At 42.1% G+C, this 132407-nt stretch overlaps 13 protein-coding genes and 2 pseudogenes across 17 annotated transcripts; 9 read left to right on the top strand and 6 right to left on the bottom strand.

Moving 5' to 3' along the window:
• Positions 1–15680: 15680 nt before the first annotated feature.
• On the top strand, positions 15681–35834 carry LOC103719855 (protein ROS1A). 3 transcript variants are annotated; one of them, XM_008809291.6, is made up of 22 exons: positions 15720–16243; positions 18931–19012; positions 21953–22065; positions 22138–22213; positions 22418–22678; positions 22875–25712; positions 26921–27011; positions 27137–28766; positions 30017–30096; positions 30838–30922; positions 31010–31101; positions 31238–31306; positions 31471–31507; positions 31616–31698; positions 32420–32857; positions 33022–33058; positions 33145–33202; positions 33284–33423; positions 33628–33693; positions 33810–33924; positions 34023–34061; positions 35246–35834. In XM_008809291.6, the coding sequence occupies exons 3-22, from the start codon at positions 22012–22014 to the stop codon at positions 35374–35376; spliced, it is 6420 nt and encodes a 2139-aa protein (XP_008807513.4). In that variant the 5' UTR covers positions 15720–16243; positions 18931–19012; positions 21953–22011; the 3' UTR covers positions 35377–35834. The 3 variants fall into 3 exon arrangements, with proteins under 3 accessions (XP_008807511.4, XP_008807513.4, XP_008807512.4); XM_008809289.6 differs by having other exon boundaries at positions 15681–16243; positions 21953–22213; XM_008809290.6 differs by lacking the exon at positions 18931–19012 and having other exon boundaries at positions 15722–16243; positions 21953–22213.
• Positions 35835–39693: 3859 nt separating this feature from the next.
• Positions 39694–41439, top strand: LOC149767850 (uncharacterized). The gene has a single exon (XM_089930419.1). The coding sequence runs from the start codon at positions 39694–39696 to the stop codon at positions 41437–41439; it is 1746 nt and encodes a 581-aa protein (XP_089786545.1).
• Positions 41440–41451: 12 nt separating this feature from the next.
• LOC149767849 (uncharacterized) lies at positions 41452–43436 on the top strand. Its single transcript, XM_089930418.1, has 2 exons — positions 41452–42634; positions 42862–43436. Exons 1-2 carry the CDS (start codon positions 41452–41454, stop codon positions 43434–43436), a joined length of 1758 nt encoding a protein of 585 aa, XP_089786544.1.
• Positions 43437–46806: 3370 nt separating this feature from the next.
• Positions 46807–47849, top strand: LOC103719854 (putative phytosulfokines 6). Its single transcript, XM_008809287.6, has 3 exons — positions 46807–47099; positions 47213–47280; positions 47481–47849. Exons 1-3 carry the CDS (start codon positions 46988–46990, stop codon positions 47586–47588), a joined length of 288 nt encoding a protein of 95 aa, XP_008807509.1. The 5' UTR covers positions 46807–46987; the 3' UTR covers positions 47589–47849.
• Positions 47850–49575: 1726 nt separating this feature from the next.
• LOC103719852 (polyadenylation and cleavage factor homolog 4-like) lies at positions 49576–60338 on the bottom strand (annotated as a pseudogene). Its single transcript, XR_015977489.2, has 8 exons — positions 59092–60338; positions 56374–56474; positions 55794–56051; positions 54102–54233; positions 53437–53969; positions 50950–52906; positions 50189–50268; positions 49576–50095 (listed from the first exon to the last, which is right to left on the bottom strand). The product of XR_015977489.2 is annotated as a polyadenylation and cleavage factor homolog 4-like (transcript).
• A 132-nt stretch (positions 60339–60470) lies between these two features.
• On the bottom strand, positions 60471–67009 carry LOC103719863 (heat stress transcription factor A-3). The gene is made up of 2 exons (XM_089930310.1): positions 66208–67009; positions 60471–61820 (listed from the first exon to the last, which is right to left on the bottom strand). The coding sequence occupies exons 1-2, from the start codon at positions 66586–66588 to the stop codon at positions 60594–60596; spliced, it is 1608 nt and encodes a 535-aa protein (XP_089786436.1). The 5' UTR covers positions 66589–67009; the 3' UTR covers positions 60471–60593.
• Positions 67010–72188: 5179 nt separating this feature from the next.
• On the top strand, positions 72189–77298 carry LOC120113003 (uncharacterized). The gene is made up of 2 exons (XM_039133340.3): positions 72189–73420; positions 75071–77298. The coding sequence occupies exon 1, from the start codon at positions 72401–72403 to the stop codon at positions 73409–73411; it is 1011 nt and encodes a 336-aa protein (XP_038989268.2). The 5' UTR covers positions 72189–72400; the 3' UTR covers positions 73412–73420; positions 75071–77298.
• A 7091-nt stretch (positions 77299–84389) lies between these two features.
• Positions 84390–86102, bottom strand: LOC103719851 (S-adenosyl-L-methionine-dependent methyltransferases superfamily protein). Its single transcript, XM_008809279.6, has one exon. It carries the CDS (start codon positions 86045–86047, stop codon positions 84623–84625), a length of 1425 nt encoding a protein of 474 aa, XP_008807501.3. The 5' UTR covers positions 86048–86102; the 3' UTR covers positions 84390–84622.
• A 7051-nt stretch (positions 86103–93153) lies between these two features.
• LOC103719850 (D-mannose binding lectin protein with Apple-like carbohydrate-binding domain-containing protein) lies at positions 93154–96415 on the top strand. The gene is made up of 2 exons (XM_008809278.6): positions 93154–95757; positions 95911–96415. The coding sequence occupies exon 1, from the start codon at positions 93252–93254 to the stop codon at positions 94722–94724; it is 1473 nt and encodes a 490-aa protein (XP_008807500.4). The 5' UTR covers positions 93154–93251; the 3' UTR covers positions 94725–95757; positions 95911–96415.
• LOC148714169 (uncharacterized) lies at positions 95149–95959 on the top strand (annotated as a pseudogene).
• A 3077-nt stretch (positions 96416–99492) lies between the features above and the next one.
• On the bottom strand, positions 99493–100437 carry LOC103695603 (uncharacterized). Its single transcript, XM_088720722.2, has one exon. It carries the CDS (start codon positions 100323–100325, stop codon positions 99891–99893), a length of 435 nt encoding a protein of 144 aa, XP_088576848.2. The 5' UTR covers positions 100326–100437; the 3' UTR covers positions 99493–99890.
• Positions 100438–106398: 5961 nt separating this feature from the next.
• Positions 106399–110502, top strand: LOC103695602 (fructose-bisphosphate aldolase 1, cytoplasmic-like). 2 transcript variants are annotated; one of them, XM_008776970.5, is made up of 2 exons: positions 106399–106542; positions 109190–110502. In XM_008776970.5, exons 1-2 carry the CDS (start codon positions 106515–106517, stop codon positions 110236–110238), a joined length of 1077 nt encoding a protein of 358 aa, XP_008775192.1. In that variant the 5' UTR covers positions 106399–106514; the 3' UTR covers positions 110239–110502. The 2 variants fall into 2 exon arrangements, with proteins under 2 accessions (XP_008775192.1, XP_088576847.1); XM_088720721.2 differs by lacking the exon at positions 106399–106542 and adding an exon at positions 107446–107614 and having other exon boundaries at positions 108418–110502.
• A 4302-nt stretch (positions 110503–114804) lies between these two features.
• CYP77A4 (cytochrome P450, family 77, subfamily A, polypeptide 4) lies at positions 114805–116738 on the top strand. The gene has a single exon (XM_008776969.6). It carries the CDS (start codon positions 114980–114982, stop codon positions 116552–116554), a length of 1575 nt encoding a protein of 524 aa, XP_008775191.1. The 5' UTR covers positions 114805–114979; the 3' UTR covers positions 116555–116738.
• Positions 116739–120966: 4228 nt separating this feature from the next.
• Positions 120967–123550, bottom strand: LOC120113119 (stress-response A/B barrel domain-containing protein At5g22580-like). Its single transcript, XM_039133927.3, has 2 exons — positions 121944–123550; positions 120967–121430 (listed from the first exon to the last, which is right to left on the bottom strand). The coding sequence occupies exons 1-2, from the start codon at positions 122060–122062 to the stop codon at positions 121232–121234; spliced, it is 318 nt and encodes a 105-aa protein (XP_038989855.2). The 5' UTR covers positions 122063–123550; the 3' UTR covers positions 120967–121231.
• A 146-nt stretch (positions 123551–123696) lies between these two features.
• On the bottom strand, positions 123697–131965 carry LOC103719848 (RING-H2 finger protein ATL38-like). The gene is made up of 4 exons (XM_088720719.1): positions 131934–131965; positions 131404–131593; positions 130648–130745; positions 123697–124380 (listed from the first exon to the last, which is right to left on the bottom strand). Exons 2-4 carry the CDS (start codon positions 131560–131562, stop codon positions 123948–123950), a joined length of 690 nt encoding a protein of 229 aa, XP_088576845.1. The 5' UTR covers positions 131563–131593; positions 131934–131965; the 3' UTR covers positions 123697–123947.
• Between the last annotated feature and the right edge of the window lie 442 nt (positions 131966–132407).

Genomic DNA, 132407 nt, shown 5'->3' with positions numbered 1-132407 from the left:
CTGCGGTACCTCTTCCCACAAGCACGTAGGAATTGCATCTGAGAGCTTGGAAAAGCAAACAACTGGACCCCCGCCGTACTCCTCTCTCCCTGGCCCTGGCGACAGAGTATTGTGCATTTATTCCCTCTTGGAAGTGGCTGCTGCAGATCTTGGTTTCGGCAGCCTCGCGGAATACAGGTCATTTTAGTGAAAACGAAAATGCAGGGCTCGTCTCATTCATGGTTAGCGGAAGTTTCTACGTGTCCTGACCCAAGTTTTCAGGAAAAGAAGATTCTATTTAACAAAAAACTTACAACTTTAGCCATGAATTTATCATATGTTATTTTATAATGCTTTGAGAGAGAAAAACTAAAAATCGAGTATTGCAAGTTCGAATCATTTTTTTAAAATAGAAAACATCTGATGGTAGGTCTCACAATATGTTATTTATCCATAGGTTTACTTGATTATGCGGCACGTCTCACAATACCCATACAAAGTGAGCAACGTGAATGCAACACAACAGCCAACTGACTTTTTGAGTGATACTTCACTAGACGTCCGCGGGTTGGTTTGCCTAATTGTTGAGATTGTTGATGCATCAAATCAGTTTGCGTGCCGCAGTCTCCCTCTCTTGCAACTGCCTCGGTTAATGCAAGTTCCTTACGTGTGCTGACTGCGTAGAAGATGGGAATAGGAGCATATAAGAAACTTGTGGTGATTTCAACTACCATGCTACTTGCTTTGCTACAAGAGAGAGAGAAAGAAAGAGACGAGAGATCTGCCACCTGGAAAGAGGACGACTGTTATTACCATTCCCTTATCAGCCTTTTCAGACCAACGAATGCGCGGTGGTCCCCCAGCTATAAAGGTCGATGTGGGCTCGTCGATTGGACCGATTGGGCCCGCCACCAAGCCGCATCCACAATACCAGACTTCACGGCATCCAGATCTAATCTACAAACACAAATACAGGGATCATGCACGATCATCCGTGAATTTTTTACCCTTCGAATGAATCTCAAAATTTATCGACCATGGGAGAAGGATTTGAAATGGAAATTTAGCAGATGGCGGGCCTAAACCGCATCCTTATGCATGACTCAGAAGTTTTCGATGCGGTCTCCTTAAGCCACCCATGCAGCCTGGTCGGAAGGGACGGAGCGTGACAGCAATCGCTGCAGGAGCTTCTCAAGGGTCCGCACGTCGATTGAAGCATAACAATTTAGTATTGGTCTCGATTTTACTGCATCAGGGTGCAGATACGGGCACTAAGAGGCACGGATAAGACTCGCCCATGGGATTCACAAGGACCGTTGGATTTTAGAGAGATTATATTCTATGCCGTGTGCGGCCGCTGCTGGTTTCTGTAGACATACATTGAGACGAAGCTTTGATAAATGAAGCCTAAAAAATAAACGGTTATGATTGACAATCATGCTCCCGCAGAACGTACGTACTGGATGAAAACGTCCCGGGAGCCGGGATTCGTCTGATGAGACGGTGCCATGAACGCCCGTCATAGCAGGTTCGTTTTGCCCAATTTACGGCGCCTTGGCGGGCTCCGAAGCCGCGCCAAAGCCGGGGCTCACGTTCGTCCGGATCTCGGTTTTTGACAGGGTTATGAACTAAAATAACGGTCATAACGGTGACGGAGAAGACCTTCCAGGCGATCAGTGCCCGCCACCACAGTAGATAACTCTGCACCGTCCGTATTTTTCTTCAATTTCCAATAACCACTTTATTTTATGAGCGCAGTAACATATACTTGTTTTTTTTTTTTTTTCTTAAAAAAAAGGTAGGGGGAGGAAGGGACAAGTCCAACCCCGCGTAGCAGCCCCCACTGGGCCCCCGCCCTGCCGGGAGAATGTTCGATGCGGGCAGAAATGGCCGTGTGTTGGGCACCCCGACCGGTTTTACTCATACCCTCCCCACCCATAGGCCCGGCTCAGCTGCCCCTCTGGGCTCTAGCTCGAGTCCCAAGTGTGAGTACGTCACACCCGGCACCACCCCGGCTACTAGCGGTTCAAGAGCGGTCCTATACCTTAAGTCCAAGCAGTGGTCAAAGTAGTGAGCTCTGGTCCATAATTTAATCGTCGCCGCAGCGATTCGAACTTGGGATCTTAAGGTTAGAATTTCTGCCCAGTACCACTAGGCTACCACCTTGGTGGCAACATATACTTGTTCTTCTCAAAAGCGACGAGAGGGAGGGGGAAAAAAAAGAAAAGCAAAAAAAAACTTCTCACGGGGGGCTCATCGACGTTTCGTTAAATTAATACTTGACGATCTACTAGCATTAATTTCTGCGACTCAAAGCAGCCCAATATTCTGTCGAGGGCGCTCCATGGATCCCTTCACGAGACGTAAACTACTGCACGAATCATAAAGCAATCATAGGAGCAGGAGCAGATCTTAAGAACGCGGAGAGGGGAGGAGGAGATGATGGGAGAGTGAGGGGTCCGCTGGTCTCAGCCCCCTCCTGCTAGGAGATGCTTTGAGATTCCCAAGAACGATCCTGTGACGCGCCATATATTAAAATTTTTACTAGGGTCAAAGCAACCCCCTCATTGCAGATTGCTTTTCAAATTTAAACTTGCTTGGCCAATCGTTGGGTGCCGCGAGGGAACAAGCACCACATAAAGCAAACAACCACTATGGATAGTCAAAATTCTTCAGCTCATATCGGACAACTTGCATCAATTTATACCATTGTTGCACTTCAAGATTAGAAGAGATGCTAAGACATCGCGCAACAAAGTGTTATTCGTCGAGCAATCATCCTAAAACATGTCAGTGGTTAAGGTGGTCTTTCCCAAGACCCGTGCAAGGTCGTTATGCATGACACTCATCATTGGCTATGAACTTTTGCCTCAAAAAGTAGGGTTAATGACCGATCCTTTTGTCGGCTAAGAAAACAGTTAAGCTCAATTGCGTTTGATCTGAACTAGTACGTATGTTAATTTGTTTGAATCAAGGTTGGCCGAAGCGTGCCGAACCGGCTGATTTGGAACGTATCGAATTGGATATGTTAGTTACGAGCACAATTCAAGCTGTCGGTTTGGAATATAAACGCTTCACCTCTCCGTAGTTCGAACCTTTCCTCCTTGGTCGAATTTCCAAACCCTAATTCTGAAGTCCTCAATCCGCACCGGGTCGACAACGGCGACGATGACAAGGTCTCTTGCGAGGTAAGTCTCTCTCTCTCTTTCGATCCTTGCACTAGATCCAAAACTTTGGAAACTCTTCGACGATAGCTCAAGCCTATCTATCTCTCTCTCACCCTCTCTCTAAATTCTTATTACTGGATCCATAGCTCTTCGAGCTCCTCGCAACTGCTCAAACCTACCCCCCTCTCTCTCTCCCGGCCCCTACCCCCCCTCTCTCTCTCTCGGCCTCTCTATCTTTCCCTCATTCTCCCTCCTTTTTCTCCCTCTCCCTCTCCTTCCCCCCACCACTCTCTCTTCCTCTCTCATTTTTTGGCTCTCCTTGTTTCGGTAAGTTCTAGAACGGTATGGTACAAACTTATAACGTATTGAATCGATTGCTTGCTGGTACAAACCCTAATACTGACTTGGTAGACTTTGACCCAAATCATTGGATGCAATATATCATCCTCAGCCATGTGACCAATCTAGAACAAGGATGGATAGCCTTCCAAAATTCTATATTCTTCTTACTGATTTGTGTTGCCCACTAATGATTAGCTATTCTCTCAAGCGATAATTATTCACAAGATCTTTAGAACGATCATTTGTTTTTAACCATACCCTGCTGTGGCTCTCGCTAACCCCACAATCCAATTAAAATGATTTGGCAATTTTGCTCCCTACGAAAGGAGATGGTGCAACATTCAAAACCAGCCATTCTGCAGCTCGCGAGTAAACAAAAAAACCTATTGCTTCAATTTCTGAGTATCCACACACCTCATGCTTGAGTCCTCCACGTATGCCCCTGTCCTGATCCACTGGCATTTGTATGTATTCTGCCAAGGTCACGTAGAGTATCTACATTAGGTCAGAGCAAGGAAAAGAGAAGGCGTTAAAAGCAAAGCCACCATCAAGCACCAAGTGGATGTACTTTTTATCTCTCAAAACTAGTACTCCTGCGCTCTAAGGTCCCCATCATTTCTTTCCTCTCTTGCTTTTTTTTTTCTATCCAAGTTAAGGTACTTTCCAAAAAAAAATCTTCCCATAGCTACCATCTTCACGCCCATTTACCAAATCGCCAGGACTGCGTAAGCCTAAGCACCACCAAACCTTCCAAGTTAGTTTGGGGTCATTTAATGCCTTTGGCTATTGTTAAAAATCCAATCCTTAATAATCCTTGAATGTCTCGATCTCACTAAAATTCCCTCCCCATTAATGGATGATTTTCAACCAGACACCCTCTTAAATTCCCCCAAAAGAGAAAAATATATCAATTTGATACCATTTCATTCGCAAATTAATCAAATATAGCAAGGTGGGCGAATCTATCTTAGTTATAAACCCAGCATTAGCAGCAATAAATGGATAGGCATAAACTTTTGTAAGCATTCAATGGAGCGAAAAAAGTAGACCATGAAGGAAAGATGCCAACTTCGGTTTTGCCCCCACCCACCTGCACCTTCCAAAGTTGTCCGTGGGTCAAGGAGGTTAAGATTATTAATTTATTATTATCAACACTAATGACTAAACCAAACAACCCAACCCAACCACACCCCACTATCACGTGATTTTGCTAACAGGATCCGATACTTCCCAGCTTTTTTGCTCGGCTTTTTATTCGAGATATTTTTGACCATCTCATATTTTCTCTCCATCATCTCGTGCACATCCAAATCAACTAATGTTATGTTAAGTGCTAGTTGAAAAAAATGGCATGCACCATATAGGCTTTTAGATGCGGGTCGTGCCGGATCTGGTGCAAATGGTCACCGACCAAAGAGAGATGATCAAGCCATTTTTTACCAAATGGAGTTCAGTGCGAGATAACTAGGAGCAAAACTATATACGCTTATGTTCCAAGAGCCATTTAATTTAGCTGGTTTTTAATCATGGCAATCAACTATTAATTGTGTGAATTATGATAACTTTACAAACTAAAATTAATAATGATCCAATCTGACTCTATCTCCATATTTGAGTTCTCTAGCTATGGTGGTGCCTATCTCAAGCTGGATCCAAGTAGATACAACTCATATTATTCAAATAGATGCAAACCATTTTGTTGTTCAAATTCATTGGAAGTTCTCATCCTACAGTTAAGGTTTGAGGCACAAAACAAGAAAAGTGGAAAATACCTCTGCTAAGACCTTGCTAGAGTTTCGTGAATATTAGATATGCCAAAAAAAATTTATATATAGTTAATGATGTACAATTGGCAAAATAAAATATTGCATAGCATCAAAGATTGTCATTTATAGGATTTTGCAATTGCATGGGGTAGAACTGATCCACCAGTATGGTAGCCATGCTTGTCTGCCCATCTAAATCTATTATTTGTTTTATTTAAATTTGTCTATTGGTGTTCAGATAAGATAATACAATCATCATCATATTAGTATGTCTAATCATTGTTATGGCGCATATTATTTTATCTACACTCAAAAAACATAAAAACTATTTCTTCTATCTTCAACCAAGAGAATAAAGTTGCCATCATCTCTCAATATTGTCATGACATATGTCGGTAGAGGTGGCGATTTATGATCAGACCCACCAACTCAACCCACGAACAACCTGCTTTAAGCAGATTTGGATTTGACATAAATGAGTTTGGGTTATAAATGAGTCAATCTGTCCACACCTGTTCATTAAATTGGTTAGATTTAGGTTTATAACCCTTTGACCCGTTTACTAATTGGGTCGGGTTATGATCCGACTCGTCGAACCATTTTAGAATTTGTTTAATCTGTTTGAAATATGCTTAACCTGTTTATGATCTATTTAATCTGATTCGCTAAACCTGTTTAATCTTTTTAAATCCATTTAACCCATCAAAAGTCTATCTAGTCCCTTTAATCTGACTTAGCCTATTTAATAAATGGGTCATGTGGGTCGGATCGGGCTATCTGATTAATAAATAAGTCGGCTTCTGATATGAAATTTTGATTTGTGTGCAGCATGATCAATCATGTCGCCATGTCACATTGTAGTCCAGCTATTTTCTGAGAGAATGCAGTTGTTCTTCATCCCTATCATGGTTGATCTTTATGACACATAGTAGTCGTGGTACTCGATAAGGAGAACAACATCATTATTATACCTATAAAACCTAATCAACATTTTATGCTTGTAAGATATGTGGACATGAAGCAATTATTGTTATATTTTATGATGATCAGCACTAAAGCCATAATGAATATGCTAGTCCTGAAATGCTTTACTAGTGCGTTCACTCATGCTATCGTAGTGCCCACAATTAGGCTATAGTCGTTCATGATCATCTTGACTTCGGTTACTTTCACACGTACTCTCTTTCTCTCTCTCAACTCATCTACATCAAGATGGGGTTTCTGATAGACCCAAATAGAAGTCAACAGCTACAAGGATTATCTAGCTTTAACCAAGAAAAGTTTAAATCCAATGTCTCCTAATTTTCTTGAGCGCTGTTAAGAAAAAGTAACAAGATAGTCTTAAATAACATAGAAATATCATAAAAAAGTTAAAATTTTATATGTAATGTTTTGTTAAGCCAACATTAGACATCCAGAAAAGAGCTTCAGAAAAGATGATTCTCTTATTGAAAATTACAGAGCCAAGTTTGAATATAGCCTCAATCTACTGGGGTGTCACAACTAAAACAAATCTCCAAGTCTTTTTTTAATTTTCATTTGGCATTATTTTTATGAAATTAAATATGAGATAAATTTCAAATATAGTTGATGCACGACCGGTCTTTTTATCGTCACAATGTAGAAGTGGCAATCTGGTTAGGTCGGATAAGATACAGGCCGGATCGATACATAATAGATCAAAATATATCAATCCGAACATCATCTATTTATTAAACAAATCAAAAATTCAAACCCAAACTTGTTCATTTTATTAAAGAGATAATCTAGCTCGATTTACAATGGGTTGAAGTAAGCTAAAGGGGTTAAATAGTTAAGCATTGCCATCTCTATTGTAATGTCACCTAGAATTGTAAATTGACATCTTTTTAAAGAGGGAAAAAGAATATGCCAAATCTACTTATCTTTTGATTCTATTATTTTTTTTCTTTTTATTCTCACTAGCATTTTTAAAAAATATAAATATATAATTATATAATGATTGATATTTTTATTAGCAAATTTTTTCATACAAGATGTGCATGCTACTCTCTAAATTAATTGCACGGTAGACTCTTGCCATTTTTTATAATTAAAAAAATTATTACTTATACTCTATATCAATTATAGCTGCCGATTTTTAAAATAATATGTTGAGATATGAATGAAATCATTAGGATCAGCTGCATGCATGACCATGTCCACGTAGTGTATGCAGTGCAGATAATAATTTTTTATAGTTACCGGTTGGGATGAGTGCTGTCCTGCTGCCCAGCGAGGGAGCTGCTGTAAAAGCCGGAAAAAGAGAAAAAATAAAAGTTGCTTTTTGTATCATTGTCGATTGAAAAGTATTAACAAGTAATATGATGTGACAAGTAAAATATAAGAGTTAGCAAACCTATGGATCGAGATGGGACAGGAAGGTGCGAGCGGTAATTGACTGCATAAATTATTCTCCAAAGAAGTTAGTACTAAAACCCGTCATATGGACATGATTGATTTTTTTATTTTAATACCTGAACATGTTGGATGCTTTAAACATTTTCAATTCATAATATGGCTGAATAATGTTTATTCTTTAAACAAGTTTTTGTTTACATGAATAAAAGATGTAGTTTTTTGTTTTATCTTTTTTTATTTATTTTTATTGAGAAAAACGATAAGAGCATATGACTTGACAACGAGGGTATGTTTTTTCAATCATTTCTTTTTTTTTTTTTTTTTGCTAAACAATCATTTCTCTTTTGATATGACGAGTAGTGTAGGGTGGACACCATCTTATCACTTTTTTAGCTCATTTCCTCTAAATTATTGGAGTTACATTTTTTTCTAAATCACTCTGATCCTGAAACAATAAAATGGATCCGAGCTATGCTACTACCGGCCGATCAGTCTGTGTACCATATTATATAAAACCACAGCGAGGTTTCTGATCGCTAGATTGTAGAGCATCCTACCAAAACTTATTAGCCCAGAGCAGAGGGCTTTTGTTGGGGGGCATAACGTCTCATTGCCCAAGAGTTTATGTCTGACTTTTAGAAGGCCTAATGGGGATCAAGCTGGATATGAAAAGGGCGTACGATAGGATGAACTGGGAGTTTCTATGAAGATCCTTGAAGAGCTTTGGTTTTCACCGGTGTGGATTGCCTAAGTTATGGGCTGTGTGAGTATGTCGTCCTTCGCCATCATGGTGAATGGATCCCCCACACGGTTTATTGACTCTGCAGTTGGCCTACGTTAGGGATGCTCCTTGTCTCTCCTTCTCTTTATCCTCTACTCGGATGCACTTTTTAGGCCCTTCGGTGTACAACGGAGACCCAGGCCTTGGAGACTTAGTGACTGGTGTCGGAGTCGGTTTAGATTTCGCACCTTCTTTTTGCCAATGATTATTTGTTTCTAGTTCGAGCTACAAGGAGGGTGGCGAGGGTGGTTCGGGATATTCTGGAGGATTATTGATCTGTTTCTGGTCAGCGGATGAATAGGGATAAATCTGCAATCTGCTTCAGCCTGAGAACCAAGCCACAAATAAAGGCAGCCATCAAAGACCTTCTGCGGGTGGGATAGCTGGAGGACACATTGAGATATTTGGGGGTGCTGATCACAGGGCGCCGATTGTGGCACAAGGATTGCTCTAATGTTGAGCAGGGTATCAGGCACGAGTTGGAGGGTTGGCAGATGGATGCGTTATCTATGATGGCCAGGGTCACCTTCGTGCGGTCGGTGCTCAGCTCGATATCGGTATACATGTTGGCCACCACTACTATGCCGCTGTCTTTTTTGAGGTCTTTGGGGTAGTTGTTCAGAAACTTCATCTAGAGCAGATGGGATGGCATGGGTGATATCCATCTGGTTGCGTGGAAGATAGTCTGCCAGTCAGTTAGACAGGATGGCTTGGGGATTCACTCTCTGGTGGCGAGGCGAGAGGTACTTGCTACAAAACGCATTGCGAGGTATATCTTGAAGCTGGATAACCTATGGGGCGTTTTATTGAGGGCCAAGTATAGAGCACACATAATGTTAGCTGAGTTCCATCCAGAGAGGAGTTGCTCCTTCATTTGGAGGGAGATCTGCTCACATGCTTCGACTGTGTTGGCGCAGATCAGGTGGACCGTTGGTGATGGGCAGTCCATTAATGTGCTGGAGGATAGATGGGTGGACGAGCAGCCGCTGAGCTGGCTTCCGACGGTGGTTGACTTGGCGAGGTTGGCGGACCTCTTGGTTAGCGATATAGTCAGAGCTAGTGAGGGAAGGTGGGACGAGGCGCTGATCAGAGAGGCCCTCAAGGTGCAGCTAGTTGAGCAGATCCTTGATATACCGTTACCTCATGAGGCCATAATTGACAAGCTGGTTTGGGTGGCCTCCATGAGGGCCAATGTTCGCTCAGCGGACCTGCAAGCGATGATGGGTGGTGTGGATTCCAGACAATTTGACGGTCGATGGATATAGAGGATGCGGGTCTATCCTCGGGTTACACTGTTCATTTAGAAGGTGGCCTAGGGCTACCTACCGACAAAGAGTATATTGGCGAGGAGGGGGGTTGGAATTCCATCATCATGTGTGGACTGCCTAGAGGTGCTAAAGACAATCAGTCATGCTTTGCTACAGTGCCCGCGGGAAGCACAGATCTAGAGGTTGTCTTCGTTTCCCCTACCGAGGTCAACTCTGATTGTGGAGGATTTGATTCGGCACATGAGGTCTGCTATGAGGTCGCTGAGCATTACTTGTTCGGGTGCTGTCGGTGCTTATCTAGCTTACCATATCTGACTAGATAGGAATGAAAGGGTCTTCGAGGATAGGCGAGCTCTCTGGAGAGCCGTGGTGGATAGAGCTATTTGTCAGGCCATTGAAGTCATTGAGGCTACTATGGCTATTTCATCTGAGTTGGCAAGGGACATCTGGGTTTCTCCCTCTACTATATTAGCACCTGGGTTTGTCCTTGCTTCTTGGGAGCCCTCACTCTCCGGCCAACTAAAGGTGAACTTTAATAGTAGTTTGCTAGCTGGCGACGGGTTTGCCGGAGTTGCATTTGTGATCAGGGGCCACGACTCTAGGCTGATTGCTGCGGAAGGACGACGCATATTTGAGGCATCAGTTATCAGAGCAGAACTCAGGGCATCATGAGAGGAAATCTTTTTATGCGAGGCGAGCACTACAGGCCGACAGTATCATCCTTGAGAGGGACTCAGTGGAGGTAATTGAGTGGATTCTACAAGAGAGGCCGAGGGAGGCAGACCAGCCGCTTCTAGAGGACATCGGAAGGCTACTGAGAGAGTGTGGCGCCTTTTAGACTGCGCATGTCTACGGAAAGGCGAACAGAGCTGCAGATTGAGTTGCCTCCTTTGCCGCATACTATTCTTGAGATTTTCTTCGGATCCGCTTTGCATCTGTTCCCCCACCTCTGGGTTGCATCTTTTCTCTTGACTCCAATGACAGTGCTCACGCGAAATTAGTGTGAGCAGCCGATGTATCTAGAAAAAAAAAAACAGGTCACCATAGTGAACATAAAAACAATGGCTTGGATTCATGATTTCATGGTATCTAGCTCTCCAAATAGCCCTGTTTCTTATTGATATATCAAGGTCACATGGTTCAAGACCAAGTATTATTAACAAAAAATATGATTTAGGCGCAGCCAAGACAGTAGCATCATGTTATCGATCCATATGAAACACACCCATTTGTTTTTATAGGAATTATAATCAAGTTGACCTCCAACTCCATTTTATGAATTATCAGACACATCAAACATGTGAATGGTTGGGGTTGAAACTGCGATCGCTTCCGACTTGTTCTCATGAATGAAAGGCGTGGTGGTAGAGTTTAAAGAAAAGGCTTATGTTAGATATTTTTCTTGATGTAATCCACAAAATTAATAAACTCGAGTATCAAATATGAGATGAACAAATCAACATGCTGATGATGTAGGATTAGTTATAAATAATCTTATCTTCGTGCTTATGTCCAGACAAATGAAATGAGGAAGTAAGGAACTAAAGTTTAGTATTGAAGATCATGTCCAAGAAGCTAAAGTCTTGCTCGTCCGTTCGGAAGTGATTTTAATTTGGTCGTCATTTATATATGCTGTGTGAGTTGTAGAACATATCCAAAAGGGCATCTGGCGTGCATCATCACTGCTTGCGAACATAGATCTTTATAAGTTAAATGACATCCAGTCTTCTTCTAAGATTTTGTAACATAATCACTAAGTGGACAATTAACCAACTTATCTGTTGATTTAGTGGGGAAAGGCATAGAGAGACAACGGAAAGGAATGAAGTCGAGGAAACATTAAAGTTGACGAATCTATTGTCTCAGCATTTCTGAGATAGTAGAAAATCACTAATTTAGTTGCATTCCAAAAAGATTTGGATCTTGCATTGCCGTGGCCAATATCAGTAATTTGAACTTGGTCTCAGAGAAGAATATTCTTATCCAAACAGATCAGGTCGCAAGGAAAGGGTGGGATGTGAAGTGACAAGCTATAATATTCCTCATTTCTTATTATTCGAAGCCTTCTTTCGTGCAGGCCTCCCCAACAACCTTCACCGCATATAAGTTGCCTGCACCGTCTCGTCTCTTGCTTGTTTCCATTTGATCATGCGACCACCCTCGCACCCAATCCCATACACGTACGCTTTTTTGGAGGGTTCATTGTTTAGCTTGCGTCCTTGCGCAAGAGCGGTTGTGATTCGGTTTGGGATCGTAAATGATCGAACAAAGCTCGAAGATTATATGTGCATCAGACGGTCGTGACGTTGATGGGATGGCTGCATGGGACGCCGTGGCCGCGAGGGCCTCGGCCTTTCATTTGTTCCCACCGACACGTCGGCGACTGGTTCGCGGTTTTTCTTGTAAAAATATACGAACACTTTTCTTCTCAAGATTTATCCTGACTCCTCTCTCGAGTGTTCCGCGCCAAGCGGATATCGCGCTATTTTTCGTATCAGCCAGTAGAGTATGATATATAACATCGACCTGACTCGTGAGTTGGAGTGGTGGGGTTAATTTTTCTCTTTTCTTTTTTTTTTTTTAAACCACTTTGGCTTTCCGCAATAAAGAAAATGAGAGTGAGAGCGAAAAGGGAGGAAAAGCGTGACGAGAATCCTTCTGGCAGACAAAAACATGTGCGTTGGAAGGGGTCAGTCCTGGTGGGCGAGATGCGGATAGATACCGTTTCTCTTGGAGTTTGGGCCACTTGTTTGCTGCTCCCGCCGGTTCGCTGGATAGACTAAATCTTTACCCTCCATTCCAGCTACGGCGTCCCGCTTAGGGTAGTGCTGCACCGGATGCTGTGTGGCACCAGGGAATCGGTGCAAGTCCATGAGTTGAGGCCAATAATTGAATGCCATATCATCATCTCATTGGATAGAAAATGTAGTGTAAAATAGTCTGGCTACATAGTATACCACCCTCCCGCTTTTTTTTTCTTCTTCTTCCTCCTTTCTTTCTCCGGATAACATAGTACCTCAACTTTTAGGCCCGGAGGCAAACTTCCGAAAAGGATGGAGATTGACCTCGAAAGATATCGCAGTTTTATATATTTCAATAAAATTTGCCCAAGAACTGACTCGTCTGTCTGGGTCTCGCAGGACAGGGTACAGATCCGACGAATTTAATTATCTAATTTCGCTCGATAGATACAGGACACGTCAAGCATAGCATGCTCACCTCATGTCCTGATTTGATATAACTATACTATCCTAAAAGCTTTATGATGAGTCAATCAAATGTAAACATGTCAATCCTAAAGATGAATACTCATTTGTACGGCTGAAATAGTCATGGTTAAGTCTAGTTTAGCTCATCCTATTAGATTTGACCTCCGTTTTTCTTGAGGAAAAAAGGATACGTAAAATTTATTAAAATTTCATAAGATTATGAACCGTAGTGAAGTTGGAGCCCATTCCATATTGCTGATACCAACCCCAAGCGACGTAATTAACGAAACCAATAGTCTTCCATCTAGATTTGACCGATTTACTTAGTTGTTGGGAATAAAGTTTTGCAAGATTCAATTAGGTCACAAGTTGCAACTCTAGCTTCTTTTTTTCATTTTTTCACAAGAGAGAGATATATATACTTATACTATACTTACCTAGATTTATATTTCTATTTTGCAATATTGCACTATTTGCAAATCAAACTTAGAACATTTGGTTGGTAAGCAAAAAGGATCGATTGCTGCGACAAGCCTTAATTCGCTTCCATTTTCGCAGTTTAAAAGTAGAGAATCGAACCCCTTGAAAATTGACTTAATTTGGACTTGGATAGTGTCGGGAAATCGTAATTGCATCTCATGTTACTTTAATTTGGTATTGTTATTATAAGTGTTAAAAAATAACATCCATTAGTTGGTACAAGTCCTAAATATAACATGCACTCTCTTAGATAATAGTTCATAAAACTTACGTATTTTAAAAAGAGTTAGATGGATTCAATTTATAGTGTGTTCTTTAAATAAATAGTCAAACATTTTTTTTAGTTTAGATGAACATTGGTAACGATGCAAAGATGGCCATACAATTTAGTTGGGTAAGGTGTTAGATGTGCAAAAGCAAGCTACGTAATCGCTTAATAGGACATATTAAATCATGTAGTGGTAAAATGGTATGCTGCATACTTATTGTAAATGCATTCCATATTGCAGGATACGGTATATATATCACGATGGTTATTTACATCTCCAAATTTTCAAACAAGGGCTGCATTATAAATCCTACCAATGACGTGTCAATTTCAAGCATCATTCTACCAATATGTCACACATAGTGTCGCAAACTCAAAGTAAATGAGAGATGAATGCTTCGGTTAAGAGACAACTTCCTTTATGTTATAAATAAAAAGGAAGAAGTAACCACTCATTTGTGTCGGGGGAAAAACTCTTTAATGCATGATAGATAAAAGAAGTGTTATGAACTAGAGTACCATATTTATGATAAAAGCTTCCATGGACAAATTTTGAGAAATCAAAGCAAAGTTGTCCGTGACAAATCTAATAGTGAAATAGGCAAAATCCCTTGTGCTGATGTAAATTTCTGCTAGATTATGTCTTTGTTATTTTAGGCAATGGAAATTCCAAGCTTGATGCAGAGGAGTGAGCATATAATATATTTTAAGATTTTCATATGGATGCATCAATCGACAATCTTTGTTGCATATAATATATTTTAAGATTTTCATATGCATGCATCAATCGACAATCTTCGTTGCATCTTGTTTACGCCATGAATCCTAAGTCTTGCTGCGCGTTGCTTGTTGATCTATAACTTGATATATGATACGGTGGGCCTAATTCACATCCTTTTTTTCTGATATTTTTTTTTTTTTTCATAAATGACACCACACAAGATTAATTGTTGATGAGTACAGGGTAGAGTTTTCGAGGTAGCTTGTCTAGGATCCATGTACATGGACAATTATATGGAACCATACCGCACTCTATAATAAATTTGTAAGGGATAGAAAAATGCTTCAACCTTCACGGTGTTTATCTTATTAGCAAAGAAAGAAAAATAAAACAAAAAAGAGAGAGCATCTATTCGATGCTGGAAAAACTCGTGGTCCTTGTGGCACGACGAGTATCGGCAAAGTGAAGTAAGAGAGGAGCGATGGAGAACCTTTCTGGGCCACCCAACCACAGCGATAGAACCTTTGTGGAGGACACCTACGACGATGCAATTAGATACATGTATTGCCTACAGTCACCGTCTAAGTCATGGGCCCGACTATACGTTTAGACGATGAGATGAAAGAAAATACAAAAGAAAGGTACGGGAGCCGCGGAGTTGGTGGCGAGGGTTGCAAGTTGAAGGGTCTGGTGGCACGCCACCCGCCGCAAGTCGTTGCGTGCCCCGCGAACACCGTGCCATGCGGAACCCATTTATATTCGTTCCCCTATCAAATCCCCGAAGCCCAAGGGCGGGAGCCGAAACAAGCCCACTCTGGGTCTGCAAATGCTCCGGGGTTGGGACTTGGGGCGCGTACCGACTATTGCTGGAAAAGAAAAAGAAAACCAAAACGGACGGTTAGATCTGTGGGCCCCCTCATCCAAGTGTCAAAAGGGCGTCCCCCTCATCCAAGTGTCAAAAGGGCGTCGGAAAAAAAAGCAGAGCAAGTAACGGCCGTCCCGCTGCTCTGTTGTTTGATCACGTGGTCGCTGACTGAGGGATTGACGTACTTCTCGTGTCTCTCGCTCGCTTTATATCTCGAATTAATATGTAGATATATATATATATATATAGAGCGATTCCGCTCCAATTTCTCGCGTGTCCTCCAAACAATGGAACTAACCAACCAACTGTAATATTCCTTTTCTACGAACAAAAAGTAAAACGCAAACAATATAACATGTAAATGGAGGAGGAATACCCTGTCTCCTTCTCACACCTCCTGCCTACCAATTATTTTTTCCACCACCCAGTTAAAGTAACAATCCTGTTTCTTTTTCAATTCACCGTTAATATAATTCCCGAAAAAAAAAAAAACCGAGTCCAAGAAGGAAGAAGACTTCACTCCTCTTTCTAAGCCTCCTCCTTCCTCTCCTTCCTCTTTCAAGACACCAAGGAAAAGAGAGAAAGAATCTCCATGTCTGATCCCGGCATTGATGAGAAAGAAGGCTCCTTTCCTTGAGCGGATGCGAAATTTCTCCTATTTATTTACCCTATCAAACTCATGCCCATTCACACCTTCCTTTCTTTCCCTGAATTTAACACCCCCCTGAGTCATCAGATCGTTGGCATCGAATGAAGTAGCCAGCCAACCACCACCACCGCGACCACCTACACCTTCCAAGGTTTAATGCCATTGCACTTGGGATTGCAATTCCATGCCGGGGAGAAGCGAAGCTGCCCGCGGCTCCATTCCGCTTTGATCTCCGCCTTCGACCGATTTTTAGATCCAAGGCTCCCTGTCCCTCCGAGTCCGATTGGATCGCTCCGTCTTCGCTGCTGTCGAACTTCGCCTCTTGGATTCAAGGTTACCCCCGCTCTCCGCCGCTGTAGACCTCCATCGGTATGCCTCCCTCCCTTCTTCTCTCTTTTCCCCTCACTCTCTCCCTCTCCCCCCTTCTGCCAGCCATCGACCGCCAAAACCACCTCCGGCAGCCCATCTCCTCCAAGCCCTTTCTCCCCGTCCACTCTGCTCGAAACCCTAGAATTTTTTAGCGTTTCCTTTGGAATTACCTTTCTCATCTCTGCAGCACAGACCAGAATTCCAAAGTAATTTCATGAACCCTTGGGATCGCGGTTCCTTCTGCTGCTTGATAGAGAGAGAATCAATACAGATTTTATTTTATTTCATGCGGGTTGTTTCTATTATAGGATGCCACAAGAATTCTTGGGAAATTTAAGCGCTCATATCTTTTGGTTCATCATGAACACTTTGTCTTCCATTTCATAATTATCTAGGTTTGATCGGAACATTCATATGTGGTTTCTATGGTGCCATCTGAGCATGCTCCCAGAGGTAGCCATAAACCCCTTCTTTTCTGTACGCTCAATTCTTTGTAGATGGCTAGTTAGCCAAAATGATCAAACAGGAAAACAGCAGTTTTGTTTGTGCTCAAGTTTCATGGCCAATTTAAATTGGCGTGGTCGTTTTCAAGCTGAACCGCAACATTTCATTATGCATTGATTAGACATGATCACCAATCTATTAAACCTGCAAAAACCCTCAGTTCCTTTTTTTTTTTTTGGTTTATCCTATGGTGCTGTAATAGGAATTGAATTACAGAATCTTTTCTTGAGCGTCTAATAATATGCTGTGAATTGCATATGGTCTGTGACATAACTTGTTGGCTTTCTACAATGCATTTTCTTCTTCTTATTATTTCTTTGGGTTTGTGCTTCAGAGTTCCACCTCCCTTACGTCTGTGCCTTTCCTACCTCAAATTTACATTTCTACGGTTGGCTCTGTGCTTCCTAGCCTTCTTACTGCATTTATTGTCTGGAATGCTCGTGTTATGTCTTGCTTGCATTGTGATTTTTATGGCATTTTCTATCTGGCGCTTTTCTTTCTAAAGCTGGCTCAGTAAACTAAAATGTCATGTCATTACCCTTGTTCCAAAATAAAAGAGTTTTTCCCTTATCACTTTGAATATTCTCTTATTGAATTTTAAGATAGCAATAGATGCGAGAAAAGAAACATCTAATTAATCACCTTCCTCCCTGTCATTACCCAACCCATGGTTGCCATTTTTCACCTTGACAGATATCATAGTTGTCAACTGACATGAATCTTTTCTTTATGGTGGTTTGTCACTGATAATAGGTCTCACTAGGGTGATATTAAGCCCAATTGTTCCTTGAAAATATTGGTTTGGTTGTTATGATAGAAAAAGTGGAAATGATGCAACAGTCAATAATTCCTCCAAAATATTTCCGAACAAGGTTTACTATTTCATCCATTTATGGGCCTAGACTATAGGCTGCCAGCCATGGTATGGGATCGCTCATTTCTGTGGCAATTTTTTCATCCAAAATTTCAGCCTATTGTTGGAACCGTAATATATTCATCACAATCCTATTTTTATGATGCATTTTGTTCTTGATCTGGAGTCCACCTATTTTTTTCAATTTGCTTTAGATCCATATTTAGTTGGAAATGTTTTGACAATAGTGTCCCTTTAATAATTGATGCTTCTTAATATGAAACACAGTAAAGTCTTGCTAGTAGAAATGGAAATTCATTGTCAGCAATATAGGAAATACAAGCTTAAAAACAGACTTTGTGTTAGCATAGAATTGGCTTTCGGAAAGGAGTTGCTCAACTGAATTTTCATTAGAAGAGCTAGAAGTCCAAGTCTTTTGAGTCGATCCTCCACTGCCATGGCACATTTAAGCTGTCAGTAAGTATCATAGGTTATCTAGGTTACCTAGCAGAGGATTACTATGATTATATGTATTCATATGTGAGATTATTTGCTTTTGAATAATAACAAGTTGCTATCAGCTTATGGCTTTTTCGTAGGTGAGAAGCATCAGGACAGGTTAGTTGAATGCAGAACACAATGGTGCCCCACAGTTAGGTTTATTTACAAAATGATGCATAATAAGATGTGTAGGTGATCTATGCTGATCACAGACTTGTTCTTGTCGATTGGTTTGCTGGGTCTTGGTTGCTAGAAGGGAGTGTGGGAATAGAAATGTGGGCATGCGGAAGTGGCTCTCATAAAAAAACAATTAATAATAATGAGAAATGCTTAGGAAGCAGATACAGGAACGAATTCCTGAGGAGATATTGAAGCGGATGTTCCTCTTTAAATGGAGGACTTCTGCTACTAAATGCTGGATTATTAGTTGGCTAGCAGTAGAGTCTCTAGATGTTTCCTCAGTCTTTAAAGGATCTTATTGGAGGGATGTAATGAGTTGTGTTTTATGACTCTATGATCTTTTGCTATTGCAGAAAAGAAAGAAAAAGAAAGAAAGGGACTTCTCACTTTGCTTAATTTGATTTGAATACCTACAGGTGTAGGCATCGGTCCTTTTCTTTTGGCCCTGTAAAATTAATTTAGGTTCTTTGAATGATCTTCCATTATCTGCAATAATGTCACTTTATGTGGGTAAAATGAACTTGCTTATCAAATATAATGGTTGGTAGCTATCTTCAAATGCATTCAGTTGCTTACTGAACAAATTTTTAATATGCTCAATAAAGTTATCAGGATGAGATGCATTTAACTTTCGCTTTTCCTTTTCCAGCATCTAGGCCGAATTTCTGCACCTTCAGCTGAAATACTATTTAATTTGTTTCTCCAAAGGCACTATTAGCTCTTCTATAGAGGTATGCGATTTTGAATGCAATTCCTACTTATAATTGTCCAAGAAGTAGTCTCAAATTTGTTTTACTATGGCTAAGGCATTTGGATTTTGCATCAAACTTGTTTATATGAACTATGTTTCTATGGTTGACTTTGATCAGTTTAAAATATTAATTTGGCACATGGATTGATTACTTGGGGGCATGGATTGTGCTTTTATCATGTGTTTTCTTATTTCAGATCTTGATTAACTAAACGAATTTATAATACCTAATTCACATGAACCTAAAGGTACCAGCTAAGCTGCTATTGATTTAGATTATAAATTAAAATTAAAAAATGGAAGAAACAGAGACACACTGATTTTTCGGTGCTGGGTGGTTGCTTCCACTGCGAAGGACTAGGTTTAATGACAACTTTCCATTCCATAATACTTGATTTGGGGGGACAAAACTTCCTGTTTGCTGTTAGTCTGTGCAAACACGAGCGGAGTAAAAGATACTACCTTGCCCATGAATGTTGCATCGGTTTAAGCCAAGAGGTTCCTTTGAAATTCCAAGAATAACAATGCCACCGCTCCTTTGCTGCTGAGATCTCGTAGCTGATCAACAAAACTTCAAGGATGGGAGGAACCTTCTCCATGGCACGCATTTTCTTGGGAAAACTCACCAACATGGAGTTTGATAGAAGCATCCACGGGTTCCAGCTAGTTTAGTCCAAATGGGTGGTTCTTCTGGCCATTGCTGGGAATCAGGTGCTTCTTCATCAGGATGGGATTTGAAGAGGTAATAGGAACCCAAGAATTTTGGATCCCAAAATCCTTCTATTTGCCGAAGGGGAATGCCTCATCCAAAGACCATCCTAAGCCGAAAACTCTGAAATAGATTCAATCTTTCTATCTTAGATCTCTTCTTCTATCTTTTGTATTGCAAACTACTGCTGGATCTTGCCAACAAGAACATTGGCACCTGATTTTTCAACTTTTTCAAAGCGCCATCTGCCCTTGCTTCAAACCCCATTATCCAAATTGCGCCAGTAAGAAATATTCCACCATGTTGGCCTTCCCATCTACAACCAACAAATGCTTTGTATGTAAACCAAAGATAGGAAGGGAAGGACCTTTTTCTCCTCCTTTCAGCACTTATATTCTTCCGCACATCAGAAAAAAGAGGAAAAATGATGAGATCTATTTCCCTTAGAAAGATTACACTTCAAAGTTGGACATTATCTCATTGTTAAAATCTTAGATCTCTACACCTGGAATATAACTAGCCCGAAATCTCTAGCTGGCATTGAGCCAGAGAAATCCATAAATAGCCAAATGGGAAATTTTGATTTTTTGGAAAAAAAGTTAGCTTTAAATTCAAAGAATCTGAGTAAACAAAGCAGTGAGTAAAAAGAATATAATAAACAATATGGTATAGGGTTATCACAGAAAGGGAGGCTAGATGTGGCATCAAAATAGACTAAAATCTTGATCAAATCCAATGGTTGCCCATGCCATAATGCCTCCACCAGAAACAGCGAATCAAGTTCATTTTTCTTCTTCAGTATCTTTTTTGCCATTCAGTTTGCTGCTTTTGGTGGTAGGACTATGGCATGGTCACTAGATTTGGCCAAAATTTTGGTCTATTTGATGCCAGATTCATCCCTCTTACTCTATTCCTTTCTCTAGAACACAAAAAATATTATTATTTTTCTTTTTCCTCACTGCTTTGTTTGCGTAGATTCACTAAATTTAAAGATCTCATATTTTATCTAAGTTAATCGAATTTGTCTATTTCTGGATTTCTCTTACTAGGTGTTGACCAGTGGTTTTAGGGTTAGATATACTAAGGGTGAAGGTGTACCCATGGGGGATAATGCCGAGCTTTGGAATGCAATCTTTCTTTAGGCAACAAATCTTCCTTAAGGTCATATTTCTTTATTTGCTGTGTTGAAAAATTGATGTATTTAAAGAAGAGGAAAAAGGTCTTTCCTTTCCTATCTTTGGGAGATTCAGTGTTTCTTGGCTTGTACGAGGGAAGGTCGACATGCGGGAAATATTTTTACAGGCTCAATCTAGAGAATGAGTCTTGAAGCAAGGGTAGATGGACCTTTGATGAAGATGGCAATTAGGTGCGAGTATTCTTGTAGGAAAGATCAGGGGTGGCTTGTAGCATAAGAGATAGAATGGGTTTGAGGTAGAAAGGTCAATTTCTTGCTTAGGTTTTCAGCTCTGGGTGGACTTGAGATGAGACGCTCCCCTCCAACAAAAGAAGGATTGTGAGATCTAGAATTCCAAGGTTCCTATTACACCTTTAATATCTATCTTGAAGAAAAGTCCTTGATCTCCAGCAACGCCCAGAAAAACCCCCCATCTGTGTAGAAGTGGCTAGAATCTACGGATTCCTCCAACAGACTCCATGATGGCAGGTCCTCCGAAGAAATTGCATGCCATGGAGGTTCTTCCAGATCTTGGAGTTCTGCTGATCAGTTGCAAGACCTTTCTGTGTGCCAAGCTCGTGGTGGTCAAGTTTACAATCACAATGTCAGATCACGAGCATTGGCCTTTGATAATCCCACCAAAGTATGGATGGAAATGCCCTTATGGGAGCCTCCTGACTTATATCAATGCAACGCATGCAGGCAAGGTAGCATCTATCACTCCACTCATATTCACACAGATTAGTGGCAGCCAGGTATTGCATGCTACTGCTAGTCAATTGCTACAAAATGGGGAGGTTCACCAAACCTAGTCCATAATGCTAGCAACTTCTCATCACCAAAACCTCCGTTAAGTCTCTGTTTACCCCCTTAACTTCCCTTTTCTAATGATAATTTATAATCTAAATCAGCTGGCAGTTAGCTAGTGTCTTTAGATTCATGTAATTTTTTCTTTGCTTTCAGATTTAAAGATAAGCAATCCCATTACCCATTTCTCATATTCTTATAGATCATTTCTCTTGTTTGCATCTTGACAGATGGATATCCCGTTTCTGTTCTCCCGAATCTTGATTCCTTGCTACAGAAAGCACTAAGCATGGATATGAATAAGGCGATCCCTTCGCCATCTGATGCATCAGTCACGAGCAAGGTAGCATCTTTCACTCCACTCAGGTTTGCACAGATTAGTAACAACCAGGAATTACCTGTTCCCCCAAATCAGTTGCTGTTGAATGGGAAGGTGCCATTGGACCTGAGCCTTTACAATGATGGCAGCTACCCAGCACTGAAACCTCATTGTAAGTCTTTGTTTTCACCCCCCTCAACTTCTTTTTTTCCTTTATTTGCAATGATAATTTGTAATCTAAATCAGTATCCGGTTATCTAGTTTCTTTAGGTTCATTAGATTTTTTTACTTTGCTTTTTGGATGTAAAATGAGAAGGCTTGCCATCCATTTCCCAATTCCCTTTGTAATTAATTACTCTTTCCTGTATCTTGACAGATGGATATCCTGTTTCTCTTCTCCCAAGTCTTAATTGCTTGCCAGAGAAAACAATAAGCATGGGTGTGAGTAAGGCGATGCCTTTGCCATCTGATACAGTGGTAGCAAGCAAGGTAACATCTTTCACTCCGCTCATGTTCGCACAATTTAGCGACGGACAGGAATTAACTGTTCCCCCAAATCAATTCCCGCTAAGCGGAAAGTTGTCACTGAATCCAGTCCTTTGCAATGGCAGCAACGGCCTAGCACCAAAACCGCAGTGTGAGTGTCTGTTTTTATCCTTCTTGACTTTTCCCCTTTCTAGGGGTAGATTTGTAATCTAAGTCAGTTTCTGGTTAGCTAGCATCTTAGGTTCATATGATTTTTTCCTTGCCTTTTGGAAGGAAAGATGAGAAAATCCATCATCCATTTCCCATTTACTTCTTATATTTGTTTTCTCTTGCTGGTATCTTGACAGATGGATATCCAATTTCTGTTCTTCCGAATCTTAATTCTTTGCCAGAGAAAACAGTAGGCATGGATGCGAGTAAGGCAATGCCTTTGCCATCCACCCCTATGATTGTGGAGAAGAAAAGGTTTGTTCAAGATCGCCTGCCTAGGGAAGTCATTGATTTGGTAGATGAAAGCCTCAGCAAGGAGGATAAACAGGAAAAACGGAAATGGCAACCTCTTGTATATAACCAGGCAGAACCAAACATCTTGAAGCCTACAGTGTCATATTCTTCAGAGCATTTAGTGCCATCACAGATAGTGTCTTTCCAACAACAAATGGTCGACAGGGCCATTGTGCAAGAGGAAATTGGGACCTGGCAATCTACATTACAAAAGCAGATGGATCTATGCTTCTTAAAGCCTACAGCAAAATCTTCAGCTTTTCTGTCCGCAGTGCCATCGGAGATTGCTTTTTCTTTCGAACCTACAGTACAATCTCCTTGTGAGCATGTAATGACATCGCAAACAATTTCCTCCCTAAAACAAATGGCCGAGAAGGGAGATATGCAGGAGAAGGAGGTTCAGAAATGTCAGCATATAGCACAGAACCAGGTGGAGCTTTGTTTTTCAAATTCTGTAGGTTCATCTTCTTTAGAACCCAGAGTGCCATCTCAGGTAGCTTCATCCCAACAAAAGCAAAGTGAAGTCAATGCGATTATATCACCTGAGGTAGCTTCATCCCAACAAAAGCAAAGTGAAGTCAGTGCAATTATATCATCTGGGGAAGTCCCTGGACAAGAACTTGATGCTGAGAAACAGAGTGAAAATCAGAGGATAGACTTGAACAAGACACCGCAGCAGAAGCCTAAAAGGAAGAAGCACCGGCCCAAGGTCATTAGAGAAGACAAGCCAGCCAGAACACCAAAGCCAAAAACTCCCAAGCCTGTGACCCCCAAGCGAGCCAAGAATAAAGAAGAAAACCCATCGGGTAAGAGGAAATATGTGCGAAAGAAGAAAGTCCAAAACTCTCCAGATAATCCCACAGATGCTTTAAGGGAAATTGTTAATCCGAACAATGCAAGTGGGACTAAATCTGTCAGACGGTGTTTGAACTTTGATTCAGAAAATTTGCAAGCAAGAAATGGCTGCCTAGTATCAGCATCAACATTAACATGCAATGCAGAATCTCAAGCTCAAAAGAAATGCATTGCAGGCCCTAGTACGAGATCAAGCACAAATTCAACTCTACATCATTGTCAAGGACCAGAAGTAGTGGTGGGGAGCTCTCCAACAGTAATCACATTAGATCTCAACAATTCAATGAATCAAATGCTGAATGAGTTTGTAAACCTGGCAGAAAACCCAGCCCCACCTCTTCAACCTTGTCGAACAGAAATGATGGGGACAAGTCAATTGTTGGATGGTTACAGAAGAATGCCAGAAAACAGGATCATATCTTCTCGGCCTTCTAAAAGAGAATTGATAAGGAAAAATCTGAATGAATTGGCTCAGAAGAACGAGTACCTGAAGATTTCTGCCAACCCTGAGAGGTCTCTAGAAACTGGTCAGAGCAGACCTGACTTACATAAAATCTCTGATGTGATGCTGAAAAGTACAAAAAGAGATCATAAGCTTGTTGATGATGCTCACTTTTCAGCAAGTATAAATGTCACACATGCCAGCAATGGGATAGACGGGGTTAGTGAATGTCATAATACAGGCAGCAATGACCCGTACTTTTCTAAGAATTGTAAAAAAAGAAGAATAGAGAATGAACAGAATGGACAGAATGGACTCACATCCAGTGCTGCCTCCATGACATACAAACCTCTGAATAATTTGAGAACAAATCAGGTGGTGCCAAATAATTCTGAAGTCTTCACTTTTGCTGATGCACAAAGGTTTATGGTCCCTGAAAAACAGCGACCTTCAGAGTGCATGCTGTCATTTGACCAAGCAGAAAGCAACATTAGACCAACATTTCCAGTTCAGGCTCATAATTCAACCTCTGTAAGTGCTACAATGGACTGCAACTATAGGTCAACACCTGTAAAACAATCTGGATACAGTAATGCAGACTGCACCCATACAACAACACCTGTAAAGCAATCTGGACAGAATCATGTGGATTACAACCAGCCACCTACTCCAGGAAAGCCACTTGGAGGCAATGATAGTCAGGAAAGTGAGATTTGCAAACCGCAGCCTTGCATGGAAGACATTGTCATAAACACCAATGCGAGAACAAAACCAAAAAATCGTGCAAAGAAGAAACAAGATCATCTGGTCAATCCCGAATCCTTAAAAACCAATCGTACATGTTTGCAAGAACATGAGGCTGCTGCATTCAATTCTGGATCTTCACCTGGACAAAAAGCTCCTCAGGCAACCGCACTGGCTTCAGGATATTCAAGAGAGAGAAAGTCACTTCTCCAAATTGGTTCCAGTCTTGACTGTCAAAGTAGCAGCAATTTCAATGAATCGCTTAATGGCAGTGGAACCATAGGAGCAGTAGTACCATATGGTGATCCTTTAGATGATATCATTCAGAAGCTGAAATATCTAAACATAAACAGGTGGCATGATGGTGCTCCAACTCAAACACAAAATGCTCTGGTTCCCTATGATGGAAGAGGTGGTGTAATGGTTCCATATGTGAGCCTGCTCGATATTGCTAGGAAACGTCGTCCTCGGGCAAAAGTTGATTTGGATCCAGAGACAAATAGGGTGTGGAAGCTTTTGATGGGAAAGGAGGCCAGTCACGAGGGAATGGATATGGATAAAGAGAAGTGGTGGGAAGAAGAAAGGCGAGTTTTTTGTGGACGTGTCGACTCATTCATTGCCCGCATGCATCTTGTTCAAGGTACTGCTACATATCCTTAAGCTGTTTGACTTAAAGGATGTGCTTAGTTTGGGGTTAAAGTGGAATAAGGCCCCTTCACCTATTCCACTTATGATCTGCCAAACATTAGAGAAGCAGGCGATTAGTTTTGAGAACAAAGTGGGTATTTTGAAAAGTATAGCTCCTTCTTCCACTTAGCCTGGAATAATTTACTCGACACTACATGGTGGAGTAGTTTATTCTGGAGTAAAGTGGGTAAGGAGTAAGTTAACCCATCCAATCTGGGTTGATTTGCTCCACAATCAAATGCAACCTTAATCTATATTTATGTTTCTGTTCTGTGGATTCTGCAAATATATAGAGATCCATATATTCTATATCCGTAATACTTTATTGCTAAAATTTCCTGATTATCCTGTAATTTGTATAAACACAAATTCCGAGAATGGAAGAATCGATTTTTAACCCAACCCAAACTTTTGCAAAGAAGAAGAATCAATATTTTTGAAGTAGCTTAATCATTGTTCCCTGCATTGACCTTGTAGTGAATATGATACTGTGGCTACAAAGAATGTAAGAAGTTTGGATCTCAGTAGTCTTTCACCTGCTCTCTTTTTTCTATTACACTATACCAAATTGTTTGCTGATTATTCTGGTGAGAATGCTTGGCTGTTAGTTCATATGGATTGAGGACTACTGTAAATAGAAATCAATTGATGCTAAACTGTGTGAAATAGTATCTAACCATGCTGAATTGCTGATTCTTTATGTATTAGATTGGAGAGATTCATTTTGGTACACTCAAAGTGTCAGTTATGAGTTACAATGGAATTGCAGATTTGTGGAGGGATTAAATGCATTTTTCCTTCTATCTCAGTTGTGACTGAATAAAACGTATTAGCAATTCTTTGTCCCTGTTATGTTATTTCATTCTATGGAGGCAAGTTTTATCTCTGGCCAAAAAAATTAACAGGAAATGATATAATATTATTTCCATGAGATAAGAACTTGAAATGATAATATGTTAGATAACAAAACTACAGACTTCTTAAATCATGGTATCCAGTACTTATATTTGATAGATCAGTAAAAAAACATTCCATTCTATAAATTTGCAACAATCAAGATGTTCTCTGTGCTTACGAAATGTTACCCACTGATATAGATATAGTACCAACCAACTAAGCATATCTGGTTAACTTCCTGCAAAAATGTATTCTCTCTTGCAGGGGACAGACGCTTCTCCCAATGGAAAGGATCTGTTGTAGATTCAGTTGTTGGTGTCTTTCTTACTCAGAATGTTTCTGACCATCTTTCAAGGTAAGATCAATGCTCTGGAATGGTTGGTGAAATCAATTACAAAAAAATATTGGACGGCACTAGTTTGGTTATTGGCTCTTTCACCTCAACTACTTATTCACAGCTTTATTTATTAATTTTCTTAGTTCTGCCTTCATGGCCCTTGCTGCAAGATTTCCTTTAAAGTCAAGGGATAATGATAGGAGGCCTGGTGCCGAAAAAACAAATACATCTGGAGAGCAGCAAGACAGGTGCATGTCAGCCTCTGAAAATGCCACAAAATGGCAGGAAAGCATGCTACATAAAGAGTTAAATGACCAAGATTCTGTGGTGATTATTGGAGAAAAAGAAAGGGCTAATAGTCACGAATCATATGGGAGCAATACTGGAGGTGCCATAGCAGACTATTCAAAAGACAAATGTTTGGGTGCGCATCAAAGAGAGCTAGAAATTGGTCATGAATCGCCTGATAGCAGGTCAGACACTCCAGCCACCATAACCGGAAGTACAAGTTTAGCAGAAGTCAAAGATAAAAGGTCAGTGGAGGATGTAGTTTCATCCCAAAACTCTGTTGTTTCATCTCAATACTCTTCAGAATACCAAGTTCAAACAGCCGATCAGAATGGATCGAGCCCATTTTCCAACTTTGAAGCAGAAGAATTAATAATTGGGAGTGCATGCAATGGTATGGACAGTTCAACTTCATTTACTGAGCTTCTACGTATAGCAGAACTTGGTACTCATGGTAATGAAAGGATTCCCTCAGCAGATTATTGTGGTGCAATGGACAGGTTTGCACAATTGGATGTTGACAAGAGATACACAGTATTAAATCAATATGAGAAACTTAAAGGTGTATTACCATCAATGCATACATCTGATTCCTATTTCCATAACACAGAGTGTGACATTTTGAGGGTGTCATGTGCTCCCTTCGTCCCTTATAATTTTAATAATTCCAGAAATTCCGGACTGGTGGGAATGAACAATGCCAATGTCGTAAGGGATGAGAGCGGATGTCCTCATTCCTCAACCACTTCTGGGAGTATGAACACAAATAAGATCAACTTCATGGACATATTATGTGGTCCCTTAGCAAACAATGCAATTGAAGATATAGGTCAGCAGAAGTTGTCAATAACTTCGGAAGCACCACCATCATTTGATTCATATGCACAAATAAGCAAACAACATGTGCAACCATTAACCGGCTCAGAAACAGAAGATTATGTCAGAAAGTGCTCTAATAACAATAACCCAAGGGAGAGAACTGGGGCCTCATTAGGTAAATCAGTTTCCCACCAATGCTCATTTATGCAACATGAGTGTACAGAGAAATTGCAGCGAAAAGAAAAAGAAGCAAACTTCCAAGTTGAAAACACTCAACATGCAGTTAAAGTTCCAAGTCAGAAACAGAATTCTCAGATCCAGCAAATTTATCCAGACTTACAGAACAATCAAAGGAAAGCATTGGAAACTGTGGAGGGAGTTGAATCAAATTTTAAAGATGAAAGTCATAATTTCCAAAAGGTTTCATCTGAAACAGCAAACAATGGACTAAAAGCTAAGAAGACAAAGGTTGAAAGTGAAAAAAAGAACACTTATCACTGGGATAGCTTGCGAAAAGAGGTGTATTGCAAAGGTGCCAACAAAGAGAGAAGCCATGAGACAATGGATTCACTTGACTGGGAAGCAATAAGGCGTGCAGACGTAAAAGAGATATCTGAAACTATTAGAGAGCGAGGAATGAACAACATGCTGGCAGAGCGGATCAAGGTATGCTTCTGGAAACCCAATTTTAGATAATTTTGGATAAGTCTCTGGAATGTAACAGCTGGGTTATCAGTTAAGTGACAATTCATCAAAATTGATACATATCAAGAAAATGACATAGACATAGCTAAGGTCCATAGTGACACCTTGTAACTTCTTTTGTCCCCAAGATTCAAGATCAGTATAAAATTCTATAGTTCTGGAACCACATCCTCAAATGTTTTTTCAACTAATATTATTGTGATCCGTGCTATAAGCTGGAATGTCAATACTGAAATGATGCTCGAGGTTGAATCGATTACAGATAATGATACTTTCTCCAACTGCTAAAACACATATTTAAGTTTTTACTAGCACGGAAGGATTGCATGTTAGCAAGTGTTAGTCCATTTTCATAAATACACAATATCCTATTTTTACATGCATGGTGTACAAATTATATATATTATGTTGCACAAGTAAAGCAAATTCTCCAAATCATAGGGTCCCACCAAAAGATATGATATATGCAAACCAAATTATCTAAATCGACATAACAAGAGACCAATTTGCATGACTTGCTTAAAATTTCTAACCTTATATTGTTGCGAGAAATCAAATTGTGAAACCTAACAAAAGATACCAAATAAATCTATTTGAGAAGCATGATGAGCAGGACTCCAACTGAATATTGAACTGAGGGCAGGATGGAACCCAAGTCTCTTGTATCAAGACAAGGGACTTTACCAACTTAAATAGTTAGCACCCTCATAAGCAAGGTTCGCCATCTTGATACCGGATTTCGTATAGGTGCCACACTAGCATAGTGTCGGTATGATACGATATAAAATTTTTTTGGCGTATCAAATGTTGGTACGCCATCCATATCGGATACTGGTACTGAACCGATATAGTACGGTATGTCCCGTACCATCCGATTCAGGCCAGTACGACGTACCATGCTCATAAGTTTAATATACATTAGACCCATGAAAAAAATTATTATACACATATTTATAGTTTAGTTCAACTTCTTCAAAATTTGATGAGACCTAACTTGTCACTAAGCTTATAATAGAAATACTGTAAGTTTGAAAGTAAAAGTAATGAAGCAAATCAATTAAGAGACATCATTTGATCCATGATAAACTAAAAGAAAATCATTAAAATTAAAAAAAAAAACTTAAAAATTGTATTTCAAAGCAACTACTTTATCCATGCATTTAGAAGACACAAGAATGTACTATATTCATTGTTGATTGTTTTCTTCACAGGAATTTCTCAACCGACTAGTTAGAGATCATGGAAGCATCGATCTTGAATGGTTAAGAGATGTTGAACCAGACAAAGCAAAGTAAGATGCAAAAATATTTTTACAAAATTTGTTTTCTATTCTCACTATTATACATCAACCTAGGAATTTAGATGTAAGTGCAATGGAGATTAGCAAATTGGCTTTTTTAATACTTTCTAGTCAATTTCAACTCCTATTTATTCCTTAACTTTGATATTATGTACTGGAGTTTGTGCAGGCTTGGTCTGATTGATGAAATAGCTCATTATAGATTCAATAGCAACAATTCCTAATAAATGCAAAAAGAGCTTATTGATTATGGTTAATGTTATAACTATTAGAGCAAAGGATCACAGTCTGAGCACCAACCCGATGCTGGTACCTTTTTGGTATGGAAAACAATTACTAGAGCTTATTGTTACTGTGTTACTGGAGGTATGGATCAGGTTGGCACAGGATGCCTTGTATCGGGCAGTACAAGTCGGTATGGAAAACAATTACTAGAATCTCCTTGCCCTATTAAAAGAGGGGCCCGAATTTGTCAAGAGAGAGGATGCCAGGTATATCTAGATGAACTTCAGTTTTGTGACTTGAGCAACATCTCACCTGTGGAGGTTCTAGGCTATAGTAGAAAAGAATGGTGAAGCATAATTTGGAAAAACCCTTCTAAATATAACAAAGTAGGCTTATCGATTATAGGTATCATCTTCAGCATTGTATACGGTATTTCTGGCTAACCCCCACCAAATGGGACCTTTTGACTTGAAAATTACAGGAATCTAAATGTTTTGCTGGTTTCAGGGACTACCTCCTAAGCATAAGGGGATTGGGACTCAAAAGTGTTGAGTGCGTTCGCCTTTTGACGCTTCACCATCTAGCTTTTCCAGTAAGTTTTCTCTTAAACAATTCCTTTGTAAAGTGTACAGATTTTAAATCTTATAGTGGTACTTCTTTTCCTTGCATCACTGGCAAGGTTGACACAAATGTTGGCCGCATATGCGTAAGACTGGGATGGGTACCTCTTCAACCCCTGCCTGAGTCCCTTCAGTTACATCTTTTAGAGCTGTAAGTATGTTTATATTAATTAGTCACTAATACTTATTAGTTTAGTTTATTTATTTATCATGAAACACATAATGAATGCAAATGGCAGATGTCCAATATGAATAATTCTAACCCTATTTTCATTTTTTTCTCAAAGGTATCCTATGTTGGAGACCATTCAGAAGTACCTCTGGCCTCGTCTCTGTAAGCTTGACCAGCGGACATTGTAAATTTCATAAACCTACTCCAAAGAATTTATATGCATTCAAAATTATTGCTTTTGGCAAGATATTATTCAGGATGACAATCCTTTAGAACTTTTCTAACTATTATTGTGTAAAACTTTTACTTTTAAACCTTCATATTCTAACCATATACTTAACTGCACAGGTATGAGCTACATTATCAAATGATTACCTTTGGAAAGGTAATTCTCATGTACTAAATAAAAGATCATACAATTACTTTTCTATTTAAATATGATGGAATAATTTACATGCTAACATGAGATGAGAATTATGAACCTTCTGTGCAGGTTTTCTGTACCAAAAGCAAGCCAAATTGTAATGCGTGCCCAATGAGAGGAGAGTGCAAGCACTTTGCAAGTGCCTTTGCCAGGTTTGTTACTGAAATTATATAATTACCATACAACTATACAAGTGGTAGCCAGGCTTGTTACTGAAATTATATAATTACCATACAAGTGGTAATATTTGCACGAGTGCAAACACTTTTCAAGTTCCTGTGCCAGGTTTGATACTGAAGCTATATAATTACCATACAATTATACAAGTGCTAGTATTTGCATGTACGGGATTTTTTTAATGGGGTTTGGCCTCCCACGAAGATTAATGAAATTGGTGTCATACAGGTGCATGCGCTAAACACTGAAGTAATGTAGAATTCATACTGAAATAGTGCATGATATCAATTTCATAAATATACATGCATTACATAACTGACAGTACTCAATAATGAATCAGCACCCTTACCAATGTCTCCAGAATTTTGACAGTTTAGCTCATGCAGTGTGTCAATCCAACTTGAAACAGGATTTAATGCAATCTTAAACTTTTTCCTTGAGCAAAATGTGCCTCTACAAAATTGGGAGCAAACATGAGAAGCACTACCTTTTTATGTAGTTGAAAATAATATTGGCTCGGGCCAGTTGCATTATAGTCCAAGCTGTGCATTTCACCTTAAGCTCCTTGGAAGAATACTTCCTGTGCAAATGTACACTGTTTGGATTAAAACATTTATAATTTGGTTTTATGCTGTTTTTTTCCTATTTCATATAATGCAAAAAGGGCAAGTTACTAATGCACCCTACATGATGCAGTGCAAGGCTCGCACTTCCAGGACCAGAAGAGAAAAGTTTAATGAGTTCAACAATTCCAATTACTTCTGAGAACTGCCGTTCACCCTCTTGCAACTTTCCCCTACCTCAACTTGAGGTGGGCACATCCTTACAAGAAAGAACTATTTTTAATAATTGTGAGCCCATCATTGAAGAACCGGCCACGCCGGAAGCTGAATGCCTAGAGACCGAAGAAAGTGCAATTGAAGATGCCTTTTTTGAAGATCCTGATGAAATTCCTACTATTAAGCTCAATTTTGAAGAATTCACACAGAATTTACAGAATTATATGCAAGTACACAATACGGATATTCAAGATGGTGACATGTCAAAGGCCTTAGTTGCTATAACCCCTGAAGTTGCTTCCATTCCCATGCCCAAACTTAAGAATGTGAGCCGCCTACGAACAGAACATCAAGTGTATGTATTTATGCTCCTCCTCTATACAGCCCACCAGCTACTGAACAAATCTTTGTAGTTTCTTTCCAGTGTGGCTACCACGGTTAAACTAATCTAGTTTCAAATACTGCAAGGTGCTGTTTATGTATGATAATTTACCATTTTCCTTGTTTTCCTTGTTGCAGCTATGAACTTCCGGATTCACACCCTCTCTTGGAAGGAGTGAGTTGTTATTTTTAAACAGGTAACTGTTTGCATCTTCTAAAGAATACTTAAGTATTAATCATTCGTTCCTTGATGTATTACAGTTGGACAGAAGAGAGCCTGATGATCCTTGTTCATATCTTCTGGCCATATGGACACCAGGCAAGAATATTTGCTGAGTGATTGCTGTAATTGCAGGTTTACGCTTAAACTCAGCCTGACTGTTTATGTGAAATGTGACAGGTGAAACTGCACAATCAACTGAGCCACCAAAGGCATTTTGCGACTCCCAAGAAACGGGTAAACTATGTGACAGGAAAATATGCTTTGCTTGCAATAGTATACGAGAAGCACAAGCTCAAACGGTCAGAGGCACAATTTTGGTAATGCTTACAGCTTTTCTGTGGCAATTTGCGGATGTTTACTATAAGCAGATATGATTCTTTACAGGCACACACACAAGAAAAAAAAAAAAGAAAAAAGTAATGGAAGAGCAAAAACACCAATTACTTTCTTAATGATCATATTTAACTTCTGCACTGAAACTAATTTCAGTTTCACATTATTAATCAAAACAACATAAACAGATACCATGTCGAACAGCAATGAGAGGAAGTTTTCCACTCAATGGCACCTATTTTCAAGTTAACGAGGTAAATACTCTTCTGATGAAAGATTTAAAGGATTAAGTGAGTTTTCTCTTGTAAATATGAGTAGATCTTTGTCTTTATTAGGCCATATAATTCTCAGAACCAATACTCTAATGCAGGTATTTGCAGATCATGATACCAGCCGTAACCCAATTGATGTTCCTAGGCAATGGATATGGAACCTACCTAGACGAACAGTATACTTTGGAACCTCAATGCCAACTATATTTAAAGGTAATAAGATGATGGCAAACACATTTTTAAGTCTATGTTATTTTCAGATATAGAATGATGAAGAAAAGATGCTGATGCCTTGTTTCTATGCTTGGTAGGTCTAACTACTGAAGTAATACAGCAATGCTTTTGGAGAGGTATGCAATAAAAATTGCTGGTTTTTCTTTTCAATGCTTTTATATGAAATTAAAAATAATATCCAGTAATTAGTTCCTTTAGATGTTAGCACCAAGCTATTTGGTTATGGTTATCTAAATTTGTCAGAATAATCAAGCTCCAATTCAACAATTCTAAGGAATCCTTGTATACATCTATAAGCTTGCGGTCATAGACATCACCATAGACCTCGAATTTTGCACTTTCTACATGTATATAAACATCTCGAAGTACATCCATCAACATCACTGAAATGTGAGCTGAGGTATATATGCGTGTAGTATGAATCCTTAAATAAACATAAATTTTGATCCAACAGCATATTCAAGATTCGTATCCTACAAGGATCCGCCAAGATCTCTAAGATATTAAATTCTACTCACGGGCACATGCAATGCATGTTAACTCTACGAAAGAAGAAAAAAAAGATAAAGTTATGAGAACATTAATTTGATTAGAGAATATAAAAAATAATGAAACTAAAACAATTAAATTAAAAAAGATAAGAATAAATTGTAGGCTATCTATATTTAGTTTTAAAGTTTTAGTAAATTGCAGGATTTGTTTATTTAGATTCAGATATTTTTGTTGGGAAATGTATTAAGAGTTCTGGATCCAGTTTCAAACTCCATGCTGATTACCAGGACATAAAAAGGAGAGAGGTGAGAATTGAAACTCAGTCATATCTCTCTCCCCCTGCAAAGGCAATAATCAAAGGGCGGGAAAAACATAGTAATTACAATAAAATAGAACATCAGAAATACACATTGCTGATCTAGTCTGGTAATAAGAACTAAGGCATCTACAACTACAAGCATGACGTGGCAGAAAAAACAATTTAAGACCCACCGGCGACAACAGTGACAGCTTAGGTACAAAATATAGTGGATTTGGAACTCTGTGTTAGAAAAGAAAAAAAAACTGGCTTGAGCATTTCAGGGTCAAGAGGTGGAGGTCCAAATAGGTGCACAGAGACCTGATTTTTTTCAAAAGTTCTGCAATATTTTATTCAAGTAAACCAAAACAATTCTACCTCTTTTAGTAGTGATAACAACTGCATTTCAAGCTGTAATTAGTCGAGGCAAAAAACTGCAAGCTTTCCTTTTTGACTAAGACAACATCACCTAACCAAATTAATTTTTTTCTTGGAACAACTGTTTTGTAGGATTTGTTTGTGTGAGGGGATTCGACCGGATAACAAGGGCACCGAAGCCTCTTTATGCACGGCTGCACTTTCCAGCAAGCAAGGCACCTAAGAACAAAAAGGCAGCAGCTGCTGCAGCAAGAGATGAGTAGCCCATGGAGAAAAACGGCCAAGATGATCTAAGCAGCAGGATCAATCACCTGAAGCATGGACACCTGGCAGATAAAATGTATCTATGGTACTTCTCTAACTTAAGGAACCTACCAAAGGTCTAAAATGCCGGCTGGTTGGAAAAGCTGCTGTCAGTTTGTAACATGAACGTTTCCATTTCACGCTCGAAAGCGGGCCATTCTTCTCAGAAGCCAAAGAAAAAAAAGCACCATAACAGGTGGACAGATTAGTTGTTTCACCATCCTTCCCATTCAATACAGAAGACAAGAACGGAGAAGAAGATCCAAACTTTTAGATTGTACCACATAGATCGATTTTCAATTGCCATTCATGAGATTGATGAGAAGCATTGCTTAATATTAGGTCACCATACGACAATTTGTCGGTCGAGACATTATTTGATTGTTTTATGAACAGGACTTCTAACTCCTCTTGATTATTTATTTGTCTTTCAGATTGTCGAGCATAACAATGTAACCGCATAACAGGTAAGGGTACCGGAACTAGGGCATAACTCAGAAAAGTTGGAGAAATCATGCGGAGGTTACATCCTCCAGCTGCAAGACATCTCCGTGAACTATGAATAATCACATAGGGATCACGTCACTTAGTAGGGCAACCATAGCAGTTTGGCCTTTAGCCCTGGAAGCAGCATTTACCATGTTGATCTCGTTGCAAAGCTGAAAAGTTACGCCATTTTGAATTACTTTCGCAGGAAATGGTTGGTCGTCGTCTGCTGATGCTTGTCATGAGAATTCCATTTTGAGAAACATAGACAGAGAGTTCGAATGGGTTTGATATATTTTATCACACCATCTATGGCAGCCAGAGCTCCATAAGTGGTACACCAGCTGACGGTCCTAAATATATTTTCTATCTCTAGCTTGAAGAATTGCGATAATGGGATGCCATAGAACTTCACTTGCACATGAAAAAAGCATATGACACATGCGAATGAGTTACTTTATGTAAACGCTCGGTTTTCGCCCATTTCTTCTCAATAGTCAAACCCTAAATGTCAGCCCGGTCTCATTAGCCTAAATCTTTCGCGATCGCTTCAAATGTCTGATCATAGCTAATTCTAGTGCTGCAAACAAGGATGGCAAATTATGACTTGATTCTAGAAATGACCCTCTTTTAAGTAGGTTCATATTGGACATGAAGTTCTTGCTACTGTTATTCATCCCGCTCTACATATCTTCAACATTAATTCTTAGGATTTTAATGAGCCGACGCCAATTCCGCTTCCCGACACGCTTCCCACCGTCCGTCTGCTCCCTTGCTTCCAATTCGGGGCTGCATCTTTCACGCGAAAGAATTGCCTTTGCGTAGATCCACCGCCACTTTGAGAGCTGGGTGAATCCCTGATCCTTTTCTTTCATCAAACCCAATAACAAAAATAAACACTCCTTCTCAAAATCAAGATGAACATTTGCCTTGATACATTATCTTAGAGGCTCATTTCAATTCACGCTCGTTCCGCGCAGCCTAACATATACAACATCACGAGATGATCTAACATATACAATCAGAATTCTATACAGCTCATTATTCAGATGAGTTTATCTGGATGGAGCAGACTTCTGTCCCATCTCCCTCTGCGGTATCTTTTACTTTCTAGCTTTATGGGCGACACTCACATCCATTTTGTGTGGCTCGCGGATGTACCAAAAAAAAATTATAATCTTTAACATAATAGTTAAATTAAATTGCAATATTCAGAAGAATTTAATTGCATGCATGAAGGGAAGATATAGGCGGTGTTAGGGTCAGAAAGATCACCTACAATTAGATGTTGAGGAACTCAACTTAAAATTGGATGTTGTGGTTCAGGCGCTTATCCAGGATACTGGAAAAATTCCAATTCGTGGTACGCATGTTGATGATGCAGCGAGAAGTCTTCGAAAGGGAATTGCAGACGAGTGCAAACAGGTGTAGGAAAGGGGTAGAGAGAGTGGGTGGCTCGGGAAGCGTACCTAGGTGCGCCAAAATCTGTGCGGTGGGTGGGGTATTCTCCCAAACATCTGGTGTGGGGGCGAGCAGCTCATGGATTCTCGGAAGGGGGTTCCGGTTCGACCGGGGATGGATGGGGGTCCTGCGGTGCAGGGGGTGGGGGAAGCGACGAAGGAGCGGTCTTGGGCGGACGTTGCAAAGGGACCCGCTCGGCAACCGGCGTGGACCTGTCACCAGCCATCTTCCCGGGAGGTGGAGCTCATGCAAAACAGGTTCTCCGACGAGGTGGTTGACATCACGGAAGAGGAGCTGGAGGATGCACGGGCGGAGTGGCGGAGCTCGGCGGTCATCGTTAGAAGCTTGGGGAGGACAGTCCCAGGTGAGTGGATTGCGAAGGAGATCAAGAGGGTGGGTCGATTGGCCTACAATGTGGAGGCTTTCCCGCTTATGGACGGCTTCACTGTTCTTCGGTTCGCCAAGGAGGAGGACCGCGAAGCTGCTGTGTTGAATGGCCCCTGGACAGTGGCCGGGCAGCTTGTGGCGATGGATAGATGGCAACCCAACTTTGTGCCTGGCGCCAAGGGGGTTGGCAGGGTCGTCGTCTGGCTCCGGCTCCCTCGTCTGCCTGTCGATTACTGGAGGAAGGAGACCATATATAAGATCGCGGCGAGGGCTGGAAATCCGTTGGCTTTGGACGTGTTCACGGAGCAGGGGCGGAGGTTTGGCTTCGCGAGAGTTAAGATCGAGCTCGACTGCTCTGGCTCTCTTAAACCGGGGACGACGGTGAGGGGAAGAACAGGTGGAGTCGAGGAAACTTTCTGGCAAAGCTTTGTTTACGAGAATATGCCTGCCCCGTGCTTCAAATGCGGCCGGATTGGGCATTCGGCGCCGGGGTGTGGTCGTTTCACTCCGGTGGCGGGTTCAGGGGAGACGGCAGAGACAGGGTGGAGGAAGTCGCCTGGTTCCGGGGGGGATGATCAGGGGGATGTTGAGACGGAGCGTGGGGGAGCTGGTGCAGTGGAGGAGCCGGCGGTGTATGGGCCATGGATGGTGATGAGTCGTCCCTGGCACAAGCCGGTGGCCAAGAAGGCAGCACAAAGGAAGGAGACGACTACTGAGGGATCTCGGTCGGACCCGGCGATCACTCCTTCCCGGGCCTGCGCCAACTCTTCTGGGGTCTCCTCGCCGGTCGACCTTGAAGGGTGGCAGAAACCCTCTAAGGTGGCCCGGAGGAAGACGCCGGAGAAGGATGTCGGGTTGGCTGGTGTGGGGGTGGCCGCTGGTGTGGCGAGTCAACCCGGTGCAGGTGCTAAGTCAGGCGACGGGTTGGGTCTGGGTCGACTCGACGAGGCATTGGGCCGGGGTATTGGCCCAGAGGAGTGTGGGCTGACCGATCCGGGCCGGATGTCTGGTCCGATGGACGGGCTGATTGGTGACCCGGGTTGTGGCGGGCTGGGACCGAGTCCGAGAAAAAGGTCTAGGAGCCCATGCCGAGGGCTGGGACCTAAAGGCCGGTTTACGAATGGGATGTACTCTCTTCAGCCATGTCCGGAAGGAAGGCCGGGAGCGGGTGGTCATCGGAGGAGCTGGAGTTCTCCTCCTCCGCTCTCGGCGTCGAGCAACCGGCCCCCACGGGCAGAGCGTGAGGGTAGGGGGGCCGGTGACACCTCGCGGCGTGGGATGACGGCGGCCTCCGGTAGGAAGATGAAGAGGGCTAACTCGGTAGCGGCGGATCTCTCGGCAGCTGGTCGACGCTCTCCGTTTAGGGCGTTCGACGAGGCGGGTCGCGCGGACGGACGGGAAGGGCGTGGGACGGCTTCGGACGACGACAGGCGAGGTAAGGGTCCTGTGCTTGACTCTGTGTATGCTTCCCTTCAGTCTGGTGCTCTGGGCCATGGTTTGTCACCCGGACATAGCGGTGTGGAGGGTGACCCTGGGAGACCGGAGGTGGGGGCAGCAAGCTCTAGTAAGGAAGCCAAAGGAAGAAGACAGAATGGGGGACCTGGAGAGGGGCTGTGTAGGGGAACGACGGCGGGAACGGGATCTGTGGCTGGGTCTGCAGCAGGTGGTGGCACGGCACACCAAGTAGCACACATAGTTGGGGAAGGAGAACACCACCATATTGTGTCCCAACTGATGGCTGTTGTGAAGCAGGTGAATCCGGTGGGTTTGGTTAGTGGAGGGACCTCTGAGGAGCTGGTTTTCCATGACTGCAACCCTGGGGTAGGGGGTTGTGACAAGCCCGTTGGTGATTTATGAAGATCTTGGTATGGAATTGTCGAGGTGCGGGGAAGCCTTCTTTCGCCCCGGCCTTTCGTAGGATTGTGCAGCAGCACAATCCGGATATGTGTGTTGTCTTGGAAACCCGGTTGGCGGGACAGAGCCTACAGAAGGCTAGGAGAGCGGTACCGAGGTCATGGGGATTCTACTCCGTGGAGTCTCAAGGGCTATCTGGTGGTATTATAGTTACATGGGCGCAGGGGCCATGTAAAGTGGACGTCTTCCATGTCTGTTCCCAGGAGGTGATTTTGGTTATCTCAGAGGGCAGTTGGAGGCCTTGGGTATTTGCTGCGGTGTATGCCAGTACTGACTTCAGGATGCGGCGGATATTGTGGGAGGAGTTGTCTCAGCTGATTAGTGTGGGTTATCCTATGTTGGTAGCAGGAGATTTTAACTGTATTACAAATCCCTCTGAAAAGATGGGGGGTAGACCGTTTACTTATGAGAGGAAGATTTTGGAGTTTCAGGACTTTCTGACATCGACTGGATTGATTGACCTGGGATTTGTGGGCCCCAGGTACACTTGGTGCAATAATCAGCAGGGTCGGGCTAGAGTGTGGGAGCGTCTTGACAGAGCATATGGGACCGTTGGATGGGTTCAGCACTATCCGGAACATCGGGTGAGCCATCTACCTAGGATAGCGTCTGATCATTGTCCTCTATTGGTTAGCACAGATGTACACATTCCAGTTCGACCCCCATTCAGATTTGAGAAGATGTGGCTCTGCTATCCGCGGTCGTGGGGGATGGTGAGGGAGGCTTGGAGAACACCAGTCAGGGGTGACGCTATGTACCGGGTGTCCCGGAGATTGGAGCTGACGAGGAGACGGTTGAGGAGGTGGAATCGTGAGGAGGTTGGAGATATTTTCAGGAGGATCGAGGAGGCAGAGGAGGCTATTACCAGGTTACAGATGCAGGAGGCTTCGGGTGGGGGTCTTACGGAGGGGGAGATGGTAGAGTTGAGATCACTTTTGTCACTGCATGACTGCCTCCTTAGACAGCAGGAGATTTTCTGGAGACAGAAATCGAGAGCCCAGTGGATTGTGGAGGGGGATAGAAATACCAGGTTCTTTCACCAGGCGACAGTTATCAGGAGGCAGCAGAATAGGATCAGAGCCATCAGGGGCGAGGATGGGCAGTTGTCAGAGGATCCGGATATGATTCAGAGGATCTTGGGTAGTTTTTTCAGGGCCAGGTGGACCGAGCAGACTACAGGGGAGAGCACTGTGGGTATCCCACTGCCTTCGATAGGGGTATCTGAGGATGAGACTGATGCACTGATTAGTCCGGTCTCGGAGAGGGAGATCAGAGAGACGATGTGGTCTCTAGAGGGGGATAAGGCCCCGGGGCCGGATGGGTTTCCTCCGGTGTTTTTTCAGAGATACTGGATGATTGTAGGACGAGATGTGACGGAGGCCATACAGCAGTTCTTCGAGACGGCAGTGATGGCGGCAGACTGGCAGAGGACCTTTATTACCTTGGTTCCGAAGCGGCAGGATGCTTCGGAGCCGAGTCATTATCGCCCGATTAGCCTTTGTACGACCTTGTACAAAGCTACGGCGAAGATCATTGCTGCTAGATTGAGAGTTGTCCTCCCTAGACTCATTGGTCCAGAGCAGGGGGCCTTCCTGGAGGGGCGGAGCATTTCTGACAATGTGCTTATTGCCCAGGAGTTTATGTATGACCTTGGCAGGGCCCCGGTTAGGGGGAGCTTGATGGGGATCAAGCTTGATATGGAGCGGGCCTATGACAGGATGAGTTGGGATTTCGTGCAGCAGTCCTTGCAGGGGTTTGGCTTTCATGAGACGTAGATTAGATGGGTGATGGGTTGCATTCGGTCCCCCTCCTTTGCCATTCTGGTGAATGGGACGCCATCACGGTTCTTTGTGTCATCTGGTGGGCTGCGACAGGGATGCCCCCTATCCCCGCTACTGTTTATTATATGTGTTGACGCCTTGTCTAGATCCCTACGCCAGGCAGTGGATACTCAGGAGTTGGAGGCTTACAGACCGGCGATTGGGGCCCCTGTGATATCTCATTTGCTATTCGCCGATGATTGTTTGCTCCTTGCCAGGGCGACGCGACAGGCGGCCCGGGTTATAGGTCAGATTCTTCAGGTCTACTGTGCAGTATCAGGTCAGAGGGTCAACTTGTCCAAGTCAGCCATCATTTTCAGCCCAAAGACTAGAGTGGCGATGAAGCATTTGATATTGGAGACTCTGGGGGTGGGTGAGCAGGTGGGCACGATGATATACTTGGGCATCCCATTATCTGGGCGGCGGTTGCGGAGTGGGGATTGCTTGCCTAGTGAGCTTTGTATTAGACGCAGATTAGCGGGTTGGCGGATGCACACACTATCTATGGCTGGGAGGATCACCTTGGTGCGTTCGGTCCTTGCTTCGGTTCCTATCTATCTGCTTTCCAATGCCATTGTTCCGGTGAGATTCCTTCGTTCCCTGGAGCGGTTGTTTAGGGACTTTATATGGGGGAGGAGTAGTGGCCGAGGTGGTGTTCATTTGTTGGCATGGGAGGTGGTGTGCCAGCCTACTAGCTGTGGAGGGCTGGGGGTTCTAGACTTGGCAGTGAGGCGGGAGGTGTTAGTAGCCAGACATGTGGCCAGATTTATGCTTGAGCCGGAGTGTCTATGGTCCTCGCTGTTGAGGGCTAAGTACGGTGCTATGGTATCGGGTGTGCATATGGGACGTCGTCACTCCCCGGTGTGGAGGGAGATGTGTGCTAGAGCTCCGGTGGTGCTTCCGGAGATTGGATGGGCTATTGGTGACGGTCAGTCTATTAATGTGATGGAGGATAGATGGGTGACCGAGGTACCGCTTAGTCGTATGCCGACCATGGTGGACTCGACGAGAGTAGTTGGGTGGAGGGTCAGTGACCTATTGGATGCTGAGGGAGGACGATGGAGGGTGGAGCTGGTGCGGGAGGTGTTTGGGGAGCAGTTGGCAGAGCTGGTCCTAGCCCGAGCGACCCCGAGGGGGGGGAGGCGGATAGGTTAGTATGGATACCGTCAGGGCGTTCACGGGTGCGAGCTAGGGACCTTCATACAGTGATCAGCAGGGAGCCAGTACGGCAGATTGAGGGGCGGTGGATATGGAGGATGCGGGTCCACCCACGAGTGGCACTTTTCATATGGAAGGTGGCGTGGGGCTGCCTTCCGACCAGGAGTATGTTAGCTCGACGTGGCATGAGGATCTCTCAGTGTTGTGAGGTATGTGCAGATATTGAGGAGACTGTGGAGCACGTCCTGCTGCAGTGCCCTAGGGCTCGCGATATATGGAGTCGCTCTCCGATATCGTTATCGGCTTCGGTGGTGTCAGCGCAGGATCTGATCCAGTGGCTGAGAGGTTCTATGCGACGCCCTAGATCTGTTGAGGTGGGGATTCATGTGGCCTACCTGTCCTACCATATATGGTTGGACAGGAACACTGGCATTTTTGAGGGGAGGAGGGCGACTCCGAGGATGGTGGTGGATCGGGCGGCGAGGCTTGCGAGGGAGGTTATCGGGGCGACTTCGGTAGTCACCTCTGGGCTGGTCAGGGATATCTGGGGTGCTCATCACGCTGTCTCAGCGCCACGGTTTGCCTATGTCTCTTGGGCACCCCCACCCCCTGGCTATCTCAAGGTGAACTTTGATGGCAGCAGGTCGGCAGATGGTTTGTTTGGAGGGGTCGGATTTGTGATCAGGGACCATCTTGGCAGGATGATAGCAGCAGGAGGACGGAGCACGCCTGGATCTACAGTGGTTGGAGCAGAGCTGCAGGCAGCCTGGGAGGGTATATCCTATGTGAGGTAGGTATACGGGGCTGTGCGGGTGTACCTCGAGGGTGATTCTTCGGTGGTGATTGATTGGATTCGGGGTGTGGATCGGTTTGGGGATGGCCATCCCCTCATCCGAGAGTCCCGTAGGATGGCTCAGTTGATGGCTGACTTTCGGGCAGCGCACGTGTTTAGGGAGGCGAACCGGGCAGCAGATTGGGTCGCCTCCTTTGTCGCTCGGCACTCAGGTGGTTTTTTGTGGACGTCTCGTGCAGATGTCCCCCCACAGTTGTACTTTTTACTTTCTTATGACTTGGAGGGCTGTACTCAAATTCGAACTATATGAAATGAGTAGCCGTTTTCACCAAAAAAAACAAAGGGAATTGCAGACGTCATAACTAGTTAATGTGAAGAGGTGGAAGGAGTAATATATAGCAGTCGTTGGGTACATTTGGTTGTCCACAGCTACCAACCAACTCTCATCTCCATCATCCATCCATCAAACCCGTCAGCTTGATGTGATGGGACCGCTAACCCAATTACATCACTGTCCGGAACCCAATTTCTCCCACCCAATTATATCACCGTCCGGAGCAAATTCGAGTTATGTTGCTATAAGCTCTGTCACTCTGGGCCTTTGGATGGGGGCAGGTGTCGAACATCTGCCGCATTGCCACCTAACTATAGGCATCTTTGTCGCAATCAGAAAAAAAGCATATGGGGTGGACACCATAGGATAATCTTATAATTTGGCGTCAATTTTAAAAAAAATAAAAATCAAAATAAGAATAAAATTTCTGCAACTAATGAAGCTCGTCAATCTCGCAACTTTAAAAAAAATAAATACGAGATAATTAATTGCTTGGTATATATCATCAGGTCATGTAATGTGTACTAATAAAAAGTATGCTCGAAAAACCGTATATCGGTTTACTTGAAAGCGCGTACTATATCACTGTTAGATATGTATCAGATGAGTTTATAATATGTATTAAAAAATCGACAAGCGTGTATCACCAACCATATAGTGTGTATTGGTGAATATGATGTTCTGAAAACTATGTATTAATTTGCTTAAGGTGTGTATTAGGTTGCTAAATGACTAATTTGCTAGGTATGTATCATCTGACTATATATTATGTATCGTATATCGATTTATCTATATATATGTAGTGACTTGATAAATAACTAATTTGCTTGATGTATATTATTTAGTTATATAGTTTGTTTTTTAGATTTTTTTTAATCATAAAACCAATGGCTATGTTAGTAGAAGGAATACATAATTTTTGAATTTTTTTTTTTAAGTTGCATACTAAAAAAATATATAGCAAAATAGGAAGTCTGTATTTATTTATTTTTTCGTGGTGCATGCACTCCCGGCCCGTATCATTGTTGTTCGGTTCTCGTGACTTGTACAAGGCATAAACGTGACCGGGGGGTTGTATCTGGCATGGTCAAACTATTGTTTTGACTGACACCAAAATATTATTACTAATAATAACAATAAATCCATATATTGCATTTGTCTTTTCCAATATGTATGCTTGCGAAGACATTATACTAGCTATCTACACGAAGACCCGCAGAACCTTGTCATACTAATTACCACGCACACCGGTGAAATCTCTGTCGGGAGGTGGATCACTACCCAACCAAGCAAGTTACTGCAGTTAATAACACGCTTAGAACGCTTGCTGTTTTTTATCTTAAGAACAATTTTGTGGTAACTCGGAAAAATCACTCAAGGAAGTTACTCGACCATCCTCCGCACATACCAAGTTATGCCATTATATGGTATAGCTCAAGATACCAATTCAAAAGAACCAATAGAAATACAACACTCAAGCTTAGTGACTTTTGAGTTACATGTTTTTGTTCTTTTTGGGTAGAAAAATGAAATACTTTACATAGACGACAAAACTATTACAAACGTCCTGATGATATGCAGATACCTGCAGTGCTATAACCAACCAAGCTACATGCACTCATACAAGTAGAAACAAAACCTGACAGTCATCAAACATTTTTCTTAGGACTCATTTGGTTTGCCAAAAAGGAAGAGAGGAAAGTGTGGTCAACGGGAGAATGAAGGAAGATTTTTTGTTTAGTTAAAGTTTTCAAAAGAGAAAGATGCAAAAGTAGCATTCCCACCAGAATAAAATTCTCATATTTTATAGAAAGAAAAATCCATGAAGAACATAAAAAAGCCACTTTCCCACTAGTTGAAAATTAAATTTTTTTATTCCAAAACTATTCTTAATTCATCAAAACCTATGAATGAGTTTTTTTTTCCTTTATTAAGTGTATAATAAATATTTTACATAATTTTTTTAAGGAAGTAAATGTTTAACCAAACATATGCCAGTTTGAAATATACCACTTTTCTATTGTCAATCAAACATGCCAAAATTACTTTTTCAGACATCATACTCTCATAAATCAGCTTTCCATAAAAAAATGTTTCGGTGAGAAAAAATTCTTTCTTTGAATGAAACGAGCTCTTATCGTAAAAAACTTCATATAGGGTTCTTATAAATCAGCTATTTTACTGACCATTACCTTATTCAAGTTCAAATATGATGATTCAGGGTGCTAGTGGTACAACGTGGGAGTATTGGATGAAGAATACCTTCAAAATATGAGATATCATGAACTACTTAAACCTTCCTCTTTAAACGACCCCGGTATCAAATGTGATGGTAAATTAATCGAGATAAGGTTCCGTCTCAATAATTATATGTACAGGTGGTCTCTTTTTGCCCGGGTGCATGTACAGCCTTAGCTTTATGTTGATAAATTACTAACAATCAATTGGGCCTTGACGAAGCTCGCTTGCCTTTCTATCAAAAAATTATTCAACGCACCGTATATCTGTCGAGCGCGCAAAAGTATGACAGCTGTCAAAAGGCAGCTGACATTACAGTCCATCGGTTGACTTATTGGCATGTTTGTCCGCGACAACAGCAAGATGAGGGGTGCTGTTCCACCCGAATACCCACACCATCAACACGTTTTATGTCATTAATAGTTAATGGACCGATGCTGAAGGCACCCAAGCATGACCATATATGGTTCATACCTCTGCAATCTAAGACCATCCCCGATATATATTACCCCATCCGTGTATAGAAACCCCCACCATTTTCTTACGTAGGTCTTCTCTCCCCGCTCGTGCCTATCGTTGTCTCTCTCTTCTTCTTCCCCTCTCTCCCTCCGTGCTGCGTATGGAACATGAGAGCCCTATGCTTTGGCCTTTGGGTGCGAAGGGAAATATATATGACACGAGCATGTGGGTGGAGTACGGCCGTAGGGGTGCGTCTGTGGGTGTTTAGAAAGAAAGTAAGTGCGGAGTGGTCCCACAAACAGGCTGCGGCATTGATAAGCGGCTGCCGGCTTTGGGCTTTGGGCTTTGGATCCCATCTCCTCTCATCTCATGTGACTCCTCCTCCACCCCCTCTGCGCCCTCATCTCACCTCTCAAGTGCGGATGAATTTATGCATAAATACAACCGCCACCCTAAGACCCCCCTCTCCAACCCTTCCCATCTCCCCTCGCCACAGTTTGCGACCTTGACAGGAAGGAACCATGAAGCATAGCTCTCGCTCCCATGGGCTTCTTCCCCTCCTCCTCCTCCTCCTCACCATGCTCTCTGTCTACACAACAAGAGCTTCTCGTCTCCTCTCGCAGCCAAAACTTGGTAATAAACTCTTAAATCCTCCTCCTCGATCTACATTTGCTCATATGTAGGACGAAATGGAGCTCCTTTCTTTTGCTTCTTCTAGCTTCTGACGTCTTCTCTTTCTCGACAAGATGCGAGGGTCGATGATGTTACACTCCTGGGCGATGCAGCAGAGACGGAGGAAAGATATTCTCGGGAGGTGAATGTAGTTATAAATCGTCCTTCCTTTGTTCAATGACGTCATTCTTCATGGCTACTTAATTTCCTCATTCATTACTAATGTGGTATATATATAGGATAGTCATAAAATGACCAGAAATTATTTCTTTCTTTAGGCTGCAAGACCCAGATGTGGGACTTCCCCCCTCTTTTGTTTTGCTTATTTCTTTTCCGTTTCAGCTGATGGAACTGGAGAAGTGCGTGGAAGAAGATGATGAATGCTTGAAGACGAGGATGATCTCCGAGGCCCATCTGGACTACATCTACACGCAGCGTCACAGGCCATAGGAGGGGAAAGAAGCGAGAAAGCGAGCGTCTTAGCTTCAACAAACCACCGATGACGGGATCTCGCAAGGCCGTTCTGACCATTTAGTAGTATATGATATATTGCTCACCAAACCCTATGATGTGATAACCGGACAAGCTGTGGCTCGAACAGCATTATATTTTACTAGGGAGTATTTTATGGGGTCAGTTTACCAAGTAATGTCAGTGGGCGTGATGTGAACCGACGCCACCTTAGTATGCAACTACTATATATTTTCTCCCTGTCCGCTTGTTGCCCAGATTCGCTGCTTTTTTTATATATATTTTTAAGTTTTTATTTATTTCTGGTCTCCGACCGCCAGAGAGGCAAGTGAGACAGGTGATACGATCATATGAGGGTGCCGCAGCGTATTTTATTTACCTTCGGTCCTGTCTCATTTTGATCGAGTTTTTTCTGTTTTTTTTCAAAAAATAGAATATATATATATATATATATATAGAGAGAGAGAGAGAGAGAGAGAGAGAGAGAGAGAGAGGCCGCAGGAGGAAGACCCTCTCAAGATGATGGATTGCCCATTTTTCAGTGACAGAGCAAGGATAAGCGGCTAAACCTTGTCATAATACTCGCACTCAGCATTGGTTAAGGATCTTTGAGAAGTCTTCTCCTTTATTATTTATTTTGTTAAACAAGATACACCATAGTTGGTCGAGCCTCTTTCTCTGGACTTTTAGAAAGAGCTAGGCGTACAGAAAGAAGGGGCTCGTGATTGTTAAAAAAAAGAAAAAAAAAGAAAGGGGACTCGGGATAGAAAACCCTCAGCTGATGCATCTTCTTTTTTTTGGGGGGGGGGGGGGGGTACATAACTGATGGTTTCTTTTCAAGGAGTGGGTTTAGAAGATAAAAGCCCATCCCCTCCTCCTCCATTCCGCTAGACAAAGTGACCTGCCATGAACCAAGAGACCTTTTTCCCAGAAAAGCGGTGGTCCCATTACCTGTATGATCTCTATCATTTCACCTTCTCGTCAATGGGGTGCAGCTAGCTAGCGGTGCGGCTGAAAACTGGCTTCGGCAGGCCATATACTTGCTAGGATACAGTACATAAGGGTTAGGGTAGGAGGATAGGTTTCCTTCAGGCTGGTTAGGTTGGGTCGGGTCGGCAGAGAGTTCCAGCACCCATTTCAAGCCACAGGGCATGTGCACCAGCCGGACCCATTTCACGGGTCTTCGTTAGGTCAGTTCAGGCATCAGTTTTTTTTTCTTTTTTTCCTACTCAAAAGTCAAAAACGAATACCGAACGAGAAAGATGACTAACCGTGATTATTAGGACGGCAAGATGAATTAACCTCGATTACCGGACCAAGGAACTTTGTCCATATATTGTTACCGTATAACCCTTGTACTAGATGATAGGCTTTTTATAGCTGCAACTCACCGACTCTTCATGTGACCGTGGTCCCAGCATGTTATAATTGCTCGATTTTTTTAAGCTTCGGATTCTTGATGCGCCCTCCATATGATGCTTTTTATGATATCATAGCTTTCCATACTTCCCCGGACAGGGGCAATGTCATTGGCTTTCCACTTTAATAATGAGCTAAACTGGGAAAGGAAAAAACTAGCATTTAACTGGACCCACCGACCCAGAGCTCAGATCACCTCAAATCGTCATTCCACTAAGCGTGGACCCGGAAGGGCGAGATAGAGTACCAGCATTAGCTGCATCACCAAAAGCCGCAGCTATTGGAATACAACTGGCCTCCGCCTCCAGTCTCTCAAATAATACGATCACGATGTTCCATAGTAAGTTCTGCAAAGACCAATTACAAAGGAGAGGACAGCTGGAACTATAAAGATAAGATTCGATGAGAAAACAACAAAGAAGGCAGATGATGCATGTAGCTTCATAACTAGATGATCACGACACCTGCAACTGTAGAACCATAGATGGATCGGTGCTTGATCAAAATTCTACACATGCGCTCTTTGCATCCCTCTATTCCCACAGAAAATACAAAAAGCAGATGGATTCAACATTTGATAAGCATCCAGAACCAAGAAAGATTCTGGATCTCAAATTGTTCGACATAAACCAGTAACAAGATGCAGCGCCTACAAACATTCAACGAGTGAGGTACCCTGCCACAAATGGAAGTGCACCCCTCAAACATACATGCGCTAAAACTCGCAGAGATCTGAAAGCAGATGTGTCATAAGTTGTCCAGTGAGCTCCTGATAGTTCCATATCCGCATCATCATGAAACCATAGCAGCAAAGCTAGCAGAGAATTTGCCCTTCAACGAAGTTTCTTTCTTCTTCTTTCATGGATTATTGCTACCTGATGCTGGATGGACAGCCCAATTCATCAAGGCAGGTAAAAAATAGATATGTGCAAATTACGTGCAAAAAATATAAGAGGACAGCAGGCAACTTATCTGCTTATCAATTGCTTTCTGTATGTATGGTTAGGAAATTAAACGTATTATCAAGGGGAGACCGGCTTCTCCTTTACACGCACAAAGAATTGCCCCTGATGGCATGAATATTGAATATTGAAACAAGAGTAAACCTTGACAAATCTGATACCCTACTGGCATGCACATGAAACATGCAAAGAACAAACCTCAACTCGATGCATCTGCTTGTCTGGACTCGCAGCACATAGAGTAAACTCTCAGTTCTCGTGCTATCAATTTTTCACTCCTATCCCGCGAACATAGGCAGAATCAGAACACACATTTTAGCCGATCAAGTATCCAAATAAAAATGCATGTTAGATACATAAGCAGGCATTTTTCTACGTACAAGCATTAACTATAATCGTAGACTCAGAATCAATTCTAAAGGTTAAGTTCCAATTCAATCACAGCTTGACTGATCGGTCAGGTCCTAATTTCCAGTTTCATAACCATGACATACGCCTGTAATTCCAGCAGCCAAGTCTAACTTACTATCTAACAGATAATAAGCAGATTTGATTTGCCTTCCAAGCCAGCTTTCTAATGTCAGAATTCTCCATCTCACATTTAACAAATTAAGAGTCAAATTTGTCAAGAGTGGAATTTGAATTTTCCCCATGGGTTCGGCACAAAGATTCACCTTGCAGGATTACTCATGTGGCATAAAGAAATTTAAAAAGTTTACAGTTTGATACCAGAGGTAGTCCTTAATTGATGAAGGGGGTACCAAAGCCAGCCAAATAGAGCTGGAACATATCCCAACAGTTACAGTAGTCAGTTCATTGTTACTTACAGGGTTAGATTACCATAACAAAGGTGCATACGGGCAGAGCAAAGATTGGAGAAACAAATAAATGAGCATTCATGTAGGTATTCAGATATTTATAAACAAAACTAGCTCAGGTAGCAGAGTTTAGAGGTGTACTGCTTTCTGATGCCCAGGACCTCTATACCTTCAGTTGAAATTCTTCACTTACATTTGGCATGCACAATAACAGCCCGTTCAAGGCTCCTGTCCATGCTTCTGTCATCAGCATCTCTATCTGGCAAGTTCAAGAGCACTGCACTTTTGTACATCCACTCACCCCTTTCACAAGAGTAGAAATCTTCAAATGGTTCTCCACATAAAGTACATATGACCTGATTTTCATCAGCAGGAACCATTGGTTCACATGCTTCCCCATCCGAAACCATATCTTCCACAGAAGTGGCAGACACTGGCCCACATGATGGTCCCACATTTCCATCTAGCCAGCAGCTTAATTTTGCATACCATTTTCGAGAACATCTGACAGTATTACTTGGCTCCAACCTTTTTGAGGCATGCCAATCTAAATGACAATTAAGCTTCTCTAGAAGTTTGAATCTTAGTCCACATGTTCTGCACTGATGCTTTAGATCATCAAAAAGGCTATTAATTGCAAAAGAATGATGTTCACACATGATTTCTGGCTTAAAATCAATGCAAATAAAGTCCTTGAATTTTGTAGTGGTGGACTGTATTACAGTAGCACTCACTGTAGCAGAAGATTCAGGGACCAAATGCTCCTTCACCAAAAGTGATGTATCAGAAATATTAGCTGAGGTTGAAGGAACTAACATTACCGAGCTGCTAGCGAAACCACTGCTTTGACATGGAAGTCGATAAGGCCTCTCATCTGGGGTTAAACTTTCAGTTACTGGTGATGATATCAAACCTTGAGCAACCAATGAGCTAAAAAGAGTTGACACACTTGGGATGGCACCAGGCATGCTGGAGATCTGTGATGACGTACCTCCTAGAGATGAGGGAGGAGGACCAGGTGGCAGAGAAGGGAGCAGAACACTTGGTGGGGTTGTCTTCAGAGCATGTGTTTTGCAAAATGAAGTTGGGACTGTTAAAGAAGAGGACATGACAGTGAATGATGTTGGCACTTGGATAGGCAGAGGTCCACTTGGGAAGGGTGGTGGTATACGGCAGTTCTTGAAGCTAGCTGAATTGTTAGAGAGGACTCCACTCTTCATAATACCATCTAGTAAATTACTGATGCCAGACTGCCCAGACAAGTTAACAGCGGAATTCAGGTGGCTAGTTCCAGAAAATCCCACCTGTTAGTTCCAAAGCTCAGGGTGGAAGGTGGTTGCTTCTGGGTCTGAATGGTGAATTGATGTTGTGAAAGTGGCTGCCGTAGTGAAGGATCAGCATGTAACTGCTGCAGTAAAGGGTAACAATGCCTCACTTGGGTAAAAGGCGAAGAGGCTGATGAGTTTTGCATTTGTTGGGGTGGCTGTGATGAGTACAGTGATGAATTCTGCAAAGTGTTGGCCCGCTGAGCATTGTTCTGAGGTAAAACTGAATAATCTGAGGTGAGGGGTCTATGTGATTGATTCAACTGCCCTTGAAGGTGCATAGGCTTTTGACAAGTTTGAGGGAAGGAGAGAGGTCGCATCTGACTATGGTCAGTTGGAATGTGCAATTTCTGAAGTTGAAGGGGCGCAAAAGGAAGTAGGTAGGCAGATGGTGATGGAGGTTGAACAGACTGCTGCCTTGACTGCCCAAATCCTGGATGTATGTTTGTTAAAGGGCCTAAGCTTGTGGGAACAGCAGTGCCAGGCAGCCCCACATGAGGTAGAAGCCCAGGCCTTGATAAAGATGAACTCATAGCTGTTGATGGACTGCCACTAAAATAGGTTGGCTTACCCTCTAACAGACCTGAATATCTTGAGCTCATATGGGACAAACTAACCATGGAGGGTGATGACTTGCACAAGGGCCATGCCATCAGTGCATGTCGCACCAATGCAGTTCGTTCAGTGGACTTCGAACCTACAGATATCTCAATATTAAGCCTTGAAGCAGTATCCTGTTGATTACATCGTTGGACAAAGTGTTGATCAAACTCCTGCATATGGATATTGGGCATCAGACTGCAAATTTCTAGTAGATGAAAATAAAAAAAAAAATCACAAACTATTTAAACAAGTGAAAAGGAACTATACAGCACTCATTGGCCATCATTGTAATGAGAAAACAGGAAATTCCTTCCTGATGTTTTCAACTTTCATTGATTCATAACAATTTAGCACAAAAAATGCCCCTTTTCTGATATTCCATTTTGAAATAGTATTACATGCATGCCATGTGTTTTAATTAATGACAAATAAGATCTCTTAAGTGAGTGTCAGGAATAAAAGTGTGCATATGCATCAGTAGTAGTTACAAAGTTTCCTTGCACCATATGCAAAATGTTACAACCTTTGATATCCAGTTGGCCATGCATGCAAAGAACAAGAATAGCAGGTATTCTATCACCACAGAGACATGCAAGCACATGCTATTATTTTTATTTAGAACCAATAAAAAACTGAAAAGAATTAAAGAAAATCATGCTTTAAATAATGAAACTTTGTTTTCCCCTAAAGAGATCCTTACAGTTGGAGGACAAGTATTGCGTTGGTGCCATGAAGCATCTAGATGCTTGGTCTCTGATGGCAACCACTTCCCTCTTTGCAATCCTGCAGGTTTATCTGCATCTTTGGCATTGCCACTATCTTTCAATGCGCTAATATTTCCTCCGCAATCTGTCATTTTGGAGCTCATATCATCCCACATATACTCTTCTTCCTCAGAATTATTCCAGTCATTATAAGTCAGTTGGCTAATTTTGGTTGCATTATTCATGGGGACTGAAGGTAGGCGATGATCAACTTGTCCAGATCCTAAAGCTCTATAATCTCCATAAGCATGATTTGAACTAAAACCATTACTTTTGCCAATAGGTGACTCAGCAGCAGTGCCACCTGCACCATAACATGGCTTGCCATGTCCACCTTGCTCTTTATCTCTCTCACTCAATGTTCCAACTCTGACCACCGTGCAAGATCAGAAGAAATTTTGCAACCTCCAGACCCTTTCTTTTCATGAACAGGCACACTTAGTTGACCCTTTAGAGGGTACTGATTATTCTGAAATATTAAAAAACTATAAGCATACACAAATGCCCTGTATGGTTAAAAGTATTTTAAATGTGGTAAAAAACAATATTCTACTTAATAGTTTTTGTAGATATCTCATGCAAATGGGAGAAAATCTATTACTGCCTTCTCAACAGGAAGATCCATCAACAGCCTTGACCTTCCAGTGGCAGCTACGCTGTCAGGCCTCATTGCATCACCAACTGGCGTCATGAGACCCCTAGTGTCTTCGCTGTCTGCTTCCTTGACCTTGACCTTCATCATATGAACCAAAAGATAAGCAATAAGGTATATGAAATGTCATGCAATCTACTATGATCATATTGTGATTCTGTGAATACAGCATTAAAAGGGGGGAGTGCTTCATAAAAACAGATCATCTGCAGCATAAACATTGACCCAATTAATTCTCATCTCATCCAATCACTTCTTGTTGTTCTAAGAACACAGAGACAATAGTCATAATTATAACCAGCAAGCAAAATCACCTATTCTTGGGGCTAGGTCTATTCCTTTGTCTTTTCTTAGACACAACGATTTCTTTTTGCCATTGTGACTTGGCAATGCAATAAATTATAGTTTGCTCCCATGTGTTACATACATCTTTATTCTCATTCCCATTTTCAGTCCCTAAGATTAGTCCCTACTTCCCACTAGGGGCCATGCAATATGAATCCTTCGTCTATTTGAAAAAAAATTTATTACAGCAACAAGCTTGCATTGGTAACACACATAGCCCTTGATACAAATTCAAAAAGATCAGGTAAAGGTTTGTTGGTTACAGATTTCTCAGTTGAATGCTTTTATTGTATAGAGATAAAAAAAAGGCACTGGTATTTAATTTAATTGATTTTTGATTGTTGAACCATAAGGAAGGGTTTGCAACAGCAGTTTGGGCTGCCATGGTTGGAGCCTTGATAGGAACAAATGCCTATCTATTCATGATTCCAACCTTAATTTCTGTCTTAAGGCTTGTTGACCATTGATATCTAAAAGAAATGCAATATAATTTCAGAGGCATTGGACATTTTGTTATGTCTGAATGTGCCAAAACTGATTGAAGATTGACCTTCTTCTGAAAGAGTTCAAATCTACTTGGTCAACTAATCAAGCCATTATGATTTATCAAAGACTAAAGGTAAAGAACTAAAATTTTAAAAGTGTGAAATAATATAATTTCCCGCACGATGCTAAACTATTATTTCAGCTGGATAAGCAAGAACCATTTACAGAAAGCGGGTAAGGCAGAAAGGAAAAAACTTATCCTCCTAATATGCTAAAACATAATACAGACTAAAAACCAGACTTCCAGTTAATTTCACTAGTTCATAAAATAAATGCATGCATGACAGAGACAGATTTGCCTGACAAGTCTTGATACTATAAAAACTGTGGATGACAGACAAAGCATGGACAGCTAAAATTAGCACAACAAAATGACCTTTGACCACTCATCAATCTTTTTCATTTGGATGTTTTAAACCCATTTTGTACTCTAACAATTCGATCTATGAGATTTTCCCCCTCTCCCTTAACCATTGACTCAATATACCAAAATCTTTAAAGGCAAACCATGAAAATCAGACAACCAGAATAGTAAGTGATGGAATCTTGGGATAACTAGTTCGCAAAAATGTCAACCTGTAAATACAGCTTAACTGCAACCTTATATGGCAGCTATAACAAAGTCATATGAAACTATCTCCATAGTCTACTGTACTTAGCTCAGAAAATTATACAGCAAGGAACTGATGTCCAAATTATGAAGCAAAACCAACAAGTGGTGCATCCAAAGTCACATAGTACTTTGCTTACCCTGGTTGCTTGCTGAATATGCTGGGTTCCCTCTAAATATTTTGGATTTATATAAGTGCCTTGTGGGGGAGCTTGTCTTTGAGAATCAGGCTTCACTGTTGTAAATCTACTTGAACCTTTAACTGTGGGTGGGAAGCCAAGTTCTTTCTCAATTGTCCGAAGTGGAGCAGGGGGGAAATGTTTTTCCCATGTCTGAAAAAGATGCCTCATAGTAGGAAGTATAGAAGAATCTACCTGTTTATAGGCCTTGCAGAATACCTAAGTTACAGGCATCATGAAAATTATAGTGTGTCAAAACAGAAAAATGAGAGAAACACACTTAGCTAGTTGTAGATTAACAATGCCAGTTATAAAACTCTTATCAAGAGCTAGTCAAAAAAAAAAGTGGGAAGAATGAGGAAGCAGCATGCCCTTTAAAACTAAATCCAGCTATGAGAGGAGAAAAAAGAGCCTTTGAATTCATGGCTAAAGGAAAAAACATCCTAGTAATTTATAAAAAGCAGGTAAAAAATAACATGTCCAAAACAATCATGAAATGGATTCAATATGGTAATATCATAGTTGGACAAGAGAGTCTAACCTCAGGTAATTTGGCAGCAAAATAATCAACATAATCACCACCAATGTTTTTGGTGATACTATCAAGCAGTAAAGCGATGGCAACTTATGCTCACTGCATACCTGTGAATCAAGTGAAACATCAGATGAATGCATGTAGTCAAAAAAATGTCACAAGCAACTTAAGCTACATAACAGTTTGACCCGCATAAATTCTCTCAAAAAAGTTGACCCATGTAAAACAAGCCACACTAACAGATCCCTAAGATATGAACAAAGATGAAATAGAAATGGCAAACTTTCCGAGCTTTTACTCATCCAAAAACAGAGTGAAATGGAGGAACTCTTAATATTCCAACCTATATTATTTTAGGTGTTTGAGGGTGAGACTTGGCACAATGATAAAGTTGTTCCATTGTTATCTAGAAGTCATGAGTTCAAAACATAGAAACAATCTCTCTTCATGGGGGGTAAGATTGTGTACATATGACCCTCACCGGACTCTTAAATGGTGGGAGCCTCATGCACCAGGCCGCCCTTTTATATTATTTTAAGTGTTTCCTTTGAGTTCTGAATTTCATCGAGAACTAATGCTCACACTAATAAATTTGAATCAAGGCCTTCTTAATAGGATGGATATAACCCTATTGTAAAAATATTAAGAAAGCATGACATCATGATATTCATATTCTATGTCTACATCAAGAAATACTTATTGGAGGTAAACCACGCCTCATGTCTTGCAGCAGGGCTCTCAAAAAAGCTATTGAGGCTCGTGGGTGAGGTTAGGGTTGGTTAGTTTGGTTACATGTAAGTGTGAGATATGCTGGAAGACATAAGTTGCTGGAAGGTGAGTTTCAGTTCTGAGCATTCAGCATGTTAAAAGCGATACTTTTAGAAGACTAGACTGAGATGGTCAATTAGACCGAGATGGTCAATTCTAGTGAAAAATGGCAAGGCATGGCCAAGCATCTTTTGTTTTGTATAATTATGCTTAATCATGGTTTAGACCAAGAAAAAAGAAAAAGTCCAAACACAGGCACTTTCAACCTGAGAGAAGTAAGGACATATTTTGTGTCACTTCCTGAAAGTAACAAATCCATTGCTCCTGCTTCCAAAAGACTTAAAAAGGATAAGTCGCATGACTTGCTTGTTTCCAAGTCCGCTAATATGCAATAACAAAACCTTAGGTGCAAGCAGTTCAGGTAAATTCAGATCCTATGTGCACATACTCTGTCTAGAATATGCACCTATTGGAGTTATATCTCCAAGTTTGTTGGAAATAAATCTAGCACAATCAGACCCAGCTCAACTAAAATGTCTGGTCCAGCCATAAATCTTAGAAGTCATGGAATTGGTTTGAACCCGCCACATTAAGTGAATGTTTCAAAGCTGGGTCCTAATACTAGTTTGGTATGATCTTAACCAGGCAGATATACACCCAAACCAACCCCATCCATTTGCCTCTCACTGTTTGATTGTATCATGTGTATCATACACAGCATTGAGATGCTCACAAAAGCCTTCTCCACTATTTTGCACTTCATCAGATACATATTAAGCTTTTAATTGCTTTTCGAAGTAATGGAAGTAAAGGGATGGGGCTCACCCATTTTCATATAACTTGGCACATCATATCACCTGCAGTGCAAAATGGAGCACGAAAGAATATGCTATCAAACATAGTAAGCTACTTCTCTTCTCTATATATGTTAAACTGTGTTGTCTGGATCTGGTCTTTAGCAATGCCATAATACCAATATAAGATGATTTTTCTTTTTTTTTTTTAAGAATATATAAGAGAAAAAATCCATCAAATTTTTACCTTATGCCTTGCGCATGTGCCTCCATTCCTACTGATATTTTCAGTATAGCAAAAATTAAACACAAAGTCTATTGTATTTTCTTTGAACTAACATCTTATCAGTCTAAATCCTTAGGCAATGTTTAGATACCAAAAGCTCCATCCGTGACGAATGATAGTTGGGAGGCGCCCACTAGAGAGGTGAAGAGAATGCAAAGCTATGCATAAAAGGTCGATCCCGAATCTTGATTCTTTCGGGTTGGTAAAAATTACCTTGGAAACAGATTTTGGATTCGAGCATATCAGGACTGACTGGTGGTAGCAAGCTGGATGGATCGATTTCTAATGAATGTGTTCCTTCCTTTTCTTCTGTGGAAGAGAACACCACCCATGGGTAACTATCATGTGGATAGCAGCTTTTGTCATCCAAACAGCTCCTTAGACTACAATGTTTGTTTGTAATTCATAGCAATGAACTGCATTTTTAACAACCAATCGCTATGTTGTCTAAATCCAACCAAGACTATCAACTCTCACAACAAGATTCATGACTCCAACTTCAAGATTCCCGGTCATTGACATTTCAATCAGATATGTCGCTTAACCTCATGCTTCAAACTAGTGGGACTACCGACTGGCATGACAGAAGCAAAACTCATGAAAACCAATCTACCATCCATTTCGATTCACAACAAGAAACTAGGTTCTGCTCCCCGCGCAGCCTGTAAAACAAAATTTCATTTGAAAAATACTGCACTAGTAGAAAAATCAATCATGCTGGCAATGGTCGAAATCACCAGCCTAAAATCTACCAAAAAAAAAAGAGGGGGGGGGGCAACAAAAAAAAGCTTTTGATTTCTTTTTAATTGGGAAATTAATATTTTCATTTACCACCATCTAAATTTAGCTCGGTAAAAGTTAGATAAGACGGGTCACCGCGAGAATGTTATCGCAGATGATCTGCGCTATCTCCTTCGCCGCGTGCAGATTCTCGCCAGCAATTATAGACAGGTTCGTGATGACAGGCCTGGACTTGGAGGTTAAATCCGCGAGCGCCGACCAGTACTGCGCCACGAACTCTTCAACCTCCTCCTCCTGCTGCTGCTGCTGATTGGATTCTTGTTTCTGGGACGCCTCCTTCGTACCCGGCCCAGACTTGGGCGCCACTGCCTGGCCGCTGCCACTGGGAGCTCTGAACGGCGGGACGGAGCGATCTCGATTGGTCGCGGCTCCTTTGGAGCCACCCTTCTGATCCCCGCCTTCGGGAACCCGTCGCCTCTTGGCAGCGGGCTCTCTGACGGCTGGGTGGCGGGAGCTCTCCTTTTCCATCCCCGAACAACCCTAACCCTAGCTTCCACCGGCACGAAGAGAAGCGAAGAGAGGCGATTGGGGGAGGGTGAAGGGATTCGAATGGCGCAGAGAGGAGCCCTAATTGGAGGAGGGAGAGGAGGAGGAGGGAGAGAGGAACCGCGTGCTGTAGCGAGAACAGAGGGAGTGGGTTCTGTAGAAGAGGGAGAGGAGAGAGAGAGATTTAAAAAGGAGAGGAAGTTTGTGCGGGTGCATTTAGGTGGGCGAGTCCGCATGAAAGTTTGGATGCGGAAGGTCTATACTGGTAGTCTGGTACACATGCCTACCTGACCAAAAACAAGCAAATCACTTCTCAGCTATGCAGCAAGGGAAAAAAAAACAATCCAAAAGTGGTGCAAAATTCCTTGCTAGCTATATGGTACATTTTATAATCCCTTGCTAGGTACATAGTACATTTTGTGAAATTTTTGCTTAAGAATTACAATTAGATGATACTTATCATATTTAGCGAAAAATTTAAGTATATATTTTGTTAGTATTGTAGTTATTACATAATTAATTTTGCAACGTATAGATTTACAATGATAGCAGATCTGATAAACAAATTCAAAAGTAGTTCAGTGGGCACCCATTTGACAATTTGTTCGATGCTCTCTCGTTGATAAAGAAAATTTCTGATGCCCATCATTAAAAAAATATATATAAGGATGCTCTCGAAATCACTACTTGCTTTATGCAGAAACAAGCAAACCAGTACTCATGAAAGCAATATGAAAAGAAAATAACTTAAAACTAAAGTAAAATGCCTTGCTAGGTATGTGATACACTTTATTTTTCTTAGTAAAAGAATTGCTAGTAGATGATTCAAAAGGAAATTTTCTATGACTCCCATTTGATATCATTTGCTCATCTCGAAGACATCGCCACCCACTCAAGCATCGCACCATGTTCCTTCTTACAATGAAGATAATTTTGAGAGGAAATAATTAGTTACTACTGCCAAAAAATAAACTGGAATGACAACTAAAATCAGTGAATATCGTATTGATCGTTCAAATCTTTATACGATTTCTTCAAATGGCAATATTATATGCACCCAAAAGGGTGCTAATGGTCGATGCACATGAATCCTATGGTTCCATCTTTTCTTTGTGATCTTTGTTAGCTGGTCCAGCTTGACTACTTTCACGTTCCTTGTGAGAGAAGTCACTGCCCAAGAACCTGTCAAACTCCAAATCTTCGTCCAGTGTTTGCAAATCAATATCCCATAGAGCACCAGGTTCAGCGGCAACTTCTAGCTCTATCGCATCTTGAGCAAGGCTATCCCAAACATTGTGGCAAGAACTCCATGAGCTTTCTCCTGCCTCTAGACCAATGCTCCATATTTCCTCCTGTCTGCTGCTAGTTTTGCTGGCAGATGCTATAGCATCTGAAAACATTGTTTCCTGAGAAGTATCTTCTGCGAGGCACATGCTACCAGCAGAGGTAACTTCTGTTTTGTCCATGACAATCTTTCCCTCGAAGCCAACAGTTCTGGGGTCTGGCCTTGCAAATTCAGTTGCAGGGATTATAGCATCCGAAAACATCCTCTCTGGGGTTACATCTTCAGGAAAAGATGCCAAGAACTCAGTACCACTGAAGCCCATATCTGTCTGAGAGCTCTCTAGAAGCTCCACCTTGACGGCAACAGAATCAGGGTCCAGAAACGATGTGTCCAGCACCTCTAGTCCAGTTTCAACCGAGCCTCTGAGAAGTTCTCCACTGCTCGTATCAAGACCAAGTTTTTCAACCATATCTTGCAAAAGGTTATCTGGTAGTTGCTTGCTTACAATACATTCAATGCCTTGCAGTCCAGGAGGAGTGGCACCATTAAATTCTAGTCTCTTTTTTCCAGTCTGCTGATCCATGGCTTTATCTACATCGCTTTGGCTGCTTTGTTGTTGCTTAAGGAACTTTCTTCTTATTGTAGGAATCTCCCTTCGTTCCTTCAGCTGCTTAAGATGGGCCAACAAATTTGGGTTCTGGAGTGCCTTTGCCAAGAAAGATACCATCAGCTTCTGCCTCTGTTCGGCTGATTGCATCCGCTGGTTCAGTGCATCCATCTGTTGGGCTGTCATGAGATGCTCCTGTTGCAGTTTAATGACCTCGTGCATCAATGCGCTCTTTTCCTTTCTCAACATGTGGAATTCACCTTCCAATTCAGGCTTCGCATTTTCAGCTGAAAAGCCTACTTGAGAACCTACTTCCTGAACTTGCGATGACCTTCGCCTGTTTATATTTTTTAACAAAGGCTTATTTCCTCTTACAAAATCTTCATTGGCAAACTCCCATCGATCAGCATCAATCTTGCGGAAACCCTGACAGAAGACCACAGATTCATAAATAAAATATGGAAAAAATTGGAGAGATCTCCATCAAGAAGAAAGCACAAAAACATAATCCTGCTTGAATCAGTTTCACATATCCAGACAACCAAATTTTAGCCGCACTTCGAGCATAAGGGGATGGTAACAAGAAAAGACTTTGTGAAAATGAAAAGAATGGATTGATGATTTATATTTTGCATAATAACATATAATCAACAGAAAAAGGGAATCTAACTCTTGCTTATACAAAACACGCATGCATCAAAATAACCTGGCAAAGAAACAGGTAAGGATCCCTGACATGGAGGTCTAACTGTTCTAGAAATTGCTGCTTTATGCATCCAAATACAAGCCAAAGCATGACAAGGTAATATATTTTTGCTCCACTCTTCGAAGTATAAAAATATTTCGATACAGTCTGCAAATCTAGAGTAACATTTATGCAGGCACATTATATTCATAAAGACTGATAAAAATTTTTTTGAGGTTTTTGTTTCTAATTCAAATTCTTTCCAGAAAACCTGGTCATTCTGAAAAAGCATTTTGAATTGAAAACCATAAAATATGAGAATACTTCAGGGTCCTCAAGGCTGAACAATTGACCATCCATTTTCACTAACTAAATCATATCTACATAATATATTTCTTATGGTTTATTCTGTATGCACTTGCAGTGTACACTTTAATAGTTAAAAATATTGTAGGTCTTACAGTAGATATAATATGGGTCTCTCTAAAGGAGAGGTCTCATGTCCAATAAACACACACATACATGTATGCATGTATATTCTTGTTGCCTAATAAAACCTTCAGACCCTTCTTCCAAATGCCTATAATTGTTTTTCAGGCCAACTGTCATAGAAACCTTACAGAGGACCCATCATATAATGTTAAATCTCCTATGGACCTCGAATAAGGTCAAATTCTGAAGATGGGCCCAGATTGGAGATCCATGCCCCCTTTATCATAGATAGGTCCATGAATGGTTGCTAAAATCCATCTTTTTGCAACACCTCTATGTATCAACTATTTTAATTTTCTGAACAGCTTGAAAAAGGTAAAAACAAGACGATCTTCCACAACAGACACTGATGTCCACAACATTTTCAGAACTTTTGCTATATGCTGGCTTAAGCACTTCCCTCGGGCAGTTTCCATGTCAACTTTATAAGGGGTTATTACAACTATGTTCCTTCCTATACATATCTTACTAATTGATGACCACACTCATTTTACAGGCTTTGATAATTCAACATGCTTTTACCACCATCTAGATTAACATTTTCGTTATACTGTTTTTCCAGTTGCCCTTTTGTCTTCAAACCAGAGGTGCATCTACAAGTTGACCAATTCTGCATCTACCTAATTGGGAATGTTATCAATTCTCCTACACGCTTACTCCACTAAACTGATGGCAACTCAAAAAATTGTATGTTAGCAAAATGTCTAACCTACTTGACCATCTGATCTAAAGTAGATTTTATGTTATTTTACTTCAGTTGTCTATGTCTTCTAGGATTTATTTAAGAGATCAGGAAGGTGTTTAGAGAATACTAGGTAATTTTTGAGCGCCTCAAAACTAGGATCTTAAGATTTAGTTAAACATTCCTCAGAAAAGTCAGCAATTTGGGTTGTTTAAAATCTTATGCTGACTAGAGTATTGTGAAGTCTTGCATAGATAATAGATAAATGTAGGAAGGTATTATATTTACTATAACTGCATTTTTTATGTCATTCGGGTCATTTTTGATATACTACTAGGTGAAAGATTCAAAAAATACAGTTTAAAAAAAATGCATTTGGCCCTCACTTAATTAGCACATTGAAAAGCTCATAAATAGCTATATGCCCAAGCATACAAGAAAGCACAATATTATATTGAATATCTTTAAATTACATGAATGTATTGAATATATAGTTACGAATTTTTTTTGTGGAATTTTTGGATCTCCATCCAGCCTTGCATTCAAGGAGGCCAAAATGACAATAGAACCAAACCAATAACCACATAAACTCTTTTGGACACATATCAATCAAAAATCGATCAGTGATCAATCAAAATATTTGTTTTTTCTAAAGAAAGCATTTCTTGACTCTCAAGAATTGCAATTCTAATTTTCAGGAGTTTAAATATTCTCTAAGAATCTTCATGATTTTGAACCAACAAATCTGAAATCGAAAAAAAAAATCTAATTTAGACCATTACTCTTGCCTAGCATTTCTGACATTTTTTATCTAGTCATCTAATTTGCCCACTGACCAGCATACATCTCTCCTAAAAATGGTTGGCCGTACCCCCCCGAATCATGGGGAATCGAGATGGTTTATCCTGTTGGCTTGGTAAATAGGACGAACTAGTTCCAATTTGATTAAATCCCCCTCTAGCCCTGTAGCAAAGCTCTCCGACTTGCTATAAGGCCCCCTCCACACACAACCCCCCCCCCCCCCCCCCGGCTCGATTCGCGATCTTTCAAGAGACTCCCATCCACCTAGCATCATCGGTAAGCGTTCCCCCTTCTCCCTCCATCCCGCCCTGTCTTCCCTTTAGGTTTAGAGTTAGGGTTTCCCTCAGCCCTCTCCCTTCTTTCCTCTCTCTCCCCTCCTCCCTGACAACGACGAGGGGTTTTCGAGCCCTCTCTCTCTCTGCCTCTCCCCCCTCCTCCCACTCTGACTCTTTCTCTCTCCTTCTCCCTCTCCCCCTCTTTCTCCAACTCTTCCTATTTCAATACATCCCAGAACAACACATTATAGACTTGTACCATGCCGAACTGATCACTGGTTAGTACAACCTTCGGTACCGGTTTGGCGAACCTTGGTCATAAATAGTTGCATATTCTCCATTGTATGTTAGGAGCCTATGGCATGCTCCTTTCACTCTTTGGTCTCCTTGCTAAAGCATAAAGTTGAGTTTATGCTAATCTATTACTACCTATTTATAAGCTAATGTATCTTTTCTTTCCAAGAATCTCACATCTCAAAAAAGGGCAACAAGTGGAATGCCTTTTACTTCAGATGCCAAAGCCAAATATCATGCAATATCCACAATTGTATGGATGTTGTCATGCTCCATTTCTTGCGAATGATCTAAGATACCACATTTCATTTCCATTGGCCACGGTGATGAGATGAAAGGGTGTTATCAAGACAACATATAACCCAACCACTAAAGCATGATAAAGCTAATCAAAGTCAATAATCAATTTTTCCAGCACTTCAGTCTGTATTATCTGTTGCTTCCAGATCAAGCTATCAGCACATTGACTTGTTCACGAAAACTCAGTACTTCCCTCCCAACTTAACTAGAATTTGTCATCAGAAATAATTGTTATGTCTGGTTCTGGGGATAGACCTCCTTATGATTTGGCTTTGCTCCGTATAAGTGGTTGCACTGTATCATAACAATCTTTTTGAAACCGGTTACTAAAATTACAACCAATATTTCCTAGTCTAGTATGTGATGACAAACAACTAAGGCTTAGCCATTTTAGGAACCAGGAAAAGCCACAGTACAAAACCGTCAGATATGCGGAATGTTCCACCTGCATATAAGGAGGTACACCCAGAGAATCTCGGTTGACATTTCTCTCCCACGAGATTGTGCCGCTAATAGAAAACATATGAATACCAGATGACAAGAAGGCAGATAATGAGGAGACGGCTGAGGAAAGTGAAAAAAATGCTAGAAAGTGAAAATGAAACAGCTAGAACCTCTACAGAAGCAAATTCATGAAATTATTGAAAAACAAATGGTTCATAGTATAAATATACTTGAATGGCAGTGCTAGTTGCAAGCAAATACTTCATTTGATATCTGTAGTATCCATGTGAATTCGATGCTTACCCGTGAACGTGAGCTTTACTCCAAGAGGTCATCTCCAATCCGAAAGCACTTGTGTAATCAACAAACTAATCTTGTAGAAGCGACGGACGCAGATTCTGCCTAGTCTTGGCGATTTTCATCTAGTGGTTACAGGTTCCATGTACAATTTACAAAAACAGACACGACGTACAGAGGAACTTCCAATGGAGATTACAAAGCAGTGGTTGATGAGCCGGACAACATACGATTCGTCTCAAAAGTAGATATCCATATATTTACATATTCAGATTCGAGAGTATACATCAAGGAAGAATACAGCATGAAATACGTGCAGCATCAATGAGATTAAAGGCTGCGATCCTACACAATACAGTCCTCAGCAGTAATCAATCTATCGGGGCAATCATTTGATTAAAATCCAATGCTCGTTAACAACAAAGGACGAATATAAGAATATAGACTGAAAGAACAAGATAAAAAATAAATAAAATAAAGAAAGAAAAAATTACATACAAACGACGAGAGCCGTCTCCGGCAAAGTTTTTGCGCAATACCCACATAAGTATTGAGCTGGCGGACAAAACTGGAGAAGTTGTTGTGCTTGAAGTTCCGGGGCAGAACGGCCCTCGCAAACTCGACGGGATCCCACACCACGAAGCTCCTCCCAGTGGAACCCCACGAGATGAGCGGATCCAGGGAGGGATCGTCCACAAGCTCATAGGTCTTGGAGAGGAAGGGCGGGATCGGCGCGCTCTGGAGAGCCTCCAGGGGCCGAGGCGCAGCAACCCCGGACGATGACGACGAGGAGGATAAAAGCTTTTCCGCAACCGGCGGCGGAGGCTGGGGGGATAAGTCCAAGATTTCCCCGAATGGCTCGATCTTGGGCTCCAGAGGCGAAGAAGCGCGGGGTTTGGAAGCAGAGGGTGCTCCAAATTCCATGAAGGGAGACGACGAGGAGGAGGAGGAGGAGGAAGAAGAAAGGGGAAAACCCGATCCTCCCAAGAAGGTTTCGAGATTCAACACACACACACACAGAGAGAGAGAGAGAGAGAGAGAGAGAGAGAGAGAGAGAGAGAGAGATTTGGTCGGCCCAGGAGGAAGGTTGGGGCCTGGGGAGGGGAGGAAATAAAATTTATAAGGAAGAAGGTGGGACGAGTAACCGCCTCAGAGAAGGCGGGGATTAGATGATGATAGAGGGCACGACTCGGATCCCATCGGGAGGCCCCAGGCAAGATATAAGCGTGGGGCGGGGCAGGGTGAGATATTTTTGCCGGACTGGACGGGAAGATCAATATCTTCCTGGCCGCGGCAGCGAAGGAAGAGCGATACGGGAATGGCGGTGGGAGTCGGCGCCCTCACGGAGAGAGACCGGTGGGTTGAGATATTGGTTTGCCTTCGGACCGAGGAAACCGGCTTGCCCGACACGATAAATGGGCCCACGCTAGGGCCCATAAATTAAATAAATATTAATAGACAAGAGGAGAATATAATGGGATTGACCATTAAATTACTGCATAGGTTGCACCTGTAGCACAATCTGAATGAAATAAATACTCACCCAAAAATGTCCAAATGTCTACGCAAACAAAATGCATCCATAAGTGATGCGTGTCGTGGATTATTACTTAGGATGATGTTACGGAACCTATTTAGCCGGTTGGACCGGACAAACTTGGCATCATTTCGTTTCTAAAATTAAAGTAGCACTAATAATAGCCTTTTCTATTTAAATCCAGCATCACGCCGCACTGGGGGTGCAAATGGGTCGGGTCGGGTCGGGTCCTAGGTGACCCCGATCCGACCCGGTTTTTTGTTCGGGTCCCAATTTTGGACCCGGACCTGACCCGGTTGAAGATCGGGTTGGGTCGGGTCGGGTCCGAGTCGGGTTCGGGTCGGGTCCGGGTCTGATTCGGGTCGGGTCCGGGTCCGATCGGGTCCAATTTTTTTGTGCTTTTGGAAAAAAATTTGAGCAAATCTAATTTGGTCATATCATAATTATGAGGTGCTGGGTGACCCATGACTTGAAAGACTTTGCAATTGAGCTCCAGTCAGAACAGATGTCCCATGACTTGCTAACTAAGTCGGTCTACAAGCCAAATTTCATATCACACTATTTTTTATCTATATGACTGATTGGACGGAACTCGGTGTCTCCCAACTCCCCTCTCACGAGGACAAAAAAAATCCCAGACCTTCTTCCAAAATCCAATTCCATTACAGAAAACTGGCACATGACCCATATTCAGTTGCAGTGTTCCCTCACTTTCTCCCTTCAAAAGTTAAAAGAAACAAAAACCAAAAAACAGAAGGAAAAAAAAAAAGGCAGCTACCGAGACACCAGAGGTCTCAACAGTGTAATAGATCGAGAGAGAATCCTGACGGGCCGACGTTCCTTTGGATTCTGTGAACCTATGCTTGTTGCTAACTTGCTATCCTCCCACACTGACCAACAGTACCACAACCCATGCCAAAAAAAAAAAAGAAAAAGAAAAAGAAAAAGAAAAGACTTTCTTTTGCTTTTCCTCTCTCTCTCTTCGGGTCCATTCGGGTCGGGTCGGGTCCGTTTGGTAAACCCAGACCCGACCCAAAAAATGATTCGGGTCCAATTTTAGGACCCGACCCGGACCCGCGGGTCCTAAAATTCGGGTCGGGTCGGGTCTACGCGGATCGGGTCGGGTCGGGTCACGGGTCGACCCGACCCATTTGCAGCCTTACGCCGCACAGAGATAGACTTCTCAAATGCATAAAAAGGGGTGGGCACTAGGACGGAAACAAGTTTAGATCAAACGGTTTTGTGCTCATCATTTTGATAAACCCATTTTTAAAGAATATCAAATATCAGCAGCCCCTTCATAACAAATAGATATACTAAAAAAAAAAGAAGATATATTAACATATTATTAATATTAACAAAAATTGGTTGGTAGCCCGACCGCAAAAATTTCTGGTGACAATGGCAAAAAATCTTTCCTTCAAAATGTAGCTTTAAACTTATGTCAAACGTGCCGCACCAACAATCTACTGCTTCAACAAACTTTTGTATGAAATTATTAAGAGGGCTAAGAGCTCAAATTCATTCAGATCCAATTACTAATGCTATGATTAACCAGTTATCAGCCTCCGATGTGCCAGTATTGCAGTGTTCTATAACCTATATAGGCCATGCAAAGCAGAGGTCATGGATGATAAAGATGGTGATGGTAGGGGAGGCGGAGGTCGTGGACAAACTATGCACGAAAAGCCAGTCTTAATTCTTAATGCATTTTAAATTTCATATCCGTTATCACAACTCTTTATGTATGATCTCAGAAAATTGTTGAACCATCTCATGCTGATAATTAAAATCCATAGTCATTATTTCACATATATATGGTGTTAACCCATCTGCGTGTCCGGCAAGCTTATCCACGGCATCCTTTGCTGTGCCATGAGTACATGAGATGCCAAGTGCCATATTTCGTGGCTGTCTTAAATCATAATCACCCAGTCTATCCATAGCAGCCGCTTCAATGGATGAATCACTGGGTCGAACGGTCCTTAATTAATGATTCAACAGATGGAATTCGACTCTCTTCTTGCACACCAGTGGATAGCGTCCATATATACATCGGATCCATTCCCTGAACCAGGTAAAAGCCATCTCGAATCTTATCGAAGACGATCCAAAATTTGCCTAATTAGAGCAAATAAATCCGACATGATACTCTTGACATTAACATTTTGAGGGGAAAAATGTGAGACCATGCACTAAAAGTAATGTTGAAGAAGGAGCAATCTTTGGCAGTTCCACTAATGAACCTTTATGAGCTTCTGTAACAGCATTTTATTGCCCAGCCCATAAGTAAGGGGAACAAGCTCAAGTGGGCTCGACTTAACAATGAGCTCTCTTAAGAAAGCTTGACCAGGTAAAGACTGAGCTGAAGAAAAGCCGGGTCTTGAGAACTCAGGGAAGCTGGGAGTGGAAAGAAATTTAAAAATGGCATTCGCGCGTGGACATCCCGGCGAGTCTTAGGCAAACCAGTGGTGACTGTCGAACTATGTTGTCAAAGTCGAGGTCTAGAGCATTCAGTAACGCGAATGCTGGCTATTCGACAAGTAAGTTTATTTAAAGGGATAGGAGTTTCATGATGTGCCCTCTTCCTTGCTTTCAAAGCTTTAATTGGTAACGATGCTCCGCTATTCTGTAGAAGCATCACCATGTTCTTTCTTTCTTTCTTTCTTTTCCACGGCGATGTGAGTGGAGGCAGATTCTTGTTAGACTCGCTTCGTCGAGCGTTTGGAAGAGCAGTCGCTCTGTAGTCCGTTGTCAACCGTGTCGCTTTTCAGGTCTTGACTTTTCGACGCCATTCGCACGGATCATCCGTTCCCGTCCAGAAAGCAAAACATGAAACCAAAAAACAAAAAACAACAAAAAGAAAAGTCGCACGAACCAGAGAGGGACAGCTTATGTTTTTCTTTTCTTTTTTTGGTGAAAAAGTCGCGTCTTAAGTTGATTCATTGGCTCTTGGCGTCGGCTCGTTAAGATATGTAGAATATGAAGGCAGGCTGCAAATTGATGTGGCTTGGGAGTGACGATGGTTACCGGCCAGATCAACCGACGACCAATAGCAAAGCACCACGGACGTATCCAGCCAACTAGCTAATAATGAAGCTCCATCCGTTCCTAAATCAAAGTATATTAAAAGTAGTTAAAGACCATTTATGAGGCCAGTTGCTGCATGATTACGGACATCTCAGCAGTTAATGTATGTCCGACGGCTACTGCATGCCCGATCTTTTCGGACCTCTAGGTAGTATACTTTTTCTTGATTGATTCCACTCTTGACCGCAGTTAGCCAGAGGTGTTGAGAAAATGGAAAAGGCTGTGGATAACCTGCTGCCGATCACTACTTGACCGTCCTTTGAGAGACGTAGAAGTATTTACGTCGGTGATTGGCTGAACACATGCATATGGGGTCTCACTGATACCACCTTCAAGTTTTGCGTTAATCCTCAACCGCCACATCCCACGTTGAACAATGATCATTAGCTGGTGATTAGTATCGATACTTATAAAAGCAGTGTCAAGCCATAGGTCGCAAAATTATTTTTTGACCAAGCTCCCCACGAAATATGGTGGCTCCAACTTATGCACGGCATACATGAGTAGAAATCGATCCTATACAACCTCAAATCCAAGAATATCCCATGACTGAGATATGTATGGCAGATTATTTTTTTTTCTGAGGTTATATGACCATGGGCCTCCCACAAGTCAAACTTTAAGAAAAAATTCCCAATAATTATATTAGTCATGTAAAATCTATTGTGCGCGCACATACTTGCAGTATGGTTGTAGAAAGTTCCATGGACAAGTAAAGACGCATCAAACCGGTAATACTACTAATGAACTCAAAGTCCGCTTATTTTTTTTTCTCTCTCTTTTGGTAAGATCGAACGTGGTCCGATATACCGACCAGAGGGTGATTCATCGACAATTAGTCGTTTATAGCTACCGTCCACCTGCGTCTGTCCAATATCTTCGAAAGCCGTGGCTCAGCTTGACAAATTTTTACGCTCCCACATTTGTCGACAAGACAACTGAACGACAGATCGTGTTATTGGTGTTATATTTTATATATATATATATATAGGAACCATTGCTGCTCTTATTCTGCTTCCTGTTCCCATGCGTGGACCTGGACTGACGGCTTCTATGAGCTAGTCATGCATGTTGACTGCACAAGCTGGAAGACGCTTCTGCTGTTGCTTTACACAGATATCTCTTTAATTTCGAGGCTGTGCCCTTTTTTATTTAGGAAAAAGAAAAGCGTTCCCGTACTCGTTTTAGTAGAGCGAATGAGCTCTCGCTCGACGCAGCGTCTTTCTGCCTAATTTGTAAAAAAAAAAATTCCCTGTGAATGCGAGGGCGCGAACGAAATCATTCAAGCAAGCACGACAAATGGCTCCTGCTGCTGCGCCCTCATCAATGGAAGCTGTTCCCGGGAGGCGAAATCAAGTCCGTCCGTCTACCCCCAGCGGCAAAAAGAAGAAAAGAAAGAAAAAACCCCACTATCCGCCAACGGGATCCGGACGCGATTCTCTCTTCAGGGAGGGACCGCAGCACTCTCTAAGGGCTGTGGCAGTTGCGCCCTACGGACTATGCGACCGTTAGATCCCTAGGCAGTGGGCCCCGCCACTCCGCCTCACGCGAGCCGAACCGCCGGCTACTGGATCGGTTGGAACCCCCAACTCGGCCCGGCCCGGCCCAGCAACCGGGCCCGAAGCGCGAAGCCACGTACTTCCCTCAGTTCCCTGTCAGCTACTTACCTGCCCTTTTCCCAACTTTGCCCCTCGCGCGAAAGCAGTCCCCGCCTCCCTAGCATACCTGGCGACACGTCCAGCCCGCCACCGATCTCTTGCCGACACGTTCACAAGCGAAACACGTCAGGAGCCTATGCGGAAAAAACTTTATATTAGTTGATTAATTAATTAATATTACAAGAAAACAAAATTCGGAGATAATCATTATCTCAAGCCTCAAACCCTCTCTCTCTCGCGTTGTACTTTTTTTAAAAAAAATTAAAAGCTGGTCGTTTTTTCCTCCTCGTAATCGCTCCTCTCTCTCTCTCTGGGCTTATATTACTTCCTAGGTACGGGTTCGGGCGAAGATAAAAATCGAAGGAAACAAATTGTTTCTTGGCTGGGGCGATGGCGGAGGAGGCGGAGGGGATGGCGGGACGAGGCGGAGGGGAGAGGAGGTCGAGGTGAGATGAGAAGAAGCTTCGATCGGTCGACGATGGCGCCGCTTTCTTGTTCTCACCACCTCCGGACCGCTGCGGTGCGCGTCGGTACCTCTAAGGCCCAGGCCGGTCTGGCCAAGATCATCGCCATCATCTCCACCGTCCCTCCTCCACCAATCGAGCGCCGCGGCGGTAATTCCGAGGCGGCGCGTGCGGGAGGGCTAGGGTTCGGCATCGATTTGAACCTCAGATTGGGCCCACCGCCGGAGATCGGAGCAGGAGCAGGAGGATCGTCGGGGAACGACGACGAGGAGGAGGAGGAGGAGGGTGGGGACCCCACCGCGCAGAGCGTCGTGGTTGCCGATGATGTTGCCGAGCGAGCGGAGTCCGGGGAGGAGTCGACGGTGGAGAAGGGCTCGGGGAGGGCCCCGCGTGCGGTGGAGGAGAGCCGCGCCATCTCCCCGGCGGGGAGGAGCTCCGAAGGCGAATGCGATCCGGAGGAGGAAAGCCGGAAGGAAGCGGCGGAAGGAGCCAAAGAATCATCCGGGATCACGACTGCTCCATCGAGGAAAGCGGACGACGGCGACGAAGAGGAGGAGGCGGTGGTGGAGGTCGTCAAGAAAGAACGGGACGAAGAGGCGAAAGAAACCAAAGGCGGCGGCGCCGGAGAAGGACGGGATGAAGCGGGTAGGAATCCTAGGAAGGGCAACGGAAGCGGGGGTTATCTGGACCTGCTCCTGGAGGCGGTGCGGCAGGTCTCCGGCGGGTTGTTCGACGAGGAGCCGGCGAAGGAGAAGGAGGAGACGGCGGACGCGGAGGAGGAGAGGCCGTCGAAGAGAAGAGCGGCGGGGGTGGCGCAAGGCTCGAAGAGGAGAGGGGCAGGGTGGCTGCCGTTCGATCTGTACGTGGATTCGGCCCCCATCGTCCGATCGAAGCGCGGGCGGAACCAGGCGCTGCCGTCGCGTTACCGGGACTCCGTCCTCGACCCGTGGCGGAAGCTGCCGACGGTGACCCGCCACCGTCGGGCGGCGAGACCCTGAAACCGCCTGGTAAGCTTACCGTAGCCTCTCTCCAATACTTACAATTCGTAGATGCTGTCGTGCCTCTCTATCTATGATATATGATATAATATTTTGTGGAGTTATTTAATTAGAGAAGGCGGGCTGTAGCAAGTCGTAGATAGTTGTAGTGGGGTGTTGGCCGTCATGCTGTTAGCTTTGCGACGCTGCCAGAGGAATGAACGGATGTACCTTGAACCCATGCTTCTAATCCATCTATTATGAATCTATTATGTCCACTGTAGCCTGAGCCATGTTCCTTAGAGCCATCGTGCTAGAAGATTTCCTCTCTTCCAAACTTGCACAGCTGCACTTCTTCATGTCTTTAATCATGCTGTTATTAGCCAATGAAGAAACTTAACAAACCCACCTTTTTAAACCACTTGGGAATGCACTTGTGTCGTAAATAGCATTGCTCTCTAACTCAAATTTGGTTAGCAAAAAATCCTATGCAAGGGGATGGATTAGTATTCGCTGCCACACACGTATTTCCATTGATCGGGACACTACCGTTGATGGCCGTAACTGTGGATCCGTACCTTATGCAGATTTCTTATACTTAATTAATTTCGGATATACTCAAAAAGCTGCCCTGAGTGGAACTGCAAGGGGGGGCGTATTTGTCTTTTTATAATAAAATGAAATACTTTATGTTTCCACAGTGCAATCATTGTACGGTATGACGACTCTCCATCCAATCACGGATTTTGTTTTATCCGACTGAATAACTATACCATCTAAAAGGGTGCAAGAGCTTGGCTATAATAATCTCCATTTTTATCGACAACCAAACTATGCCTCAGTGTGCGATGTTCGTGTCCTTTATTCGGTAAACCTGCTGTAACGGTTACAACGTTTGCCGTATGACTAAAATATTAGTAAGAACTAGTTTCCATATTATGATAATATTACATTTTTTATCCACATCGGTAGCCATTGTAATGGACCTTAATGCCTTGTACTGGCAATATAACAGCCATTAAGTTTTTTTTTTTTTCTGAGAGAAAGGAAGAGTACTCTTATAAGTTGTTTTTACTGTTTAATGTTATCATAGATATTATCAAAGGTATCAAGAGAAAAAATTTGTCTAACATCATTATTAAACTAGTTAGTGCATGTTACAAATAACAGATTGAGTTCTGTAAGAGAATATCACTACAGGCATCGTAAAACACATGGTTTTTGGCTGCTTCTTGCATGTCTGGATGGAGATTTCCTAAAGCAGTTGTAACGAATTGTGATAATATGTTAAAACCATGGGTCCGGAGAAGATCCCAAAAGGGAATTCTGTGTTATAGAGAAACTGGAAAATCTGTGCAAGATGGACGTAATATGGGTATCTCTTCTTTCTTTCTCATTGTTTTTTCTTTGAAAATAACAAGTAATAGATGATAAAGTGTAAGATGTCCTTGGTTACACGTGAGCAAGTTGAGGGAAAAGGAAAAAGAATGTTTAGACGTACACACTGACTATGAAAATGAACGTAAGAATGAACAATGAAGGGCCAAAGTTGGGCTCGTGTTATTGACACCAGGTGACGGGACGAATTTTTATTTCTGGTCTTAGTCCAGTTTTTTTAACATTACCAAGATGCCATCGCTATCCTTTTTTTTCACTTTTTTTTTTTGTTTTGTTTTTTAGAACAAGAGGAGTTCTGACCCCATCTACCCATCCCATCCCACGTCGCCGGAGCTTAAGCCTGCAGGTAGACCGGGTTAAAGCTCATGCTACTATGAAGCGAGGATCGACGTCAATTGGAATCGTATCCGTATGCTCTTTCCCAACTAGCTTTCTTTTTTCTTTCACTACCTATTTTATCAATTATTAGACCTTTACCAATTCTCTTTCTGCTAATTTGGAATCAAAGCAAGCATCGATACCGCTTGAAATGGAACCCCTTTTCTCTTGCCTAGGTATAGTAGATCCAAGCAAGTTCTCGGTGGTTCGCTAACTCTTTTTCTTTTTTTTTGTAAATAACTTATTTATCCCCATATCAGGTCTTCTCTTTTTCGGTAAACGATCAGGTCTTCTCTTTAAGATTATATAATCTATGACGCGCGTTACGTGATTAGGCCTTCAAAATTCGTTTGTTTCAATCCTTTCTTCTTCTACCATGAAATTCTCGAGCAAAAATGTAGCGACCAAGATAAACTCGTCCTAAATCACCCAAAAAAAAATTGACACTGTACACTAAGGTTAAATCACCAAGCAAGGCACTTGGACTGTGCTCCATTAATTTGTCCTTTCGAGACAACTTTTAAGAGGCTTTTCCTTCTTTATCCTTCATCGCATAGGGTTGGTTTCTCGCATGAGAGCGTGGTACGTGGCAACAGAAAAATGCTAAGTGGGAGGCCAATCATGCTATTAGAACTTCTCCATTTCTGCCCGGCCTGATGCATGGTGTGAGGAGATTGGAGCGCTTTTCGCCACGGAGCTGTTGTGAGATGCACCTACTTTGAATCACGCCCATTCGTCTTACAATGGGCTACCTCTGCAGTGCAGAGTTATTCTACTCTAAACCACCACAAAAACAATGAAATGCATCCCTTCCATTCTACTTTTGGAGTTCATTAAACTACTTCCTCTTGGATAGAGTCCACAACATTTCAGATAAGGTCGAGTGGCGGTGCAGTACTATCAGAGATACCAATTTCGCTTGCATCTGATGAAAACGCTAGCTAATATTGTAATCTCCATCGGCAACCAATTAATAAGATTCACCGAAACTTATTGCGGTAATGAATTACGATAGAGGTGGGACCTGGACTCTGGTGCCCAATTTTCCGTAGGTTTATCATAACTAATTTGCACCCTTGTACGCCATTCAATATTTACTCCTACTAGTAGCCTGTTTCTTCGTGCATAGTGCTATGCATCGTTCCCATTGTCTATTTGCTTATTGGCAAAGAGGGGTGGTGCAATTCGCATAATCCACAGGGGCCGGTGCAATTCGCGAGTGGGATCGATGGTAAAACGTCATGTAGGCGTCACTTATCGCAATCCAGTGCATCTCTCTTTAGCGCCACTTTTCTGGCGCAAGGCATGCATCTGGTCCGCGGGAGGCAAGTCGCGCGCGTGTGTGTGGAGGGAGGGGAAATCATTTTTTTTTGATACATTATATGCGCACACTAATTTTGCATGAACAGTGCCACTGAAGTTAAGAAGAAAAAGATGCAACCTAGGGCCGGGGAGATTCGTGGGCTCGTTTAATCGAGATCAGCCAATATGGATTGAGACAAGGGGCCGTATTTTTCAAAGAAAGAAGAAAAATGCACCATTGAATCGCGCAATCGTGGCTTCGAGATCTATAAAGACAGGTAAACCGAGAGTTCGAAATGCTTCTAGATTTGTGCATAGAGATATCCAACGGTCGATGCTGCGAAAGACGATCGATCGTTTCTTTCGCGACCACTGCAGTACCCGCCGGAAAAATCAGCCATCCGCGGGGTCCAGGAGAGCAGATCCGAGGGTATTATAGTCGGAGCAGCAGCCGAGCCTCCTCGTCGCCTCGCGCACGCTGCAAGCTCCCTGCGCAAGTTATCTCTGGAGGTTCATGTGTTAGGTTGTACGTCCCAATTGATCATTATTGCTTCGATTACTGATATTCTGAAATGGGAAAGTAGGGGGGACACTTTGCGACCAAATTGACGCCGATGCCCCCAGTCAAAATTTGGCACCTCCCGTTATATCGTCATACTTGCAGCATTGCCATCCCTCACCGTGACTGTCTGCTTCAATGCAGATATCTACCCTTTTTTTTATTTATATTTTTGTCTAAATAAATTACTATTTTCAAAATAATTTTTTTTATTACTTTTTTCTCAAAAAATGATTGTATGGTCCAAAAAAATAACACTTATAATCCAACCAGAGTAGAATGAAAAGATAATGATGTTATTTTCCAATATTTTATAATTATTTAGTAGTAATTATCTTCATACAAAAAAAAATATACTAGTTTTTGGGATAAATGACGGTGATAATGACCGCTATAATGATCAATAGTGGTTTCTGCAAAGTCTACCATAATGGCGTGATGTATTTAAAAGCTCGCATTGTAATGAAAATATCGTCAATCCCCAAGTAAAATTGTTGAGTATGCCTTAAATTTATAAGCCCACAAAGTGGCTTTTTTCGGGCCAGGCAAATATAATTATTATAGTATACTAGTTTGAGTTCAAATCAACTTATACTATTATTATATATTTCTTATAATTCTTAAAAAAAAAAGAACAATTAAGTGTTTTGGAGATCAAGTGTATTGGAAGGATAGAATTTGAGAGCAAACCTTGTACTATGCAATCTTCATATTTTTATAGTAAAATTTTTGCATCATTTCTATCTGTGAACGTACATCAATAAACTGAACCATATAAATATTGTATATTTTTTTCTTCTTATTTCATTATTTTCTCCATCCGTCGCCACAAAAAATTGATTATTTTATGGACTTTAATAAATAATAAAAGTTAATGCTCTATAATTCGTCAAACATATTATTTTATTTACTTGAAATATTGTTTAAGTTCTTAGCAAACACAGATTTTCTTAAATGGAATAGCAAATTTATACCAAAAAAACAGATTAAACAGCTTTGAAAAAATAAATAATTATATATTCCAGCTAGCGTCGAAATTTAGAATTTAAAATATTAATTTTTTACTCAAATAAATGACGATACCGTCGACAGTGGCTTCTATTTTCATTATATAATGATCACTATAATTAAATAATGATTAAATAGTGGCCATGTAACATAAAAAAGATCTGCAAAAATTGTTATAAAGAAGCTATAGTGTTATATCGATTGTTTTCTAAATCTTCATTTGAAAATATAAAATCAGATATACAGGTGCTAATGCATAAAATAAATTTGCAAAAAAGTTTCCATAGTAGAGCTAAAATCCTCTAATTTATTGGGAAAAAAGAATACGTACTAATGAATTTTGACTATTAATATAGAAAAAAACAAACTTTTTAACCACCATGCTGCAATTAGGTTCTACACTTTGATGCAATACACTTGGATAGATAATATATCGGGGTTACAGATATAATACACACAGGGGTTGAAGGAAAGACTTTACAACCATCAACAGCTTCAATATTAGCAATCAAAAAAAAATCTAAATCATTGAATATAATCTAAAAGGTACAACAAACATATTAATAAAAAAATTGTATATTCTTTAAGTCTCTGTCTCGTGTATTAAGTCATCCCAAAATCGAGGTACAATATCATCCCATTAAAACAATATATATGGGATGAATTGATGCATGAGTTAGGTTTTCCGAAATATCTGATTTTTTTCATATATATATTTTAAACTTTTCAAATCATGTATAACGGTCTTAAATTTGATGGTACATGTAAAATCTTTTCTTTATACCCTGTGTATATTATAACTACACCGTGATATCAGAGCCATCGAGTAAGAGCAGCAGCAGAGAAGGCAGGGCAACCCTGAACAATTTTGTCCGTATGCCTAAAAATTAATGACAGGGGTCACATTTTCCATTTCTTATGTTTATTTTGTTTGGTGAAGGTTTTGATCGGTGATAAAGCGGCCTTGGTCGCGGCCCTTTTTGTCTTTGTTTATTGGAGTTGACACTCACAACCTTTTGTTGCAAAAAGAAACCCTTTTTGGCTTTGTTTGTTGGAGTTGATTCTCCCAATATTCTATTCAAAAAGAAGGAGCACTGTTTCTGCCGCGGGCGAGACATGGGGATGAGGTAGAATACGAATACGAGGGGGGGAATTAATTCATCAGTGGTACATTAGTGATTCAATGCACCGCTGGTACATTATATATTATTTATCATTGTACTCTGGCATCAGAATTAGTATAGCATCACTTTGGAGCGGGGGGCGGTACGGACCGGCACCACCGAAGTAGATTTTAAAAATAGAATGCATTGCTATTGAAGATAACTCTCGCCATGATAGTTGGATGAATTCAGAGGCACACTTCTGCATGACATCTAGACTAATTCTATTTTTAAGATAATCTGGGATGGCAGACTGAATCGCTTCTTATATAGCTTAGTACTCAGACAAAATGTGGACTAATTCACCATTCATCCCGCTTTCACTTTGGGATATTTTATTTTCTTAATTTTATGGAATGTATTCATATTAGATATACACGACGAGTCTGGCCTCTAAAAAAAAAGAATAATATCTTCCATCCATAAGAATGTATGCATTAGTTTAATATTATATTTTATTTGATCTTCTATTTCTGTTTTATAAGATAATACTCTCATCTTAGCTAATATATCCGGAAAACCATAGACACCGTGCTAGGAGGGAGCATTATTGGTGCGAACTGATATGATCGGATCCAATGAAAATTCTTTTCCTTGCGTTACGCTTCTTGGTGTTATCTGCACAAATTGAATCATTCCTAAATGACCAATCAAAAATTCACTAATTTGAAGAATTAGAAAACATATACATAAATATGTGACAGGGATGACAGGAGACGGGAAAGAGCTAAAGAATGAAATTTTCAGCAACAGTGCGGGGCACTAATTGGTCCCAAAAAAAAAAAATACTAGACGTACGTACATGCTTAGGTGGAAGTCCACATCGGCGTGGCGCGAACCAACAACAACCTCATCTTAATTTGGAATGCCTGAATTTGAGAGAGCTAGGGTGTAGTTAATGGTGTACATATATTGCACCTCATATGGATCAAAGGTCCATCATCTACTCCGGTGGAATGTAGGCAATGGTTGATCTATTGCACTCTTGAATGACACTGCTCCTCTTAATAAGTGGCCCACTTTTATCGATAACTGCACGCAAAGAATGGAACATTACTCCATTGTCTAGTCTCTTAATTTCGACTTGAAATGACGAACCGGATCTGCAAAATTCCTATTGCGCAAGGCATCTGGACCGATCAATTACCGGGTATAGAATAGATTGAGTCACATGGAACTCAAACAGATTTTAGATCCATTTTCTGATGTATCAATTCAGCAGTCCTTTGCTTGGATATGGAAACTTGAAGTCCCCATGAGAATTGGCAGCAGGAAAATGTTACTAGGAATCATGATGGCAGGCTGATTAGAGCCGGAGGTCAGCCTCTGCCATCTTATTCAGTGCCTTTCGCAGAACTAACTGCAGCTTGGTTGGGGCCTCGAGGTAGCTATAATGGAGTTGAAAGCCCAGCAATTATGGCTCGAACGTGACTTGAAAACTGTGATAACTCGGCTTACCGCTAACATAAATGTCAACAGGATGAAAGATCAACCTATCTTCGAAGATGTTATGGCATGGAAAAGAATGCGAGAAGTTTTTGTTGTCAAACACATTATCGCCAAGCCAATTATGCTGCAGATTTTATAGCTATTTCGGAGAAGGCTGGGTGAAATTCATCTTCATGTTGCTGATAATCTGATGTCGGAATTTGCAGCTATTTCGCAGGCTGATGCAGTCATGCAGCATGAGTGGCGTTTTCGGAGAAGGAAGCTGTTTCAACCTTCAGGTTCAGTGATGATTGGCACATCCTAATACTTTCAACGGGAGCCAGATGCATGTGTCAGCTTTTACCCCCTTCTTACCATAATATAGCTAGCATGTATGCTGAGGTTTTTGTATTTCTGTAATCCTTGTCCTGATTCCCATTGCATCATGACCTTATTGCTAGTTTTAAGCCCTTGTACCAAAAAAAAAATGGTGCACACATATGGTCATCATCTATATAATCATGTACATTCAGCTTTACGAGAAGAATGAGAAAAAGCAGCAGGAGGAGAAGGAGAAGGAGAAGGAGGAGTAGGAGGAGGAGGAAAAGAGGAGGGGAAAGAAGTAATGATGGCAACATGTTCGTAAAGACACCGTGCTGGGCATCACAAATGCCGAAATTTGGAGCAGACATCATGTGGCTGGGGTACCACCGTTGTTATCGCCCTGGAAATGGCGTTTGCAAGTCAGCGGATTCTCGTAAAGTTCTGCTCATAGCATAGCTCAGCTAAAAAAGCCGCAAGCACTTTCCAGCGAGTGCAGCTTTTGGAGCCAAAATGGGAAATAACAAAAACAAATTCTGACGTGGCAACTATGGCCACATATTTTTAGAAATCTTACGTGGCAGCAAACCCCTTTGAGAGAGCAGACGTACCCGCGTTCAAATAACTATATTTTATCTAACAAATTCATCACAAAGGTAAACACTTGGGAAAAATAAATGTCCAGCCTTCACATGCGTCAAAGTCAAAACAAGAGGCATGAAAACTAATAAGTTAAGCAGCATATGGGGAAGCTGTTGGCAATAGAGCTTTTAGAATTAGAGCTTTCTAAAGTAGAGCTTTTATAAAAAATTATTTGCTATTTGATAACTACATTTGTAAGATATTGTACTACTTTAATATGTATTTGGTAAATAAACTGAGAAATTACTTTTGGTATGACAAAATAACCATAAAGAACATTGCATAGTATTATATAATAGAGCATAACAAAATAGAATATGTATTAATACATAAATATATAATATAGTATAATATTATTGTAATATAATATAATATTATATACTATAGGATAATAATTTAATATAATATTAAATTATTTAACATAACATATTAATGTATTATGATATAATGTAATATAATATTATATTTATAGTATAATACAATAATAAAGATATAAAATATTATAGTTATTAGCGTAAATTAATTTTTCATAATATGATAAATTTTTTGGATAGGTGATAAAATTGGTTAAACAATTATTAAAGGGACATTTTGTGTAATTATTATATTTTATCATGGATATTTTATTCAAAAAAAACTTTCCGACTAGGCCTAAAAGTGCTTTTTCGAAAAGCTCCAAAATGAAGATTGTCCCAAAAGCTATTTTTAGCTTTCTAAAAAAGCTAAAACTGCTTTCCGAAATTTTTACAGAGCACCTCTATTTTATGTAAAAGTACTTTTGGAAAACCAGAAAGTATTTTTTGGCCCTCCAAAACCTATTTCAAACAGGGCCTTAGTCATATCAAAAATAGAAAGCTACTAAGTTATTAGATCCTTCTAATATTTCCTAATGTTAGTTGATTGTAGAGCCGACATATTCTTAACGTAGAGGATTTCTAACGGTAAACTATAGTTATCTATAATTTTTCATGTGGAAGTCAATAGCTATCAGGGTCTGGTCTTAGGAGAGAATCAAGACCTGAAGTCCAGGTGGCGGCTCACTTTTTTTTTAAAAAAAGAAATATAAAGAAACTCTACAACTTTGAGCTATTTAACATTATATCTCAAAAGTTTAAAAATTACTAATTAACCACAAAAACTTCAAATTCGTTGCAATATGAACCAACCGGCTTTCTCCATTATAAAATACTATCACATGAGGGTCACCTAGTATCTAAATTTTTGTAAAATTTCAAAACTACCCTTCCAACTAACTTAACAAGGAGCTATTGTTTCAGTCGAATTGAAAGGAAGAGAAAACTGAGTCACATGGATGGAGCATGTTGAGATCTATGCAAATGGATGAATGATGAAATACTTTGAGATCTCTGGAAGTGGATAAATGAAGGAAGATGAAGTGCTTGGAGATCTGTAAAGATATATGAATGACAAAGGACATAGTGCTATGTAAATGAATGAATGATAGACGATGGAATACTTTGAGATATATGCATGTGGATGGATGATAGAGGATGAAGCTCTTTGAGATTTCTGTAGATGGATAGATGATGGAGTGCTTCGAGATCTATATAGGTAGATGAATGATAAAAGATGAAGCGTTTGGATAAATAACGGAGGATCGAGTGCTTTAAGATCTTTGCAGGAGGATGAATGTCAAAGGATATAATGCTTTGAGATTTGTGCAAGCAGATGGATTAGAGAGGTGATGCACTTTGAGATCTATGCAGGCGAATGGATGACAAAGAATGAATTGCTTTAAGAGCCATGCATACGAATGAATGACAGTAGATGGAGCGCTTTGAGATCTATTCAGATGGATGAATAATGAAGAACAAGTGCTTTGAGATCTATGCTGGTGGATGGATGATGGAGGATGGAGCGCTTTGAGATATATGCAGTGGATAGATTATGGAGGATGGCGTGCTTTGAGATCTCTGCAGACGGATAGATCATAGAGAATAGAGTGCTTCAAGATTTTTGCAACTAGATGGATAATAAAGAATAGAGCACTTTAAGATCCGTGCAGGTAAAAGTTGATGGAAGATGGAGTGCTTTAAGATCTACGCAGAAGGATGAATGATAGAGCATGGATTATTTTAAGATCCGTGCAAATAGATGGATGATAAAGAATGGAGTGCTTTAATATTTGTGCAGGAGGAAAGATGATTCAATTTCTTTTTGCGATAGTTCTCCGGCGAGTACCATCTCCACTAATTTAAAGCCTTGCCGTTTGGTCTGTGACTATCATCTGCCTAAATATGGAATGACATGAAGCTGAATCTCTTGGTACCATGTCGAATTGCAAGCTTGACATGTTCCCTTCGATTCAGTTGGGACTATCAATCAGTGATAGGAAGCTAGCTAAGGATGCATGGTTGCCATCGATCAACAAAAATGATAGAAGGTTGGTGCTTGCTGCCCCTGCTATTACAAGGATATTCACAAGTTCCCTGCCCGAGTGTCCAAGAGACTTGATGCGAGAAGGCGAGCATTCTTCTGGGGAGGCAAAGAGCAGGGATGTAACTGCCTAGTCAACTGAGAAAGCGTGCGTTCGCAGGGGGGGCGAGGCATTAAGAATCTGGAGGAATTAGGCAAAAGGACTGGTTTATCTTAGGGATTTACCTATTTCTATTCAGAAAGCTACACCTCTCATTCACTCGGATGATAACACACTGCTACTAATGCTTCACCTCAGTTCGCATACCACACTTGCTTTGCTCTCCTTGCTCGATGAAGTATTTTGATAGTACGACATGAAAATTTTCATGGCCAAACATCCCAGATCAGCATCTACAACATGTTTTGTCATCATAAGACTAGTATTCTATAAACTTCAATGCATGACTTACGATGAAGGTACACAAGAGCATAGGACTAGTATTCTATAAACTTCAATGCTGAAGGTATACAAGAGCATCGCAGACAAGTCTGCTCCGAGAGATGAGCTTGTGGCGGCCAAACATTCCAGTTCTTCGCTCCTGAACACCAAAAAGCAGAGAGAAACAAGCCAAGCCACCAACATCTCATCAAATTTCAGATTTTCTTTATACCACTGATGTATCTTTCATCGACAACTTGGTTCAATTTTTCAGAAAAAGAATCCGCTGTCTCACTTGCTGCTGCTTCAACCGGCGAGGTGGACGCTACAAGAACATAATTCTCACCATTGCCCACATCTAGTTCATACAATTCAGCGAAAACCTCGCAGACAGCATCAACCAACCCCTTATGGAAGGACCCATCCGCAGGAATGACATTTACTACTAGAATTCCATGGTCATTAAGAACCGACCTCGCAGCCCAAAGAACATCCTTCCGAACAAACTCCAAAGGCGGTGCACTGATACCACTCATAGCATCTCCAGAGTCCAAGTCCACCATGATGGCATCGAAACCAGAAGAAGGATCTCCCAATTTCTCTATCCCTGTACCGCCGACGCGATCCAAAACCTGCCCATCTTCCAAACCACAACAAGCCGTCGTCCCTTCTCGGGCAAAGCTCTCGATCAGTCGAATCCCATCGCCAACACAAACACGAAGGAGCTCATCCTCGACCAATCCAAAATGCCGCCTTGCAACGTTTAGAACCACGTCATCAGCCTCCACCCCCAACACATCAAAACCCAACTTTGATCTCAGGCACATCAAGAGAGCCCCGCCGCCGACCCCAACGCAGAGAGCCCGGGGCATCAAACCCGATCGGACTCGCTCCCCGATCGACGGGGCGATCAGGGAGAGGCCAGCGACCATGGGCCCGAGGTAGGGCTGCACCAAGGAGCCTGTCTCCGGCCGAAACATCCCAACTTTCAAGGAATGGGGGAGGAGCCGTACCTGGGTCTGCACCAGATTCGGTTTCCGCCGGAACCGCAAGCGCCGCCGGCGCTCCGGAGGCGCCGGGGACTGGTCGATCTCCACGTCCTCCACCAGCATCTGCCCGACCGCGGGGCCCGCCAGCGCCTCCACCGGAACGCCGGAAAGCACTTCGTCTTCGAAGGAGAGGAAGGGGATCTCCGGGATGCCGTGCCGGAAGGCGGCCCTGGGGGAGAGGGCGAGGAGGAGGGGAAGGAGGCTCTGCTGGAACCGGAGGAGCGAGTCCCTATCGGGATTCGTTCCGGGACGGGAGTAGGGCTGGGGGAAGGGGGAGGGTGGGTCGCCGATGAGGACGAGGCGGGAGAGAGGGGAGGAGGAGAGGAGGAGCTGGAGGTGGCCGGCGGGGGTGGAGAAGATCCAGTCGTGCTCGCGGCCGAGAGGGACGATCATGGCGGCGGTGGCGGGCGGCGGACAGGGCGGCAGTGGGAGAGGGGAGTCGAGGACGGCGACCCGGAGGGGATCGCCGTAGGGGCCGGGGCCGGGGCCGGGGCCGGGACCGGGACCGGGGCGGGGGTTAGGGAAAGAGAAGGAGAGGAAGCGGGAGGGGGAGAGACGCTCCAAAGCAGCCGGCTCGATTCCCGAACCCATCGGGCCTTCTCCCGGTTCCGGCCGGAGGATTTTCCTTGTCGTGCAGAAAGCACCCTATCCTTTTTGTTACCTTGTAAATAGCACCTCGGACCTTCTGGGCCTACGGGATTCATTCGATTGGGCCCAATAAACCGTTGGGCTGAGAATTTGGATCAGAGTTTTTCTTAGAATGGCACATATCCCCAACCTAACCTAGCTAAATAACATCTACTTTTTGACGTACCTTTTCCAGTATGCGACATTATATAAATATGATCAACCTAAACGAATTGGTCTAAAATGAAGTAACCTAGCCTAATCAGATCACATCAAATGAGTTATTGTTTGGGCTTAAAAACTTTGAGCTTATGTTACACCTGATTTTTGACTCCACAGCTTTGGTTACTCAAGGGCCTCCTGGTTTTGAGCGAAGAGCGAACGTCGGGGACCGCCGACTCAATGCCACTTCGGGCCAACCAAATGCTCAACGTGAGCATGATCCATGATCCATGATCCATGATCCATGATCCATGATCCATGATCCATGACCATATCATTTCTCTTTTTCGATCATTCCAAGAAGCACATGGTATTCTATCTTCCAAGCCTGCTTCCAAGCAGATGAGCTCTTCTCAGTCTTCTTATCCATCTTCGTTGGCTGTCATGGCAGGGGAGAAACGGTAAGTTTAGGCAACATGCCAAAGAGACTCAAGAGGTTGAATAGACTACTCTTCTCCTTGCAACTGAATATCTCAGATCCATTGAAGTGCCAAACTTGAGTGACACTCGAATTTTTTTGTTGCCTTCGCCAACCGTCCCATCCAACAATTGTTGCTGGGCAGCCCTCATAACAGATTTCATCAAAATCAGCTTTGATCAATACATTTAATTCTTCTGCGGCAATTTTTATGTATTTACATTATGTCATATTGATGGTCGTGATCCATACAATTATTCTCGTGCAGTGCTATGGTCGAAGTTGTACTCAATTAGCAAGTCGAAGAACTCAGGTAGCAAGTTAAAATATATGGCTAGTAGGTCAAGTACTAATAGAAGGATGCGAACCATAGGCTAAGTATCAGAGATGAAAGCTGAAATATCAAGGGTACAGACTGATATACCAAAGATGCCGATCGAAACACCAAGAGGTTAAAGCCAAAATACCAAAAGAGCAGACTGATACATTCAAGAATGCAGTCTGAAAAATCAAAAGTATAGGTTGAAATACCTTCAAGCATCAAGGTTTAGACCAAGTAGCTAGGTGTAAATAGGGAGGGCATGAGAGTTATCAATTTAGGACGAGGCCTTTAATGGAGTGGTAGCTAGCCAGTAATTACAACTACCAAGAATGTTGATGAATGATAGCACTACCCAAATTATAGAAGTAGTAGGAGGGAGATAACTTCATGCATAACAATAGTGGTCCATCTAGCATCAATAAGTAAGAACATGTATCAAAATTGAATAGTTGTATCTATTTTACCACTATTCAGAGTGTGGGAGGAGTGGTAACATAACCGAGAATATAAGACTAGAGGAAGGAAGATATCTACCATGCATAGCAATAGCGGTCCATATGGTGTAAATGAGCAATCCAAGTAGTTCATAGAACCAACTTATAAGTATCAAATTGTAATCTCAAGAAGGGGCTTTTAATCCTTCGCCATATTAATGATCAATTTCTTTATCAGTTTATCATTCACTTATTTTAATTGATCCTTTTAATTTTTAGTTAGTAGTTCATAGCTTCTAATTACTATTCCCTTTCTCGAAAGTAATCGAACCCACTACCATCTATTTTTTTCCTGTTGAGTTATTAGTAGCATGCTCTCGGATTTATCCAAGCCCAGCTATCAACTTATTCGTTTTTCTGTCTCCATGATCTCGAGAAAAAGGAAGCCAACAATATATATGGCCACACTTCTTTACGATCCACCGAGATTACTGCAGCGTGGCATGGGTTGGGGACAATGACTATGTTTCAATCTGATAAATGGTCCTTGGAGAGGATTCTATAGCCATGGTTTCATTGATCCGTGGACGGGGAATAGACCAACATCCTTTCTTGAGGAGCATCGGATCTCTGCGCTCTTCGATTCCAAACTTCTCCTGCAATCATGTGTGTAAGAGAACCAACCAACCAACCCGTTTATTTTGGAACGGCAGTCACCTCTGCACCAACTTATACTGTTTGGGCTTCAGCCTTCTCTCCTTGCTCAACTACTTGTACCTGATGCGCTTGGTGTTTCTTTCTTAGAGTGGGTTATCAACTTCCTGTAATTAAACACACGCACGCACGCACTCAACACTCACTCACACACACACGCACGCACGCACGCACTCACACACACACACACACACACACACACACAGAGAGAGTTTTAGTAGTTCATCATCAAATAGGGATGGGTGAAGATTATAACGTTTTTGCTGTTTAGGTAGGTCTAGGTTGGCGCCTTTGCCTGGCTTAGGTTACCCTTGTTGCATCTCAGCCATCTCTGAACGGATAATTATAGTGAAACTAAAGCATGCTATAAGACAAAAGTTACGTCACAATGCTAAGCATTTCTTCAGTCCCAGCTCATACTTGATCAAATCTCGCCAATACATACATTATCACTAATATGAATTAATCGAGTCAAATGGAACCAGATCGTTTCAGATGAGCTGCTGTGGCTGAAAATCTTTGAAGCAGTATCAAGTCTTTGCTGTTCGTTATGAAATTGGGTTGATCTATAATTAAAATGTTTGTTAGGTAAGTGCAGGTTGGCACTTTACCAAGCTTAGCTCACCCTCCTCAACCTCTGAACTAAAAATTGTAGTCAAATTAAATCATGCTCCAGAATGACAACTCCCTGTCGGAATAGATTCCTAGTGTATATAAAACTGTACCTTCTCGTTACTACCAAATCAGATACACGCCATGTTCAAATGCACGGGAGCAAATGATGGTTAACTTAAAACTTAAAGTCCAGCTCTGCTAACATCCCATGCGTCTTGGGTGTATATAGAGTGTATCTCATGCTTTGTTGATCAGATGAAAATCCTTTATCCTGCTGAGTTCATTTTTTATATAAAAAATGAAACGAAAAAGAAAAAAAAAGAGTCATTTTCATCAGTTCTCCACCATGCAAGGTGAATGCATCCAATGGGCTCGGGCAGGATCGCACAACAGCACGCGCACCGCCCACCCTTCCGGCTCAAATTCAGAAGTACTGTGACTGCTTAAGGTCTTTGCTAAAAACCAAAAGAGCACCTAAAAATCACATCCAGGCCAGGTCAGCGTTCACCCAATACCAACATTCTTACCTTGTTCCCTCCTCTTTCCGGCCTCTCGGATCAATATGGTACCAGTCAGCTTCGCCATCCTCATCAACTAGTAGCCACCAATTAGTATATGATGTCTTCTCTTATTTTTTTCCATTGAAATGGTCGGAGCTGGTGGTTTCCACCCTATAAAGTAAAAGCCATTGGAAGAAGTGGACTAAAGTCGCTGTCTTCTGGAAAAGAGCTCCTCCACGTGGATCTCGTCAAAGATGCATGCGGATTTGCGTCCATCCCGCCTACCGTTCCGTAGCCAAACACCGGGACGCGTGCTTCTAGCCTTACGAACTAACCACCTACTCTGCTTACCTTTGTGCAGAAGAGATGGCCTGCGGTGATATGCTCTCAAGAAGGTCAGTCTGGCCTTCAGGGAGATGTGCTCATGAGGCCCATGCTCGTCTCATAAGAGCTCATCAAACAAGTTTACTTTGAGAAGAAAAGTTAATACTATGTTGGCGGAACTCGGCGGGAGTGTCCTGTATATCACGGCTGCGAGCCATTGGTATTTAGTGGTTTGAGCCGCCACCATGGACTCGCTCAACAGCTCTAAAGAATAGGACATCGGTTGGCTGAAAGCATAGTGGTTGGGAGGGTTGAGTTTATCCTTTGCTTTAGTCAGACAGGCACTAAATAGGAAACGTTTGACTTTTGTACATGCTGTGCCACTCACAATCCAATGTCGCTTCCACCCAGATTCAAATATTTCAATATTCGGGATGCCCACTAGGAGATTGCAATGAGAGGTCAGCATTTCGCCCTTCAGACAAGGTTTGAAGAAGATGTTCTTGAGATTGGATAATTTTATCACCCCCGTGGAACGCGGACCTTCTCTGTCCCTTCCTTGTTAATAATGATATTATTATTATAAATGTGGAGGTGAAATTACTTTCTAATACCCTTTTATCGGTGAACAAGATATTTATACGATGACGAACGTGATGATGTCTTTCCCCGGTATCCATATATTTTTTAACCGCGAGCACAATGTGCAGCTAATTTGGTGGCCTACATTTGCAGTTCCCATCGCGTGTACCATATCTTCCCCTGAATTTTTTTCAAAGATGTTTTTAATGTTGTGGAACCGTCAAAAACAGATTGTGATGCATTTATTTGACTTATCAATTGAAGAGTAAGAAAAGGAAGCATGGTCTCATGTTTTTTTTTTTTATTCTTTTGATGAATCCAGATTTTATTTAAACCAATCTAAAAATATATATATCTATGTGACTCAGAAAATAAAATATGAAAAAAATAGGAAGAGACCGCATGCTTTTTCAAAGTGCATAAACAATAGCTCATTTATGAAACTATTGCACTATTAAGCTAGTTAGTGGGTGTGTAAGAATTATATTCTTGAATAAAGCACCATATAGCATTGTATTATTTTCAATAACCATGGTATCATAAAAAAAGAGAAAGATCTTTAATGATGAACTATGAACTTTATGAAGTAATAAAGTGGATGGAACTTATATATATATATATATATATATATAAGCGGAGGAATGGGTGTGAGGGGCTGGAAGATGGATGCACCCTGCAAAGTTGAGCTACATCTTATTGAACTTAGATATTTTTATACTTTTGGATGAATAGATTTGGCTCCTTCATATAGTTTTACAGTATTTATATTTATAATAGATAGGAGTTCTCTTTCCATAAAAAAAACCTAATTTCCATATTCAGCTAAACTTTTGGCTAGGATTATAAAAGTTATTTGAAATAGCTGGTAAGTTCTCGTAATTATGTACCAATTCGAATGTATGATAATCTATTATTGATCTCTTTCATCATATTTAAACCTACACCAATGTGGCATTAGGGGACTGTAAAATATATGGTGTCGTACTTGCACTTTCTTTTTTTAAAAAAACAAAAGAGGCAGTCGTACCTGTCTAATGAGTGAAATGCTTTTACATCTGGCAAGAACAGGTGGACCTATTCATATACTAAAACACTAAAACATAATATATTATATAATAATTTATTGACCCGCAAAAAACTTCAGATGCGTTATGGATCACTTTAACTATTATGAGTAGGGTTGGACAGAGTACAGAAGCGAGATCTGATGCATCGGAAAGCCGAATTATAGGCCAAACTTTCAGAGATCATAATTTGATCATATGATGCCCGACTGAGATGATTTTTTTTAAAATTAGATATATTTTTGAGATATACAATTTTGGACAAACCTCTTAGGAGGTTGAATTAGAGCAAAATTCCATCATTTAGGCCCTAAAATAGGCTAGTAAAATTAAAAAAATTTATTTTGGATAAGACTTTAACTAGACGTAGCTCACTAGCCGATAAAAATTCGGTGGAGCAACAGAAGACAAAGTTGATGTAGAAGTCGAGATCTACATCCTCAAGATTTTTAGATTTTTTTAGAAAATTTCTACTAAAAATATTTATTTTAAAAAATAATTTTATTAGGATTAAAAAGAGAAATCTAATCCAAATTATGTAAGAGTGGATCTTACCATTATACGTAAAGGCTATATACCTTATTTTTTAATAATTAATAAAAAAAGACTTAAAATCCTACTTTCACAGTATTCCATTTTCTTCTAGTTATCTTTTGATAGATTCAAGTTGAGCAGATTGAAAATCTTCTTTTTCTCTGATTGGATCATCTATAAACTTCAAACAAAACCCTCGAGACATGCATTAATCCACGGAAACTTGATAAGTTAGAAAAGAAATCGCATGTTTACATCAAACAACGCTAATCTCATAATTCATAGAGAACAATTTGACTCTTGTGTTTCCTTTCTCATATGACTTTTCAAAGATCACAACGCTCCAGCTGATATTATATGCAGACATCTCATCTGATTCTAGAGGAATGCTAGAACTAAAGCAGTGTTTGGATGTTCGGATAGGCGAGAACCTCTCGAAAAGGCCAAAAATGGCCATGGGTAACTTCATCCAAGCAAAATGCTATATACCGTGTCGGAAGTGGTAATTCTAGTCAGCCTCTCTGGCCGAATAGATTTTATTTTACTAATCATCCTTGTCTTCTTCATAGTATTTCGATATTTATTTCATGATAACCAAAAGAATTTATTCGAATGACCAAAATTTATCTAAATAAAGCCACCGTTTCCGCCCCATCAACCAAACGCAGGCTAGAGTGGGAGGCACTACCTGCAGCCTGGGATATGTCAATAGGCGAAAATGGCCTGGTGTGGTGTAACAAACAGGGCTCCATTTTAGTCCTATTATAATGTCTAGGAATCACGATGTCACGGGAAAAGAAACCACAAATTTGCATGCAGAATGTACAAATGCATTTGCAAGCAAAGTCAAAAAAAGAAAAAGCTGGATACCTACAATCAAATTCTCGCCGCAATGTTAAAGTAGAAATCGATAAAATCCATTTGGCTTCTTGTGGCATGCTGCCTTTGACTATTAAAGCACTCTATGGCTGGCCAAATTCTTGTGACAACGTGGGCCCGCTGCGTCCCAGTCATATATCTCGGTAAGTTTGTGGGACGAGGTTCCCTTCAATACAACGTGGGTTCACTTTCCTTTGGGCAAATCCACCATTGGGTTGCTTTGAAAGTTGTGCGGGGGTGGGGCGTGATCCGACGGGCGACGTTGCAAAGGAAGATTAATCATTCTTTGGCGCAAATGATACAACCCGAACCTGCTAGCTCCAAGGACCGCTTGTCGACAACCGGGCATCCAAGTACCCCAGACAAATATGTCAACCGACCCAAAGATTCAAATCTTTACGGGTCTTATTTTTTTATGTCAAGGCCCAAGTGGGCTTGCACGCCCCAATGTAGTTGCTTATCTCTCTCTCTCTCTCTCTGTTATATATTATGTAGTTCCTCCGTTCTTGTTCCTCTATTTCACTCAGCTCCCACCTTTGTCTTTTGGAAGACTTCTAGTCATGATGAGAGTAGAGAAGATGCTTCCTTCCATACTCTGCTTGGTGGTTTCCATCGCCGCAGGACCAGGTTGGGTTGGAAACGCGGCGTCCTTGCCGGCCAAACAGATCGAGAGAGGCTTCTCGGCCACCCACGACCCATCCTACTCCGAGTTCCAGCCTCTCCTCGCCGACCCGAACGGCGTTTTCTCCCTCGGCTTCCTCCGCTTCAACTCCACCCAGCTCGAGCTCGCGGTCCTCCACCTCCCCTCCTCCCTGCCCGTCTGGCGCGCCAACACGGCTCGCCCAGCACTCTGGACCGGGTCCACCTCCTTCTCCTTTAATGGCACCCTGGCCCTCTCCGACCCGGAAACAGGGATAATCTGGTCGACCCCGACCGCCGGCGGGGACCGACTCGTTCTCCTTGACTCCTCCAACCTTCAAATCCAAAAGCATGGAGATCCCATCGATGTTCTATGGCAAAGCTTCGATTTTCCATCGGATACTCTGGTCCAGAACCAGAACTTTACCTCGAAGGCCGCTCTTTTGTCCACGAACCGGAGGTATTCTATGCGTTTGGGCTCGAACTACCTCTCCCTTTCTATGGAAGTCGGCAAAGACCCGGCGCCGATGTACTGGAAGCACACGGCAATGGAAGCCAAGGCCCAGATCGTCCCTGGCCAAGGGCCGATCTACGCCCGGGTCGAACCGGCCGGGTTCCTCGGCATGTACCAAAACGAGAAGCCCCCCGTCGACGTGCTATCCTTCGACACGTTCAGCAGAGGGATCTCCGGGCTCCGCCGCCTGACCCTGGAACCCGACGGGAATCTTCGGGCGTACTACTGGAATGGCTCGACCTGGGTGCGGGACTTTACGGCCATCACCGAGCCCTGCGGCCTCCCAAGCACCTGCGGGCCCTACGGCCTCTGCAGCACGGGGGAGCCCCTCTGCAAATGCCTGGATGACAGCACCGACGGGTGCCTCCCGGCGGATTCCGGCGATCTTTGCGGATCGGAAGGAGATGATTTCTGGGTTTTGAGAAGCAAAGGCGTCGACTTGGCGAACAAGGAGCTTCTGGGGTTCCAAAAGGTGGTGTCTTTGGCGGAGTGCGAGGATTCCTGCGAGCGGAACTGCACCTGCTGGGGCGCCGTCTTCAACAACGCGACGGGGTACTGCTACCGAATGGATTACCCGATAGAGACGGTGGTGGAGGGAGACGAGGGGAAGGTGGGATACTTTAAGGTGAGGGCGAGCGCCGGCGGCGGAGGGCGAGAGGAAGAAAGCCCGCGGAAGAAGACCGGGGCGGTCTTGCTAGTGGTCGGCGTCGTTATCCTCGCCGGAGCGGCGGGGTTCGGGGCTTACCGGATGCGGAACCGGATGAGGATGAGAGGCGACGTCGATGGGTCGATGACGGTGGGGCTCGCTCCGGGACCGTATAAGGATCTGAACTCGGCCTCCTTTCGATCGATCGAGCTCTCCAACTCGTTCAAAAAGTGAGGCAGGCAGAGAGCGAGAGATAGAGAGAGAGAGGAGCACGTCGCTCTCTGGCCGGAGTGCCTTCGGCGGTGCGAGGCCGGGAGGGGAAGCGTGGATCGCGTCCGATGGCCCATCCAACGGTTCTGATTTTTTAAGATGGAAGTGAAATGAAAGAGAGAATATATTCTTTTTCGTTGATTTTTTTATCTTTTACATGAGTCACGGGTTTAGTATAAGCTGGGTCATTTATGTTACCATTTTGAGACCATGCGCCCGCTGTTCTTTGGTACAGTAGATGGATGAATCTCAGGCGTTGATCTAGACTACCATCTCGTGGATGGATCTCCAACTCTGTGCCCCTACCCTTTTTTTTTTTTTTTACCTCTTTCGTAATAAGGCACCAGCACCGATTTTAATTCTATTTTATTTCAGCGGGCCGTAGCCCATGGATCTCGAGTTCTGATTTGTTGCTTTGCAGGAAAGCAAATCCTGTTCTCAAAGAACTATATCAGATATGCTTTATGTTTCTTCACTTAATTAATCCTGTTCTTCAAATTTCACCTGCAAACCCATTTTATTAGTTTGATCTCTTGACATATAAGTTACTAGTACTGAATCTTTATTATGCTTGTTTTGTATAAGCCGCATGTTGTTTACAGTTATAGGCAATTTATCCAAGGTTTAGTCAAATACCGGTCACCTTGGGCATCTCTTTGTTGTGGTGATGCTCATATAATGATGTGTTTGTCGTCAGATCTTCCGGTTGCCATAAGAACTTCAAAATGAAAGAAATCCTCGCAAGGTTAAGTGAATAAAGGTATACGGGCGCTTGCATGGAAAGGATACGACACAAGTGTTGCATATGTCTACTTATTTATCAATTGATGTCACTGATATAACAAGTCCATCTCACGGGGACTATTTCTGATTGTATTCTTCCTAAGGACTCAACCTTTGAATTTGAGAGGAAGAGAAACAGGACTGAGAGATATGACAGGAATGTTACTAAGAACACATTGAAGGCCATAAAGAAGATTGATAAAGTCGCGATGAGGTCGGCTGCTCTCTCATTATGCTATCTTCTGCATTTCTTCAGCCTGCCATATGCTTCTTTAAAACTTTCTGTATTTGCTATTGTCTTTCCGAATCTGTTCTGTTATAGCTTTTTTCTACCATCCATACAAATGCTTTCTGGCAAATCTTACAGGATGAAGGGTAAGATGGCAAAGGAGAAGGCCGAGGCAATCAAGGAATGAGAACAGAGCATAAACATGGTTGAACAACCGGTTAGCTTTTCGACAAGATGCTTCACTCACCCTTCCAAAGATTGAATCGCATGGAGGAATCGTTGATTAATTTTGTGCAATGGCCAAACATTCTACAGAGCACTTCAAAGAGTCAATCGCATGGAGGAATCGTTGATTAATTTTTCTTAAGGACTTTTTGTTTGTTAACTATTGTAATGCCAAGGCATGCGGGAAATTTTGTTTTGAGTTGTATGCTGAGAAATCCAAATGGTGGTTGCCTGGCTAGCTTGGATTTTCCCTCTCTACTTTGAGATCTCAATCTGTAAATTAGTGGCATTAACACTGCATTTGAATCAAAAGCATAGCAGTGTTTTGAAGGCTGACGTAATTAATGTTGCAATCAATGTACCGGGTGAATTCCTTTTTAATTTTTGCTCGAGGCTGTCTCGAGTACTTCATGCTCCACTCATGGGAACCTGAATGTCGGAATTTATTCGAAGGAGAAGACGCAAGTTTCTATTGCATTTTGATGTAGAAGATGGTGAAAGAATTGTGATGTGAAAAATACTGGGCAGGAAGATTTGCTAGTTCTCGATGGAAAGGGAATCGCAGACTTGTTAGGCACTGATAAGTGTCATAACCTATCACAACCAGATTGAAAACCTATCAAAGCCCGCCACCAAGTTTCTGATTAACCGATCAAAGCCCGCCATGGGCCAATCTAAAGGCGTGTAGAGAATCTTTTAAATTTCAAATTCTCTTTCCAACGGGTGACATCTCGGCCACGATCATGGGCGAGATGCATCGATGAAATGTCCGCTTGCAGTGGCGGGGATGAAGCGAAAGTAGCTGACAGGAGACAAGTCGAAGAGCTAACAACAAAGGAAAGAAACAAAGACTCATTCATATCCCTGTGCTGCTGTAGCGGGTTCGGCTTGCTAACTGACAGGGGAGGTGATGATCCTCCACCCCTCGGTCTTTAGAAAGCTGAGCCTTACAAAAATAAAAGATCGATAGATCTTCCCTAAATGAGTAAGTTGCAAGGTTGGGAATCTATTAAAGAGAGAGAGTCATCGGCTAAGCTTTTGAACTGCTTTCGAACTCTTACGCTCTTATGTTGCCACTTCGTCATTCTCACAATACCTTCACTATTCTCTGAAAATTCGTTTTAGGCATTAGAGGGTCCACCACCAAAAGCTCTCCAACAAAAAAAACTTTGCCTTTGCTGTTTCATATCAGAACAAAATCCTGAACAATATCTCCTCTTTCAAATACTATCTCAGAAGTGGCTAGCATTGGAGCATCGCCACCCGAGCATAGAGATCACTATCTCGCCGCCTTAGAGACAAATTGCAATCTTCAACCAACCTCCATAATCAGAATAGTTAATCAGCTAAGCCCTCCGGCAGATTGGCACCTTGATTGGGCCGATTCCTAGCAGCCTGAAATTTTCTTTTTCAAGACTAAAAGCGGAACTAAATAAAATGAGAGAATTACAGAAAAAGTTCCCAGATGGGTCGTGCACATTGCATGGCAACAAAAAGAGTCTTATAACATAAGATGATAAATAACTGCCTGGGGATGCTTCTATTAAAATAAAACACAAAAGGAGAAAAAAAAGATGGAAAAAATTAAAATAGCATCCTAACTCCGTTTGATGCTTCCTAACTTGCTTCAATACAGCTGCTGCATGTATGGTTCAGTCTAATTCCTGGCATGTGGAGCTATGCCTGTTTATGGTTTGTGCCTTGGCTTGCAGAGATGTGCATTGTGGATTTGTGGTCTCTGCAACCCGAGATGGCAGGCGTTTAGAGCTAAATAAGCATGCAAACACCATCAAGAGGACATTTCCTTGGAAATATTCTGGCAGTACCACTTTCCCGAGTCGAACTTAGAACCACGAAAAGCAAATGCTTTTACTCAAAACTCGATTGCAATCATTTGCCAAACTGCATGCTCGATAAGGTGTAGCTTAGGAAATGTCAGACAACTGTAACAAGTTTCCTCCACATCAATCTTGCAGAGAAATCCACAATTTCAATCAAATGCATCTGTATTTACGAAGGGCTCTTGCATGAATGATACACACCCATCAATAAACACCTTCTACGATAAACACCTTCTCATCACCTTGGATATTATTCACCCCCTTTAGCCAGAGCTTATCCACATTGTTCTTCTGTTGCGAGACATTAATTTCCATTTAGGTGTTCCACATCATAACATCTCCTAAACTTCAACTACTATCTCGGAGCTTTCTCCTCCTAAAGAAGGCGTTTCCCTTATCTCTGTATTCATCAGAGAAAATGGAAACCTACTCGCAGTCAAAATTTTGTAATAGGTGTGAAGCAGTCCTTGGGGCGTGTACCTCACTTTCATAGAAGATGGGTTCTTCCAACTGAAAGAGTCCTTCGACTGACTAGTTAGCTTATCAGGCAGCTGCAGAACTTGTCCACAACTTAATTCCAGTACTACCTTAAAAATGAAGATGTTGAAGAACTAAACTGAAATGTGGTTAAAAGGATTTAGAGTCAAAACACATGAATTTTCTTGCAGACAAGATAGATATAAATCGTTGAACATATAAAGGTTGGCATACCCTCCTTCAATGTGAACTCTCTAATGGGAATTCAACTGTCAGTGATCCCCTTGGGACCCTTGAAAGAGATTATTGCGAAGGACATGGTAGTGTGCTTCAAGTCAAACATGTATTGTGCCTGTCTTCAGAATGTCCAACCCTCCCACTAACAAATGCTGGTGAGAGATGGTTCCTTCCACGTGGAATCATCTTGCACCATACAGAATTCTGTTTTCAAAACATGTAGCTAAATCCCAGAAACCTGTTTCAAAAGATAGAAGCTATGTAAAGAACTGAGTAACACTTAAAAAGAGTCCTGCACTACTTTGCCTTTAGGATCTCCCTTTGTAACCACTTAAACCAACAATAATCGACCAGAACCAATACGGAACCACTCTTCTTTCAGCCTCTATACATCTCATTGTGAGGTACAGAAGAATCTTTCCTTCCAGCTTTGCATCTCCAGCCATCTACCACATCCTACCCTTGACTACAACTACCGTTCGGTGAAGGCGATAAGTTTCTGATCCAAACAACGATAATAGTTGGCAAGGAAATCTAGAGTTAGATTTCTAATGTTCCAATCTGCAATTCCAAGAGAACACTCTCTAACGTGTCATTAGCTGGTTTGTCGCTACAAGGAGGATTGCAAGTCATGTTTGCTCACTTCCCAGAGTTGATCTCATAGCTGTCCGCTGGGAGTGGCCCAAGAATAGGTGCATGGACTGAAACAGGTTGGGGGAAGCGGATTGATGTCATGTTAGAAACTTGATGAAACAATCCAACAAAAACACCACAATACAGACAAGAGAAGAATAAGAACTCCGAGAAAAATCAAGGAGAGAAGAACAAAGCCAGGGGGTATGCCAGATTGGAACCCAGGAAAGGTCTCAGGTCTAATAGTAGCTGAACAGTAGATCCATTTGAAATGTCGGCCATAATGTTTTACATCTCAGGAACACAATTATTAAGTTGGGTCACATTCACGAATCATAATTTTCAGTTCTTAATAAACATACAATTCTTTTGCCTGCGTTGATTTATCAAGGAAAGAAAACCTGGTTCATTACTTTGCAGCAGAAAGCATCACTGAAATCAACGCACAAACCAAATTTCTGCTCTTCTTCTCTTTAGAAGGCAGAAGGTAGAACCCAACATTCTTTCCCGTCAACGGTCCTTTGTACACTTACATAAACCCTATCTCATAGACTCATACAATTCAGCTTCAATATTTCCCAAATTTTGCTAGAGAGTACCTATACGCACATACCTGACAACAGATACGCTTGATCAGTTGCTAGAATTAAGGACGCAGAAGCTATCAAAATCGAATCTTTCCTTGGCAAAGAGCAAGCTTTCGTTTCAAAGGAGGGTAACCAGTATGAAGAGAAGGAGAGCGGCGATGAAGGAGTACTTGAGAGCGGCGAGAATGATGGCGATGGAGATGAAGAACAGCTGCCACAAGACCTGAACGCCCGCCCACGTGAGGAGGCCCGTCAATCCAATGGCCACCATGTTCTCGGGATCCGGGTAGAGGAGGTCGCGCCACCGGACATTGAACGCCGGCCGTCGGTCCCTCTTCAGGTCTCCTCCGCCGTCGCCGGATTCCGTCTCCTCGGCGTCGTCTCTTTTGAGTCCATTGCCCTCTGCAAACACCGCGAAACCCCTACGGGACCTAGGGTTTCGAATAGGGCTTGTGTGGAGAAGGGAAGGGAGCGATCTAGGATCCTTCTTCCAAAGGGCAGTAGGGAGCTGCCTCGGAATCGGAAGAATTTGGGGGAGAAGAACGGAAGCCATACTCCCCACCGTCGACGGCTCCAAAAGAGGCGTATCAGGGAAGGCCTGACTCGAGAGAAGATTGGCCGGCCGGCTGGCTGGGTTTCATAGATGTATCGTTTATTCTGCGATGTAAATATTAGTACATGGACCAAGTTGATCCGGGATTGAACTTATTTTCGAGCTCAAGTTTAAAAGAAAGCCTGAGTCCGAAAATATTTGACTGGATACCTATTTGGCTATAAAAGGCTCAAGATCTTTTCTTCCGGCTGAATCTATCTATAAGGCTAAAAATACGTGCATATCTATGGTAAATGAGTCGCTATAATAAAAATAATGTAATATGGCAAATGTAGTGGTGCATATATGACACACTTTTTAGAAATAGAATACTAAGAGATTTTAAAATCATCTGGAACCTTTTAGACGTTGTTCGTTGCTTACAAATTCATTTGCCTAAAAATAGAATGTATCAAGATACTTGCAGTTTCAAAATTACATTATGTTTGGTTGCTTTTGATTTATTACGAGTGCATTCGATATTGCTTGATTGCCTAAGGAAGGGGGACAAGATCCATCAACCTTGGGCATAGCAAGTGCACCGTTCCTCTTCACAACATCTAACCAACTAGAATCGCCCATACCCGGTGGTGCTGCACCAATCTCCATCTTGTCTGATTGATCTGTCATAAGAGAGGGTTGATCTTTCCTACTAATGATTTCACCTTATCTCCATCCATCCTTGGCCAGAAATTTGGAAATGGAAATGATTGATCTAGCAGGGCCATCAAGCTTAATATGGACTGTTTCAATTACTATGAGTAGGGCTAAATAGGATACAGGAGCAAAATCTACCACTTCAAAAAGTTGAATCATGAGTCAAATTTTTGAAGACCATAACTCAGCCATACAATACTGATTGAGGTGATACTTTTTTGAAATCCAGTAACTTTTCAAGGTCTGCAATGTGGAACCTTCTCCTAAAAAGGGTTATGCCCCTAGCGATCATTTTAAATTCAATCATTTAGGCTATAAAATAGATCGGTCCAATCTTTATTTTTTTTGGAAAAATATTGATTGTACGCATTTTATAATCTAGAAAAAAAATTAGGCGGAGTAATAGAAAACAAAGTTGATATATGAGTCAAGATCTATATCCTCTAAGATTCTAGCTTTTTCATGTTTTTAATAGCTATATTTTTTGGCAAGCTAGTCCTATTTATAGTAGGACAAGAATTCAACCTAAATTATATACAGAAGACCTCACTACTGTTATAAATAGGAGCTATGTACCGACCTAAATTATAAATAGAAAACCTCATTACTATTATAAACAAGAGCTATATACCTCATGTGCCTGAGAATGATCCATTTATTCTTGGCTTCCTTCGCTGTGTGTGCAGCCAGCTCCAAAAGTTGCTTCCAGAATCAAATAAAAATTTCTTGAAAAATGAGTACAAAAGATCAAAATAGATTAGTTTTTTTGTTTTAGTTTCCTCTCACACCTCAATAGCAAGTAGCTGAGAAAAAAAAAATAGATTAGTCCAGGGCATTTAGGCGGGCCCAGGCCAACACGGCTGGGTTGTCACAGCTATTACGTGCCTCTACAAGGCCAGGGCCTCCGCACTAAGGGAACTCCTCATCAGGGTTACTGGGCCCAAGAGCCATGTCGGCCCAGCCTTGGCCATTTGCTTTGACGACAACCCCTCCCTGAACAACCGGAAGTCCAATTCCATGAATGCTCATCTCCGGAAGAAAAAGGGAAACCGATCCAAGGAATTGGAGCTGCCGGTGTGCATCGACGAGAAGAGGGTGGTGCATTAAGGAGGCTCAGGTTGAATTTTAGATGGAATCAGATAGTATTTATTGATGGAATGCCGGTGGACTTGCATGACTAGTGGTTCAGCAGCCCGTCGTGTTCATGTTTCGGACAAGGAGGGCATTGGAGAGCAGGCTGTGGCTGGAGGAGGAGATACTGTGCAAGGAGCAAGTCATGTCTGGCTTCTCTCTATTGATCCAAGCTTTCAAGAGCTCTTGAAGGCTTCTAACTGCTGACTGGTTTGGCTCTTCTTCTGCCTCTCCTTCAGTAGGCCTCTTCTTCTTTTCTGTTTTGTTTCAAAGGACTAGTCGCTGGTTCTTTAGAATATTTTTTTTTTTACTCAAAAAGAAGTTGGAGAAACTTGCTTGTTATTCCGAATAGCGGAAATGTAAATCCTAGGTTCGATTTTGGTTTTTTCCTTCGTTTCCTTTCCTTGTTAAATGTAACTTTTCTATAAAATTTTGTTTCCATTTTGAAATACAACCTTTTGGCATTTCTTGAGGGAAATATTTTTCCATTCCTCGTCTCTCTTGATCAGACTTATATGTTTCGGTAATCGCCTCCGAATGAATTATATCGGTGGGAATACCAAATCCACTTTTAATTTCTTCTGTAGATTTAAGTGATTCGCTTTTAATTCTTGTCGCTTTAATTTTGGTTAGTATCTTAGTGGCATCACAGCCGTATCTAGTATTTTTCTTCTGCTGTAACAGCCATCTCTTCAGAGTCTGTCTGCTTGTTCCAGGAAGTCCCTGTCCTCACCGGTCAATTGTTATCGAGGCTTCAAATTTCAATTGAGTCATGATGGAGATTTGTTTCTGAAACAATAGATTGATATAATGGCAAGGGGACATCTCTGAAGGTGATTCCCCATTATCTACCTGTCCAACTGTTTTTTGGTTGCCAAGTTTCTTTCTAAATTCGTTCTCATAAAATCTCCACAAATATCTCCATCTCAATAGCAATGGCGCCATGCAATTGCACTTTTTTCATCCTTGTCACCATGTGAGTGTTAAAAACTTCATTATTCTTGTGAAGCATAGGCGGCAGATTTGACATTGTTAGTATTAGGATGTAAAGATCTCAAGTGATATGGGCATCAAGTTATACTGATAATTTTATGTGGGTTCAATTGGAGAAACAATGGAGATTTGCTAAGGTTTTAGATTAATTTGTATTGTCAGGTATAAATCTTTTATGGATCCAAGGAGAAAAAATGGAGGTATGGTAAGGTTTTCAATTTAATTTGTATTGATAGGTAAATGATGATTGATTGTATGAATCGCTGCATAAATATTGTAAACATTTTAGCATGGCGCTTTTCAACTCGAGCAAGCAATAGGTCTAATCCTGGTATTCTGAGAGAGAGAGGAAGGGATCCATAGCAAGCCATTTTCATGGGGACGTTCTTCTATCGACTTCTAACCAATTTCGTTTGGAATCTGAATTGCTCGAAAAGTATGGAAAGGGAGTAGCTTTAGCAAAGATCTTTCAAAGGATTACAGTTTCTCTCTGACTTTCCTTTTCATGGGAGAAATGAATCAGACTAAGGATCTTCTCTCGTTAATGAGCAGAATATCTTCTTCATAGACAGACAAGACGTGAACGGATTGCTACTGATATCTCGTATGTGGGGATCACCATGTTCATCATTTCTTCTTCTTCCTTCTTTTTTAACGCAACCATATTCATCAATTCTATTGGCAGCATATTTATTGATCGAACCCTTCTTTTTACTACTATTTGCTGGGATTTATTGTGATATGTATTTGATAAAAACAAGAATGATTCAAGTTTGTGAAGCTAATCCGATATGAATTTTGAAGGACGTATTGGTCGCGGTAGATCTAAATACTTCTTTACCAACTTCCCACCGTAACATTGATGATGCTGTGAAGAAATTAGCTACAGCTAAAAGAAGAATAGAAAGGTACCGCAGGATAATTTTTATGGAGGTACGGAACTAAAACTTGTGCTACTAATAATGAGCATTGAATGCACTTTTATATAAAAAATATTTCTTTCCTCTCCGGGCATCGTGAAACCGCCTACTTTCTCGTTAGCCAATGAATTAAATTATTAACCTACCTTAACAAACTGTAAGGCGCTGCAAATAATGAATATTAACTCATCTTAAAACTCTTGATCAAATCATTACTTTCCTATTTGAAAAGTGCTTTTGCTTCCCTATAGTTACTCTTCCGAATGGCAGGATATAACAGGTAAGTTTACAAATAAATCCCACAGATTTATGGTACTAATGGATTTAGACTATTATTGCAGTATTTTTTGAAATAAAAACGTAAAATTAAAACCGAAGAAACAGAGTCTAAATGTATAGATTCATCAACTATAAGGGCTTATCTGACCGTCCAATATAAACATGAAAGAAACATTAGAGAATTGATTAATAGAAAAAAAATATGACGTCTGAACGCTTGCATTCGGTTTACTCATGATGATTTTGGGCTCTCTCTCTCTCTCTCTAAATCTCTAAAAGGATTATTCAACCCGACAGTCGATGTCCATGGAGACTTTTTTTTTTTTGGTTGTTGGTACAAATGTCGATGGAGATGTTTGGTCAATTGGATATGGATGCAATTTTGAATCACAAGCCTAAACTCGTTGGCATGACAACTCCCAATCTCCGCTAATATATCATTTAAAAAAAACGAGAGAAGTGATGCAGCCAAATATGAAAATATATTTATGAAGTTAGATAAATAATCGAATTTCTTATAGCAATCACATCTATTCATGTAACCTCACACTAATTATCCACTCGCTTGGCAAGCTGGTAATAAGCCAGGGTTAGTCTAACCAAATCAAAGAACATAACTAGGCTCGGCCTAATGGCTGGCCTGAATCAAAATCAGGATGGTATCGGCAGTGGTGAAGGGGGTCACTTACTGTTATGAGACATTCGAAATATGTCGAGTAGTGGCATGGTCCTTCAGGTGAAATATGTTTTAAAAAAGATAAATAGAACTGTAGAATGGATAGCTTTGTATATAATTAGCCACTCTAAGATATCTTATGAGTTGGAAAAAGAGAGTAAAAAAAAAACAATCAATCAGGCTCGTGGGTCGCCCATTGGCAGCACCAAGCCGAAGATATTTCCTAGATAATTCAAGAGGATAATTTCCATTAATTTCCTCGGTTGAAACAATGTCTAGTTATATGCCGGATTCCGCCCATGGAAGGAGCGCACCAAGGACTCTTGTAATGCCCATAGACTGTTACGGTCTTATCTACTTGGGCTCGGCTAAGCCGCCGTACTCGTACTCAAATCGATGTACATGGTACTATGGGCCCATAGTTTGATCAAAGCATAGAGGGAAGGTCCGCGAAAAGGAGGGACCATCCCTAACGAGAGGTACACCCCAGCAGCCCCGGAACCCACCAAGGAGGGGTTGGGCGCTTGCCATATCTTTCCCTCTCATCAACTCAACCACCTCCCATGGGCCTCCTTGCCTTGGTTCGGTGGGCACGCTGCTGGTTTTGGCAATTTCGGTTTCCGAAACCTGTGGGTCTTGTGGATCATACCGATGACCTCGAGACGGGCATCCTGCATTCCTGCTCCCCTCCACAACTTTTGCCCTGCCTTGGGGACCCACCACTCCAATGGGTTCATTTGGACCTCAAAGAACGAGCCTGGGCCATCTTGATACCTTATGGGCTTCAATTCACCTGCCTACCAGGTTGGAACCGATGCTAATTTTACCCTGAACTATGAACAGGGTGGTCCTTCACTAGACAGAGGAAAAAAAAAAAAACCCACCGTGCACATGACGCGCAAGAAGGACCACCAAGCTTTTTAATCTTCCATCTCCGCTGCCAAGACAACATCAAACATTGATTTATTAAAGCAGAAATTAATTTTCCACCCTTCCGATTACTCTAGTGTAACAGAGAGTCCCTGTTTGATGTATTTGTCTTGATCGCAAGTAATAAAAGACTTATGTACGATAAAGATTGGTATAGGAGCATAATATATTAGCTAACATATTAACAAGGTACCAACGGATTTTTCTTTCACGTTGTCCGAGATAACCAAGAGAAAGCATAATATGTTGGAAAACACAAGATTATGAGAACCGCGGGCGTTATAATACTATGGGCCGGAGGCCTCGGCTTTGCTTCAGAATAAGGCCTATCTGGGCTTGCTAGTTGGGATAAAGTGGGCCTTCGAGGGCCGAATGGGGCCACGACTGGACACGATGACGACATTCGCGACGCTTCCTCATCACGCCGACTAAACCCATCCCTATCTCTAACCCATCATACTCTTTTATATATTTCTTCCTCCCCACTCCCCTTGCCGCTGTCCCCAGCACCACAGCTCCGAGGAGGAGGAGGAAGAAGGAAGGAAGGAAGGAGAGCCGACGACGATGTCTGCTTACTGTGGAAAATATCGCGGTAATTCGATACATCCTCTCTCACCTTTCTGATGATGATGGCGTATTCTTTGGCTGATTTTTTTTTTTTTTTTTTTTTTGTTTCTTTGTTTTTTTTGGATGAGAAGGACCTTATTCCTTGTTCCTGGGATGAAAAAGATCCGATTTTTTGTCTTTTTTTTTCTTCATGGGATGAACCTTCTTATTTTCTCCTGGCCTGAAGAAAGACTAGAATTTTTTCCCTTTTTGATTAAACAGATTTGATTTTTTTTCCCTTTTGTTATTGGCTGAACGTTGTTTCTTCTTGGCCTTAAAAAAATCGCTTTCCCCAAGCTTTATTACTTATTGGTTAAGAAAATGATTCGGTGCGTGAACATGAATCTGATCAGATAAACTTTATAACCTAGATTTCGTGAATGTTACTTAGTTGGTTTCCTCTTGATTTGTCTGTATGTTTTTTTTTTGGATTATGGTGATGCCTCTCTGGGGCTTTTCTTCCCCCTTCTTAACCGACTCTACCGCACGTCAAATAACCTAGATCCTTGATGGGGAAAAGGCTAGGTTGGAGGGGTGGTTATATTAATTTGTCGAGACCAATTTTTTGAAATGTAAGTTTTTGGGATTTCTAGAATAAAATCAAGAAATCCAAATAACACCTGTCTTGAGGTTCTGGGTTGTTACACATGATATCAAAGAAGATCCAGTTTATCGGCTGGACTGGACTATGGACTAGGAGATATCATAGGCCCATCCTATTTGGTTGATTGCGGTATTTATTGAATTTGAATAGGTTTGAACTTTTAGTCTCGCGAGGGCTCAATTGTTGTTTAATCTCGCACTACTTATGCACTAGGTAGATCTTGAGTACTTATACAATGTCAATGAGCTCCAAATAACACCTTCTGGTCATCCTTTTTGGATAAAGGTCTAGGTTGTTGCAAATTAAGATGTGGAACCATCAGCAGGATTGAAGACAATAGAGAACAAAATGAAGAAGGCTTTTTGATGCCGCATGCGCCTTGCTCAAAGTTCTACTTTTGTCCCTTTTTAAGTGCATGAGGTAGATGGAATCGCCTTTGAAGTATAGCAAGCGGGTATGTTGATATGTCTGCATTTCATGGTGAAAACAACTAACAACATCATCTCCAAGTAGCCCTTTAGAAAAAAAAAAAATAACGGAACCTAGACGGGCTTTCTCAAGCCCAAACAAGGGCCTGGAACACAGAGTTGTTATGACATGAAAATACATCTGTAGGATAACGAGATATCCTGAATTCATTGTGCATTTGGGGAAGCATCAAAGCTCAAGGGCTTCCTTATATCTAGGGTCCACAATATTAAATTCCATGCACTGACATGGGTATCAAGAGATGAACTTTTAGTATTTTAGAATAGAAAGATTGTAACTTCTGCAGTTGTGTATGTGTTCTCTTGAAATTTTTTTGATACTATTCTAGGTACTGCTGTGCATGTGAAAATGTGTGGCATAAACTTGTTTTATGTAGCTGAGTTATCGACGCTAGAAAATGTAAGAAACAACAGTAATAATGATAATTCTTGTGGTCTCATGTATTCATAGTAGATGAAGAATCCTGATTTTACATGAAAGTTTTTTGCCAAATATCCAGCTTTAAGGCTAAGGAGTGCACTTGGCGTGGTTTGGCAGTTCTATGGCTCTTTTTGGGTAAAAATTGGTTCTTATTAGGAATTAGAACTTAACTTGCCTTCCGGGTGCAACAAACATACACAGTTTTTTTGTTGTTGTTGCTGCTCTCTAAGTTAGAATGCAAAAACAGAAACTGACCTTTTTCCATACTGCAGCCCTTGGTCCAATCTGTCTCTACATGAACCTTTTTTTTCTCCACAAAAGCTTTGATCTGTGATCTAACAATTTCAGATAATCTTACTGGACCAATAACCATAAGGATTTCTGGCTGAACGTGATTCCTAGCTCTTCTCAGTGCAGGTTTATGCAAATCTCTTTTCACCTTCAATTTTGGTTCATCATGTTTTGGCTCTGTGTTGTTTTAGGTGTTGCAGATATTTGATCTTTTGGATGGTCCTAACTTCTGATTTGCTGTCATGCTGGTTTGCCATTACTATCCTTGTGAGCTGCTGATGCTCACATTTTCTTAGTGGTTATTTATTGTAGCATTTTTCAAAGCCTGCTTTTACATGTCTTGGCCCTTGGCTTTGCATTTATCTTAGTCTGTTTGCTGCCTGTGTAAACACAATTCAGACGTTTCCTTCTTATCACTTAATCAAAGTCAAAGGGTTATATTTTGTGGCCTTTTCGATTCGCCATCACAATCAGCTATAGCTTTCTCAATATCTGTAGTCAAGTGGGGTCGCCTATATCTAGTTGCTGTCATCATGGTATAAATGGATAAAATATTTATGTTGTTCAGATGCTTGCTCAACTCCTTTGGAATTCTATCTTACTAAAATCTTTACACCCTGCCTTGCCGGTGCAAAAGAAAATGTGCTTTTTTTCTTCTCTCTTTTTGAAGACCGTCATTATCTCAGCCTTTATATTTCTCTTGAAATATATTATTTTTTCAGTATATCTTGTTAGATAATTCAGGTCAGGCTGACCTGTTGGTGTATGATTTGTAAGCTCCTGCCTTTATTTTTTCGCAAGATGGATTCTAATTTCCCTTTTCTTGCAGATGAACTTATTGCCAATGCAGCTTACATTGCCACCCCAGGTAAGGGGATTCTCGCAGCTGATGAGTCCACTGGCACCATAGGCAAACGTCTTGCCAGCATCAATGTGGAGAACGTCGAAGCCAATCGCCGTGCTTTGCGCGAGCTCCTTTTCTGCACACCGGGTGCTCTACAATACCTCTGCGGCGTCATCCTTTTTGAAGAGACCCTTTACCAGAAGACAGCTGATGGGAAACCGTTTGTCGAAGTCCTCAAGGAAGGGGGGGTCCTCCCTGGTATCAAGGTAGACAAGGGTACCGTCGAGCTTGCTGGTACCAATGGTGAGACCACAACACAAGGCCATGATGATCTTGGCAAGCGCTGCGCCAAGTACTATGAGGCAGGGGCTCGTTTTGCCAAGTGGCGGGCTGTCCTGAAGATTGGCCCAACTGAGCCATCCCAGCTTGCAATTAATGAGAATGCTAACGGTTTGGCTCGATATGCCATCATCTGCCAGGAGAATGGCCTTGTTCCAATTGTGGAGCCTGAGATCCTTGTTGATGGGCCCCATGACATCAATCGCTGTGCTGAGGTGACGGAGCGGGTGCTTGCTGCTTGTTATAAGGCACTGAACGATCACCATGTTCTCTTGGAAGGAAGTTTATTGAAGCCTAACATGGTGACTCCTGGGTCAGACTCAAAGAAGGTAGCCCCAGAGATTGTGGCTGAGTGCACGGTGCGTGCTCTCCTGAGAACTGTCCCGGCAGCTGTTCCAGCCATCGTCTTCCTTTCTGGCGGTCAAAGTGAGGAGGAGGCTACTTTGAACCTGAATGCGATGAACCAGCTTAAGGGGAAGAAGCCATGGTCCCTCTCTTTCTCATTCGGCCGTGCGCTGCAGCAGAGCACGCTCAAGACATGGGCTGGAAAGGAGGAGAATGTTGAGAAGGCCAGGGCTGCTTTCCTCTCTAGGTGCAAGGCGAATTCAGAGGCCACCCTAGGGGCATACAAGGGAGATGCTGGCAGGGGAGAAGGTGTCTCAGAGAGCCTCCATGTCAAGGACTACAAGTACTGATTCTGGTTCCTCTAGGTTTCTGGTCTGTTGATGAGTAATGGAGAAAAGTATCTAGTTGTTTAGTACTTAGCCAAGTGTCTTGTGAGAATTTAATAACCTGAGGCTTTTGGTACCTCGGCAGGTATGAGTCTCGAATGTTTGCTTCTCTTCTTGTATACAGTTCGGTTCTCTCTTTTCCTATCCCAACGCCAATGGTTTCTTCTCTGTAACAAGGTCCTTTTTGAATACGAGTCTATGCCATGTATGATTATCGTCTTTGCTGAATCTTGCTGTTCTTTATGTTCATGTTTTCCTGTGATTCTGGATTTCCAATACTAGTGCATTTAACTTGCTTGTGTTGTTTGCAAGCTTAATTTCGACTTTGGCTGTCTCTCTTGGAGTCCTATTTAATCCATAATGCAACTACTGTCGAAGTGGTGATCGATCAATTGTCTGCTTCTTCTATTTCTCTTATGGCTGACAGAAATGTGGGGCCATGTGTCTCTGTCTTGCGATACCAACTTGTTGGCCTTGGTGTTTATGCTTCATTCAGAGGTGAATCGAATTTTCCGAAGCCTCCTCTATCTGCCTATATGCTTTGGTAGCTGCGCCTGGTGTTTAGATTCATAAAGAAAAATGACATCGAGGCAATGTAAGCGGAACTGCATAAGATTTCTTGGTCTTCATGTTGAATCATGTGGGTCCTTATGATTTCATTCCCAGAGTCATCTCAGTACATGAAATACCTTGATCTGTTTTCTTGTTGCCGATTTTAGCTGTATTTTGCACTTCATTTTTCTCTTCCCTTTTTGGTGGAAACTTCGCTCGCACCTCGCGTGCGCACTGGAGAAGAGCTTTACGATCAACGCGCGCGCTGCGAGTGAGTGCTGCTCAATCGGTCCCTGTCTGCAGAACTCCCCAAGAAATAGAAAATATAGTGGCATTTTATCGTTGATTAGCACAGAATTTATTTTGCAAGTATTGATACCGAAGCTGTATTTAGAGAATTATATAGCCATGTTCATTGCCACGGCTACGAGCATACAATAAGAAAGCTGTAAATGAGTCGGAGTTGACTCGTAATCCAACCCAAATTGTTTAGACCTGATCAAACTTATTTTTGAAAATCTCTTGAGTTCTGGCCGAGTTTGAGTACTGGTTGAGTTTAAATATTAGACTCGTTCCGTATACCGGATAAGGCATACTTCATGGACCTTAACTTGATCTGACCCTATCCGTATATTATATACGTATATTCTGAGTCTTTCTATTAATTACTCGATCCAATGTGATCTAAATTGACCTGAAGAAAGTATTTTGGACCATTTTTCTTTTTCTCTATTAAGATAGAAGTGCTCAAACTAATCTAATTATATTAAGAAAGCCAGCTATTGAGGTTATTGACCTCTTGAAGCGTATTGCATTCTGGATAAACATTAATTCATAAGTTTACCGTATAAATAAATGATGTTATAGCAGTCAAAATTTAGTTTGATTCAGATGTAAGAACAAAACTTCTTTTATAAAATTTTTTAATAAACAAATGTAGACCTAGTCCCGAACCTCGTCCCAGGCCTTAATATTTTGTATTTGTCTGATGATACATGATCCCAATCGGATTCAAACGACATGCTAGATCTAAAATATTTTCTATGGACTTGAATTGACTGGAGCAGATAATCTAGTAGATTGGGTCCGGATCCAGCATCAAGATCGGTACATAAAACTAACTTGCTTCAAGTATGCGCAAGTCCAATCCGACCCATTTGCAGCTTTGTATAATAATAATTTATAATGCTGGAATTAGGATAGGGCCGTAGCCTATCAAATGGTTCCCATGGATTCATTACACAATTTTTTTGTCCAATGCGCTGATTAGCAAATTCTGGATTTCTTTTTGGCCTGACCCTCCGGAAAGAGCAGTCCGGCTGCAGGTGGCCGATCCCGTCACACGGGAGGCATACGGCCTCCATGCTCTTGCAGGCAAACGAAGTGCGATCTCGGGATCCGACAGAGTCGCAAGGTCTAGGTGCACCGCCGGCGGCCGGCGTAGTTAGTCTTTAGTCACCTGCTCGATCACCATCTTCTTGGTGCAGAGGTCAAGCTGCAAGGCGATGTTCTTAGGTGCCATCTTATCCCGATACTCCCAAAACAACCATAGGAATCTCATCGAAACAACCACCGTCTTGTTCGCCTCTGCTGCCGAGACGAAGTTTGGCCGCTAATTAAGCCTCGAGCGCAAGCACCTAGCCGGCGAACGTCCATGGTCCCAGGACCCAAACTACAAGCATCACCCATTAATCCGGAACCAAAACGGAAGTGAAAGACTTCCTCGCGTGCCTCAAGCAGCTAAAACTGGTGGCTTTAGCTGCCGCTTTTGCTTGAGCTCATGCATCGACGAACGTCGGTGGTGACCGGCAGCCGAGGAAACTTCCATCGTCAAAGATGATGTTCAGTCCACATCAGCTGGCGTAAGATAACGAGTCCCCCACCGCCGGCGAGGCATGCCCCCTGCGCGACATCTGCGGACGACCGTGACATAGGTCGATGTCCTCACTAGAGCCCACTCCCTTGCTCGATTCCTCGCCGATGCTCCATCGTTATCCTTGTATTGCCATCAATTTTGTCGGTGTGGTCTCTCGGGACCCACCTCATTTGATTAAAACAAAAATAAGAACGAAACTGCGGTTTGGGTGGGGTTATCTCAAAAAACAAAGAAATCGTGAGTCTCGGGACTCTATGAAAACGGGGGGGAAAAAAAAAACCACTAGCTGATATTCCAGTATATTATTCTGGGTACTACATATTAGATAGATTGTTAAAAAAAATTCTTCTCTATTAATTATTCCAAACATTGATGATATATTCTCTATTTTGTTATTTATTGTTAAAATTTATCTTATTAATAATGAATATTTTTATTATGAAAATTAAGATTAAATTTTGTTGATATTTGTGCAGTTTTTAGTTGAACTAAAAATTATGTTATTATTCTAAATAGTAAAAGTTTTTAGCTGAATTATGTTTCATAATTTTTTTCTCTATATATAAGATTTGATTATTTTGCCTATTAATTGTTTGAATAGTTTACACAAGAGAAGAAATCGGACGGCAAAACAATATTTGACGAACCAGAGTAATCATACCTTTCAGTGTCATTGGACCTCCCACGCATCGTCATATCATGTCCCTAGACATAGACAGCCCGATTTTGTCGCAAAAACATTTAAAAATTACGAGCTATGATATGCTCCACTGTTTCATCAAGAAAGGAGGCGAAACTAGGGCAATAATGCCTTAGAATTAAATGTAGCGCTCTTGAACAAGTGGATTGGCATCATTTTCAAAAGTGAGGGAATGAGAGATGCTGGCCACGCTTGCTGCGGAGTCTGTTGCTGGAGCCTATGAGCTGCTTGAATTACTTCTAAGCTGCTTCGGTTAGCACGTGTCTGGGCTTCTGACCTAAAGTTTCTTTTCAAACCCAGCCCGAGCCTGAGCACGTGCCTAGGCACAAGCTGAAGCCCAATCAGTTCCAACCGAATAAAGCTATTTGTACCAAAAGGCTAGGCGTTGGCTCGATTTACCCATAATACTCGTTGCCCGGCCCGAAAGATTCATGGTAAAAGATCGTAATAATGAATTGGAATCAAGATCAGGCCAGGTTCTGGGCTCATGTTTTGGGCTAGAAATTGGGCTTGGGCCTGGACTCGCATCAACCCAAGCGTGGCACGAACTTTATTGAGGTCTTATTTTAAAATTTAAATCCATGCCCGACTCAAACAATCCAGGCCTATTTGACAGCATGACACGAGACCGGCCCAACCAGGGAGGTCTCTGGCCAGCCTGGGCCCGTTTCCAGCCCGTTAGTCGTCCGGTCCGCTACGGCCCCATTGGCATTTGGGAGGAACCACTTCTCGCCTGCTCCTTGGACCGTTGCACCAGTTTCACCCTCGTCTCATTTAAAAGCCCGTTCCGAGGGGGCAGATCGAAGCTTCTGTTCGCAATTATTTCGGATGCTAAAGGCACGTTGTTGGAGCAGAAAAGTTTGGCCCCTGATTGGTATCTCCGACCCACTCTCTTAGCGCAAGCTGCATCGTACACATGTTCTAGAGGCGTTCCACCCTGGAATTTCACCATTTCTTCGTGTCCTTGGCGCTATGCTTTCCAGAAGGAACCATTTAATTCGTGAACTAAAAATCCAGTAGCCATTAATGATCTAGAGACCCCGTTTCCCCTTTGAGTTTTCGCATCCTTTATTTCCACTTTTTCCCTTTTCGCCGCTTTTCGATGTGCAGCTCTTCATTCACCAAAAAGAAAAAAAAAAGTGCAACTCCATGATTTCCACCGCTTTCTCCACCTGAAAAGCCCAGACGGAACTCACTGCCGCAAACTCGGTCCTCACCTCGCCTCCCCAATCAGTCGGTCATGCACCACCGCACCCTCCTGGAGATTGGTGAGTGTGGGGAGGAGTTCGGAACGAGGGTGCGGTCTGGTCTTGTTGTTGCATGTTTTCTATGACCGAGGTCTCTTAATAACTCGTCTCCTCTTATATTTACTCACTCACAGGGTCACAGGTTAAGTTAGCTTAGAACCACTATATCGGGCTGGTGGCAGCTGGGCCGGTGCAGCACATTAATACTCCCAACGGTTTTTTCCAGCATCACTTTTTATTTATTATACGTCCTACGATCGTCTCCCATACTACTTTATCACACTACCACCGGGGGTCCTCTCCTGGTACTCCACCACGCTAGCTACCCTCATGGTCATGGCTTCCCTTCTGTCCTCCTCCTCGGCGTCCCCTTCTCCTTCCCACCTTAAGCTTTTCTTCACAGCACTAGCCTTCATGCTCTCCCTCCTGGTCCTTCTAGTCTTCAACAAGAACAGAAACACGAAGAAGAAGAGTGCAGCCCTCAACCTGCCCCCCGGCCCGCCGGGTTGGCCCATCGTCGGCAACCTCTTCCAGGTGGCCCTCTCCGGGAAGCTCTTCATCCACCTGGCCCGCGACCTCTTCAAGGAGTACGGCCCCATCTTCACCCTCCGCATGGGCGCCCGTACTCTCATAGTCATCAGCACGCCGGAGCTGGCCCACGAGGCCCTCATCGAGAAAGGCCAGCTCTTCGCCTCCCGCCCCGCCGAGAACCCCACCCGCACCATCTTCAGCTGCGACAAGTTCACCGTAAACTCCGCCGTCTACGGCCCCGAGTGGCGCTCCCTCCGCCGCAACATGGTCTCCGGCATGCTCTCCACCGCCCGCCTCCGCGAGTTCCACCCCGTGCGCTCCGCCGCAATGGACCGCTTCATCGACCGTCTCCGCGCCGAGGCCGAGGCCTCCGGCGGCGCCGTCTGGGTCCTCCGCAACGCCCGCTTCGCCTTCTTCTGCATTCTCCTCGCCATGACCTTCGGCCTGCACCTCGACGAGGACGACATCGTCCGCATCGACGCCGTCATGAAGAAGGTCCTCCTCACCCTCAACCCCCGCATCGACGACTACCTCCCCTTCCTCGGCTTCCTCTTCCACAAACAACGCCGCCATGCTTTGCAGGTCCGCAGAGAACAGATCGACACCGTCCTCCCTCTCATCGAGAAAAGAAGAGCGATCCTTAAAGACCCGAGGGTCGACCCTTCCGCCGCGCCATTCTCATACCTCGACTCGCTCCTCGACCTCAAGGTGGACGGCCGGAGCGCCGCCGCCCCCTCCGAGGAGGAGCTCGTCACCCTCTGCTCCGAGTTCATCAACGGCGGCACCGACACCACCGCCACCGCCATCGAGTGGGGCATCGCCCGCCTCATCGAGGACCCGTCCAGGCAGGCCCGGATCCACGACGAGATACTCGCCGTGTGCGGCGACCGCCCGGTCGACGAGCGGGACACCGAGAAGATGGTATACCTCCAGGCCTTTGTCAAAGAACTCCTGCGAAAGCACCCACCCACCTACTTCTCCTTGACCCACGCGGCGATCCAGCCAGCCAAGCTGGGCGGATACGATATCCCGACCAACGCCAACTTGGATATCTTCCTGCCCACGATAGCGGAGGATCCCAGGTTCTGGTCGAACCCGACGGAGTTCAACCCGGACCGGTTCTTAACGGGCGGGGAGATAGCCGACATGACGGGGGTGACAGGGATCCGGATGATACCCTTCGGAGCCGGGCGGAGGATATGCCCGGGATTGGGGATGGGGACCACCCACATCACGCTCCTGGTGGCCCGGGCGGTGCAGGCCTTCGAGTGGCGGGCCCACCCCTCCCAGCCCACGCTGGACTTTGGGGACAACGTGGAGTTCACCGTGGTCATGCGCACGCATCTCCTGGCCATGGTCAAGCCCAGGAAGTAGCACCATGCAAGTTCAAAATTATTATCCAGTCTGTGAGACCAGTTGTACGTTTTAATCTCTTTCTTATCGTAACACTTTCAGTCATGCATGCATGCTGTATGCCTATTTATGTGCGCGTCATGGGAAAGAAACCAGTGTCAGTAACCATAACGGTTTGTCTTTACCAAGAAAAAAAAAAAACAAAGGGTTTGTGATTTGGTTTTGACTTCTGAAGCTTTTGGAGCATAGCATGGGACCACGCCTCCATGTCGTCTGTCGAGAGATGGTATCGTCGATTCCGTCGCATCTATATCTTCTTTTTTTTTTTTTTTTTTTGCTAAAAATATATATCTTCTTTTAGTAACGGTCCAACTGTCACCGTTTGGCTTGCTAGCGAATTACGTACGTAGGAATCTAAGAAAAAAAACGTACGTAGGAAAGCGGGGCAGTCTCCGTTCGTACCGTGACAGCCTGACATAAGTGTCGCAGCTGCCGAAGTTTAGCCACAGAAGGGTACCGAATGCTGCTTTGATTTTTGTTTTGTTTTGTTTTGTAATAATTTCTCCTTCGTTAGTATCAAGAAGACCCACGTCGGAATGCAGGGACCACGTCCGACGGTGCACCTAATGCTCGACTCCAGTCGGTAGAACACGAACTCGAAGCAACCAATAATGGCCGGGAGCTAACTGGGGTCCGTACCAACGAATAGTATCTCAGGATATAAATGCCATGCCTCTAATTAAGAACCCTGCAAAACCGGTATGTAAGCGGACACCGGTAAAGTTTCTTTCTGTTGGTTGCTCCTAAGTGAACAATTAATTTGTATGCAGCATGGCATTAGACGGATCTGCTGCTGCGTTATATGGCATCACCGCTTGAAAAGTTACACAAAAATGCTGAAATTTGGCAGTGGAATAAATTTTGAAGGAATATATAGAACTCATCTAAGTAATATCGGGAGGATAGGACTTTTTTTGTACGATAGAGGGTTTTTGTTTTCGGTATTTGATAGGAGTGGTAAATGACTAAATCCAAGTGGATAGGTTCCTGTATTTAATTTGTATTAAATTTCATAAAAATTTAGATTTTGTCAAAGGGATGATATTGTTCTTTTACTTGTTTTTGGTATATTTAGAGAGAGGATGGGATATATAAAAGTAGTATGAAGGGATAGGTTACTTTCATCGAATCTAGTACCGAATAGAGTTATCTCTCTCTCTCTCTAGCTATAGTTTTCACCTCCTCATGCTGTCAAGTTAGTCTAAGGTGCCAAAACATATGTTTAGCAAGATTAATGGGGAATAGGAGGGATTGTTCCCCACTTGCAACAGCAATGTAGTTATAGAGTGAGAAAATTGATAGATCATAAATTAAAAAGTACAAAAAAAATGTATAAGATAGGCTAGAAATTAAGTTTGCTAATACCTTTACTATGGTTTGTAAGAAATAATGCATCGAAAGTGCTCAATAGGCCAATAAGAACCACATTCTTAGAGAAAAAATCTCTTATAAACTTAAGCTTGCCAATTGTAATCTCGATAAGTGATAAATATAGGGACAACCTTGGTGATAAAGGTTCAAGTCATGGAATGTCGTGTGCTTGAGGATTATGAAGGACAAGTTTAAATTTGACTTGATAGTGACAATCATGGTGAAAAAGGCCCAAACCTTGAATGTGGTATTGCACTTGAAGCTCATGAATGACAATTTAATTTAAGATGGGGGGGGGGGGGGGGGGGGGGGGGGGGGGGGGTGGCTGGGCTAAGCTAGATTAGGTGAGGCCTAAGCCACCTGCCCGCCCTGCCCCACCTAGATTAGGTTCCCTGGCACACCGGTCTAGTATAGAAATTAGATCTTCGTCCCCAACTAATATTGCTGGATGGAGACAGGGCCTCAAAATTTACAACAGCCAGTACAATGGAAATCTTGGCTAAAGATGGTGATGAACTAATAGCAAGATGGGTGGATGGCAAAAGATGGGACATGGTTGCAGTAGGATATATAATTGAGTAATATTATGATGAAGAAAGATAAAATTGGCTTGCACGGTCCACCAAAAGCTCATGAATTATTTATTTTTTTGTGCGAGGTGGGTACGAGGATCCCCCAATTCCAGGATATACCGGTCTAATATAGCAGCTTGATATTTTTTTCCTACCATCCGAACAAATATTTGGTGCGAAACATTTATATTTTCGAACCTATTTCATTTCTAATAAAATGGATGGTGTTTTTTTTTTTTTGGGGGGGGGGGGGGGGGGTTCAAAATAAAATTTGATGGTAGTACATCCGATGATGGAGACTAATTTTGTGATCAAGAGCCATGACTTTAGATTAATTACGGGAAAAGGATTAAGCACCACGGGTCTGTCAACGGCAAGGGTGGAGCTCAAGACCCCCTGGGATGGCATCTCTTATGCGATGGGGTGGTAAGGATGGAGCGCATCCTTCTCGAGGAGGACCTAGCGATGGTGATTGACTGGATTTAGAAAGAGGAAAAGAAGAGGATGGGAACCCCTGCTCCGCGATTTTCGTGGATGGTGGAGGACTGCAGCCCCTTCTGAGCAGTGCACGTGCAACGAGCAATTGTTTTAGGCTCAAAAAGGCTCTGGCATCCAGCGAATAAAGGGTCGCAGAGAGGTAAAATATAACTGAGAGGATCGAGGAGATTTTTTCTACTTCACATCAGACTACACAAAAAAAGTCGGACAACTCGAAAGAATGTACTATTTCTTAAAGGGCTGCAAGAACTTGGTGTGAAGTTAGAATAACACCAAAATAAAATTCAGAAAATAGCTCTAAAAATAGCAGAGAGATATTTCTTGTCTAAAATTGCAATGATATAAAATCAATATAATGAGAATATCAAGATGCCAAATCAACATAATGATAATATCATCCATCAGTATGTGCCCGTCAATATCTCCCATAGGTGAAGCGTTGTGTCAACATAGAAAAGTGATATTTCTCATACGTATCATACTTGATCTTTAATCATTTCTACAAGATCTCTCAAGTTTGAGGACATTTGGAACAACAGAGATACTGGTTGCAGTGATCCTGAAACACACGGCTCCATCTGAATGAACAATTAGACACCTAGCAATACAATGCAATAGGTGCTTCAATGTCAATTTGTAGGTATAGCTGATCACGGGCCGGGCCTTGGGCCTAACTTTTTTTCATTTTTAATTGAATTTCGGGCTGGGCCTATTTAAATTTTGATTTCGTTTTTTTTTTTTTTTTGCGCACAAGCCCAGCTCCTGTTGAGCTCTATTTGTAGGGGTGGCTTTCTATTTCAAAAAAAGCGAGCCTGTTATGGCGCTCACGACTTCATTCTACGCCAAGCCTCCCCATTTGGAAACCATACTCCTGTTCTCCGTGTGCTTGGCCATGTGATGTGTTGGGAAGTAGGAAAATGGTCCAAGGCAATGAAGAGTAGCGACCATAAAAAACAAATGAAGAGCCACCCCTTCTATAGCGACGAAACATCACCATCTAATCCGAGATGGGATATATCTACTAATCTAAGGTGGCTATATCAGCCTACTGTTAAATATGTCTTGCATTTACGAGCCCTAGAGAGCCAAAAAAGAGACTTTTTTTTTTTTCTGGAGCAAAGGAAAAAGATCTCGAAGCCACTATATGGGTTTTGGTTGGACCGCACGAATAATCGACCAAGTGTGCGAAGGTAGAGCCTGTGCCGGTAAAACTAACTTAACTATTATAAAACATCAGTTCGAGTCTAAATCGATTTTCTCTATTATATATATCTCTGGTAACAACTAGAATTTATGAGGAAATTTTATATTTTGTAATCTCCAATTTTTTATAGTGAAGCTATTGGATCGTCTTTGACCGTGGACATAGATATTATGTATTTTTGCTTTTTTTTTTTTCTTGTTTTGTTATTCTTTCTTCTTGTCCCGACATCTACAATTGTTCACAAAAATCTCGCGCCGCATCTGACAGGTTATTTTCTAGAAAAAATTCTCCACCTTGAATCCAGCCTAGTCTTCACCAACAATATTCACGTAACACTCAAACCTCCTTTTAAACCTATGAATGCTCGCTTACTATATACTAATCCAAGGGGACCATTAGAGCTCTCGATTATCATCTATTTGAATCAATCTTACTACAAATTATAAAAATTGCATTGGATTCTCGATCGAAAAAGAGGGGGTACATGGGATCCAAGTAACAGGATCTGGATATAAGGACTGAAAACTATAGACGGAGAAGAGGCTAGTTGTTTTTTTCAGGTGTAATGTAACAGCTGTCCCACTCCAGGAGTAGAAGGTAGAAGTCTGTCTCAAAGGCCGACAGGACGCGATTCATTCCCTTGGTTACTTAGTTTGAGCCAAAAGGCAGTATTCCACCCCGTGATCATATCAGGACATTTAAGAAGAAACCAGCCGCACAGCCTCCCATTCAATCAAAAAAAAGAGAGAACCAGCTCATGATCCCAGTAAGAAACGATGATCGGAAGAGGATCGAGAACAGAAGTTTGAGGACCACCCAGGTGAAAAACTCACCAAAGGACGCCTAAACAGAAAACCCAAAACCACCAAATTAAACTAGCTCATTACATTGGAAGTTAAATAACATTTCCTTGAGAGCGCACTTAACATTGGGTACACACAAAATTATTATGGACTTCCCAACCATGATATCCATCTTAGAATACTCTTTCTTTCAAGCTGAAGGCTTGACGAGGACGGGAGGAAAATCAAATAACAAGACCTTATCAATGGCTGCAGTGAATTTTTCTGCGTACTCGAGGTGGCTGGGATGGTTCGTGTAGGTGGCTAGGTCATCCGAGCTTCTGAATGTCAACAAGAACATATGAGTGAAGCCTTGTGTTAGTGTGTTATCGCTCAGCACATTCTGTCCCCTGCATGAGAAGGAAAACAAGAATAGCTAGCATGGTTATCAAGACACCAAGGACTCGTCATAGGCTTGATAACTTGAGAATCGAAAAGGATTTAAATCATCACCACAACGTGATTCATGCTAGCACAAAATATTCGCCTTTTATGAACAAGAGCCCACATCCATTTACTCACATTGGATCGTATGGGGGAATCATCTGTGGGTCAGCTCGAAATGATCAAGTGAATCGAAAATGCTTCCTCATGACCTTGGGTAGGACATCAGCAAGCGTTTGCAAAAACACTCCTTTTGTTAGTTAAGATGAAAAATTTGAAGTATATCATGCATGCTAGTTGTGAGGGTGAAGGGCATCACTTCCAGGCTTCAATGAAGAATCATTTTAGATCGTGTTAAACCCTTACCCAAGCATTCCCAGGGAAAAACATTGGAAAGATGCATACTTTAAATGATACACTTTATAATAATATCTGAGGAAACACCATGGAAGAAAAGAGCAAGGATTAGAAGTAAGTACCATTCAAATGACTGGACAGTGTCCATTTCAGCAACAAGACTTCGCATCCCTTCCATTAGCTTCTCCACTATGACGCCATCCTTGAACTTCGCTAGAACCAAATGCTTGAAGTCTCCCATGGGTTGATCGCTAGAGCAGCAGGCGAAGTGGAGCAATAGATCGTCGGAGCAAAGGCTGTCCAAATTTAAGAGTTCATACTCTGACCGTAGTCAGAAGAACCACAATGAAGCATCGCACCTTTCTGCGGCAATAACGTCCGAAATATTCCATGTACCCCACAGCGCACAACTGCATGGGTCCCACCACCGCGAGCCGATCAAGGTTTCGTTCGATGACGGGACCCAAGTTTTGTTCGATGAGCTGGCTAGATCGGCAGGTTCCTTATCCCCTTTTAAAGGGTACGATCCTCACATGACCAACCTTTTCCCCCGGCCACTGCAGGTTGTCGCTCAGCGCTTGATCTGCTCCCACCAGACATGCTTATCTCAGGGGGCTCCAAGTTTCATGCCCGTAATCAAGCCCAGAGATGACCATATGTGATGAGGTCGAAGGTATCCCCTAGCCTCACATCTCAGTCCCAACCGGTTGTAGGCAGAAAAACGGTGAATTCCATTATCAGCTCTGGAGTTCCTATGGCGTCCCGAGACAGTTTTATCCTATAAAAGGCGCCTCGCAAGAAAAGAATTTTTCCCTCCATTCAAGGTACAGACATTTTCGCTACCTAGCCGATATGGAACTAAGTTCGAGATTCTTTATTCCCACAACATCAGCCCTTCAGCGGAAAAGTCTGTGCCAGGATTAAGAGCTCTCAACGAAAGCACCATTGATGAGGTCGAAGGTATCCTCCGACCTCATATCTCAGTCTCAACTGACGGTAGGTAAAAAACAGTTACGTCCCTTGCGAGATATTGTTTGCTCTGGAGATCCTCTGGCGCCCCGAGATGATTTTGCCTTATAAAAGACGTCTCGCAAGGAAAAGAGTTTCTCCCCCCATCTAAGGCACAAACCTTTCCGCTTCCTAACCGATACAGGATTAAGTTCGAAACCCCTTATTTCCACAACAATATGATTCTCCTCTCTCTCTCTCTCTCTCTCTCTCTCTCTCTCGGGAGGTAGGTGCACAGGGGAAGTCTTGTGATCTATGATACAGGATGTAGCTCGAGTCTGCCTCCAAGTACACATTAGGCTCTTCGATCTAGATGGCTGATGCAAGTATACATAAATTACACCAGCCTTTCAAAAGATTAGCGTATTGCTTGCTTCCCAGTTCGCATCAATTCACCAGGAAAGGCCGCATAGCTGATGTACCAGATGAAGATCTAAAGCACGTGCTTCCTCGACAGACATAAAGCATACTCGGTTGAAGAGCCACCGACTTTTACAATGATTCCATCCACGTGCGGTGTCAGAAGGCGGATGAAAGGCTGCGGCATCGGAGCGACTCGGCCAATTGCATGTTTAGCTTGCTGACCGGTTCCAGCGTTTTACGACAAAAGATGCCGAAGGCTTAGAAGGAATTACTAGGAAATGATGATGAACAGCAGATGTCGTGCTCCATGGATTCATACAGTAACACGAGAAAGTTGCAGCCTCGGCCTTCCAGTCGGTGGAATATTGAAGGAATTGAGATCCAGGAACTTTGCAGTCATATTTCAAAGACGAAGAGAATCTACCAGTTCCTGTCGCTGGAAAAGGAAGACGTTCAAATAATGTACCGAAAGAAATGCTGCAACATCAAAACAAGGCACCATCAGAAAAATCAAACTCTGGTTTCTCCTTCTATAGCTGCACGAAAAAGGATTGGGGCCCAAAAACTGGCTGATTCCACCACTTGAGAATCATCAGCATATGTACATCAAGCCCCAAAGAAGAGGAACAATCAGCTCTAGGCGAATAGTTTGGTGTAATCTGATGTTAGTTTCTAAAAAGACCTCGTTTGCAACTTAGATTGTCATGGAGAGCAATCTCAAACACCTTGAATTGTATTTCTGTACTTCTGAATTGCTAAGAATATGATGGACTTTCGATGTGCTTTCCCTCTGTTTCATGGCGGCAAGCATTTTTAATGGAGCGGTCGACCGACACCGTTGAAAGCGTACCCAAGGTTCCCGATGGCTCGGAACTGAAGTGATCTGTCCGAGTGGAGTCCATTCTCTGGTTCTCCGACGTCCAAGCAGAACAACCATGGCCTGCAAGTCGGTTGTGACACGGATCCGACTCAACAGTTTCTGGATGATAGGACCTACTGGCTGCACTGTAGACAGGCTGCATTGCACGTTTCCTATCCGGAGAATCTCGCAATGAAATTCTACACACAGGGCACGTCGAATGTTGTTTTAACCATATGTCTATGCATGTAATGTGGAACGTGTGTCCACAGTATGGAAGAATGCGCAATACATCTTTTTCTTGGTATTCTGCAAGACATACTGTGCACCTACAGAGAATACTTCATACATTAGATACACTGACTGGATATGCCCATTCCATTCATGAACAGATAGATGAACATGCAAATAGCTTTGAGCCAGGGGAACGAAAAACAACAAATTGAAACAAAAAAAAGTGCAAATGGTGCGCAAACATAGCAAGAACAGCATATCCTGTGAAAATGAGAATAACTTTCGGCTATATGAATCCACAGGTAAAAGCCAACATTTCATGTACATTCTTAACCCAAAGTTCACAAAGGCAATTGTGAAGGAATCATGTGTAACAAGGATAATCAGTACTTTCGCCAACAAATCTACCTGATCTGCTTCTCATTGGGGAGAGTGGCGGGGGTAGATTTTTCGGGATACCCTTTTATTCAATCATGTTTTGGGACATAAGAAACAAATTCATTTTAAAGGTCACTTATCTTTTGATATATAGTATACGAAGATAAAGATCAGCTATTACAGCAGTATTCATCTTCAAGGTATTTATATAGCCAAAGGACCTAGGCGATTATCATTCCAATCTAGCTAAATTGCCTAAGCCAAAAAGTCACCAAGCTCCAATATTCTCAAAATCATTCTTCCATCAGATGTAAAAACTTACCAATGCTTCTCCCCCCTGGCAATAACCATTCAATGAAATTGTCTATCAGAGTAGAGATCCACAATATGCTGCAGTGCTGTGCCACAACAGTCTACCTACTTCTTGGATCATCTTACCGGCTGATAGGGAATATTTTTACCCACTTACGTTACTGCCATAATCATAAAGCTCTTAAATCTGCCATTTAAAGCATGCAGATGCATCGGCGCCCCTCATAATCCATCATCTAAAGCATAGGCTGGCAGGATATGCATGTTTGAAAGGGCACAAATAAAATTAAGATTACGAGTATTCAATATTAGTAGGGTTTAGCCTCATCAATAATCATTACTGAATAAGATGATGCAAGACAAGTCTTTATTTACACATAAGGTTCCATGCAACCCCAAATTTGGTTTTAATTTCAATAATTTAAATAGCAACATCACTCATCCCCTATTCCCTCTTGGAACCCCCCACTTTCCACAGAACAGAGAAAAGATGGAAAGAAGAAAGAAACTAGGCACATGGTAAGTATAGTGCATAAAAAGAAGTATATCGAAGAACTTGATGGCAAGATATACACAAGGGCTCATATTTGTTGAAGGTTCAAGAAAGAGGAATTTAAATGTGTTCGAGGGGAACATATATAATATGAGCAATTTAAATGTGTTCAGGGGAAAAATATATAATATACCATCACAATTCAGCTTGATCAGGTACCTACTGATGTTGATCCGTATTGTAGTTTCTTACTGCAATATTGGCCAATAAAGGCTGAGATTTACAAAAATGATGCTGGAACAAGCCGACATCAACCTATAAAAGCCAGTAGATGCGAGAAACCAATGTTGCATTGGTAATTTTGTTTCACTCTATATACCAAATGACATGGTACCATATAAGTTTACACTATGACTAAGTAAATGCAAAAAATTCTCAATTGTAAAGGTAACCATAGCAGAATACTACATAACAGGACTTGGACGTATTAAAAAGAGAAATGTTTTTCAATCTCTCAACAGAAATGAAAAGCTCGAAGAAAAGAACTGCAACCAAAAGAGGCCTAACAGCAGCCAGAGACATGATATGCTCAATAAGTATGGCATGGAAGCAAAGACAATAATAACAAAAAGATTACATGGTTACAAGAAAGACCAAGCCATGGGTGAACCTGATATCCAACCACCATGACATATCCCGGAAAACATGTAGAGTTCAGAATTTGACAATTCAATACAGCAATGGATATGAATAAGGAATTGGTCAATTTCACACGAACAACCTCTGACATAATAAAGAAAGGTCTGAGTGCCCTATAACACCATTTAGAAAGCTTAAGTGTGAGGAAATAAAATAATATTTTCAGATGTTATCACTGCTATCAAGAATGGGCTACAACAGCAAGCATGCCACCAGGATTTTATCAATAATATCAATGCACAGATTATGCGTGTATATACTCCTAAAGTCGCATGTTGCATTGTTCAAACTTTGTTTCATGTACCTTCACATTAATCTGCTTAAGCAATTCAGGTTCTTCCTTGGCTGCATAGAGAAACTCTCTCTCTCTCTCTCTCTCTCTCTCTCTCTCTCTCTCTCTCTATCCTTTCATATCTGTAGAAGTCCTAAAGTCAAAAAATTATATAACATCTTCCTCTTTTATCAATCAAGACGAAAAGGGTAAAAAATGATACTTCCTTAACCAGTAGCTTGGACTATTCTTTGCCACTAGGAAGATCCTTTCACATTTTGTAACTTTCTTTCTATCTCAATGTAATCGTCAGGTCCATATCTTCAAGCAACTACATGTTACTAACTCTAGTGATGCTAAACTCACTCCAGGTAGTTTTATATTATGCCCTTTGTAATACTTAGAGTTACTTGATCCTTTCACTAGCTATTCTTCCACCAAAAAGATATCCTCAAAGTCTCACTTCAAGCCATATTGTATAATTTAACCTGTTGTAATTTCCATTTTCTAGAAAAATAAACACATAAACTGAAATAAATCTCAAAAAAGCCCTATCCCTTTAGGGTAACACTCCATCCAATACTTGAAAGAAGAATTATATCTTATTTGAAGTCATACAGATCACATAGGAACTTTTCAACAAGGCCAAGTTAAGGAACCATTGCATTAAGATCATTTATGGTCTCAAAAGTATATTTGTATCATATGACTTCCCTTAATTCTTTCATGACTTTGAACAAATATGTCGCAATGAAGTCCCCCTTCATCCACCAAGTGAAGGGCAATCATGTTGCCTTAGAAACAAGCTCCCCGTTGGATCATTACGACAAGAGACATCAAGGTCGACACTTTCTAACCTCCATAGCTATTATTTGCAGCTGAAACTAGACTGTTTGAACTTTACCAAATCAACCCTTGCTTGTATAGCTCACTACGGAAACTGCTTTGATCGGTCCATGTTAGCAATGACTCACTAGCACTTGCAAAAGTATCCCTTGCACCATTAATTCTCAAATCTAAATCACAGTTGCAAAACTCAACCACCAATGAATTTTTTTCTGTATTGACTAACCTTCTCAAATTCCACAAAATAACTACCAGTTCAAACTTTCAACATCAGCTAGGATTTCTTTTGCACATTAATCATCCATAGTAACCGGTTTTATTTAAGCTGCATGAGCAAAAACCTTGCTACCTGCTTTATATTGTTTTCTCCCATCCATAAAGTCAGCCTTGACCTGCTTCTGAGCTCCAACGAGAGAAACATGCAAAGACCAGGTGCATGACTGGGTCAATATAACATAAGAAGTGCAAATGAAATGGAAGATTTTATGGCATAAAGTGTTGAAATGTTGGCATTTTTTCCATCAAATTTTGAAAGCTAGATTCGAATCTACTCCTATAATATAGTCAGTCTAACCATGCTATTTTTTCTTCAACAACGAGTTGATTGCATCTCCCATTAAAATCTGATTATGAATTTGGATTTCAACTTGATAACTTAAATCCATAATTAAGCATCATCTCGCAACAGCCAAATATGACAACCAGAAGCTCTTACTTCAAAAGATGAGTGGTGACCATGCAATTGGCCAACCATGAGAATTCTGGTTCACATGTCAGCCATAGCTCGTCTCAAATGTGCCCTTAGAAAATATGATTGTCAACCCCTAGAAAATATGTTAACCATAACTTTCCAGCTTATAAGATTGTCAACCATATGGTTTATTTTATTTCATCACCTTTGAAGCACGGCATATCCTTTTTTTTAAAATAAAATATCAAGGCAATTAATATCACACTTTAATTACATGAACAGGTAAAAGGAAGTATCTGGGAGAGAAACAGTTCTACTAGGAAGGATAATCACACTGCAGCAACAAATTGCATCACACTACAAGCTTATTTAACTCATGTTATCACAGTGCACCAGAAGGGCAGGCAGAAAGTTTAAGCCTTTATTTTCTCACACAGCATCTATACATAACCAGTGAATATCCTGATATTCAAGTGCAGACCTTTTTGTTTATGTTTATTGGAGATAATAGATAGTTGGCTGATAATAGTAGAAAAGGGCAGATATAGAATTAAAATTTGGAAAGAATATTTGAACAAAGGCGTGCATGCATGTTTGTGGGTGTATGTGCTATGGTGAGAATCCAACATAACAAGCTTTTTTGAAAAGATAAGATCGGCACCTTGTTTCTCTATACCAAAAGATGGACATACATATGAATGCATCAAATAGAATTGAAGGCCGATAGCACAAAAGGATGCACGTATTGGGTGCCATATGATTAACAAATATTGCTGGTAGTGAAAGAAGTGTTAACTTACAACTACACGACAATCTCTTAAGATGGATCGATGCAAAAAAAGACATGATAGAGTTAGAAATAAGTATCTCAAGAGTACAACCAGCTGAAGAGGGACTGGAAAAGATTAAGTCCATATCAAACTCCTAAATCCTTAGAGAGAGATCACCCAAGTGTCCTGGCTATGGATAACCTTGAATGGATTCAGCAAGTTGGGAAGTCTATTCAATCTACGAAAGATGAGGAAAGTGAATGCAGCTCCAAGAAAAAGCTAAGGCCCATATCCAAACAAGAGCAAGGAAAAGTGCCTCCAATAGTGGAGGGAATTCCCCACAAAATTAAACCTAAAACTCCTAATGAATGTCCTCATCTAGCATGTTAAGAGGGATGAACAATATTGAGAAGCAGAGGGAAAGACAGAAGCTTATCAAGAAGAACAAACCTCTATTATGGGACTGGTGGAAAATAAAGTTTGTGAAACCCGAAGTTCTAGATAACTCATTGTTGTGGGTGTGGTTCTCGAATTTAGTCCCATACCGGCCGAATAGTGGAAAGGTCTGTGCCTTATAATGAGGAGGCCAAAACCTTTTCTCTCGAGGGCCCTTTTGTGGGACAAAACCGTGAGGGTGTGCCTAGCGCCAAAGGCGTGGTTAACGGCTCCCAAAACGGACAATACCTCGAGAGGGATGCAGTCGTTTTCTCTGTTCCGGACCCGGTTGGGACTGTGCTGTTGCGGGCAAAAATCCGCAACAGATGGCGCGCCAGGTAGGGGCCCGCCCATGAGCAGAACTCTCCCTGGGACTGGGGGGCTGTGTGCGCACAGGACCTTCCCACTAGGAGGGTTGTGTTGTGGGTGTGGTTCTCGAATTTAGTCCCATACCGGCCGAATAGCGGAAAGGTCTGTGTCTTATAATGAGGAGGCCAAAACCTTTCCTCTCGAGGGCCCTTTTGTGGGACAAAACCGTGAGGGTGTGCCTAGCGCCAAAGGCATGGTTAACGGCCGCCAGAGCGGACAATACCTCGGGAGGGACGCAGTCGCTTTCTCTGTTCCGGACCCGGTTGGGACTGTGCTGTTGCGGGCAAAACCCGCAACACTCATAGAATGAAGAAGGGGTGTGACCTTATGGCCAACTATACTAGCTCTCCTAAAGGGATAATCTTGCTCCTATAGGATCCTAGTTTTGGGGATATACAAAAATCTTCGAATTCGACCAAGTGCTGACTTGCTGCTATTTTGATAAGGGGACTTTGAAAAACTGGACTTTATATTTATGGATCCAATCTATCTACAGATAGGCGCCTGCTGCAGTAATAATTAATTAATCTCCGCCTTAGCATACAATGACCATGGCTCGCAGCGGGTGATTTTCATATTGTCAAAATCATCGATGCAAAAATGGGAGGTGGAGTACCTTTTTTAACAGGAGCCCAGACCTTTAAATAAATTTTTATGACTGTCTGCAGAATGCAAACCAGACTGATCTTTGTTCCTCGGGGCACAGACTCTCTTGGAGCAATCAACCCGATGGGACCAGACACATCGTCGGCAGACTAGATTGAGCGTTAGTTAATCCTGAGTGGATCCAAAAGCTGAATACTTTTAGGGCTGAATGAACAAGAATCGCTAAATATAGTTTTGAGCATATCATTTTCCAGGTAACCATTTGGTCAAGGACAAAGACAAGGGGAAATATAAATTTAATACTTATTTATAAAAGGTATAAACAGGCATTCATGTGAAGAAGACACTTAAAAGGAAAAACACAATCGGCAATCTCTGTCAGTCATACAGAGCCAGCAGGTCGGTTCTCACTTTTAGCCAATGACACAAAGGAGAAAGAATGGCATACAAGAACAACTGCATAACTGGACATAGAGCACTTGAGAAACTTACTGAATATCCTGTCCAGATGAAAAGTACTGATCACCAAACTTCTTTGTTGGAAAGCTTGCTACTATTACTGGCTCCAATCCATGGATCCCACGTTCCAGCTGTTTCAGGAGACAATTCAGCAGAAAAAAAAGGATCAATAAGTGCACAATGCACAAAGATCAAAATCTAGAAGCACATGAGTATTAAGAAAGCAAACTTCTTCACGGCAATACACAGAATTTCAGCATGTCGCGGCTCCAAACTTATCCCCATACGCGGGATGAAAAGGGAAAAGTGGAGCAGGACACGGAAGTTTGCTAAATAACAGTTGAATCTAAAGCCAGGAAAGAAATAGTCGCTTCATTTTATTTTTTTTCAGGAGCGATTCCACTTTAAACTCAAAAAACTAGGAAAAATATTCCATCTTTGACAATAGGAGCTCAGTCATCAGAATCAATAACAAAAATTTGGGTATCTGATTGAAAGAAATCATTAAAGAAGGATACTTCTAGCTCTTAATTAGCACCAGCAGAATCTAAGTAAAGTGCTTACAGTTAGAATTATGAAATAAGTACAACAATCGCATTCAAACTGTAGATTTGTACGGAAAAGATTCACCTTTCTTTCTCGACGGAAAGAAAGGGGCATTTGATGATCATAGCCAACCATCACAACGCTCAAACAGCAACCGAACCAAAACTAACTACTACTCCCTCAGGAGACAAAACAACCAGACAAAAAAGAAAAAAAGGGAAGCAGGAGGCGGAGAGAGCTCACGACGCTGAGATCGGATCTGGAAGCGGTGGGGAATGCCCTCCTGGAGGCCCTCAGCTGGATTCTCGCGCAGATGAGCCTGGTGCACACGAACACTATGAACATGGTGCTCACCGCGAATCCGATCACCGTCATCACCAGATTAAGCCCCGTCGACATCATGACACCACCCCCCCACGCCCTTCTCTTCTTGCTGCCCCAAAGAAAAAGAAAGAAATCTTCGAATTACAAATTAACAGGAAAAAGAGAGCCAAAATCTCCGCCTCAAATCCCTCCAATTCCCTCTCCACAGTCTCCCATCATCTCTCCCTCAATCTCTTGTCGGAAAGGAAACAAGTCCAAGGCTATCGGAAGCGATCACACAGGGAAGAGGAGAAGAGTATCCAGACGAGAAGCCGAGAAGCTCTCGATCTCCCGCCGTCATGGAACCAAAAGCTAAGAATCCGAGAGAGAGAAAGGGAAGAGGAGGGAGGGACAGAGATGGAGAGACAATTAGAGAAGGAAATGGTAAGGGCCCGCCTCCAACTCCTTACCAATCCGCTTTTGCCGCTAATGACTCGAGGGGCCTCTAAGGAGATGATGATTAATTTAATTAGTGATTTCTTAAGTGAAGGCGTCGCTATTTTATCTACTAATCAATGAAAGCAAGGTTTGGGTGATTCGAACCGTTCGGAGCTAGCCGGTGACTGGAATGAACCGGTCGCGAGTGGGGGAGTCGGTTGGGACTAGAAGGATCTGGATATTGGACCCGTCTAATAAATATATATGATTTGGATACATAGCTTTTAATCTATCGTATATCCAACTCAATCCATATTTTATCTAGTTGACGTCTCTCTTCTTGCCTCAGTAGGTAGATGATGCACCCTTAGATATGCATCAGCTCTCCCGAGGCTATTTGGCTAACCTTACTAGACAAATATCATTAGGCGTCTTTTTGGATCTGTTTATAGATATGGAATATCTTAACCTCGAGAAAAATTTCTCCGAATCTATGTGATAAAGGA

This window comes from Phoenix dactylifera, chromosome 4 (assembly GCF_051530095.1).
Source record: "Phoenix dactylifera cultivar Ajwa chromosome 4, Ajwa_hap1_PhDact_Kaust_v1.1, whole genome shotgun sequence".
NCBI classification, from domain to species: Eukaryota; Viridiplantae; Streptophyta; class Magnoliopsida; order Arecales; family Arecaceae; genus Phoenix; species Phoenix dactylifera.
This window is presented reverse-complemented; position numbering and strand designations above follow the sequence as displayed.

What these genes read in the sequence shown, in the direction of transcription:
- LOC103719854 (XM_008809287.6), top strand. Translation starts at nt 46,988, where the DNA reads ATGAAGCATAGCTCTCGCTCCCATGGGCTTCTTCCCCTCCTCCTCCTC. An exon ending in CCTCTCGCAGCCAAAACTTG is followed by an intron (nt 47,100 to 47,212) that starts GTAATAAACTCT and finishes TTTCTCGACAAG; the next exon opens with ATGCGAGGGTCGATGATGTT. An exon ending in AGGAAAGATATTCTCGGGAG is followed by an intron (nt 47,281 to 47,480) that starts GTGAATGTAGTT and finishes TTTCCGTTTCAG; the next exon opens with CTGATGGAACTGGAGAAGTG.
- LOC149767849 (XM_089930418.1), top strand. Translation starts at nt 41,452, where the DNA reads ATGGGTTGCATTCGGTCCCCCTCCTTTGCCATTCTGGTGAATGGGACG. An exon ending in GAGGGGGGGGAGGCGGATAG is followed by an intron (nt 42,635 to 42,861) that starts GTTAGTATGGAT and finishes AGGTATGTGCAG; the next exon opens with ATATTGAGGAGACTGTGGAG.
- LOC103695602 (XM_088720721.2), top strand. Translation starts at nt 109,126, where the DNA reads ATGATTTGTAAGCTCCTGCCTTTATTTTTTCGCAAGATGGATTCTAAT.
- LOC120113003 (XM_039133340.3), top strand. Translation starts at nt 72,401, where the DNA reads ATGAGAAGAAGCTTCGATCGGTCGACGATGGCGCCGCTTTCTTGTTCT.
- LOC103719848 (XM_088720719.1), bottom strand. Translation starts at nt 131,562, where the DNA reads ATGATGTCGACGGGGCTTAATCTGGTGATGACGGTGATCGGATTCGCG. An exon ending in CCAGATCCGATCTCAGCGTC is followed by an intron (nt 130,746 to 131,403) that starts GTGAGCTCTCTC and finishes CTCCTGAAACAG; the next exon opens with CTGGAACGTGGGATCCATGG. An exon ending in TCATCTGGACAGGATATTCA is followed by an intron (nt 124,381 to 130,647) that starts GTAAGTTTCTCA and finishes TATTCTCTGTAG; the next exon opens with GTGCACAGTATGTCTTGCAG.
- LOC103719855 (XM_008809289.6), top strand. Translation starts at nt 22,012, where the DNA reads ATGGATATGAATAAGGCGATCCCTTCGCCATCTGATGCATCAGTCACG. An exon ending in GTTGAACCAGACAAAGCAAA is followed by an intron (nt 30,097 to 30,837) that starts GTAAGATGCAAA and finishes TGCTGGTTTCAG; the next exon opens with GGACTACCTCCTAAGCATAA. An exon ending in AATGCCAACTATATTTAAAG is followed by an intron (nt 33,925 to 34,022) that starts GTAATAAGATGA and finishes TATGCTTGGTAG; the next exon opens with GTCTAACTACTGAAGTAATA.
- CYP77A4 (XM_008776969.6), top strand. Translation starts at nt 114,980, where the DNA reads ATGGTCATGGCTTCCCTTCTGTCCTCCTCCTCGGCGTCCCCTTCTCCT.
- LOC103695603 (XM_088720722.2), bottom strand. Translation starts at nt 100,325, where the DNA reads ATGGCTTCCGTTCTTCTCCCCCAAATTCTTCCGATTCCGAGGCAGCTC.
- LOC103719851 (XM_008809279.6), bottom strand. Translation starts at nt 86,047, where the DNA reads ATGGGTTCGGGAATCGAGCCGGCTGCTTTGGAGCGTCTCTCCCCCTCC.
- LOC149767850 (XM_089930419.1), top strand. Translation starts at nt 39,694, where the DNA reads ATGTGTGTTGTCTTGGAAACCCGGTTGGCGGGACAGAGCCTACAGAAG.
- LOC103719863 (XM_089930310.1), bottom strand. Translation starts at nt 66,588, where the DNA reads ATGGAATTTGGAGCACCCTCTGCTTCCAAACCCCGCGCTTCTTCGCCT. An exon ending in TCCGCCAGCTCAATACTTAT is followed by an intron (nt 61,821 to 66,207) that starts GTGGGTATTGCG and finishes GTCTTCTGTCAG; the next exon opens with GGTTTCCGCAAGATTGATGC.
- LOC120113119 (XM_039133927.3), bottom strand. Translation starts at nt 122,062, where the DNA reads ATGGGAGACTTCAAGCATTTGGTTCTAGCGAAGTTCAAGGATGGCGTC. An exon ending in ACTGTCCAGTCATTTGAATG is followed by an intron (nt 121,431 to 121,943) that starts GTACTTACTTCT and finishes CTTCTCATGCAG; the next exon opens with GGGACAGAATGTGCTGAGCG.
- LOC103719850 (XM_008809278.6), top strand. Translation starts at nt 93,252, where the DNA reads ATGATGAGAGTAGAGAAGATGCTTCCTTCCATACTCTGCTTGGTGGTT.